Source organism: Eleutherodactylus coqui, chromosome 1, assembly GCF_035609145.1.
Source record: "Eleutherodactylus coqui strain aEleCoq1 chromosome 1, aEleCoq1.hap1, whole genome shotgun sequence".
NCBI classification, from domain to species: domain Eukaryota; kingdom Metazoa; phylum Chordata; class Amphibia; order Anura; family Eleutherodactylidae; genus Eleutherodactylus; species Eleutherodactylus coqui.
In genome coordinates, this window is record NC_089837.1 from 151,779,915 (window position 1) to 151,924,093 (window position 144,179).

Below are 144,179 nucleotides of genomic sequence, written 5' to 3' on the forward strand. Positions count from 1 at the left end.
TAGTTTTCTCAAATACCTACTTAAGTTGAAATCAGATGGTGAATTGCTACTGAAATTTAAGCAATGTTGTTTAGAGGACAGCATGTATGGCTTATCTTCTACTTTTGTAGTGACCCATGGCCCCTGGCTTTGTGGACCCAGTTTCACAAAAACGGTTGATGGTATATCTGGGGATCCTCCGTTTTGAGGAAATGTCATAAATAGAAAGATCATACTTGCTGTAGTATGCATTGATTATGACCCTCATCTCTCAGAATACATTTGCTCATGATCAAAGAAAGCCATTTCCTACAATTCACCAACTTTAAATCCTTATGACCACGGCTGTTCCAAATGACCACCTGATATGAATAATAGTGATAATTACCTTGACTCCTTGTTATCAAATACTCATCTCTCACCTTTCTACAGTTGATTTCAAGTTGCTAAGGTTCTGATTAGAGATGAGCGAGCATACTCACTAAGGATAATTACTCGAGCGAGTATTGTCCTTAGCGAGTACCTGCCCGCTCGGAAGAAAAGATTTGGGTGCCGGCGCAGGTGAGCCATGAGTTGCGGGAGTGGGCAGGGGGGAGCGGGGGGGAGAGAGGGAGAGATCTCCCCGCCGGCACCCGAATCTTTTCTTCCGAGCGGGCAGATACTCGCTAAGGACAATGCTCGCTCGAGTAATTGTCCTTAGCGAGTATGCTCGCTCATCTCTAGTTCTGATACACTAGAAACTGCAGAAATATTTATGGTCACACAGTGAATTGAGCATGGTTGTCAACTATATGCTTACTTCTAGGTGGTTAAATTCGGGATATGTAGCTGCTTACTAACATACAATGATGTTACCTTTTAGTGAGACAATGTCTTCACGCTTTAGTTGTTAGTATTAGCTCCAAAACTTCAAATGCTCATAGTGTTCAAAGCCTTTTGACCGGCAGTGTATATGATATTACTTACACACTGAATGAAATATCATGTACAGACAAACTCAATGAGGATTACAATGAATGTATCAGTATTGTGCAAACAAGGATACAACATACATGACTGCTTTTCCACTTGACAGCACTAAGTAACAGCTTTGATCTGTTCTATGTAGTGGACAGTATTAGGGGCCGGATTCTGGTAAGCTGATTGTATGAGTTTAGCACAATGCAGAGCACCTGCAAAGACCCCTCTGTGGTTTCAGCAAGGCACGTGAGTTTGTAGAATTACGTTTCCAGGTCATTGTTGCACTAGTTCTCTGTTTGAGTTCAGAGCCACATGGGTTGCCTTTTATTCTCTAAGCAGGAAGTTTCTTTGGAAACATTCATTAAATGTAGTAAAACCTCTCAGCCATGAGGATTCTTGTATTTGAACAGTCAGTAGGTTTTCTTGCAAAATAGATATAATCACGTGTTCGCCATAATTGTACGGAAACTGTATAACCCGCTGCTAATGATGTCTGTTCTTTTTTCTGTTTTTCATAATGAACACAGAGTTCACTCTCTGCAGTGCATGTTCCAGTGGCTTAATATGAGATGACACCAAAATAACTGTAAGGCCTTAGGGACAGGGCAGAGTGGTATGCACTGAGGTGGTGTGCATTTTGGATCCTTGCCATTTAAAAAAAAAAAGCACTTACCTATTTCTTCTTCTTTTATAAATATAATGCACATGACCGCATAAATTAGGCTAGGACATAATATCAAAGTGCATGCAATTTTGTGGTGCAAACGTATATGGTATCACATCACGACACATCAGGAAATATAGTACCACACAGCAGATACTAAGGCCACATGCACACAGGCGGATTTTTGCTGCGGAATCCGGTGTTGGTGTCCACCTCTGGGTTCCGCAGCAATAACCCTTCATAGCATGTTATGGAAAAATTATTCTTCATGCACACAAGTGGGAAACCAATTCCATTTTCCGATTGCGGATGAAAAATCGCAGCATGCTTCATTTTCCTGTGGTTGCCACACAGACGACTTCCATTGAAGTCAATGGAAGACGTCTGACCCGCGGCCTGTATGCAATTGACATTGTGGACGGGCCGTGGATTCCGCTGGAAAAGCAGAAGTTTAAAAAAAATCTGTACTGCGCATGTCCGATGGTGAGCCTTGCGTACCATCTGCAGCACAAGGAAGCTAGAAGAAGACAGGTCAGCGCAGACGCCGGTGAAGAAGGCACACATAGGTACGCAGGGTCACCCACCACGGTCTGGGCCGGATTCCATGCGGGATTCCACAGGCAGAATCTGGACCTGTCGTGCGCATGAGTCCTAAGATAAATAGTCATCCATATAATACAGGTAAGGCTTAAATCTGCCAGACTTACCTAATAGACAAGGGTTGTCCTTATGAGACAACTACTTTAACATGCACAAGAAAAATGGTGCTTCATAGATACTATATATATTTGAGTATTAGCTGACCGGAGTATAAGCCGAAACAATAAATTTCACCACAAAAAACTAGGAAAACTTATTGACTCGAGTATATACTGGGTAAAAAAAACCTCTCCCAGCCGGCATCTGTGTCTGTGCGACAAGCTGCTTGAATTCTCCCTGCTGTCATTCCCCGCCGTCCTCTCTGTTCGGTTCTGTCAGTGCTGTGTAATTAAGCGCTATGATTGGATTAAGCACAAGCCAATCACAGCTGGCGCTCGATCCAATCACAGCGCTTACTTACACAGCACTGACGGCAGGGGATTTGAAAGTCGAGCAGGGAGATGACAGCGAGAAGAATTCTAAAGCAGCTTGATTGGCTGTGAATGATTGAGCAACGGCTGTGATTGGCTGACGCTCGAACCAATCACAGCTCTTACTTACACAGCGCTGATGGCGGGGGATGACAGAGCCGAGCAGGGAGATGACAGCGGAGAGAATTCAAGCAGCCTGCCACACCGCCGCCGGAGACACAGACGCCGGTTGGGAGGTGAGTATGGAGGGTTTTTTTTTTTAAAGCCTTCCCTGACTGGAGTATAAGCTGAGGGGGGCTTTTTCAGCACAAAAAAACATGCTGAAAAGCTAGGCTTATACTCGAGTATATACAGTAAAATATTTTTCTTCTTCTGTCGTTTTCTCATTTATACATAGAAACCATCATTACAAACTATCAAAATTATTATGATCTGAATGATGAGGGTTTTGGTGTAAGCAGGCCTTAAAAAGGATTCCGTTTCACCCATATGAACCAAACTGTCTTGCGTAACATCCTCATGTCTTCTGCACAGCATTGTCTTACAATGGCAGGCGTCAGTCTGCCTCCTTAAATAACATCACAGCTTGTCCTTGATAAAGCACCAAGCAGGAAACCCTTCTTTATTTTTAAAGTGTCATGTGGTCATAGAATAATTAATTTTAAATTCATGGGGCATCTACCAGAAAAGAATAAAAGACACCTGGAAATGAAGCCATCAAAATGACAGATGAAATCTCCATAGTGAAATGTCCTACAGCCAAACCTATTAGAGGTGACCGCAGGAGCTCTGGACATGGGGCTGTATGGGATTAACCTCTGGTCCACTAGATCTGAAACACGGCTTTGATACAACTAAAACATTAACTTATTTGTTATGGGAATATGGAGCAGCCAATAATAACTGATACTTCTGTCAAGGGCAGTTTATTTACTGAATGAAGAAACACCATAACTAAATATGTGAAATGTACTATTATGTAGTGTGTGTATATATGTATGTGTGATGTATACTGCATATATACAGTGGGTCCGGAAAGTCTGCAGACCTTTTCATTTTTTTTCCAGTGCCAACAAAATGCTAGTTTTTTTTTTTTTTTTTTTTTAAATATACTGAGATTTCTAAGATTTTGCATTAACATAAGTATTCACACCCTGTACTCAGTACTTAATTGAAGCTCGTTTAGTAGTGATTACAGTCTTCAGTCTTCCTGAGTATGATGCCAGAAGGTTTAAATATCTGGATGTTGGGATTTTCTGACATTCTTCTCTGCAGATCCTCTCAAGAGCTGTCAGTTGGATGGGGTCCATCTGTGGACGCCATTTTCAGGTCTCTCCAGAGATGTTCATTTGGGTTCAAGTCAGGGCTCTGGCTGGTCCACTCAAGGACATTTAGAGTTATCCCTAAGCCACTCCTGTGTTGTCTTGGCTGTGTGCTTAGGGTTATTGTTTTGTTGGAAGGTGAACATTCTGCTTAATCTGAGGTCCCTTGCACTCTGGATCAGGTTTTCATTAAGAATATCTCTGTACTTTGCTCCATTCAGCCTTGCATCAACCCTGACCAGCCTCCCTGTCCCAGGCACTGAAAAAAAAATATTGACAGCATGATGCTGCAACCACCAGGCTTCACTGTATGGCTGGTATTAGGCAGGGAATGGTCTCCTCCAGACATAATGCTTAGAATTGAGACCAAAAGTTCAATCTTGGTTTCATTAGACCAGAGAATCTTGTTTCTCACAGTCTTAGAGTCCTCTACGTGGTTTTTGGCAAGCTCCAGGCTAGCTTTCATGTATCTTTTACCAAGGAGAGGCTTCTTACTGGCCCTTGTGCCATAAAACCCAAATTAGTGAAATGCTGTACTGATGTTTGATCTTCTGGAAGTTTCTCCCATCTGCACACAGGATCTTTGGAGCTCAGATAGAGTGACCATTGGGTTCTTGGTCACCAATATTACCAAAGCCCTTCTCCCTGATTACGTAGTTTGGTGGGTCCTCCAGCTCTGGAAATAGTCTTGGTTACTCTAAACTACTTCCATTTAAGAATTGTGGAGGCCGCTGTACTCTTGGGAACTTTCAATGCAACAGAAGATTTTTGGAGCCTTCTCTAGATCTGTGCCTCCACACAACAGCCGATCAAAAGGCTGCCATAGAATCATTTTGGGCACCAGAATAGAGTGCCTCCAACTCCACATTGATGCTGCAAAGTGATTTTATTTAAACAGTAACTCAGTCTTTTATAGCATACTTTTCCTCCACTGGCAGCCGCATGATACATCCACTGTAGTAGACCCTTTAGCAGTCACACAAGTGTTTCTTTCTCTCATAACTTGCTGGTTCTCTCTAAATTTCCTCACCAGTCTCTCTTAGTAACGACTTTAAGATCCTCTCACTCTTGTGACCATCTCCTTCTCTACAACTAACTTTGAACAGATACTACACATGCTCTCCCAAGAGTACACTGACAATGCGGGCACTGAAGGTCTCCTCTCTTGCTCTTGTCTTAGCTGGTGGAAACTCTTTATACCTTTCTGCACTACAATCGGCTTCTCTCTCACTTTTTTCAGTAGTAGGCCTCTCTCTCTCTTTTTTCTTGTGGCTTCCATGACTTACTCTGCTCCACGACAACTCCACTCACCTCAAAGTAAGTGTTTTTCTAGCTCTCGTAGGCACCTTGCTGCATGGCATTACCCTATGACAGGGAACATTACACATTTTACATTTTAAAGAAATAGGGCCATAAAATAATAAATTATCAAACAATGAACACTACTTTCACTATGATAAGAGACACAATTGCTCCAGGGAAACAACATACTAATAAAGATTCAAAGCCATAAGTAAGCTCCCAATATATTCATTTCACCAGCATAGTCCAAATCCTCAGATACATTCGGGAGACATCTATTCTGCTGTGGTGCTATGTGTGGATTTTTCTCTTGTTTTTCCTTTGTGGAAATCTTTTGATATACTAGGAAATCATAAGCCTGAAAAACACAGGCCATTCATTTTCTTACATAACCTGCTAAGCAACAGGCCATCCTCTCTCTTTTCTAAGACTCTGGTGGATGTCGCCTCACAGTGAGACCCTTGTTCCTCTTTCAGAACTGTGGACATTTTGTTGTGGGGAAACACAGGCTTCACCAGCCGCTTTTGTGTTGAGAGAAGCATTAAAGACAATAGGCCAATCATGCAAAAAGTGTTAATTTGACATCTGCTACAATGTTGGCTTCCCACACGATCAATGGATGTCTCTGGGGAGTAGATACCAGTATTGAAAGAACTATCTGGCCATTTGTGAAGTGAGTGGGCTCTTTTCCTAGTTAGAGAAATTAGATTACCTAGAAGTAGCTGTCTTCCAGGTGCAGAAGCTTGGACAGAGCACATTGTCTTCTAACAGGGGCAATTAGGAACCTACACTAGGTTGAAGGTGTCAAACATGATACTCTTTTCCAGCACAATACATGGAAAACCTGACAAAGGTTTTAAAGGGTCTGTTAAATAACTAATCAGGGTAAAGTCTTGCACCCAGTTGAGTACCAATAGGACACTGGATTTTACAGTTTTTGAAGCAATTTAAACTACACCAGATTTTAATGTTCATCTTTGAGATGATTATGGATTCTTACATAGCAACTACTGTCAGCACAATGGCCAAGCCATTTTAAAGCAAACCTCCGGGCCTGGACAAACAAAGATGGCCGAATTGCTTCTCTAAATGCCTGATGTACATTAATATGCATTGGTAGTCTAAGACACTATTTAGGAGGAGCAGCCCTGCCGCTGAAGTTCTACCCCCAATTCATGGACTCCTGCTGGGGGAAAGAGTCCAGCACTCAACGCTACAGAAGACAGCACTGACAAGAGCTGTGAGTCCTGCTCTCCTGCCAGACTGCAGCGGCAGGGAGCGGAGAAGCAGTGAGGTGCTAAGAGAGGCTCCCCTCCACCATCCAGAGAGCCACGGCTGTAAAGGGGGGCTCCTGAAAGACACAAGGCACTATTTTGCTGTAGCCTCTATTGATGTAGTGGTGATGCAAATAGCGCATCACCATTATAAAACATTGCCCTTGGAGTAGGGACCAGATGATGATGCTAGTCCCCTCCTAAGCCCGCTCACCACCCCAAATACAGGAGTTTTTTTGTGCCACATGTGCCTACTATGTAAGGTCACTAAGCTTCATGTGCGAAGCAGCCCCACGCTGCCAGCACCTATCGGAGACCCAGCAGCAGAGCCAGAGGTAAAGCATGGTGCGCTTGCCAGCCATCATTAAGAGGGGCTTTGCAGCAGCTAGATTCCCCATGCTGGGGAGCTGTCCAGAGAGAGAGAGGCAAAAGGGCCTTGAAGATTGTAGGTCCGGAGAAGTGACCCTGAACATGACGGAGATGATAAGGCAGCTGGACTCCTGGGCTGAAGCGCCCTGCAGTGTGTGGGAGGTGCTGGAATCTCCATCTCCACAGTGGCGGACCCCTCCTGACCCACATCATTGGCCTCTCACCCAGTCAGCTAGCAACCTATTGTACACTGATGAGGGGCAAAAACCTAAAATAGCTGTCTGTACATGGTTTGATCTTTTCCTTCTGGAGAAGATTGTGGCTGTGGCTTATATTTACAGTCATGGTTACAAGGTTTGTTAAAATGTTAAACATTGACTTGCAGGAATGTTGCCTTCTAAAAGGTGGCGCTGTACAGGCATTGCTCCATCTTCTGATTTGCAATGATTGAACTAAAAGCAGAGTCTTGGGGTCCTTTTACACAAGCCGAGAAATTGTTTAGATGTAAAAGCATGCACTGAATGAATGATGAGCAATAATTCAATTTATGCATTCCTAAAAACCGAACGAATCTACCTGTTTACTGTGAATGGAAGTTGGCTGAAACAATCTCCGGCCTGCTCTGCTTTCATTCTCTGAGCGATGATCGTTTGTGTACGAGCACAGGAATGGTCATCACTGGGACAACCTGTTGTGCATCTGTGCCCAACAGGTTGTCCTATGTAAAAAGACCCTAAGAGATAGGCGAAGTAATGGCAGGATGGACCCAATTGTAAATCAGTACCTTGTAACATCACAGAATCTCTTTGTCTGATTTATAAGAACTGATAAGGATTTCTGACCACTTTAAAAGAAAAAAAAAGTGCTTACTGAGTAGAGGAACAAGGCACATGACTTTTAGAGAATGGGAACTTTACATTCTGCATTAGTCATCATCTATATATTTATTTGTATGGGTTTTGGCAGAGGTGAAAGGAGTTATTTTTTTTCTGAGATAACATTTGTGGTTATCATAAAAAATATGAGTTGCAGTCTCCTACTATCTTCTATGACACCAGCTTGCTTGTTTGTGAAACGTACACAAACTACAATGCAAAGGGGCCCCCACTTGTGCAGCTTCCAGGTACGAGGATTTGAAGTCATAGCTTCCTAGAGGATTCCACAAACTTGTGTTTTTCTCCATTAAGGATACTGAAAGATGGGTCTTCCTGAGCCAAAGGGCTATTTTTCTCTGCTAGCAGCTCAACTTGTAGCCTAAAGTTATATTTAGAAATTGAATCAAGAGGAAGTCTATTCATAAGAAATAATATGCAAAGCTTTTGTACTTTTTAAAATAAGTTGCCACAGCACAAATGTTGCATTTGACGACCAGGTTAAAGAAGATATAACTAACTTTGAACTAGTGCCCGCCCTGGGATTCTCGCCAGCAAAGACTCTATTTGAGCTAGTCTGTAGTGGTACGGGTCCCTCTCACATATATACAACATATTCACGACGCATGGAGAGGCCCCACCACCATCGTATGTTCTCGCTTGGGAAAGAGATTTGTCGTTATCGTTTACTCCTGAACAATTAACTAAATCCTTCATCTCAAGAAAGATTCAGGAAACTGGATTCATTATCCTCTCGCGTTGGTACAGGGTGCCCTCCCGACTACATAAAATTATACCAGCTGTTTCCTCACTTTGCTGGAGATGCGGGACAAGCTAGGGGACCTTATTATATTTATTTTGGGAATGCCCAGGCTTCTGGTCAGAGGTGTGGCATATTACCTCCAAATCTATGGATTTTACACTCTCAATCTTCTGCACTCTCCCTCCTGCATCTCAGCGACATCCCTGAGTATTCCTACAGCCGTTCTGTGGTGAGACATCTGGTTAAGGCAGCAAGGGCCTGCGTTCCGAAGTCCTGGCGACAAACTTCACCTCCCTCTATTTCAATGTGGTTTCAACTGATTCATGAGACTATGGACATGGAAGACCTTACAGCTTCCTTCAAAGACACTTAGGATAAGTTCTCAAACATGTGGCATTACTGGACGGAGTTCCAAAATTCAGAGGAATATAAGACTCTATATGGTCAATGAGCCCTTCTGATTCCCCATTCCCCATTCCAAGGGGCAATTCGGGGGACAAAAACACCTCACTCTCATAACCTTCCCCCCTCTTCCAATAAAGTAAAGGGGGCATTTATTTTTTTGTTTTATTTTTCTTCCCTTTCATCCTTCTGTGTCTCTCTCCACATAGTCTCTTTCCTCCCCACATGGGTCCTGCATGCTAGCACACAACTCCCTTTTTAAGAACATTTTTAGGCTTAACATTAATTTAGTTTTCAGTTTCTAATTTTTCTCAATTTCTACCATGACATGATTTATAACCTGTCCCAGATCACGGCTGCTGACAGGGACAAGCTTATGAAAGTATGTAAACATGGATCTTGTTGTTGCATTTGGACAATGTTAAATTGTATTTCCACTCGGAAAATACAAAAAGAAAGAATTTGAAAAAAAAAAGTGATAGTGGTAAAAAAACTAGAGACTAAAATGCTGTAAGATTGAAGAAGCAGGAAGCAGATTAAATCCTCTCTAGAGTTGTAGAAAAGCATTTTTTCAGCAGAAACTTTCAGTTGCCATGGTTGAAAGGATGATGCTTAAGAGGAGTGTGTAGGTTTCAGGTTTATATTGGCAGAGCAAACATTCCAGGCTCACAATCAGAACATCAACACTGTTTGTCCAGAGCGTAATAGCAGAAACCACACATTGTACTTGATGGTAACAAAAAAGACAATTGCATTATCTTCCACTTGTCAACAGTGTTACAGTGCTGAAGACGTTTGTTCAATATTTGTGGAGTACCAAATAGAGCATGGCTTTTTTGTTTGTTGAAATTAGTTGTTAAATCCTCGAAGGTCAAAATGAAGAGCGTGCCGTTAGACTGAGTTATGTACTAATAGGACTGCGTTGCTTTCCTAGGCATGCTAATAGCATTGCTAGGTTGTTAACCCACATTGTGCTAATTTTCAACTTGTAAAGTCTACAAGGTTGAGTAAATCTTAGAAAATCTACTAAAACTAGGTTCATGCAGTGAAGATGGCAGCTTTCGATGTATCTTGTTTATCCATAGGTATCTAAAAAGTATAATTCTTTACACTCTTTACCCACTTGTTTAGATCAAAAAAAAAAAAAAAAAAAATTCTATATGACCTTTACCAATGACAAATAAAGCCAAAATAAGGTCTGTTTCACAAAAGCGACGCGATATCGTCGCAAGAAAATTGAAGCGATATTGCATCAGTAGTCTGTTCGATATTGCTGCATTTTCTTGCAGCAATACTGAGATTTTGCGGCGCTACAAAGTCACAAGTGTTTTTTTGGTGGTTTTTTCTGCACCTAGGGCTTATTTTAGGGCTTTGACAGTAAAATTTCCTACTGTCAAAGTTGCATTGCACCGCACGAAAACCATGTTTTCGTGCAATGCGATGCAACAGAGAGGAAGGCTCCATGGGGAAACATGGGCTACAAAACATCACAAGTCATGGGCATACATGCAATTTGTAGCATTGTTAGCACGCAAGAAAATTGCTCGATTTTGTGGCCCGTGTGAAACAGGCCTAAATCTTGTTATTTGTATAACGCCAACTTATTCCACAGAACTTTCAGGTAATTTATTCATTACCCCCAGCAAAATGGGTATTCATTTTACTGACCTCAAAAGGATGGAAGGCTGAATCAACCTTGAGCCGTCTATCTGAACCATTGAACCCACAACCTTCAGGTTGTGAGCGAGAGCTTATATTTTTGTATAAAATAATAAGCAAACGCACAGCTAGTTCAATAGGTAAATACAACTATTTAAGTAAATTGTATGGTCAGGCATCATAAAGGAAGGTTTTAGACATATAACCAGATATACTCAGTGCTAAATGTTTTTTAAACACACATTTTAAATTAACTTAATTAACAAGCTGGACTGACAAAAATAAGGACAATAGTCTCAATGTCTCCACTATCACCAGAATGTGAAGAAACGGCTAACTACAAGTCCTTGAAGCATCAGCATCAACACACTTGTAAACCTGAAAGTCCTAGCACAGTTCTATGCGTAGTGCAGTACAGTAGTAATGTTTGGGCATTGGGTACCGCTGTTTACTTGTGCAGTATTTGTGATTCTATTTAGGCTCTATAGAGTAGTAATGTATCCAACGCGTTCATTGTAAAAGGAACATTGTGAATATCTATACAGGACATGAAATAAGTATTACTCGAGTAGTAGTATCCAACAGGGGATTTTGGGGTAAGGATAAGTCATGTCAAATTAAATTAGTGAATTTATGGATTTCAAATAAGTTCTCTGTGATAGGATTAAGTAATTAGTGGGATACACCACCCACAAAAACATAATATAAAGCACATAAAACTGCATGCAAGAAGTATTTGCCCCTAAATACATAGATTATAGTTCCATCAAGTCGATGTTCACTTTGATCTACAGATTTGCTACATGGTCTAAAAACTTCACAATTCGGTCACGTGATGGCACAAGGCTGTTGCTTCACCAGCTTGGCTGATGCCTAGAATTAGAGAGACATGCTTTCACTCTTTAACAAGTGGCAAACACCATTCTTTTGTACACATAAAGCCTTTTGCTTTTTGTTGTTCCATTTTATCCTGGCAACCAATGGGCTTTTATTTACTGTTTGCCAAACGGATAAAGTGCTATGCCTAGGTGTCACCTGCTGATCCTCATGAGTCATGAATATTCCCCTAATCCCTCTCTTCACTATCCTAGAAACCTTTTCATGGTACATGCCGCTCCTTTCACGGCATGCTCTGGTCCTTGGCATCTTATCTGATCCCTGGACAGCACATGAACATCAGCTTCTGTTTTCAAGCCGAATTTCTTTTCTTTTCTGCTGACAACTGTCATTGTCTGCTACAGGGGTGAGAAATGATGTCCAGAAAAGACAGTCGTTAATCTTTTTACCCTCTTTGTAGTATAAAGACTCTTTCTTCAAAGGTTTGCCAGTGGCTCATGTTATATCACATAGGGCAATTCGGCTTTCCGATAGTTAGCACAACCAGTTGCTTTGGGCATCCTACAGACAGACTGAAAAAAAAAATCATTAAGGGCAAGATAAAAGTTGTAATTCGGCACACAAGTCTTCTATCAAATTATTAGCTGACTAAGACATTTTTGCAACATACATTAGTAGGATTTCCGTCAGCTTAGTTCAAGATTGATCGCTGCCAAATGACTGGACGGAAGGGAAATTATTTGAAACAAAAAACTTAGAGAAACGTCCCCTTTGGCTTGGTACAAGCTGGGAAACAAATGGTACAGAAATGAGGTCAGAAAGGAATCGTACACCCACCAGTTCACTGAATTCATTAACCTACCTCACAGCACATTCAGGGGAAACGAACAAGAGATGTTATAAAGCAGAATGAAGCTTTAGGGTTGGGTACTACATCGTAAGATGTGACAGGGCTTTACCAGTCTTCAGCTTCTTTGTGTCCAAAATATAATAGGACAACACAAACTGAGCAACCTTGGGATGGGCAATTTCACTATGACACAGCAAAGACCCTATGGAAATGCTAATAGCATTGTAGTAGACTAATGAATATGCAGATGAAGATATATATATATATTTTATAAAAGATTGCTTTTCACTGAGTCTTCTCTTCTTGGGTCAGGTAGGGTTGTATATTCGCATATCTTTGGACATTCCAAACAGAAGTAGCATCAGGATCTAATTAACAAGTGTCTAGTGCACTTCTAATCTGATAAACTAGGACGGAAACATTTCATGCACATCTATAGTAACATATTTAAAATCTGTCAATTAGGGAAATTATGGTTTTGTTATAGCACATTTCCCAATAAAAAATGGAAACTATGCACATGTGAAGAAACCTAAAATCAGTACATAGCAGAACAGCAATATGAATATTCCATCAATATAGGCATAAAACCCTACTTGAAAATCACTAAACTTAGAATCTGGTTTCCATAGTGTTGGGGAAGAATGTACGCTCCTAAATTATATTTAAATTTACCGCTTGTCCCCGCTGGCAAATGCTGTTAGCATAAAATCAGGAAGAGTTAAATTTTAAAGTGGACCCCCAGGTTTTAGACTGGAAATGTAACTGTGTGGCTTCGCACTCTGATACAGAAGGAAGGAAATTAAGTGCCCTAGTCAAGCTTTGCCTACTGTGGGAAGTGGGGAAGCCATAATGGAACTACTGGTAAAAGGGGGAGGACTGGTAACATGGGAAGGTGAACAGCACTCTAGGATCAACAAGATAGGATGGACACGTCTCTTATTGGGAATAGTCCAAATTATCCAACCATATGATAAGAGCATTGAAGGAAGTAGAAAACAGCATCCAAAGTGCGCTGGAAAATTCAATAAACCATTTAATGTCACAAGGTTTCATCTAATTTCATAGTTTGGTGAATATATTCAACAACGATTAACTGCCAGGGGTTCAAGGCCGCGAGGGCCCCATAGTGATGATAATCATTGTGGTGGCATTTGGGCTTTTATCTAATCTATCTATCTATCTATATATATATACACACACACACAAGAATGTCTGTCTGTCTGTTTGTCCTTTATGCATTACTACACCATTCATCCGATCGCCATGAAACTTTGGGAAGTTGTTGAGTACACTCCCGCGAAGGTTTCTGGCATAAGTACAACTATCCTACGATGCCGAAGCGACAATGTATAAGTCCATCGATACGGTGATGAATCAAGACGAAGTTGTCAATTACCCAACTGAATTCTTGAATTCACTCGATTTTCCAGGTATGCCACTGCACATTTTAACAGTGAAAATTGGCGTGTCTATCATTCTTCTCCGAAGCATCAATCCACCACGACTTTGCAACAGTACAAGACTTTCGGTGAAAAAGATGATGTCATCGAAGCTACAATTTTGAACAGGAAATTCAAGGGGGAAGATGTACTCTTGTCACGTATTGCAATGATCCCAACAGATGTGCCATTTGAATTCAAATGTTTACAGTTTTTGGTGTGACTCGCTTTTACAATAACCAACAAAGCACAAGGATAATCACTGCAAGTGTGTGGGCTAGATTTGGAGAATCCGTGCTTCTCACATGGACAATTAGATTTCTTTAAACAAAATATTAAATAAAAAAATAATTTCCCATTTTCCAACAAAACATTCTAAAAAACAAAAAACTTAATTGGTATTACCGTGTCCGAAAAAGCCTGAACTGAGTATCACATTACTTATCCTACATGGTGAGGCTGTAAAAAATAAATCAATAAATACAATTTCATAATGCCAGAATTGTGTTTGTCTTTTTTACAATGTCTCCCAATAAAAATCTTAGGTATCACTATCTTAGGTATCACTCCAGTGGTTTATCTACTAGGTGAGAGAACCTAAGCCCCTTTTACACGGGACGACGCCTGACACTCGTACCGGAACATATTTGCTGCTGCACGGGAGCAAGTATCATTGGTGTGCAGCGGGGCGGCTGGAGATTTCTCTCCTTGCTCTCCCTCAACCCTCTCCATTCACTTAACATAGCCGCCATTCAGTACTGAACGGCTGCTGTTTACACTGAACTATCATTGTTCAGGATCATCGCTCATCGTTTAGGCTGCATAAAGTCCTGAACGATACTCGCTCCTGTGGAGCAGCAGGGAAGTGAGAACACACAGGGACGAGTATCGGGCATTGCTTGCCGGACATTAGTTCCATGTAAATGGACCTTTAGGGTCTTGAAAACCTGCAATATAAACTACTCTAGCTTATCTTAATGCCCACTCGTATTCCATCGCCCATTAATGGAGATACACTATTCCTGTGGTGGCGAACGTGCGGCACGCAGGGCCCTCCCTGCTGGCACGTGCCGCCATCAGTCGCTCACCACTTCTGAATACCGTCAGGGGCCGCGGCTCCTCTGCCGGCATTCACTCAGCTGGCCTGCTAGCAGCGCTGATCCCGACACATACTGTGACATCAGTGTGCAGCCGGGATCCTCCTCCTCCCTCCCCCGACATCTCCTACTACTTAGTTCCACGAGAGCGGGGGAGGAGGCGTCCAGCAGCACACTGACGTCACAGTGTGCATCAGGATCAGTGCCAGTAGCAACACTGAGCAGAGGAGGAGCGGGTAAGTATATGGGTCTCGGGGAGGGGGGTGTCACTATTACGCTGGGGGCCGCTGTGGGATGTCGCTGTCATACTGGGGGCCGCTGTGGGGAGGTCACTTATCGCTGGGGTATGTTTACATGTGGTAGAAATGGACAGGGCTGTTTCAAAATAGTCAGCCTGCAGATTTTGACTGCTTTTTGGATGCGGAAATGCTGTAGTATTTTCCACAAAAATTTCCGCTGAGGACATTCTGCAGCATTTCCGTATCCGAAAAGCAGTCAAAATCTGCACACTGTCTATTTTGAAGCGGCCCTGTCCTTTTAGAACGACGGGGTAAAATCATACGCTGTGATAAGCCACGCCCCCTGATGTGTTGGCATTTTGTGATAAATAAGTGGGTTTTGGGTTGCAGTTTTGACACTCGGTCTCTAAAAGGTTCGCCATCACTGCACTATTCTGTCTTTTTTGACAACTATTCAGCATTTAAATCAGACTATGCTATGTGAAAAAATTTGCTACAATAAGGGACCTTTCAGATGTGACAGAATAGACCACATGACACACACTGTATGCCAAGGTAAGTTCTGCACCAAAATCCACAGGCTACATCCGGATTTTGGTGTGGAATTTGGCAGCTGCAAATTTGGTTGCATCCTGCGGTGTAATTTCATTCTGTGTGAACGGTTCCTAAGAAATGCTAAAGATCTCTTCGAAAAGGGGTGTCCACCCTAAATAAATAATATGCAACCTACAAATTTTTTTTAATTTATCCCTTTGGCTGCTGTATGGATACCAGCCATTTTACATGCGGGGTGTGACCAATTGATAGTCTCTACTTTAGTACATACCGCTCAGGATGGAACTATAATTTTCTACTTTTCTTGAAGATTATTTATGCAATAGCTGTACCTAGTTATTATTTAACCCCTTAGTGATTGCCAATATGCCTTTTTGCTGACCTCACTAATGGACTTTAAACCGACACATACATCTTTTTAAGATGGTGGCTTGGCTTACTAATGACAGCCAGACTCCTACTCTGCCAAGAGTGGAGAAACCTCAGATCCTGGCAGTTTAACCCATTACCTGCTACAATCAATAGAAACTGCAGCATGTAAGCAGACGACAAGAGAAAGGGTCTCCTTTCTGTTACCCATTGGCACCCCTAATGCGATCACAATGTACAATGGGTTCCAATGGCAGGTGGAGGCCTGAAAAAATGTCTGCCACGCAACTCGACATACTAAACCCCACATTCGGCAGAGTCTAATAGGCTGTTGTCATAAGCATACTAAAATGCATTACACAAGTAATGCAGTGTACTGTCGTAGCAATTGATCAAATCGCATCTTCAAGTCCCCTTGAAGGACTGAAAAAGTGCCAAAAAAGTTCAATAAAGCTTAAATTTGAAAAAAAAAAAAAAACATGTAAAAAAACACATTTTTTCTTTTAAAAACACTTTAAAATGGTGAAATACCAAATATATTTTTATTTTTAAAGCACAACAAATAATAGGTATTACTGCGTTTGTAAGAATGAAAATATGTTGCTATTTATCTTGCATGGTGAACACCATGAAAATTTAAAAAAGTAAATACCAGAATTACTATTTTTCTTTTGTTTGCCTCACAAGAACAAGCAATAAAAGGAAATTCAAAAGTCACATGTACCCTGTGTTTTATATATGTTGTAGGAACTGCGATGATGTCACCAGGGGCGGAGCATGAAAAGCACACATATACATACATACTAACAAGTGGTCGTTAGTAGTTTAAAATAAGCCTGTCGCTAAGGGTTAAAATTGTTTTTTATTTGTCTCTGATGACATGGTACTTTTATTCTGTTATGTCATGGCCCATAAGGTCTGTGTAACGTCATGGCTATCTATATACAGTATGTTGTATAACTTGTTCTCATTCAATAAATACTTTTGAGGCCTCGTTCACAAGCGCTGTTTTAGCGCAGTATAGGTGCTTAAAAAAAAAAAAATTGCAACTATACTGCGCTAAAAGTTGGAGGAGGAGAGAGAAAAGAATCTCTACAGGGCTTTGGGATTTCCCCGATAGCAGGGAGAGAGAGATCCCGTCTCTCCCGGCTATGGGTTAATCCCCCATAGCCCAGCTTTCTCTCTGCTATGGAAGATTAACCTATAGCCCCGCTCTGTATCTCCTTGCTATGGGTTAATCCACCATAGCCCGGCTCTCTCTTCCTGCTCTGGGGATCCCCGAGGGATATCCCCATAGCACAGAGTGAGTGGGCAGGGCTAGAGAGTGGGGCGGGCTATAGGGTTTCTAAAAGGGATTTCCCCCTAGCAAATAGAGAGGGCGGGGCTAGGGGGTGGATCCTTCTAGCCTCACCCCTCCTCCCATGCTCTCCGGGAAGGCCTGTAACCCCACCCCCTCTCTCTCGCCCTCTAGGGAAATGCATTGGGGCGAGAGGTAGATGGAGTCTCCTACTGCCACCCTGCTGCTGGGGAATTGTCCAGTAGCAAGGCTGTAGGAATTCCTAGCTGCTTACAGCAAGACATTTAAAATGTGCTGTCCACGATGGTTTCTGGGCAGCACGTTTTAAATGTCCTGCTGCAAGCAGCAGTGCATTCCCCTGGTCGGCAAAAATAGGAGTCAATGGAACTCCTGTGCAGCTCGCGCACAAAGATAGGTCAGGTAACCTGACATGGTACTGACTCAGGTTCTATCTTTTCCTGCAGCTTAGATGCGGGCATTGTAGCCATTTAAAAAAATGGAAACCCAACGGAGGTTTTTTTTGTTTTTAAATACCTGATGAAATCAATGGTGGTAAAAACAAAACTGTATAATTCTGTCTCTCTGCTCCAAGAACAGAACAGAGGCAGAAAGTCGTAATGGAGGCTAAAAGCTAGTATAGCATCAAAATATTCCACAGGGCTAGTCCCGTCAGTAATTTTAACTATGCCTCAAGTAATTTTCTTTCTGGTAGCTTCTATACAGAATATCATCATGCAACTCAGTTAAACTTTGATGCTAGGCACATTTCATAACTGTCATTCAGATTGCTAGGCTGCCCTGTAGAGAGAATCATTTACAAACATTAAAAAGGAAAAACAATGAAATCACTCCATAACTACAGATTCTTACCCCAAAGTTTTTTTTCCCTAAAGGCTGAGACTCAGAATAAAGTGTTGCAGCACCTGCTTTCTGGCAATTACCCTCACCAATCTAATATCAGAAACTAGGAAACCACTGGGGATCAGAAGATAATTAATCAGTTTGGTTTATAGTCTTGTGATCTTTTTAACCATGTAATGGAAAGCCGCTCGTATTCCCTAGAAAGTTCTAACGCACCTGTTGTATTGTAAGATGCATCCTCTTAATTGTCACTTTGTCAATTGATTGTTCTAGACGTACATGACCACTAATATTTTGCACATGTTAAATTCTTGTCAGGAATGGAAGGTTTGAGGATTAAATGAACATTAACCTCTCAGAACGAATAAGAAATGTTGTTCACCATAGAAACAACAAGAATGGTACATGGTCTTTGATGTATGATTAAGGGTTTTATATAGAAATTCCAGTAATAAAGTAGTTGCGTACTTGGTAAAAAAAACAACAGATCATTCAATACAAGTCACTTCTCATTAAGAGGACCTTTTCATAAGAGTATTGTAAAAACATGGAATTCATTTTAGTTAAAAAGACTTGCCCATCTCTGCCTAGATACATTGCATCACAGAGAAAAGGCCAGACCATGAAGATTTTAGTGCAGCATTACAGAATTCTCAGGTCCCAAGTTATGCAAATTGATGCAGTTTGAGGCCAACCATGTGATCTGGGAGCATGATAAAAGGGGAAAACTGGTCGGTGACGCTAACTTTCCAGATGTTGTCATGCCCGCAGAAACTGCTTTGTGTATGGAGTGTCTGGATAAAGATTCAGGAGTTCAGATGCTTTTACAGGGACCTTGTACCCGGGACAGAATATTCCCCAACAGCCCTCCTGCTAACGTGTGGATTTTAATGTGAAATAGAAAATAGAATGCCGCTGCCAATTCCGCATTAAAATCTGCGGTCAGTACAGCTTTTGATGAAGAATTCAGGGACAGCATATACTGCAACGCTGTTACAGAATACTCAGTCTTATGTAAAAAGTCCCTAAAACACCTATAAAAGAGCCATTTCATCAAATGGACCCGTTTACTGAAGGTTTCATCATAGGGCTAAGTACAGATTATCCTTGCACTGTATTGCCACAGAAACTCAACTGTTGGCACAACTGTTGGTCACATTTGGACTGATCATCAGAACAAAAAGTTCACCGCCACAGTGGGATTGGAGCACTGAGATGAACGTCAAATGTCGAGGTAAAAAAAGATGGCAAAAGTCATTTAAAAAAAGGTATATTTTTAGCAGCATTACAATAAAAAAACAAACAAACAAAAAAAAATGTATAAACTGACTGATGGAACAAAAGATAAAATGTCATTTTTTGCTGCACCATGAATGCTGCAAAAACAAACTCCTGCTAAAATGGCGAAATAGCTTTTTTTTCCCACCCATTTCACCCGAAGTTGTATGCTGTGTTTAATTGTACCACTGAAAAATACAACTTGTCCTGCAAAAAACAAGACCTCATGTAGGTATGTCACCGGAAAAATAAAGTTATGTCTGGGGATGAAAGCATGAAAATGAAACCCAAAAAGGGCTGCAGTGGGAGGGGCTAAGGTAGCCCGCCAAAGATCCTAATAGTTACTGTAATCAGTTTGCAGATCATGAGAAGGATATTTACATAAAGCAATAACAATAAAACAAAATACACTGTCAAAAAGTTTATTTTTAATTGCTTTCCAGCAAATTACAATATCCTTTAATAAATACCTGGGGATCTTCTAATACATCATGCTGTATACATCTGCCATGTTTGCAGGTTGCTCGCAAAACAATTTATTACAACATTTATTTCATCCAGGAAACATTTGTGAAACGGGACAATTCCGCACCGAGCAAAATCCATTTCATTTGAGGAGTTATAACGCGTAATGATTGTGTAAAATCCTTGAAAAGCATCTTAAAAAGGAGAATCCAATTGTATATTATGACAATATTATATTTAATTCATCTATAGATAAAGACCGGGCTCCCTCATATTTAAGTTGCACTGTTTGCCAAGCAACCGCGAACTATCTTTGGGCATGTGATTTTGTGCTTCATTGCCCAAAGGCAATGTATTTTTTTAAAGTTTTGGGATTTAGTTAGAGATCAATGAAAAACAATAGGTCTTCTAGTTGATGGATTAGGCTTGATGACTCCGGTGCACAGATCTTCATGGATTAGATATCCGGGATGTGCTGGTTTGCAGCACCACTGATGCCCCTTTACAAGGCCTGTGATTCGATTGGGCTGTGTATTAGATCAGTGTTTCCCAACTCCAGTCCTCAGGGACCACCAACAGGCCACATTTCAGGATATCCTATAGTAAGAACACCTGTGGCAATGTCTGAGGCACTGACGATAATTACATCACCTGTGTAATACTGAGGAAATCCTGAAAACATGACCTGTTGGGGGTCCCTGAGGACTATAGTTGAGAAATACTGAATTAGAACATTGGCCCCAATCATCAGTGCAGAGACGCATCATTTTATAAAAATAAAGGCCACCGTTGTTTCTTAAATCTTCTTAATAATGCAGGCCGAGGTGGGGAGTGGACTGAAGAGACAACAGCTGAGATACTTTTCCACTTTGATTTGCGCTTATAGGTAATCATACCTTTCAAAGGCTTAAACCAAGATATGAAGTTATATCCCTCATCCCAACTTTGGTGGGAAGTCCCATCTGTGGGAGCCTCACCAATCTTCAGAAGGGAGGCCACAAAGGCTCCTGCATTTAAAGAGCGGAGGTCGTGCATATGCGCCATCACCATTCCATTCATTTCAGTGACAGTACTGGAGATTGTCCGCATAATAAGCAGCTTTCAGTGCAGTCACTGAAATGAATGGAGCGGCAGATGCATGACCTCTGTTCCATAAATGAAGGATCCTCAGGACGTCCGTTCTCAGGAGGGATCCTAGCGGTCAGACCCCCAAAGTTATTCTCTATCCTGTGGATAGAAGATAGCTTTAGATCTTGGAACAACTCCTTTAAGCCGAACTGCTGAGTTGTATGATACAAACTGGAGTATATTCTGTACATTCTTACATTTAGATCTTAATCTCAAGGCCAAATAGTACTGTACGGTAGAGAAGAAGCAAGCATGCAGTCCAATCTGCCTCATTAATTCAGTTTTTAAAAAAGCTATTTAGAGGGGGGGGGGGGGGGGGGTGTAAAAAAAGTCTTTAAATTAGTAATTTCCTCAATTTTTTATCTGCAGAAGTGTACGGCACATTTTAAGATAGGCTATGTAAGTGCTATAGTCAATGTTGCCGTTTTGAATGCTTAAATGGGATATTCCAGTGCTCCTTTTTTTCCCTTCATTATGTAGCTACCACCCAGGATATATAAGTGAGCTAGTGTTATCTTAGTTAGTTATTTCTCCTCAGATGGTCATGTGATCCCAGTTTTGACCAGCTCAGATTTACTTTGGTTTGTGTGTTCTTAAATTAAGTCAGTTTCTCTGCGTGTAATGCTGTTACATCTACCACAGAACCTGCCTAGATGGGCCACAGATGGACGATCACTAAGCTCCTGTCACACAGATACAATAAAGATTACACCTCACTCTCCTGACTGCATACTTATGGTCTGTAGCTTATTTAGGTAAATACAGAAGGTAATAGTAATTAAAATGTCCTCCCGGCAAGCAGAAATGGTATAACCTCAACTAATGCTGTGCTGATGCATCATTGGATAAAATGTCAAAGTGAAACTAAAAATATCTCACCAATATCTCAATATGGTGGCTGATAAGCATTAGACAGAGGGCTGCACTGCATGGCAGTAACTGCCCTACACAGAAGAGACTCCAGAGTGTGACAGGCAATCAGGTGAGGGGGGCATAAATGGAAAAATGTGTTTTTGCCGATGTGGCCTTTTAACTTGTATTTATGCAAGAACAAATAACCCAGCATTAAAGATTTAGCATTAAAACACCATATATGAGGCCTTATTAAATAAATAAAAAAATGGTGGAGTTTTTAAGACCTTCTGGACATGTTTGTATGTTTAAAAAGTGTTGGGATTTCAATTGTAAAAATTACATCCACACAGCGTGTCAGCTGAAGCTGTAAAATTAAGAAAATATGAAGTGCAAAAACATAGTAAAAAGTGTTACGTGAGAATAAATTGTTACAGCTGTCATGGCTTCGAGTTGACTCCTAAGCCCCAACAGAAATATTTTCTTGTACCCTTGGACCCAAGATATGTACAGAATGGGAAAGGAGGAAAGAAAGCGATGTTGATTTTTTTTTATATTATAAGGGTATGTGAAATGTAGCTAACAGAACAGGATAGCTGCTGTCATCAATGAATGCTCGACAGTCCAACTAGGACATACAAACATGGGCTGGAAGGTTATATTTTACCCTTGTCAATACAGCTCATAGGCCATCTGAAAGCTCTGTAACAGGACTGAAGCATAGACTCCAAACATACCCATGTACCTAACATGACCAAACTAAATTAAAATGGTTGGTTTGCTGTTCCGTAAAAAGGGGTTGTCCCAAAATGATGATTTAAAAAAAAAAAAAAAAACAAAAAAAAAACACATTCCCCACAACAACATATATTATGAGCAAGCTTATACTCTTCTGGGTCTATGCATCTCCTATGCTGGCAGCTCAAGATCTTACCTGTGGCGAGATGTTAGCATACTGCAGCAGCCCAATTACAGGATATCATAAGCCGCTACCGGACCTCAGCGCTCGAACACGGGAGGTCTGCAAAAGGCTGTAGCAGCCTGTGATGTCCCATATAGAGGCTGGCTGCAGCTTGTAAATACAGACCAGACCGAAGGTGACGCGGGAGATGAAGGGAGCCAGAAGAGGCAAGTATAAAAAGATACCTTTACATGGAATGACTACTGTCTGAATAATCACTTGAAAAGACAAATTCAAATGATAGTCATCCAGTGCAACATGGCCACAGACAGGGTGATGAGTGTTAGGTCACTAGTAGAGATGAGCGAACGTACTCGGTAAAGCACTACTCGTCCGAGTAATGTGCTTTATCCGAGTACCTCCCCGCTCGTCCTGAAAGATTCGGGGAGCGCCGCTGCTGACAGGTGAGTTGCGGCGGGGAGCAGGGGAGAGCGGGCGGGAGAGAAGGAGAGAGAGATCTCCCCTCCGTTCCTCCCGGCTCTCCCCTGCAGCTCCCCGCTCCGCGGCGCTCCCCGAATCTTTCAGGACGAGCGGGGAGGTACTCGGATAAAGCACATTACTCGGACGAGTAGTGCTTTACCGAGTACGTTCGCTCATCTCTAGTCACTAGTTGTTTCAGCTTACCCCCCAAAAATAAATAAATAGTCGCAGGTTGATCATAAGTCATCTGGTTTAAAGTCATAGTCATTCATATTTGCATGACTTGTGAGCAAATTCGCATGGAGATCCCCTACGAATGATAATTCGACAAAAAAAACAATGAACAAGCATCACTCTGTGTAAAAGCAAATGAAGGATTGCCCTTCGTCCGCTTCCACAACTATCTGAACAATCGTTGCTCTGTGTAAAGGTACCTTAAGTTTGTTTATTATGGGCAACATGTTTTTTAAAATTCATCTCAGACAACCCCTTTAAGATGTTCTTAAACTTATTGTTGGTAACTGAGATGACATAAGTGTTCTATGGAAGAAAAGAAGAGAAAACAGACATCCACTTTAAGTACGCTGGCAAGTTTTGCCCTAAGCACATTTAATTTGTTCTGGCTATAAACAAGTGCAGCTAAGTACAACTCCAGTACCCAATAAGTTAATCTGAACACTCAATCTCTCAGCATAGCTGAAGCTTTCAATTCATTCTGAGGATAGCATTACTTTTGCGGCTGGGGGCATTTCATATAAAAGCAGAATTACCATTAACATGCAGTCTGCATCATGGAAGGAAAAGAATGTAAATAGTGCTAATGATGTATATACAAAATGATAAAATGGTGACTTATGCCCCAGATTTCTTGCTTTAGTAAAAAGGTGATCAAGATACCGCACAAACACACAACAGCAGCAACAGGTAGACAGATCTCTTCACTGGAGACTCTAGAAACACATGACACGTCTTCAAGTAGCCAGTCATTAATAGAAACCGGACTTCCTTCCTCATCCTGGAGTAATGGAGAATATAGGAGACGTTGCTTCTGAAGGCTGCTTTATGCCGACAATTCCTGAACAACAAGATTTGTGTTTCTCTTCTGCAAATTCCTATCTAAAGGGAGATATTAAACATATTATAAGCACAATATAATAGAAGAGGTGCATGTCGCAAGGCAAAGTAGCAACAGTGAGATACCAGTTACCTATTCAAGCTACTTTTCTTGATGAAGGGCTTCAATAAAGGCTTCAAGTTTTTCCTGGATTTCTCGTACTTTTTCTATAGGGAGAAAAAAAAAAAGCAAAAAGAAAATGTGAAAAAGGGATTCCCAAATTTTTGCAGAATATTCCCACACAAGGTTTTCCGTATGGATAAATTATAGCAATCTATGAATTATACTTGATGTGTTGATTAAAATGGTTCTGCTCCTCGGAGGACAAAGACCTTTACAATTATTTGTGGTCAAATAAATTTGATTTCACGTAATGCAAAAAGTTTTGTAAAAGAAAAAAGGCTTTTTGAAGTGATTTTTCATTACATTTCAAATCTTTGGGGCTTAAATGTTTTCAAAGCACAAGAGTTACGTCCCCTAAAATCCCATGCACCTGTTCCTCTACATCACAGAATGGAGGACTATAAACAATCACAGCTTTTAACATAATATCCGTCACGTTGGTGGTGGAAAGTCATAGCAGTCAATCTAAACGGAGGGTCACCTGAAAGACTGAAAATCAAAAGTCTAAATAATTCAAAGACTGAAAACTAAGGGGAAGAGAGGAGGTGAGGGGGGCAGGGTACGCCAGTTCCCAGGATCGGTGCTGACTTTAATAGCGACTCCCACTGTTCACGAACGGATAGATGATAAAAGGTGATCTTAGGACAACCCCGTTAAGGGTCTACTGGAATTTGCATGTTATTCTTGTGGCACTTTTATTTCAGGTTGCCCAATTTTTTCTTATACTTCCTATATGAGTGGCCAAAAAAAATTAAAACAAAAAAAAAAAAAATTATTATTTTACCTATTGTCTAATAGGTCTACATCTGAACACAGGTAGGGTGAGGGGAACTCTACTAAGGCTCCTACTTATCTCTTCTGTTTAGCCTGCCCAAAGAGCAGAAGTAATAAAGTATGAAATCCCAGTTTAGAGGATGTACATGAAAGAACAATGACACATCAGAAAAGTGAGCAAACGCCCTACACATGAATAAGCTCAAGGTCTTACTGGTAGAGGAGGAAGATGGATACCACCCACATGAAAGCAAACAGCAGCTGGCTGGTACAGGCCGCATCCTGGCTTATCTTCTACTAGCAGTACGATAAGTGGGAATACTTTTGAAACCCACGCAGGAAATATGGAACCATAAAGGTGTGTGCCGCTATACTTTAATCATTCCTTAAAGAACCTACAGAAGATAATACTTCCTCAGGTCTAGTTACAGTGTAAACACTGGTATTAAACCGTTGGGCCAAGATCACCTATCAAGTCCCCAAATTAAATAGGTCTAGATTTTTTTTTTTTTTCAAGATAGAAAGTAGGCCAGTTTAATTTCTCCCGATTTTGTGGTGGATGCCGTCCTTTGAGACTGAGGGTGGTCAGCAAAAGACTTTCACTTTCAAAAAGAAAACTATTGTCAAGATCAGAAAGATCTCCATAGATTAGGGGTTAATTATCTGAACCCACTGATAACCAGTTAAAGGGGTTGTCCCACGGCAGCAAGTGGGGTATACACTTCTGTATGGCCATATTAATGCACTTTGTAATATACATCGTGCATTAAATATGAGCCATACAGAAGTTATACACTTACCCCCTCCAGTGCTGGCGTCCCCGTCTCCATGGCGCCGACTAAAGCTGCCTTCTCCTTCCATTAGACGCGCTTGCGCTGTCCGGTCTTCTGCTCTGTTGAATGGGGCCGGTCCGGCGTGCTCGCGTCCCACATGTCTTCTGCACGTGCGCAGACCAGCTCTCCGGCACGAGCACGCCGGAGCGGCCCCATTCAACAGAGCAGAAGACCGGACAGCGCAAGCGCGTCTAATGGAAGGAGAAGGCAGCTTTAGTCGGCGCCATGGAGACGAGGATGCCAGCACCGGAGGGGGTAAGTGTATAACTTCTGTATGGGCTCATATTTAATGCACGATGTATATTACAAAGTGCATTAATATGGCCATACAGAAGTGTATAACCCCACTTGCTGCCGCGGGACAACCCCTTTAAAGGGGTTGTCCCGCGCCGAAACGGGTTTTTTTTTTTTCAATAGCCCCCCCGTTCAGCGCGAGACAAACCCGATGCAGGGGTTTAAAAAGAAAACCGGATAGTGCTTACCTGAATCCCCGCGCTCCGGTGACTTCTTACTTACCTGGTGAAGATGGCCGCAGGTCTTCTGTGCGGTCCATTGCCGATTCCAGCCTCCTGATTGGCTGGAATCGGCACATGACGGGGCAGAGCTATGAGGAGCCGCTCTCCGGCACGAGCGGCCCCATTCAGAAAAGAAGAAGACCGGACTGCGCAAGCGCGTCTAATCCGGCGATTAGACACTGAAAATTAGACGGCACCATGGAGACGGGGACGCCAGCAACGGAACAGGTAAGTGAATAACTTCTGTATGGCTCATAATTAATGCACAATGTACATTACAAAGTGCATTAATATGGCCATACAGAAGTGTATAACCCCACTTGCTGCCGCGGGACAACCCCTTTAAATCTTAATGGTGTATGGAGGCCGCTCAACTTTTCCATGACAGATGTTGGGGACAAAAAGAATTAGGAAGATTGAATTTCATCACAATTCCTTTTGTTCCTTGGGAGATAAGCCAGGGCCAGAGCTGTCTAGGAGGGTAAGCTGCACTTAAACAACTGAACATTCATGTATATGGGCACCATCAGATTTTAACCCTGACAGCCCACAAAATGTGAAAATGCCCTACTATTTTAGCTTATTTCCTTTAACGCAGTGGAACAGGTAACGTTCTGGCACCAGATTAATGTACAGTGCCTCGTGTACAGATGACACTTTCAACAATAAAGCATATTGACTATGATGAGACCTATTTACTATACAGCAGAATTAGGAAAATAGACATTGAATTTGTAAATGGAAGTCCTGATTACTCTTCAACATCACATATGTAATTACAACCCCCACATAAAATGTATTTGTACCTGTCAGATAGAATCCACAACACTACAGTGCTGTCTCTGCATTAAGTCTACAAACGAAGTGCTAAGAAAGTAGGAATAAGAGAAGGAACCCACCCAGGCTGCCTTCCTTAAGAAACGGCATCAATTATCACCTGGAGGGAAAGATTTATAAAGGGGAGGGCATGGACTGTTCTCTAAGTAAAGTATAACAGATGGGGAATGAATGGACAGTCAGCAGGTCAAGAAAACAGTGGAGCAGTCCCTTGTCTGAAGCATGCATGCTCCAAGCACAAGTAAAAGGGTCAAGATTGTAACCGCATGGTAAGATGCCGGAGCGAAGCTGTCCTCCATACTAATAGCTGCACGGCTCCCTCACACGGCTATAAATATTTGTGCCCTGTGTCTTTAGTGCCTGCTCCAGGGAAACACCAACTATGGTCAAATTAGGGTCATTTATATTGTCTGCCCTCAGAAATAACTGTCAAGATCATCATTCAGATTTGCCACTCTTTCAATACTCCCAAGTCAAAAGGAGCTATTCATGGTTGGACAATAGCAGGAGCAAAGAGGGCAATTGCAAAGGTGCCTCCACCACCCCTTTAGTGTCACGTGCAGTCTGACAGACACCAAACCCCTTTATGGCATGATCACATAGGGTGCAAATGCAGCAGAATTTCCCCACCAGAAAATTCTGCATCATTTCCGCATCCATTTTGCGTATCCACAGCAGATTTCGGTAGATGCAGCACTCACCTTACAATTATTTGCACCATCACTGCAGCCTTTCACCCGGCAGCCTCTAGGGATTACTGTGTTTCCTCAAAAAGAAGACACTGTCTTATATTAATTTTTGCCCCAAAAGAGGCAGTGTCTTATTTTCGGGGAGGGGTGTGGTGCGGCTTATACTCACTTGGTCCGCGGCACCTGGGTCCCTGGCGCTGCTGATCTCTGGCGGTGCTGCGGCAGTGTCCTCGGCTTTCACACAGAACTCTCCTTCTGGTGACAGGGGTTTGAACACCCTGCCTCCCGCAAGCGAGTGTTGTGATTGGCGCACGAGCACCGTGGCTCAGCCAATCAGAGCCAGCGCTTGATGAGCAAATCACAGCCTTTCAGTGAGGTCATTCACTGAATGGCTGTGAATGATCGAGCGCCGGCTCCGATTGGCTGGCACTCGATCCAAATCACAGAACTAGCTTGCTGGAGGCGGGGTATTCAAAGCTCCATCACCAGAAGGAGAGTTCTGTGTTAGTGCAGAGGACACGGCAGCCTGCCGCAGCCTCGGGGACGAGTGTAAGAGACTCAGACGCCGATGGCTAGGTTAGTATTGATGTTTTTGTCTTTTTTCAGTTTGCTAGTAATACTAATTGTCAGGCTGCAGTTGCACACAGGTAAGGCAAATGTGAGGGTTAGTGGTAGCCATTAGCGCTCATGTAATAGCAACCCTAAGGGTTCTAGTACATGAGTGCCATTAACAGTCCGTTAATATAGTTAATTGCCAGGGTGCACCTGCAGGTTCAGCCCAGCAATGGTCAGCAAAACAGGAGCACCAGTGGTAGCTGCTAGCTCTTGTTTTATAGCACTCTCAGGCTACCTACACACGGGCAAGTGCAATGTCAGGTCTTGAAACTCAGCCCAATATCTTGCTCGTAAACATGCAATTTACCCGCAGATGCAAGGTGTGTCAGGCAAAATTGCCTTGCATCTGTGAAATTCCGATCCTCTCGAGCGAATTTCCCGCACAATAGAGGATCAGAAGCGGTTCTCACTGATTTCAATGGGAAACCTCGCATGAAGGGCATGTGAGCCATTAAAGGTCCCATTGAAATCAACGCAATAAGTTAGGAACATGCTGCAGTTTTTTCCCCACATCGCTCATGTAGGAGTCCATTCAAAAGAATGGGGTTCATATTTACGCAAGATTTTGTGCGTCTCGCAATGCACAAATCTCGCACGAGTTTCTCAGCCATGTGAAAGCAGCCTCAAGAGGTTGTCTGGTTAAGAAAAGGCATATTCAAAAAAATCCTATTAGGGAATTCTTAGTTAACAGAGGGTGGGTGGGAGAGGTTTGTGCACGCGGGAGCAACTTTTAGTCAAAGTATGGCTACAACGAGTATCGCCTGATTTGGAGAAAGTATCTATGCATTATACAGGCAGTCTGCTGGTTCTTCTGGGCACAGAATATATCATTTATCCTGTGCTGGCATTGCAAATGGACACTCGCTTCCACGTTGTCCCACAAATGAGAGCTGAATACTTGAGGTCACCACAACATGACATTTAGGTGCCCTTCCAACGAAAAGACTAGATCCAAAGCCGATAAACCCCAAATGGTGCAGTTTATGATGCGGAGCTGTGGATATTCTGCAGCAACTCTGTAGTTTGTGGACATTATAGAAACAGTACTGTGATATACAGTTGTTGTACAAGTATGGGGATGGGTAAAGTATAGTATTCACTGAAGTGTGAGTATATTGAAAGTACAACTGACTATTCTCAAATGGACGAAGTTAAAGAAATCATCTAAAAGGATTTAAAATTCCATGGACTAATTTTCCTGCTGTTTACTCAGGATGCTGGACGGTCTATTGGATACATGAGACAGACTCAAGGGTGGGGTTGTAATACTCTGTGTTTCATTTTTTTTAGGTATGTTTTTGTTAAATAAGAAAAGTGATGGAAATCCACATAAAAAAATGGCATATAAAAAAAAAAGTTATGGACCTGGTTGTCAGAAGATGGCAGCAGAAAATAATTGTATTTTTTCCAGAGATTATATATATTGTTAAAGTAGAACTATATAAATTTGGTATCATTGTAATTGTACTGACCCACAAATAAGGTTAGCATGTCCTTTTTGCCGCAATGTGTATGCTGAAAAAATACCCCCCCAAGATAACAAAATTACAGTTTTTTCTATTTCACTCCACTTAGAAATTTTTTCAGTAAATTAAACGGTACGACTACAAAATACAACTCGACCCGTAAAAGAAAAGCCCTCATGTAGCTATGCAAATGTAAGAAAAAAAATTATGATTTGTGGGGGAAAACCTGAAAATGTAAAAGCCGTGTCCTTGAGAGGTTACCTGCTCAATAAACCAGTAATTTAGGCACTACATGGCGAAGAGGTTTGGCCAGTGCATGATGGTGCTATTTTTCTATGCAGATTTCTTTAAATCTCCTTCCACCAATAACCAGAGCAAACCTGTATTGCAGAATATTTGCTTACTGGTCTCCATAGAGCTAGATCCAATGCTGGGACCATCATAAGTTACTACTATATACTATGGGAAGGATGTGATCATATGGTCTTGGCCACCTCTTCTCCTTCCCTTGTTTTTCACTGTTGAATATCTACAAGTGTCACAATCTGTGTACAGAATGATAAATCTGCCATCAGGCCATCAACATTTTCTGATACAAACATTAAAAACCACGTTGTGTAAAACTGGGCTGTGAGCAGCAAGAATCAACTACTGTCAGTTAGCCTCCTTATCATCAACATTAAGAATCCAAAGAACCACTTAAAGTCTTTATGTGGCATCTATAAACTCAGTGAATAAAACACATCAGCCTGTAGATCCCAAGTACTGTTATTTGTGGTAATACATGGTCTGGTCCCACCAATACCGGCAGACGTCACGGAAAAAAAAACGGACTGGATGCGTTGAATTTCAACATGCAATCCTTTCATTTTTCCTGGAGATAAGCGATTGTCAGAGGTGTTTGGCCGTCGTTTCCATTCTCCCCATGGAGAAGAAAACTGCTGAGTTACAACTAGTTAGTTTTGAGCCTTCTCAAGAGCATGATCCACTTGTTCCTCTACTACGGTGTCTCCCAGAACTCTTCCCCTTCCATAGACATCCAATGTTCTGTAATGTCTTGCTCCTTGGGTGCTCACATGATGCAGATATCGGAAACAACTACAGTCGCAAAACCAGTTTGGGTTCTATAGATCATTGGAAAGGTCCATTTCTTGTTTCTTCTGAACACATTTTCTCATTGCTCCCTATCCGAATATTTTACATGTAAACCATTGTAAAATGTCTTGGGGGCAGCATTACTCTTACACCAAATTGCTATCAATCTTGAGCAGAATGGCTTCTCCTTTTCATGTTGTGAAGTCAGCAGGGTGTCAGGTTTGGAATGAGCCTAAAATATGCATGTTATTGCATGCATGCTCAGCTCACAAACAGCTAGTCTGTCTAACTTTAGATGCTTAATTAGTTGGAGGATCCACGGGCAGCTGACACCGTGTGCTTACCATCCTTCGCCCTGGAACTCACAATAGATTGCTTTATGTCCTGCCTAATAAAGGAGTCACAAGCTGCCAGTCACCGGTCACATGTAGCATAATGGGCACTACCAGCACGTATTGTGACCAGGGGCTGACCCTAGTCATTCATAATGTAGTTATATACAACCCCCCATGTGGTTGAGGTAACCTACAGTTTCAGCACAGAATGCGCTAAACTTTTACATTAAAACTCTTCTTTAGGGATTTTTATTTTTTTTACTGAAATTGCTTGACTCAAAATATACACTTTTTGTGATCACCTTGAAGAAATGGTCAGCACAATACATGCAAAGTTTATAGCATTCTGTATTGTCAGTGCAGTGCTGACAGACCATATAACATTCATCAAGATGGCTCCTATCAGCACTGCATTAAAGGGGTTCTCCAGTTGTAAACTATTGTTTACCTATGGCTACCAATAGTAGATCAGCGAAGGTATACCCACCCACTGATCATCTGTTTGCTGAGTTGGTGCACTCATGCATGGAGCTAATATCTGTAGGAAGTAAACAGCTCTGTTCTCTCTGTAGTGGTGAGGCCTGGTATTACAGGCAAAGTTGCAATTGAAGTGAATGAGAACTTTTCCTATAATACCAAGCCTGGCCACTACAGTGAGAATGGAGCTGTCTGCTTCCTGCAGAAATCAGTTACATGCATGAGCACACTGAGACAGCAAAGAGATAATTGGCGGGGGCCCCAAGGTGGTAACCCCCGCTAATGTAATATTGATGGCCATTAATAGTTTACAACTGGACAGGCTCTTTAACAGGAATCAAGCTATCATAAAGGTCCAGAACCAGCAAGGGGTAAGCACTGTAGACACCACAACTTGCGCTATATTGGGACACTTTTGTTCAGCCATCACTACAGACACTAAGGAATATGTAAAATGTACATTAGTGTAGTACAGTGCTGGGATCCCATGGGCTGCACAAACCAGGATGGTGTTATATGCACCTCAATGTACTAAATATATGGAATACGCAGATTTACAATGTGAATGGGTTTGAAACCAATTCATACAATGAGAATCTACTCCAATTTAGACTTTTCACATAAAATAGTCTAATTGGAGTGGTTCTAGGGCACAGTGCTGCTTCCAGTCGGTATTATGTGTTTCTCCTTACAAGCAATGTAAAGAAATATAGTGGTATTGTAGCATGTCTGTACAGACTGACCACCTATACTGACAAAAACCTGTGCATTAATAAATATCATCTATCATTAACCGTGTGTGTAGGTTACTGTGACATCCTGTAAGGGTGGCAGACATCACAGCTAGGCATCTAAGTAGGCACAAGGAGGGTGCTTCCTAGGACAACCCCCCAGTGCTCCCGCAAGCCTATCAAAAGGTGCCAATAGGATTCCATGGCAGCCAAAGGTCTAATGAAGACCCCCAAGCCTGCCATTTTTCTACTCCTGGTAGTCATATTAGGTTTTAGGGCCTAACAGGCATAACACACTGCAATACAGAAGTTCTGCAGTGTATACCAGCCATTAAGTCCTGTAGTGGGACTAGTTTGTTCAGAAATCAATAAGAGTCTTTGCCTCCCCTAAAAAAAATGCTCCCTGTGCGCTGGTACAATTACAAAGACACCACCTTTTTTTTCTCAAGTTTAAAAAAAACAAAAAAAAAAACAATAAAAGCCCTTTTTCTGGAAAGCTTTGTTTTGCACCACTGCATTTAAAAAACACAACTTTATTTTCCTATAGATAGATCTGGGCTTGCTTTTTGTGTGACGAGATGCAGTTTTTACTAGTACTACTTTGGTGTACATTACCTTTTTGGATCACTTTTACTGATTTTTGGGAGGTGAAAACAATAAAAAAGCCTTATTGGCTATAAAAAAAAAATTGATATAGCATTTGCAATGCAGGATAAAAATGGTTCAATTTAGTGTACAGGTTAAGGATGTGGCAATACTAATCATATTGATTCCTTATTCCTATCCCAGTCCGGCGAACAGCTGATCAACGGGGAACCCAGGTGGCAGAGCCCCACCAATCTACTAATGATGGCCTGTTCTAGTTGTCAACAAAAGGTAAAGCCAAAACTGGCTGCATCCTTAAGGGGTTACAAATGTTAGCACACTATGGTGACAGATCTGCTTTAAATGCTGTGATGTAGCAATGTGCTTAAAGGGAACCACCAGGTCCTCCCTTCCAGTGCTGTGCCCCTGAGAAATCAGCGTGCGCACACAATGTTATTCTTTTCAGAAGTCTGTGTACATGTGCTCTCCCATTCATCTCTATGGGAGATCGTGCACACAGAGCTTTTTGAAAAGTGGCACACTGTGGGCATGTGCTGATTTCTCAGGGGCACAGTGCTCGTATGGAGAACCAGTCGAGTATAAAAAGCAGCTCCCTGGAATACCCGCTCCCTCACCTTTGAGCCTTATAATGTAGTTTGAGTCTCAAATGTTCTGACAGGTTTCCTTTAAATGGTCACTAACTTTCCATATAATTTTTACTTATACATCAAAACCAATGTGCAAAATTGGTCTGCATTTTTACTAGTTACCCAAGCTCGTATTTTGTGCTGAAAATAACTCTCAAGTTCATTAGGTGTCTCTCTTCCTTGTAAATTGCTGTCCACTGCCTGTTAAGTGATGACCATTTCTAGTAAGAGAGATAAGACAGAGAACAGGAATGGGGGTAATGATTGCTCATAGAACTCTATAGAGAGCAGAGCGGAGGGGGGAGGAAGCTGTTAAAGGGAAAGACCTACACAGGCATGGCTGTTTTAATAAGCAATTTACATCTACACTGTACAGTACATCTCTAGTGTCCTCCCTTATGCAATTATTTGTATGTGTGTTAGGGCATTTTAACATCTCACCGCTGAAGGGAGCATCTCCAATGCTGAAGGGAGAGAAACACACAGACATGGCTATTCTAATTGGTGATTTACATCTACACTGTATAGCAGCATCCTGCGCGAGTTTGTCTAGGAAAATGCTGATTGGAATGCTTGAAGCTGCATTATATATGCATTATAGTCAATGGGGTCCGACAGGTGTTGGATCCAAAAGGTTCTGGTATTTTTTGTTGTTCGGCTCCAAGGATGGAGTCAAACAATTGAAATCAAGCAAGGGCATGGGTGCAAGTGTGAATGTGCCCTTATCAGAAGAATCTGCAGTCATTGTGCATAGAGTATAAAAGATATTATAACAGCAGTCTCCTTCCACCAGTCCAGAGACTATTGAAAACTGGATAATCTTTTTTGCAAAAGGAAAAAAAAAATATTGAAAAATGCAAAAACACAAGTCACAAAATTGTCCAGATATAGGGTTTTTCTCATGTGCAAAAACCGTGCCTTATTCTGAGAAGTTAGGTATACAGTAAAACCTCTACCAACATTGGTAATCCGTCTGAAAGCAATCAGCTTTACCACAGGAATCAATGTAAATCCATTTAATTTGTTCTGGACATTCCAAAAAACACCAAACCACATTTAATGGAGAATAAATATAATCTTTAATACCAAAACCAATAATAAATGAATATAAAAGACTACTGTAAAGAATAAATGAACACTTAACATGTTAGTGAACATGTTACTGTGTGTTATCTGTGGTTTACATAGGACTGCAGGTCACATCTCCTACATCATCTGTCCTCAGCGTTATGACTGTGTTCTCTGTGCTGTTACATAGGACTGCAGGTGACATCTGCTGTACTACAGTACATCATCTGTCCTCAGCGTTATCAATGTGTTCTCTGTAGTGTTACATAGGACTGCAGGTGATATTATTATCTGTCCGCAGCATTATCACTGTGTTCTCCGTGCTGTTATATAGTACTGCGGGTGACATCTGCTGTACTACAGTACATCATCTGTCCTCAGCATTACCACAGTTCTCTGTGCTGTTACATAGGACTGCAGGTGACATCTGCTGTACTACAGTACATCATCTGTCCTCAGTGTTATCAATGTGTTCTCTGTGGTGTCACATAGGACTTCAGGTGACATCCGCTGTACTACAATACACCATCTATCCTCAGTGTTATCAATGTGTTCTCTGTGGTGTTGCATTGGACTGCAGGTGACATCATTATCTGTCCTCAGCATTATCACTGAGTTCTCTGTGCGGTTAAATAGGACTGCAGGTGACATAATTATCTGTCCTCAGCGTTATCACTGTGTTCTCTGTGGTGTTACATAGGTGACAGGTGACATCTGCTGTACTACAGTACATCAACTGTCCTCAGTGTTATCACTGTGTTCTCTGTGGTGTTACATAGGACTGCAGGTAACATTATTATCTGTCCTCAGCGTTATCACCGTGTTCTCTTTGTTGTTACATTGGAGTGCAATTGTACAGTACTGTACTAGTGTTTTACCAGTCACTGATAATGGAGATGGGTGGGTTGCATTAGCAGCAGGAGGAGGAGATGCCGAACAGGAGATCACGTTGGTTCAGCAGCAAGGTCACATTGGCCGACACAAGCCGGTGTTAGTAGAGGCAACCAATGCTACTAGAGAAAAAATGTTTTTTTTTTGTTTTTTTTTTTAAAAGCCAAAAAGCCTTACTCAACATGGGCCTTGGTAGAGGTCAATGCTAGTAGAGATTTTGCTGTACTTAAAATTATATATCAAAGTGTTTACATAAGGACAATTGATCCTATAGCTGTAAATATCACACAATCTATACCCCCTTTGTATCCTTATAATGACAAATCTGGGATAAACTGCGCTCTTGATTGCAAACCTTTACTTTACAGACAGTGTAACGGAAGGAATGAACGCAAGAAACCTGGGCTAAAGCCCTAAATCGCTCATTATCAGCATGAAGATGTTGTGCTGAGCATTGCTGAGCAACAGATGAATAGTTGTTGACCGGCTACCTAGGATAAAAGTTGTGTTTAAAATAAGGAAGGCAGAGAAAGAGAGAAGAAAAATGAAGGAACATGTCTGAACAAGTGTGCTGTGCGCTGTGAATGGAGAGCTGATCTTTCAAGACACAACGGCTGCTGCCTGGGTGATGTCAAGGCTTCCGCTAGTAGGGAATGGTAAACACAGGCAGGAGGTTTGCCACGCTGCTCTCCCACAGCTCACTAATCCCACAATTCACACTCTGACTTCAGCACAATACTGCCATCTTGTGCACACAAGTGGAACAGGTTTAAAAAAATAAATAAATAAAATAAAATTCCAAACTTACTAAAGCTTGCATGAAAATGAGACAGACTATAGGCTGAATATGGCAATATCAGGATGAAGAAGGGAGTGAACACAAGTGTCTGGGTGCTGGATCTTCCCTTAGAAGATAAAAAGGAATTTATCGGCACTTCATCCTTTTCATTTCAGTGAAAATTATAGAAAACTATCAGATTTTAACTTTTAGGTTGCAGTCCTATAGAAACAGTAACTTCTGATTGAAGCATGTGGATGAGACTACTTGCTTGTACTATAAAGTGCTGAGATTTTTCTGCAGTGCTAATGCTATGTGGGAACATACCTTAGAAGGGACACAACGATAGAACAGCTCCACAACTGGAACCACAGCTTCATGGTGATGTTTAGGCTGGCTGACCCAACCATGCAACAGATGTCCTTGGCTGGATGATGGAAACTATTTTTCCCCCATAACTGCCATTGCTTCAAATCATCTCCTTAAAGCGGCTTTCTGGGAGTAAGATATTAAATTGCTTATCCTCAAGACATATCGATATCCCATTGTTGGGGGTCCACTTCTTGTAACCATGCCAATCAGCTGTTTGAAGTGAGCAACACAGCCACTCCACAGCATAGCGGGCACAGCGCCTGGTATAGCAGCTCAACCCCTTTCATGTGAATGGGACTGAGCTACTCATAGGCTATGTGACCAACGAATGCTACGTCACAGGCCAGAGAAGAGAGGCAGCGTCACAGCAGCCTCCGCATACAGCTGATCGTGGGGGTCTTGAGCAGCGGACCTCCATAAATTTGATATTGATAACCTAATCTGATGGCTTAGTCGCAGAAAACCACTTTAAATAAATGTGTGACCTGAAAAATTGTGCCCAGAAATGAAAAAAAAAATGTACAACTCGCAACTAAGCCATTTTTGTACATCTAAAATACTTGTATAGGCGAAGGGATTAACAAACTTTCTATCCCGAACATAAAAGAGCCACATGAAATAGTTGCTTTATAAAGTTACGCCGTCTAATACTACCAGACTATTCCACTATGTCTGTGGCTAATCAAAGACCTGGTTGATGAAAAACTAATTCTTCAAATGTCTCCCCTGCAGCTTGTATAACATGAAGAGGACTTTCTATAGGAGTCGGAGAAGAGATCTGGATTTCCTGCCTGTATGATATTAAACAACCCAAACAAAACCACAAACATTCCTCCTTTTCAAGTCTTGAAGCTGGGGAATGCCTCTGGCGAAAGCCGCTTCTTTCTTAATATAGCAGTGAAACAGATTCTGGAGCTGATTAGGCTCCGACGTCTGCTTACAACACAAAGCTCACACTTCACAGCTTCAAAGCCGAGTGATTTGTATCTCTCCACTACCTCCAAGTGCCCAAATGGCTGGGTATCATGTTTGCACTTTTCATCTGAAGTGACCTCTCAAATGCTCATATCGTTCTCTTGGCTCCCGTTAACCCCGTACTGACTCGAGAAAATGCATAATATAAAATTGTAAGCAAATAAAATACAAGCAAGCTGAAGGTGTGCAGATGTGGCTAAAAGTGTAGGCTTAGAACAAAACAAAAAAAAGGGACTCTGTCACAAGGTCCATCTGGCTGCCTCGACTGCAGGCAGTAGTAGTCTGGACGAGCGCCTACATTGCAGGGATGTAGGTTTAGGAAAAAAAAATCCTTTAAAAGAGCAGCCAGGAACGAGGGTGGCCCTGCTGACTTTCCTGCCCGGATGGGCTAGATTGACACGTGTTGCCCTATACACAAACAGGGAGAGAATTGTCAATCTGGCGATCTAGCAGAGTAATGAAGGTGGAAAGAACGAACGTGGTGCCGGATTCCCTTTACAGGTCTGCCCCCTGGAAGCTGATGGAGTATCCCTGTAAATATTGTATAAGCGCTGTAAAGGTATAGACATATATAGCAGTGGTCAACAAACAGCGGTTTTAACCACAAAACTGTGCAGCCATTGTATGTGGACTATGGGTTTTTCAAACTGTTAGTATCCACAGTAAAGCCACCTGTCCACGGCCGCAGGGGAGAGCATTAAAAGGTCTCCATGATGAGCCTATAATAATGATGGGCTCACTGCAGAAAATCGTGGCATGCCACGATTTTAATCAAATGAGCGGAAAATTGCTATTATTTTCCGCTTCTGTGCAGTAAGCTGCGCTTTCCATAGTTATCCTATGGAAAGCGTGTCATACGAGCTCCGCGTGCAATGTATCGCCGCGGATCTCGCTACGACACCTCACCCCTGGACGGCCAGCCTAAGGCCGCCTGCACACAGGCGGAAATCCCGCGGCGGGATTTCCCGCAGGATTTCCGCCGCTCAAAGCCTGCATAGGAGTGCATTACAATACGCACTCCTATGCAGACGGCCGCGGTTTGGCTGCGCGAAATGTCGCGCGGCAAACAAACCGCGGCATGTCCTATTTTTGTGCGTGTCTCGCAGAGCCTCGCACAGATACGTCACTCACCCAGCCGCCGGCTCCGGTCTGCGCATGCGCCGGCTGCCCGGCAGCTGGCACATGAAAGAGCCAGGGCCGCCGGGCGCGGGTGAGTACGCGCTGCTCTCTGCAGGCGCTCGGGTCGGGTCCCACGGCGAGAATTCTCACCGCCGGATCCAACCCGCTCGTCTGCAGTCGGCCTTAAACTCCTGTTAACCCACCACTACATGTGTCTGTATCCTTACATTTATTACACAAAACAAAATAGCTTTTAATGCTTGAAAAGAGCTTTACTAAAAGTCACAAGTTCTTCTAAACATCGTTTGTTTTTTTATTTTGTGCAGCCGTCACCCCTCTTGAACAGCTTGTGCAGCGGTACGGCCCACGAGGTGACGAGCACTGGAAGGACATTTATCAGGGGGTTCATTTGACACAACATACTTTGCTCTCTAAGAATGTCTGTTTCAGTAAATAATCGTATTCCCCTAATATAATGATTTTGGAGCAACTTTTCTGCATTGTGCGGGTCCTCTGTTATACCTCTTGGAATTTATGAATACACTGACAACTGGGTGTTACTAGTTGGGGGTGTGTCCCTACACAGGCTGACATTGTCCAATCATTGTGAAGCACAGAAACAAGTTTGGGTGGTGCATATATACACACACACACATACACACTGGAAAAGGTGCTGCAGCGGGAGGCTGTAGGCGTGATGTGAACAACTGAGGAGGTGAATGAAGAAAATTCAATAAAGACTCAATCCTTCGACAAATCACTTGAAATGTGTTATAAATAAAGAGAAGTAGGGTTAATATTCCTGTAATATCTAACATCTGATCACTGTAGCCAATCAGAGGCTGCAGTGGTCAGGTGACGTTCTCCTGGCATCAAGGCTCCCAAGATCTGAGCACTGATACCAGGGTAATGGCACGTGACCAGGGCGGCCTCTGACTGGCTGCAGTGGTCAGGTGGTAGCAGTTCCAAAACTAAGACTAGAAGGACCGTGAGGCTTTAGTGCTGAATCAAGGTGGCAGAAGATGGGCAAGTAGTGCTGCTTTTATTGTTTTAGTAGGTCTGGATCAATTGTTTAAATAATATCTTCACACATGGATAACCCATTTAATTCTAGGGATATCATTGTCAGATAATTGTCAACATATCAGATAACCTGAACTTACTACACAGCACAACAAACACAAAATATAGTATTACACACATCACAGACAAAAAAAAAAACAGGTACTACATAGTTCATGGAAAAATGTAAGTACGCCCTCTTTGAACTCTACAGTTTCACATATCAGAACATTAGATAAAAATCTGGTCTTAAAATTAAGTAAATACAACCATAGATGACGACCACCACATAAATAAGGACACAGTGTAATTTGTTGAAAAACACTAGGCCAAAATGAAGAACAATGTGTGAAAAATTAAGTCCACTCTTAATGCTTCCATTGGAATTAAGAGAGCAAGTAGCAGCCAGGTGATGCTATACCTGTGATTAATTGATCATCAAGTGTGACCACTTCTATAAAAGCAGACTTATGGCAGTTTGCTGGTCTGGAGCATTCAGGCACGTGTTAACACAATGTCAAGGGGGAAATACATCAGCAAGTATTGCTGCCCATCAATCTGGGAAGGGTTATGAGGCAATTTCCTAACATTTTGGAGTCCATCATTCTACAGTGCAAAAGATTATTCCCAAGTGGAAAACATTCAAGACAGTTGATAATCTTCTTGGAAGTGGATGCAAATTCACCCCAAGGCAGAACTATGCAATACTCAGAGAAATTACGAACAGCCCAAGAACTACATCTCAGACTCTAAAGGCCTAAGTTAGCATGCTATTTGTTTGGGAGGGTTGCCAAGAGTAAGTTGCTTCTTTCTAACAAAAAAACCCCAAAAACAATCACAACAACTTGGCAGCATGGCTAAGTATTGGAAGGTTGCATCTGAATAAACTGCAAGATTTCTGGAATAACGTCCTTTGGGCAAACAAAACCAAAGTGGAGATGTTTGGCCATAATGCCCAGCGCCACATTTGGCAAAAACCAAACACAGCATATCCGCATATATGCCTTATACCACCTGTCAAGCAAGGTGCTGGAGAAGTGAGGATTTGGGCTTATTTTGCAGCCAAAGTCGACTATGAACTCCTCTGTAAACCAAAGTATTCTAGAATGAAATTTGAGGCCATCTGGACAAAAGCAAAAGGTTGTCCTGTTATATGACCCAGTTTCAGACAATGATCCCAAACACACAGGCAAATGTACATTAGAATGGCTGAGAAAGAAAAAAAAATTAAGGCTTTGCATTGACCCAGCCAAAGACCTCAACCCAACTGAAGTGCTGCGACGGAACCTTGAGAGTGGTGCATACATGAATGCCCACAAACCTCAACAACCTGAAGCAACATTGTAAAGAAGAGTGCGCCAAACTTCATGCAGAACAAGGTGAGAAGCTGACAGTCATACAAAAAATGATAATCTCACACACTGCTTTTGCATTTTAGCCTAGTTTTTGTTAAATAATGACAAGGCATAAATCATGTGGTCGTGTTCATCTAAGGGCTTATTCCCACGTGCGTATATCGGTCGGCATTTTCACGTCCGGCCGATATACTCTTCCATCTAAACAGTCCCCCCTTCCCTCCCAATCACTGGCTCGCTGCCTCTTTCCTCCACTCCAGCGTTTGCAATGGGAGGGGGCGGAGCTAAGTCGATATACGCACGTCTGAATCAGCTCTAAGGCTGTATTTACCTCATTTTAAGACCTAAGGACCAGATGTTTTTTTTTATTATGAACTTGTGTGAAAAAACTAAAGCACATCCGTTTTGAATTCTATGGCTTTACCTAGGTGAATATCTAGAGCGGACAAAAAGCCTGCAGGGTGAACAGTACAACAACATATGATTTCTAGTCAAGGATTTAAAGAAAAAAACAAAAAAAACCCCACAGTGCTAGGGATTGGGAAAACAAAAGCATCTGATAAAAATCGCTCAGCAACAGCCATCATAAAACAGGGTTACAGCAAAAAAAATCATAAATGTAACATAGCAACCCTAGTAATTATCATCAGCAAGGAGTTCAACACACAGCAGACATGTCTAGGCAAGTGTATTGCAAGTCACCACCACACTATTTCTAGGAAGCACCATTGCGCGGACATGTGGCATGAACAAACTTGGCCAGTCTGATAATCAGAAAAAACAAACACAAAAACAACTAATTCCTAGATACCAGAAGGAGCACCCCATTACCCAATAAAGCACAATTAGCAGTTGTCCCCAAAGCTGGGAATTGAGCCACCCAGCAATTTCAGGCATGTATTGTTATCAGAAGTATAGAATACTGACGATGGTACGGAGATTAGCAGAGTCCTGACCATTCCCATCACCTCCCCGCATCCGACAACAGCAGCGTGTCCTGGCCTCCATAACAACTTGTCCAACTCTCCTCTGCCTAGATATCACATTATTAAAGGGGTTATCCCGCGCCGAAACGGGTTTTTTTTTTTCAATAGCCCCCCCCCCCGTTCGGCGCGAGACAAACCCGATGCAGGCATAAAAAAAACAAACCGTCCAGTACTTACCCGAATCCCCGCGCTCCGGCGACTTCTGACTTACCTTGTGAAGATGGCCGCCGGGATCTTCACCCTCGGTGGACCGCAGGTCTTCTGTGCGGTCCATTGCCGATTTCCAGCCTCCTGATTGGCTGGAATCGGCACGTGACGGGGCGGAGCTACGAGGACCAGCTCTCCGGCACGAGCGGCCCCATTCAGAAAGGAAGAAGACCAGACTGCGCAAGCGCGTCTAATCGGGCGATTAGACGCTGAAATTAGACGGCTCCATGGAGACGAGGACGCTAGCAACGGAACAGGTAAGTGAATAACTTCTGTATGGCTCATAATTAATGCACAATGTACATTACAAAGTGCATTAATATGGCCATACAGAAGTGTATACCCCCACTTTGTTTCGCGGGACAACCCCTTTAAGATCAGGATTCTGATGAATATCAGAATTCTGCTTAAAGGGGTTGTCCCGCGCCAAAATGTTTTGTTTTTTTTCCAACCCCCCCCCCCGTTCGGCGCGAGACAACCCCGATGCAGGGGTTAAAAAAGAACACCGGACAGCGCTTACCTGAATCCCCGCGCTCCGGTGACTTCTTACTTACCTGCTGAAGATGGCCGCCGGGATCTTCTCCCTCGGTGGACCGCAGGGCTTCTGTGCGGTCCATTGCCGATTCCAGCCTCCTGATTGGCTGGAATCGGCACGTGACGGGGCGGAGCTACACGGAGCCCCATTGAGAAAAGAAGAAGACCCGGACTGCGCAAGCGCGTCTAATTTGGCCATTAGACGCCGAAAATTAGTCGGCTCCATGGAAACGAGGACGCTAGCAACGGAGCAGGTAACTGAAAAATTTCTTATAACTTCTGTATGGCTCATAATTAATGCACGATGTACATTACAAAGTGCATTAATATGGCCATACAGAAGTGTATAGACCCACTTGCTTTCGCGGGACAACCCCTTTAAGGCCCAATGGCCACAGGCAGATTAGAATTGCACTTGAACTGCGGATCGAGCCTAGCATGGAAAAAACGCAGTTCAAGCTGCCCACAGGGAACCATGGGTGTCTGCACTTCAATTTATACATGCAGATTTGTATTCCTTATCCCGCATGCGGAAAACAAGATCGCAGCATGCTCCATTTTAGTGCAGTTCCTGCACGGGCGGTTTCCATCAAATCAATGAAAGCTGTGCAATCCGCTGCCAGTCCGTAGTTGACACTGCAGATGGGCCGTGGATTTAGCAGGAGTTTAGAAAAAAAAAAAAAAAAAAGGACTGCCCGTGTGCCGGCCGGCACTTCCGCAGTACAGAAAAAAAGATTCGGACAGGTATGCAGGGCCCTCGACTGTGGGCAGAGTCAGATTTCGCTGCGGGCTTCTGCATGTGGAATCCGACCCACCCGAGGACATGAGGCCTAACTGAAGTGCCAAATTAATTAAATTAATAAGACTCATTAGTCAGCCCTACGTCAAATTATATATTTGACCAAAAATATTCAGGATAATGCAGCTATACCCTTTATATGGGATAATAGTATATCAAAATTGTCATGCTGGCAAAAGTTTGACAGAATTCTTTTAAGATTTCAATTTTTTAAAGTGTTTTTCTGGAGCCTCTATTTAATGATGGAAAAACATTATTAAACTCCTGATGTGTCAAAGTGACAAGTCAAAAGTTTTGATTCATGAGGGTCCAAGTGTGGAGACCAGGGGCGTAGCTAAAGGCTTATGTACCCGGGTGAAAAAGTTTATCTTGGGGCCCCCCAACTTCTTTTAACCCACTGGAGATCTCCACTGATTGCTCATTTGACCATGATTAGCTTTCCTCCGAGAGATGAGTGAGCAGTGTACAGGCTCAATGGAAACTCTTGAGTTCCAAAGCAGCACAACACTCACCCCACTTATCAAAACTTCTGACAGATCACTATGCCATGGCAAACGTTTGCTGAAAGTTTAATATGCTATATTAAAAAACTAGCGGTATAGGGATAGCGATACATCAGTCTCAATGACAAAGGCTTAAACCATGGCTCCTGCACTTCAGCATTGTCACAGGAACATTATGTGGATCATAACCAATGCCTAAGTGGAGCTATCTGAGGCAATTAAGATATGGACAGTTATTTGGATCAATACACACACAGGATCCTTGCAAGTTAAACATAAAAGAGAATGTTTCAGATGTAAAACAAAGTGTGATTGTGGGTGGCTGGAGGGGGAGATAGAGTTGGTTAGGTTGTTAAAAGAAAAACTTTAAGGCTGTATGCCCAAGGACAGAAATTCTGCGGTGGGAATTTCCGCAAAATTTCTGCTGTGGCACGCTGTCATTTTATGCAATCCTATGCCAACAGCCGTTTGACTGCGTGAAAACTCGCGCGGGATTTAAATCGCGGCATGTCCTATTTCTGTGTGAGCCTCTGCATCACTGCTGACTTGCTGGCTCTGCTCTACGCATGCGTGGCTGTGTGCAAGCTGGCACATCGCAAAGTGGTGGGAGAAGACGCCGGACGGGTAAGTTTGAGGTCAATGCCGGGACATGGGTGAAATCCCGCTGCGAGAATCTCACAGCGGGATTCCGACCTGGCAATGGGCAGGAGGCCCATGGCAGTGTTGGACTTCGCCAACGGAATATCGCAGCAGAGCCTGACACAGCACCCCCAAAGACCCCATACTCCCCTTTCAGGATACGCCGCTCGGTGACGTGTAAACATGTGATACTTCCACTGTGCTCACAGCGGAAGTATTGCATGACGGGCGGCTTTCATTGACTACAACGGAAGCTGGCCGCGCATTTTTCTGTGGCAATTAGAACATGCCTCGATTTCTTCCACGCTGCAAAATTCCGCAGCATGAACATTGAAAGGCAGAAAGCCATTAGGTTCAATAGACCCTAATAGCTGCGGGATAAAGCAGCGGATTTCCGCCGCGTGAAATGCGACAGAAATCCGTTCATGGGAATTATCCCTAATAAAGAGCATTTAATTAAATAACAAAAAAAAAGTGTGATAAATGTTGGTAGACTACAACAGATATTGTATAAGTGGTTTCAGTACTCTTCATATACATATCGTCCAAATTCCGGATCGAACAGAACAGTTGTGGATTTTGGGAGCCGTCCTTGGAAGCCTGCCACATGTCCTGAAGTGTCCCTTACTTTACCCGCTTGCACATAATGCAATGGAGAGGAACAGAGTGAGCAAGGGTATTATGGCCCTTCCACAAGGGATGATAATCCTTCAAAATTATTCTAATTCTAGCACTCCTGTGGGAATTTGAACAATAACTGTCCAGTGTAAGTGAATGCAGCGACTATACGACAGTTCAGGGTAAACCGCAATTGTTGACTTGTGAACAACGGTCTGCTTACAGTGAATGCAGGCAGGCAGAGGGAGAACACATCCTGACCCTCTCGGCCTCCATGCCGGCAGCTCTGTGAGTGATGCCAGTGCTCCTCTGCAACATCATAGGAGCGAGCATCACTGGAAAGAGCTGCCAGGCATTGTTTGCCTGACAGCTTGTCCTATATAGACCACTAGCTGAATGGCAACATTTGGGTTGAAGTCGTCCTTTCTGCAATGTGTTTTGCATACCCCGTAAATATGCCCACCCCCCCTCCCCCCACCCCAAGGGTGATGTTAACATGTACTGGATTTTCTGTGGAAATTTACTGCAGCAAATCCAGAAAAAAACACCAGGAAATTACAATCCTTACAGATGCCAGTAATCACAGGGATAAGATAACTGCAGTCACATACGTACTTGTCCTATAGATCTCACTACTTAACATACTTGGACACTGCAGGATTCGCAGTAAATACCGTTTATAGCATGCTATAGGAAATCGATTGTTCCTGCACACAAGCGGAAATCAATTGCAATTTCTGCTCACGGAGGAAAAATAGCAGCATGCTCTATTTTTGCAAAGATTCCGTGCGGACAGCTTCCATTGAAGGCAATGGAAGCTGTCTGACCCAGGGCTCTTCCAGAAATGACATTGCGGAAAGGTCACAGGTACCCGCGTCACTGCCTAGCGATGGCGCAGGAAAAATATTTGAAAGAAAAATCTGTTCTGCGCATGTCCGGCAGCGAGCCGCCAGGTTCATCCGCAGTACGGATGAAAAACGAAAGAACACAGGTACATAGGGTCGGTCGCAATCAGAGTTGGAATCCGCTGCGGGAACCTGCATGCGGAATCCGTCTCTGCCATGGCCAGGAGGCCCTAAAATAAGTCCATTTCCCAACATTCCAGGATGTTATTATAATGTCCATAACACCTGACATTACTAATATGCATGCTGTTGTATCACTAAATCACAAGATACATTTTGGGTGCATAACGTTTTCTAGAACTACTATCCATCAGAGACAGGATATCAGTTGCCAAATATTTCATAGGTTTGGTTACCAGAAGCATCTTCATGTCCAGTCTGCATGAAACACGTGAGTATAAAGTACTTGTACAATTATGTAACATCTGCTAAAAAGTCCATCTAGAAAAAGGCATTTCTTCATTTAAAAACAAGCCTGCATTAACTACAACGAACAAGTGCTTTGGAACAGTTTCCCCAAAATGCAGATGTTTCACCTCAAAGAAAAGTAATTCAAGTGCTTGGTCTGCAATGAATCATGGGAAGCGAAGGCATGCAATATTAAACTTACTTAGATCTTCTGCCAGTTGGACCCTCTTCCCAGTAAGCAGGTTAATCTTTTTACCATTGTCTTCAGCAAAATCTTCCAACACCTCCTTTACATTCTTCTCCAAGCGCCTGACTGTTTGAAAGAGACAGAACAGAAATGGGTGACTAGTAAGAATAAATCGTCTAGTCAATCGGTAACCATATAATATACACAGTAGTGCTACTGAGTGGGCCGCCTCTTTAATGGCCAATAGTATCATCATAAGGAAATAATATACATTCTAAAAGAGCCACAAACAAGGTCTTGGAGAAGCAGCAATGAGGAAAATGTCCTATAGCGCAAAAAGTAAAAGGTGGGCACCACCGAAAAACAAAAATAAGTTGCACTACAAGTCCCACAATAATGAATGCACAAAAAGGATGTGAGCGAACAAGGCGGCACACTTACATTTTGTAAGAAAAAAAAAAATTTGAAATATGCCAAAAATAGTGGAACCTATAAAACACCCACAAACCAATTGAAAACATTTACAAATCATCAAATAGCAGCATACAGGAAAAAAAAGCACCCCTATACTAAGAGTGATCCCCATACACCATATCCCCAAAAAACCATATCACTTTCAAAGTTCTGGAAAGATATTAAATATTACGCATATAGGACCTCCACAAATAGTACTGACAGATCAGTGTTAGTGGGCCGGTCAGATTGGAAGTCCCATAAAGGGGTGCAATGACAAGTATGTCCCCAAAGTGCAGGCGCAAAGGAGTAGAAACAGGTGCCAAACTATTAAACCGCTTTAGGCCCAATCTAAAAATAAGGATTTTGTCTAAATGGACACCAGAAAAGGTTAATTGAACAGGATGGTAATATAAAGTAAAAAAACTGAGAATTCTATCATCAAGGAGACTTTTAAATATTGGTATCACTCACACTAGATGATACAAAACAATTCCCAGGAATTCACATATACACAACCAACCAAAAGAGAAATACAAAAACAGCGTAATACGATACCCAGTATATCCAAAAAGCCCCCCATCCAAGTACTGTGCAGCCCCAACCATCCTTAGCTATCAAGAACAAACAGGATGAAGACTATCCCAGATAATGTGGCCAGGGCAGGGATAGCATGGGAAAGTCAGGGGAATACAAGGTAATAGAAATACATCAAATGGTGGAATGGGAGTTTACAAAAAAAAAAAAAAAAAAAGCATAATCTAGTAATCCCCAACTGATAATCCCAAAAGGAATGCTGTACAGGCCCAACCTTGGTTAGTTACTAATGCTGATTTTACATAGAACAAGCTATTGGGCAGACGATGCCCGGCAGCTCGTCCCAGTGATGCTGTTATATGGGAGCGAGTATCACTGGCATGGGTCGGGCAACGTTCTCCCACCGCCCGCCTCCATTCACTGTAAGCCACAGGTGTCAAAGACAAGGCCCGCGGGCTGAATCCGGCCCGCCGCCTCATTTTCTGTGGCCCGCCGGCTGTGCACAAAATTCCCTCACCTCCATGCTGCTGTCAGTGGGCGATCTATCGGCTTGTTCTGTCTAGTGCAGACAGTAATAGAGGAGTGCTGATAGCACACTGACAACGGCTGCGGAGGAGGGAAGAAAACTACAGAGTACATGATCTCTGCAGCGAAGAGAGCCACGCTGAGGAGGAGCAGCTGCAGGGTGAGAGCTGGTCAGCACTGACCTCCTCTCACCGGCCCTAACTCTATTCATGGCTGCAGGCCCGGGGAGCTACGCGATGATGCGTACAAGGGGGCGGAGCCAAAACGCCGATGCTTCCAAGACCAGCCGAAGGGAGAAGATGCATCTGCGCAAGCGCGTCTAAAAAAGCAAGAAGACACCGAAGTTAGACGGAACCATGGCAACGGGGACGCTAGCAACGGAGCAGGTAAGTGAATAACTTCTGTATGGCTCATATTTAATGCACGATGTATATTACAAAGTGCATTAATCTGGCCATACAGAAGTGTATAGACCCACTTGCTGCCGCGAGACAACCCCTTTAAGGACCAGTCACTTTTTAGGGATTTTACCCATGTGGTAGTTTTACTGCCCTCTTTTTTTCCCCTTAGCTATCAAAATTACTTTTGCTGCGTTTTTTTTTTCCTGTAACATATAGGGCGATTTTTAAAATATCTTTTTCACTGACTTTTCTTCCCGTTTTTAAGTTTTATTGTGGGCAAAAAGCTAAAAAAATAAAAATAATTTTTTTTAACATTTATAGTTTTTCTTTTAACTTCGTATATTTACACAAATAAATTATGGGAATGGGTTCCTCATTTTGTTTCGGACGTTTTGATATATAGTATGCATGGATTTGGTTTACAGGGCACATACAGCGATTGTTTTGGTTGGTGTCGGCTTTGAGTTATTTTCTTTCTTCTGTATATATTGTTGTTGTATTCTGTAATTTTTATTTACTGATGTATGCAATTATGTGTTTTTTACTATCTATGTCCCCCATGATGTCATAGACCTCTGGGGAACATTTTTTTTTTTTTTATTTGACACTTTCCCACTGTAGCTGAGGCATCCATAGGAGCCCCAGTTACAGGGGAAAATATCCCCTATAGCGACAGTAGTCACTGGCAGAGCTAGGCTCCTGACCCCCTGGCTCCTGTAGTGGAAGTTACACTTCCGCTTTCACTTTCTAGTACACAGCGCTCATTGAGCGGGTTAAAGTCTATGGGTGCATAAAACCCGACATGAGTACAAGTGTTACATGCGTACTTACTGAGTACTGTGTATTCCACGTGTAAAACATATACGTGTTATAACAGCCAGAATATGCTTGTGTGAGTGAGCCCTTAGTCGCAGACAATTTTCAATAATGTTCAATATGCATGCTCATATTAATAAAGGAACATTGCAGCAAACTTTTTTCCCAAATCAACTTAAAAACCAAAAGATACCCCCAAGCCACCCCCGCCCATTAGACTATGGCAATGTTCATTGTAAGATGATCCTCCTTAGCCTCTCATCATTTCCCTTTATGTATGGGTACACGAACAGCCTCTGGTCACCCCTTGAGGAGGCCCCTGTGATGGCCTTGTGTGCTTTATATGTGCTTTGTTTTTTCAGTGCTAGTTGCATGGGTCCATATACTTAAAGGGGTTGTCCCGCGAAACAAAGTGGGGGTATACACTTCTGTATGGCCATATTAATGCACTTTGTAATATACATTGTGCATTAATTATGAGCCATACAGAAGTTATTCACTTACCTGCTCCGTTGCTAGCGTCCTCGTCTCCATGGTGCCGTCTAATTTTCAGCGTCTAATCGCCCGATTAGACGCGCTTGCGCAGTCCGGTCTTCTTCTTTTCTGAATGGGGCCGCTCGTGCCGGAGAGCGGCTCCTCGTAGCTCCGCCCCGTCACGTGCCGATTCCAGCCAATCAGGAGGCTGGAATCGGCAATGGACCGCACAGAAGACCTGCGGTCCACCGAGGGTGAAGATCCCGGCGGCCATCTTCACAAGGTAAGTAAGAAGTCACCGAGTGCGGGGATTCGGGTAAGTACTACCCGTTTTTTTGTTTTTTTTTATCCCTGCATCGGGTTTGTCTCGCGCTGAACGGGGGAGGGGCTATTGAAAAAAAAAAAAAAACCGTTTCGGCGCGGGACAACCCCTTTAACACCTTTTTAGAGCCTTTGTAAGTGACATATACGTATGATACGAGTTGGGTTTTCAGATTAGTAATACTTTGTACAAGTGTGAATATGTGCATAGTTTCAGATATTTAATATGTTCCCAATGATTTTGTGAGATTTTTTTGGGTGGAAAATGGTACATTGGATCAACTTTACATTATAGAAGTGATTTTTCGCCTTCTGATACTAATTTCTGATTTTTTAAGTTTTTTATTTGGTCTGAGAGACAAGTAGACAGAATTTAAAGGTACCCTATATCTTCTATAGCTGTCAGCCATTTCTTCCAACTCAATCATACATGAACAAGCGATTCATTCAAGCGTAAAAGTGTTTTCCACAGGCATAGGTGAAAGGGCTGCAGCCAAACAGTGGCTTATCTCCAGGACCAGGTGGATCGGGCATTGAAATTCAACATGTCCAACTATTCTTTTCATCGACACCATCTCTCCGGAGAGAGTTGTGAGGTCGCCATTCATATACGGTAGTCGGTTCATACCACTGAAATCATTGAGCTCCGATGACGTTTTCTGATGCATATTGGAGGCGTTCCGTCACAATTGTCACATATGACAAAACTTAACACTAAAAACGCCACCACATACATTCTCCGCTCAAAATGTGGATGATTACCTTCTGAATTTGTTAGCTGCTGCCTCAATGTGTTTGCTGTAATTCCCAACATCCGCTGTATTCTCCAGAAAAGGACAACGTCATTGCACTCCAACTAGAAAAAAAGTCATAAATACTCATTATGAAAAATGCTCAGAAATTTTCATCACAAGCTCAATAACTCATATTTACGGGTCACAGGTACAACATGCATTCTAAGTCACTGCAGAAGAATATTTAGTAATGAAGCACTGGCGCCACCTACATTTAAAGCAAAGTATTATACACACAGGGAAGGAGGTGCTCGACTGTTTTTTTTATACAAGTTCTATATTTTCTGGCATTTTGAACACAAATGGTAATCTCTATTTTATATAATGGTGGAATTCATCAAAAAATACAGTTTCATGTTTAGCATTAACAAATGCCTTAATTTTATTGCATGGTTCGTTAGGAGTATGCAGTTATAACATAAGTATAATTTGATTGAGTGTTTATTGCTTTATTTCATACTTTTTTACACAGAAACGGGGAAAAATAACTATATTGATGGCGATAAGGCTATTGCTGACTATATGATTGCTATTTTTTTTTCTTTTCAGTATTTTCAGAATGATAATGTTTGGGCCTGCAGATCTATTCAGATCTATTTCTTTTTGGAGGCTGATGTTGTAGGTGAACATTTAAAGTTGAATAAGGCGATGGGTCCAGATGGCGTCCCCCCACAGCTCGCATTGATTTCAATCAGAGCCGTGCCTGCACTTACAATCGCCGGCCGCTACACAGAGTTCGGAGCGGAGGCTTCTGTGGCTCCCGCTCCGACCTCTATGTATTTGCGGCGCTAACAGCATGCGCCCGCACAGCTGATTGGTCAGGGTCCCGAGCGACGGACCCCAGCCGATCAACTATTGATGACCTAGGATAGGTCATCAATAGTATTTTCCACAGAAAACCCCTTTAAAGACCGCCTTCATTTTTAGTACAATGAACAATTTCCCAAATAGCTGACTGCCACTAATCCACACCATTTTACAGAAGCTATATGCACATTTAAAAACAGCCAAGAGCAGGTTACCCTTTGTACTTTAAATAATTTACTTTATAAAAGTGCATAGAAAGTAATGAGATGCAGAAAAGATGCTTGGCATTGCTGGATAGATGTACAGTCAGAAGACTGGATGGTGAAAGCAGTTTGACACATATCAGCAATACATTTCTTTAAAAGGTGTTGACCCACAATCAAATATTTTTGGCAAAAGCCCAATATCTTCTTAACATTAAATAGAATGACACATGCCCAAATAATCTTATTGTGTGCTTCTTTTCTATTCTATGTATTTGGACCGTTACTTCCTGTGGTGAAACTTACATCAATGAGCAAAACATGGCAGTTCTTCTGCTCAGTGCCATGACCAGAATTTGGGAATGAGGAAACCATAGTTGCCAGCAGCACTTGCATCACCTCCCACCTCTATACATTTAGCAGTAACACTGCTCTGCTTGTGCACTAAGAAGGGTTAACTCTTAGTACTTCCCTATAGCTTTATTTACATAGTGTGAAGATGGGAATAGGCTGGAGCTCTGCAGAACTTCTCTCTCACAGCCCAAACAAGATCAACTGAACTGTGCAAATGAAATGGTTAACCTTTTATCAGAAAAGGGGAGCTGAGCTTACCTAATGCAAGGAAGAGAGACTGCAAAGACATGGCTTCTAATTGCAGGCCCAGCTCCCATTGATTTCAATAAGAACTGGGCCTGCAATTACAAGCACCGGCCACTACACAGGGTTCGGAGCAGCGGCTTCCACTCCACCCCCGGCTGTGACAGCGGACACTGCCTGGAAAACCCCTTTAACACTTATGTTAAAACAACTGCCCCATGGCAGAAATAGAAGAGTGAGCTGATACTCAGCTCTCCCCACCGATGACATATTGTTTACTGCAGTCATCCTGTAATGCACCATAAACCTCCTGCTGCAGCCAATGACAGAGCAAGGGGATCATTACTGCACCGTGTCGTTGGCTGCAGCAGCCTGTTTATGGGACAGCACAGACTGACTGCAGCCTATAAACATTATGTCAGCAGGGAGCCCCAGAGCTGCCAGTAGGGGACGAGCGGGTAGTATCAGCTTGCTCTTATATATCTGCCATGGGGAAGCAGTTTTAACTGAAATGTGTTAACTCGGATAACCCATTTAATGGGAGTCCACACTTTTAAAGATACATGATGTAACTTTATAATATACCTTCATTGTGTGATCAGTGTGGGTCCAACCGCTATTAAATTCCCCAACCATAAGACTGAAGGAATACTTCAATCCTGTTCATAGGGTGCTGAACAATAGTGTGTTCTACTTTCTGGTAAAACTATAAACTATGTTCTTGTGATCGGTGAAGGTACCTGAATATATGCTACCTATGCTTTAAAGACAGACTCCATTTAATAAGCAATCTCTTGAAGAGAAGTTCCAATTACACATCCAAATTTTTAAAAAAGATTAAAAGCAAAAGCTCCTACCTCAGAATCCACAAAGTGCCTCTGGTAGTAATAGAAGCCTCTCCTACAAAGGTTACAGTGACCAAGAGCAGTTTTCAGAAAGTGTTTTCTGTAGACCTGGTGCCACGTGTCTTTGATCTTGAAAACAACATACACAACATATAAATAATGGATTAAAGTCATGGAAAGTAATTTGAGACCATCTTCAACAGTAACCACCTTCGTGTCCATACACAACTGAATGCAATAGGAAGATTGACAGAGTATCCAAAAGAGGGAGTTGCTATGCTTTTTTCCCCCAATATGTGGCTTAGCATTTCTGCAACGATAACTATTGAGGCTACCATCACACAGGAGAGTACAATATCAGGCAGAGAAACCCAGCCCAATATCACGCTTGTCAATGTGTGATTTACCCGCTGATGCGAGGCGTTTTTCATGCAAAACCGCCTCGCATCACTTTTCTGACATTCTGATCCTCCAGCGCTCGTTTCCCGAATCGGCAAGTGTTTCCATGGGAAACATCACATCGCACTAGCGTGTACATCATATGGCATGCAAAGTGTTTGACTGTCCCAAAAAAACGCTCATGTGTATGACTCCATTCAAAAGAATGGAGTTAATTTTTGCATGAGTTTTGCGCGTCTAGCAATGCACAAAACCCGCGTGAGATTTAACGCTCATGTGAATGTAGCCTTAGGATCAGTGACATGCAGTGCGGCTTTGAATGCTGGGGAAGCCCAGTGTGGTTCTCTTTTGAGGTGCAGGGCAGCCCACTGGATTGAGATATGACGTTAATAGGCTGTAAGCCTGCATGGTGCACTAAACTTACTAGGTGGCCCGATACCCTGTATTTGCCTTTTTTGTGCAGGAATAAGTACTAAGGAGTGACCCTCTCCTCCCTCAATGTAAGGAAGGTGTGTTTGTGCCTTGCACATTGCACATCATCTTCTCCACCGAGCAGTTTGGCTGCCTGCATGTTGAGGGATGTGGTGTTTTAGCCTGCCCTCTCGTATCAGTATATCAGTAAGTATATGCCCGCTGTCTGACTTTTTTTTTTTAGCCTAAGGATTAATTCGATAAACACAAGAAAGTTTACACTACCGTTCAAAAGTTTGGGGTCACATTGAAATGTCCTTATTTTTGAAGGAAAAGCACTGTACTTTTCAATGAAGATAACTTTAAACTAGTCCTAACTTTAAACAAATGCACTCTATACATTGCTAATGTGGTAAATGACTATTCTAGCTGCAAATGCCTGTTTTTTTGTGCAAAATCTACAAAGGTGAATAGAGGCCCATTTCCAGCAACTATCACCCCAGTGTTCTAATGGTACAATGTGTTTGCTCATTGGCTCAGAAGGCTAATTGATGATTAGAAAACCCTTGTGCAATCATGTTCACACATCTGAAAACAGTCTAGCTCGTTACAGAAGCTACAAAACTGACTTTCCTGTGAGCAGATTGAGTTTCTGGAGCATCACATTTGTGGGGTCAATTAAACGCTCAAAATGGCCAGAAAAAGAGAACTTTCATCTGAAACTCGACAGTCTATTCTTGTTCTTAGAAATGAAGGCTATTCCATCCGAGAAATTGCTAAGAAATTGAAGATTTCCTACAACGGTGTGTACTACTCCCTTCAGAGGACAGCACAAACAGGCTCTAACCAGAGTAGAAAAAGAAGTGGGAGGCCGCGTTGCACAACTAAGCAAGAAGATAAGCACATTAGAGTCTGTAGTTTGAGAAACAGACGCCTCACAGGTACCCAACTGGCATCTTCATTAAATAGTACCCGCAAAACACCAGTGTCAACATCTACAGTGAAGAGGCGGCTGCGGGATTTTGGGCTTCAGGGCAGAGTGGCAAAGAAAAAGCCATATCTGAGACTGGCCAATAAAAGAAAAAGATTAAGATGGGCAAAAGAACAGAGACATTGGACAGAGGAAGACTGGAAAAAAGTGTTGTGGACGGATGAATCCAAGTTTGAGGTGTTTGGATGACAAAGAAGAACGTTTGTGAGACGCAGAACAAATGAAAAGATGCTGGAAGAATGCCTGACGCCATCTGTTAAGCATGGTGGAGGTAATGTGATGGTCTGGGGTTGCTTTGGTGCTGGTAAGGTGGGAGATTTGTACAGGGTAAAAGGGATTCTGAATAAGGAAGGCTATCACTCCATTTTGCAACGCCATGCCATACCCAGTGGACAGCGCTTGATTGGAACCAATTTCATCCTACAACAGGACAATGACCCTAAACACACCTCCAAATTGTGCAAGAACTATTTACAGCAGAAGCAGGCAGCTGGTATTCTATGGGTAATGGAGTGGCCAGCGCAGTCACCAGATCTGAACCCCATTGAGCTGTTGTGGGAGCAGCTTGACCGTATGGTACGCCAGAAGTGCCCATCCAACCAATCCAACTTGTGGGAGATGCTTCTAGAAGCGTGGGGTGCAATTTCACAAGCTTACCTCAACAAATTAACAGCTAGAATGTCAAAGGTGTGCAATGCTGTAATTGCTGCAAAAGGAGGATTCTTTGACGAAAGCAAAGTTTGATGTAAAAACAATGTTATTTCAAATACAAATCATTATTTCTAACCTTGTCAATGTCTTGACTCTATTTTCTATTCATTTCACAACGCATGGTGGTGAATAAGTGTGACTTTTCATGGAAAACACAAAATTGTTTGGGTGACCCCAAACTTTTGAACGGTAGTGTATATTAGTCCGTTCTTGATTTTCTTCAGTCTGGATCAACTTGGTTTCAGACAGTAACAAATATCAGAACCTTTAGGCTAGGTTCACACGGGACGGAATTGGCGTGGACTTTCCGTACGGAATGTTCGCACAGCAATTCCGCCCACGGCTCCTAATTCCAGGATTAGCCAGCAAAGTGGACGAGATTTAGCAAAAAAACTCGTCCACATGCTGCGGCCAAGCTGCACTGAAACCGACATGCCACACGGAAAACAAAGATGAGGCATGTTAATTCTTTTTTCATTTCCGCAGTGGCCTCTCCCCCTTTTATGGGGAGAGATGGCCAGAGCGGAGATGCAGGCGGTGAAGGTGCTTCAAAACCCACAGCTCAAGGTTTTGAAGCTGCGCTTATCCCACGGAAATCTCACGTTTTTTCGGTGCGGCCAAGCCGCGAGATTTCCATGGGATTTCCGTCTGTGAGAACCCAGGCTTATTGATCTTGTGTGAAAGTTAAAAGTCTAATTATTCTTTAATTGACACTAATAATTGTCAATTTTGTATGGTATTTGGCCATCTTTGTTTTAATAAATTGCTAGAAGTCAGATATCAAGGTAGCAGTAGGGATTTTATGAAGCCTTATTCATGGTCTGCAGTTAAAACCCGCAAGGTTTTCAGGGCATTTTGTTTTCATTTTTAAACCACAGCTTGCAGTATTGCACTATTTGTTGGGTTTTACGCAAAGTACTCGACTAACCAATGCAAAAATCCCATGTCTTTACTGCAGTGCACTGTGGGCTTTAAAAAGATACCTGTACTTGCGAGTGCCCACTATAGGAGATATTTACATGTATCAAAAGGAGTGCAGCAGCAAGGCACCGCATATCTGAAAATGTGTGGCAAATTTTATTTTCTAGAACTACTCATATGGAAAACTGTATGTAAAAAGAAAAATGTACATTTTTATCCACATTGTAGAAATGGGATCTATCAACATCCTATTGAATGGAAAGCAACATCTGCCTGCTGTAGGGTTTTCTTGAACTGCAAATATATATATATTATCTATCTATCTGAACATACCCTTGTAATATAGGGCCTGAAGATAGTGACTAACCACCTAGCAAGTATATTGTTTGTATTCTATTGAAGACAAACAACTTAATCTCATTCGTACTGACAATGCTCATCTGTTGCTCACCAAAACTGGATCCACTTCTACTCCCCGAGCTTCTAGATTCTTTCTCACAGTAGTGACTTCATCGCTGGCAAGATATGCAGGATGGTCTTCATTTACCCTCAGCATCTTTACCAGCTCGTTTTTGGTTTCACTTCGTATATGCTTTAAGGTAAAAAAAAAAAAAGCTTTCAGATAAAGTTTAAAGCTACAGGATCCACCTAAACATTTCTGTATCAAACCCATTTACCTGTTCAGGAGTTCGATAAGTCCAAGAAAACCATCTCTCTCTCCAGTCTGGACCCACCATATCACGGATAACAGATTCAGCTGCAAAGAGAAGATTCATTTTTCTGTTAAACCGCGCTGATCATACATTTATGTGATTTGCTAAAGAGAAACCTAAAAAACTGGTAGATAATTTTGCACCATGAATGTCTGAGCAAATATGAGCGCAGTCTGCACACAATGATATGGTGCCACTGAATATACAGGTTTGACAACTTACTATCTTTCAAACGACTCTGCAAGGTGTCCTCCATAAAATGGATTGCTGCATCCCATTGTTGTTTGTCTGAGATTGAACGGTCTTCTAAAGCATTATGCTGGATAACTCTCTATCAATATAGGAAATACGACAAGAAGAGTGGCAATAACAATCTTGAAAAATATTTCGGGGTCCTAAGAGGCTGGGGTCGGTAATGTATATAAATGAAAACATAAAATACCAAACTATCCTCTGCTTGCTCGTTCCATTTATGTCTCTTGATGCTCTCTTCTTTCACCGCTTCCTTCAACTTATCAAATATGTCATCATGTTTGCCTTTCTGCTCAGTCATGAAGCGGGAGAATTCTTTCTGAAGGGTTTCCCATGCCACCTAAGAATGAAGAGATAACGCTAATGAAGGCAAGACATGCTCTCCTTTAGGCCTCCTTCCCACGAGCGTGACGGGCTCCGCCGCGTAATATTCCGCAGTGAAGCCCGTCACGGCGCCCCCCAGAGACCCCATACTTACCAGTGGAAGATCGCGTGAAGACGCTTCCCCGCCCACCGCCGTCGCGTCATGTGACACGCCCACCGTGTCACATGACGCGGCCGGCCGTGTCACGTGACGCGCCGGCCGCGTCATATGACGCGCGGCGGTAGGCGGGGAAGCGTTTTTTCACGCTATCTTCCGCTGGTTGCAGCGGGAGATAGCGTGAACGGACGGCTTCCATTGACTGCAATGGAAGCCGTCAGCGCGTACACCCGCAGCAAATAGAACATGCTGCGGGTGAGAACGGGAGATTTCACGGTGCGTAATTCCGCGGTGGAATTACGCATCGTGTGCATTGTGCTATTAGGTTCAATAGAACCTAATAGCAGGGTGCAACGCAGCGGATTTTTGCCGCGGATTTACGCGGCGTAAATCCGTTCGTGGGAAGGAGGCCTTAGTTTATAGTATATCCATTCCATTAAAATATCAACATTACAACAAGCTGCCACATAGAAATGCCTGCAAAGAATAATGATATACTTAGTAACCTCCACTGCTTTATTAGGCAGCTGCTTGTCAGTCCATTGCTTCAGCTTGATGTCTACAGTAGTATTAAACGTTCCTGAGTTCATGGTCTGTGCTGCTGGAAGATATATGTTCTCAATCACATGAGTGGACACTCTTTCCCACAGTGTCTTCTGTAGAATCTCTTCCCTGTCGAAATAAAATATTAGTCAGGGAAAGGTTTTCTCACTGCTTACCTCACATTTAATAATTTGTCTGCACCATGACTACACAAAAAGTGTACATTTTTTCACCTGCTAATTCCGTATGTTAAAAGAATTTCTCGTACATGAGCCAAGAACATGCAGCTGACCAGAGTAGTGGAAGGTACTGGGCAGAGAACCGGCCTGCACCAGCAATGATCCACCTACCTTTAGGCTCCCTGTCCACAGTCTAGGCGGAATATTGCTAGTGATATTCCGCCGTGGGGGAGGAGGGTGGAGCACTGACAGGTCTCTGCGATGAGCCTAACTAATAGATAGGCTCAATGCGGAGAATCGCAGCAAATCGTGGCATGTCGCGATTTGAATCCAGCGAGTGGAGAATCACTACGATTCTCCGCTTGTGGACGTCAGGCTGTACTTTCCATAGTTCTTCTATGGAAAACGTGTCATGCGATTTATCGCCGCAGATCTCGCAATGACAACTCGCCTATGGACAGCCAGCCTTAGATGTGCATTGCATACTACACTGCACCAAGGTGTTAACTGAAATGCATCCAGTTAGACACCACAGGATGATCCACAGACTTACAAGGAACAGGAGTTCTAAATGCATGTTTTCTAATGTAGAATTTCTAAACACTAAATATGTACCAGTGCTTTGGAGTAACTTGGGTAAGGCTTATTACTTCATCAAGGATTTCATTTTTGGCTTTTTCAAAAAGTTCATTCTAAGGATAAAAGGAAAAAAAAAGTTAACTTTTTCAGAACAATTTTGGTATTTGTTATTCTTTTATATAGTGCATATATAATCCACATTGCTGGACATGTTGTCACCACTTACATTGGGCCCGGTGCCCATGGGGGCTCACAATCAATATTCCCCTATTGGTAAACCAACAGCAAACTCCATGCAGATGTTGCCCTTGATCAATCTGAACCAAGGACCACAGCACTACAAGACAATACTGCTAACCACTGAGCCACAATGATGTCCAGCTCTTCTTATGTATGTTCTGTCTCCAGTGAGTATTGAGTAGCAATTACATTTCTTTTGCGGATAATTTGTGAAATATAATAAAATTTTGACACCTTAAAAGCAACTTACACTGGAAAAAAGTGCCAAAATTACTTTTTTTTTTTTTGCAAAGACCCAACTGGTAGGGGTCATTAGAGCAGTGTCAGTACAAGCTTAGAAGAAATAAATCATGTACTTAATTTTAGTTTCAAATTAGATTTACAGAGTAACCACAATTTGGGTGACTTTTTAGAATAAGCTTCTCTGTGTGTATATGAGGAATAACATTATTTGTGGCCACTATATGACTTATATCCTGCACTTATCACCAGTGGTCCCCTCTGCAGGCTCCAGCTCTAATTTTTCCTTTTCTCGGATGTTCATTGGGGGACAGACAAGACCTTAGGTATAGCTCCTGTCACTAGGAGCGAACACTAAGCAAAGGAAGAGTTGCCTCCTCTTATCAGCTATACCCCTCCTGCAAACACTCAGCAAAATCAGTTTTTACACAAGCAGTAGGAGTGGAAAAACCCAAATGCTAACAGAATATATAACTCAAATACAACATACAACTAAATGAAGAAGGGGGAATGTCACACAGAGAAACTAGTTCCCCCAAAACAATTGGTGGGTGCGGGGTCCTCCCAGTGAACAAACGAGAAAATTATTTTATGACGAGTAACAAAAACAAAAATCCTGTTTTCTTGGCTGTGTCACAGCACAGACCTTGGAACATACAAAAGCTGTCCCTAAGAGCAGGCCTGAAAGACTGGCAAAGGGGTCAGGATACTGCGGCCTGCAGAATCTGGCGACCATGAGCAGCGTCAGAAGATGCAAAATTATGCACACTGTAAAACTCGTCAATGTATGAAGCGAAGACTTGGTCGCGTCCTTGCAAGCCTGGAGAGCAGAAGTGTTTTTGGACACTGCCCAGGATGCACCCAGCACACGCGTGGAGTGAGACATGACCCGAAGGGGCAAAGTCCTGCCCTTGACATAGTAGGCCTTCATGATCGTGCTGTCAGGAACGAAGTAATAAGAATCCAAACGGCGGAAGGATTCTGTGTGAGAGATACATCCGCAGTGTGTGGATGAAGTCAAGCTTGTGTACATGACATTCTGTAGGGTGTGAAGGTTCTGGACAGAAGGAGGCTAGAACAATGTTGTTGTTGAGGTGGGAGGACAAAACCACCTTGGGAAGAAAGGATGGAGGAGGGCGGAGAACCGCCTAATCACTATCAAGCACCAGAAAGGGAGATCTGCATGGTAATGTGGCGAGTTCAGAGAGATGGCAGATGGAAGGGATGGCTACTAGGAACGCAACTTTACAAGATGATAGACTGAGGAAAAAGTCATGCAGTGGTTTGAATGAAGACAATTGTAATGCATCCAAGACCAAACTGAGGTCCCAAACTGCTGACGGGAAATTGTAAGAAGGGGCAAGGATCTCTCCCATGCTCTGTTTATACCAAGGACTGCGATGGTAACAAGAGGGCATCCTCTACATCTAGAAGAAAGCAGGTTTCATCACCAACACAGAAAAGGGTTCTTTACTGTAAGAGCAGTGAGACTGTGGAACTCTCTGCCTGAGGATGTGGTGATGGCAAAATCCATAGAGGAGTTTAAGAGAGGACTAGATGTCTTTCCAGAGCGGAAGGATATTACAGGATATAAATTTTAGGTGACCAGCGGGTTGTTGATTCGGGTCTTACAGACCGGTAGGTAATATTGCAGGCTGAACTAGATGGACGTGGTCTTCATTCGGCCTAACATACTATGATACTATGTGTGTCACTCTCCGAATAAATATACGCAGTGCTGATTTGGGAGCCAGAGGGAGTTTAAAAATTACCAATATAACACGTAGACTGGACCCTTTTAGGGGATGAGGGTCAAACCCATATCTACACTTGATTGGAGGAAGGAAAAGGATTATGAGAACAGAAAAATGCATGGGTTGAAAATTATGCAGGTCTGCCACCCTCTATGGTAGATGTGAGAGGAAGGTAGTTTTCTGGCCCTGGGCATAGTCTAGACAGCAGGGTCCGCAAACCCTTGCACTTTCAAGACTGGAGATTCAACAGCCACACTGTCAAAAGTACCGTACGTAAATGTGAGTGAAGAGCTGGGTCCTGCCGCAGCAGATCTTGTCTGAGTGGAAGTGGCCAGAGTGTGTCGACCAGTAGGGATAGAAGATCGTGGTAACAAGGAGGACGTGGCCAGTCTGGCACTAAGAGGATGATTGGGATGCCCTCCATTTTGGCTTTCTTGAGGAGACGTGTGAATAGAGGCATCAGTGGAAAGGCATAAAAGAAGAAAAAATGGTACCATGGTATTGATAAGGCATCCCACTGCAAATGCTTAAGGATCGCGAGTCCATGACACAGCAGGACTGCACAGTTGAGTTTGAATGATATCAGATCCACGCCCCATATGTCTGTGAAGACTTCCTTGGGGGTCTTCTTTTCCTGCTGAGGATGTAAGCCATCCATTTTTCCACACTTGAAATGTGGATGGCCTTGACCCATAGAAGAAATCACCACTCGGTGATAAAATAACGTACTTTCATAGAATGGTAGAGTTGGAAGGGACCTCCAGGGTCATCTGGTCCAACCCCCTGCTCAGTGCAGGATCACTACATCATCTCAGACAATATCTAATCTGTGTCTCCTCCCTATCAGTTTCATCGCATTGGTTCTAGTCTTTCCTTGTGCACTTGTGTACTTTGATGTAGTGATTCAGCAGTTTGAGATCTAGGATCGGGAAAACCAGTCAAGTCTCGTTAAGGTACAATGAAAAGGTTGAAATACAAACTGCTAAAAGGTTTGCAAGAATGTATGGAGGTGATGTCTTAGTTGTGTTAATCTTAAAAAGGTCAAAGGTACTGAGAGTAGCCAGAATGAATGGTGGAAAAAAAGTGAAAAAAACTGTCCAGGGAGCAGAAAGAAAATCTGTAGCATACCCTGAAGAAATGATCTCACGCATCGAAGAATTTTGAATGTGAAAAGCAGAGAGAGAATCACAGCATCACTCCAGATAGCCACAGTAGTGGGGGAGAAGAAAGCTGTATCATGGGGGTGCAAGCTCACCAATAGATCCGGACTCCAAGGATCCCAAAAGCCAATATCCAAAAGAATAGAAGTAAGCAGCACCTTATAGGAATCTTCAGGAGGTCATAATCTATGACCTCCTGAAGATTGCTATAAGGTGCTGCTTACTTCTATTCTTTTGAATGTGAAAAGCAGGAGACTGCCCTCCACCTTCATGACAAGGAGGGCTTGGTTGCTTGCGAGTGGAGACGCCAGAAAGGATGCTTTGAAGGATGAGTGTTTATGTTCCTAAGGCAATGGACGCAAATCAAGACATTTTCTTACATGTCTGTTTTATTAAATAATTATATCCCTGATGATGTAAGAATTTTGGACCATATTTTCTTGTAAAAGTGTTCTAGCATTCCTCTGTTACTCTTGTAATTTGTGAATAAATTGATATGTGGGCGTTTCCAGTCGGTTGAGGGTGCAGGGAAGGGGTGGGGTGGAGTGTTCTACTTAGTCTGGCACTGTCCAATCAGTGCTGTCAGTGTCAAATTCTATGGCGACACATCCATTTGAAAATGGGAATGGTAACACCCAGTTGTCAACTTATGCATGAAATTCTAGGAGAAGCAACATAGGAACAGCATGATATAGAATTAGAAAAACGATGCTCCAAAAAAACATTATAAAGAATACAATTATTTACTAAACAAACATGTCAGGAAAGTTGGCAGATGATCTTCAAATAACTGCAGTGTGAAAACCCCGTATACAGCAGCTCAGACGTCTGCTTTCTGGGCTCCCGTGATTATGAATTGGAGGGAGGAAAAGCCTCTGCCCAAAATAAACATTCATACTGAATACAATTTTCAGTAATCTTCATTTGCACAAGGTAAGCTACATATTATATAATTAATATTAAGACAATGTGTGGATGTATGAGACATATTACTCAATGAATGCAACAAACATTACCCTGTCAAGTTCCCGCAATCTGGGATAGTTATTCTTCCACTCCGTCTCAAGGTTAAAGCGAGTTGCTACAAGAGAATGTAAAAAGAAATCAGCTCAGATATGACCAACACTTTAGGAACACCTTACATTCAAGAACATCCAAAACACATTCTATCAACTTCAGAACGAGCATGTATTCCAAATAACACAAGACTACCAGATAATAAAATATGTTATTGTTCAAAAGACTAATGAGCTGAAAAAGATATGGTGTAGTTAACAAACGTGTCTTACAACACAGATCAATACTTCTCAAACTAGAATTGCTAGGTCTAGTATAATACTGTGTTTGCATGCATTAATGTGCTTCATTAGGGATGGAATACTATTCATTCTAGCCAATTATGTGGTATACAATCAATTCATTGAAATAAAACCTGGAAGATTATTTGCTGCAGCTAACAACATTTCTGTACGTTACCTTTAAAAGCATCAGCTTGTTGTTCAACTGAAGCACGGACCATTTTCCAAAAACAATCAGAAACCGCAAGACTTAGATTTTTGGTAGTCACCTGATGAGCCTTAAGCATCCCTTTCCTAGGAGATAAACCACAGTAATGTTACAATGACTACAATCTGTGCTGTCCATTAGATCATTCAGCTGATCCTCTGTAACCAGTGGAAATAATATTCTGAAAAGTGAGAAGTGTATTTTCAGTTTTGACAATTGAAATGTAGAACCATTTACTAACGTTAAGGCCTCTTGCACAAATCGTCTTAAGTTTGGGTGGTTAGGTCTTCTCTAGGAGCTTTGCACACTGCAATTTTCTCTAGTTTTCCTTGAAAATGTATTCAAGTGCTGTCAGGTTTGTACAGCACCTGTAAGTGAGCCTCTATTTTTCTATTTTCAAGTCCAGTCACAAACTCCTAATTGGATTAAACTTTGGCCTATGACAGGGCACTCAAATGAGCAGTAAAATAATGAGTGATTTTGGGCAGAGTTGACTTTTTATTTAGGACTGTTATCTTGCTGCCAAAAAAGAGGCTTTGTTCTCTTGTAGTCTGCAGCAAGATCTCCTTCCAGATTTGCTTGTATTTTTGCTGTATTCAGTTGCAATCACATACTTTATAAAGAGGGAGTTCCAAATGTAACCTCTTAGTGAGGGCCCTACAGCTGACTCCCGCGGGCAACAGCCCTGACAAGCAGCACAGCCAAATCTCGGGACTGTTAACCCTTTAAATGCTGCTGTCAATTCTGAGTCCTGGAAATAGAAAAAAAAAACAACACAGCTGTCACTAAGGGGTTAAAGTCTTAACAGAAAAAAAAAAAAAAACTGAAGTTTTGTTCTCAAACCAGAGTCTCTTTATTTTCAGTCTCCTACATGTCTCTTGGTTAACATTAGCAGGGGTTTCATACAAGTAGTTTGCCCCTTCCCAATACAATAATTCAGATGAACGTGTCTGTGAAAAAGGGAGCAGTTCTAATAATTGTGTGTCCTTGTTGCATCCATGTGTGTTACGTGTCCCTTTTTTAGGTCCGTGTCTCAGGTGTAATGTTTTTTTTTCTGGAGTGCAAATAAAAACGTAAAGAGCCTTTTTTTGCCAGGAAAATGACAGCAAAGAAAAAAATCTCTATGTTAAACCTTCCGTCTAGGGCTTTTGGCAACATTTCTGTTGTTGCATTTGTAATATGCAATTTTTCTGGCCTTTCAAATTCTAGAGAAAAGCCTATGGAAAAAATGGCAGAAAAAAGTCATACCTAGTGTAAAGGAAGCACACTACTTTGTATATAGTGTATTTTATGTTATGCTATAGACTTTAATGTAATATTTGGCACATGATTTGCATTCACTCCTGGTTTTGGCTGGTGTGAACAAGGCATTCTACACCCCATCATGACTGAAGAATGTGGACATTCCAAAGGTGAGTGTTTGGTTCCACATATCTCAAAAACATTTAGTTCACGTTTCAATGGCAATTAATTCAATATTAAATATATTAATTACAACACTCCTTATGGAGGGTGTTTGATCACCTGTGTCTCATGTAAACTTCAGAATGTTGGCTGCACGACTTGAAGTTAAAAAAACATGTATCAGACGTCATATTTCTGATATACCAAATGTGATATTCAGGGAGGTTTCTCTAGTTTCTACACATTTTATCAACAAACATGTTGGCAATTTTTCATCTATGCAACCTGCAGTCATTGAACAGGTCAGTCGTTGCATGAATGGAGGTGACACCATCAGAAATTGCTTATAGAAACATACTGCATTTTTTGTTTACAAACTCGTGCCCCCTTTGCACTATTAAGGGTTAATTGCCTCACTTTGTTCTGCTTAGCCACAGGATTACTTTTTTATTTATTGGTTGTATGTTTCTTTTTAACCTGAACCGACGCGCCATGTTCTTATGCTATGTCTAAGAGCCGCTATGACAGCTTGAAATGCATCAATGTCGCATCTTTATATGTCCTTCTGGTTCGGATTTTAATATGCCTTACTTTAGCCGGTCTCACACAGATGGGTCGGATTCCAGTGTCTTCTTTCTTCATCTTCTGTACTGCAGATGACCACGGACGCTCGGCGACAATCATGCACAGTACAATTTTTTTTTTTTTTTTTTAAATCTGTTTTTCCCACGCCGTCTCTGGGCGATGATGTGGGTACCCGCAACCTATCCGCAATGTTAACTGCGGACGGGCAGCGGGTGAAATGGCTTGTCCGTGCGGAATTCTCACAAAAATACAACACGTTGTGATTATTTCCACTTTTCACTCATATAAGCGGACATGTGAATGTTCTATTCTTTTAATGGATGTGGAATACTGCGGATCATCTGACAATCGCAGATTTCTGAATTCAAATGCGGTCAGACCGGCCTAAAGCAGTGATTTAATGGATGCTGGATCCTTTTCTTGCTGTCTATCATGAGTAAAGTTTGGAAGATGTACATAGAAAAAGAAAAAATAAGTGACAGCTGTAGTTACAGGATAACAAAACTCACTTCAAAAGACTTGATCCTTGAAAGAATTCTTCTTCATAGTCTTTAATGGAGTCAATACTTTCATTGCTATTACCTATGGGAAAAAAACAATATTTGTGCAGGCATGAAAATCAGTCTCTGAACTATTACTGAATACATTGGATTTTAAGTGGTTACTATCATTTCAAACTTATGTTAAAGGGGTTGCCCCACTTATCCAATTATGTAAACAGTCTCCCCGTACATAAAAAAATAAATAATCCAATATAGGACTCCAAATGTTGACTAAAATGGACGACAAGGTGACCAAGAGCTTGCGGATGGCGACCAAATGTTTCAGTCTGATGGTCATTTGCAATCAGACCCTTCTCACGCAGCATACAGTTAGGGCCAGAAATATTTGGACAGTGACACAAGTTTTGTTATTTTAGCTGTTTACAAAAACATGTTCAGAAATACAATTATATATATAATATGGGCTGAAAGTGCACACTCCCAGCTGCAATATGAGAGTTTGCACATCCAAATCGGAGAAAGGGTTTAGGAATCATAGCTCTGTAATGCATAGCCTCCTCTTTTTCAAGGGACCAAAAGTAATTGGACAATGGACTCTAAGGGCTGCAATTAACTCAGAAGGCGTCTCCCTCGTTAACCTGTAATCAATTAAGTAGTTAAAAGGTCTGGGGTTGATTCCAGGTGTGTGGTTTTGGATTTGGAAGCTGTTGCTGTGACCAGACAACATGCGGTCAAAGGAACTCTCAATTGAGGTGAAGCAGAACATCCTGAGGCTGAAAAAAAGAAAAAATCCATCAGAGAGATAGCAGACATGCTTGGAGTAGCAAAATCAACAGTCGGGTACATTCTGAGAAAAAAGGAATTCACTGGTGAGCTTGGGAACTCAAAAAGGCCTGGGCGTCCACGGAAGACAATGGTGGTGGATGATCGCCGCATACTTTCTTTGGTGAAGAAGAACCCGTTCACAACATCAACTGAAGTCCAGAACACTCTCAGGGAAGTAGGTGTATCTGTCTCTAAGTCAACAGTAAAGAGAAGACTCCAAGAAAGTAAATACAAAGGGTTCACATCTAGATGCAAACCATTCATCAATTCCAAAAATAGACAGGCCAGAGTTAAATTTGCCGAAAAACACCTCAAGAAGCCAGCCCAGTTCTGGAAAAGTATTCTATGGATAGATGAGACAAAGATCAACCTGTACCAGAATGATGGGAAGAAAAAAGTTTGGAGAAGAAAGGGAACGGCACATGATCCAAGGCACACCACATCCTCTGTAAAACATGGTGGAGGCAACGTGATGGCATGGGCATGCATGGTTTTCAATGGCACTGGGTCACTTGTGTTTATTGATGACATAACAGCAGACAAGAGTAGCCGGATGAATTCTGAAGTGTACCGGGATATACTTTCAGCCCAGATTCAGCCAAATGCTGCAAAGTTGATCGGACGGCGCTTCACAGTACAGATGGACAGTGACCCAAAGCATACAGCCAAAGCTACCCAGGAGTTCATGAGTGCAAAAAAGTGGAACATTCTGCAATGGCCAAGTCAATCACCAGATCTTAACCCAATTGAGCATGCATTTCACTTGCTCAAATCCAGACTTCAGACGGAAAGACCCACAAACAAGCAAGACCTGAAGGCTGCGGCTGTAAAGGCCTGGCAAAGCATGAAGAAGGAGGAAACCCAGCGTTTGGTGATGTCCATGGGTTCCAGACTTAAGGCAGTGATTGCCTCCAAAGGATTCGCAACAAAATATTGAAAAAAAAATATTTTGTTTGGGTTATGTTTATTTGTCCAATTACTTTTGAGCTCCTTAAATGTGGAGTGTTTGTAAAGAAATGTGTACAATTCCTACATTTTCTATCAAATATTTTTGCTCAACCCTTTAAATTAAACGTTACAATCTGCACTTGAATTCTGTTGTAGAGGTTTCATTTCAAATCCAATGCGGTGGCATGCAGAGCCCAACTCGCAAAAATTGTGTTACTGTCCAAATATTTCTGGCCCTAACTGTATAAGTGTTGGGCAAATAGCTTTTGTTCATGGGAAGGGCTTAGGGAGTTGCAATAACTAGAGAGAGGAAAAATATCCAAAGCAGAGGCAGAGGGAGGGACCCGGACGATCCATGACGTCACACACTAACATTGATGTTCTCATCCTGGCCTGACTCAGCCCCGACACCAGGCCAAGTAATAGCTTAAGGATTGACCAAGACTGCCTATCTGCAATCTCTCTCTGTGGCAGTGTGTGATTGGTCCATTGCAGGAAGAGGTGGGGCCAAAACACAGCAAAGCATATCAGTCAGCTGATGATCACTGCCTGCTCGCGCCTCTCCTCCTGTGCCCTGAGCCATCTTGCCTTAGCCACAGTCTGTGGTGCAAACAGTGCTGGCGAACCAGTGACACAGTATAGTGTCTGAAGTAGCCTTCTGTGTCCAAAAGTACTGGTGGTGGTAGAGGACAATAAAGTGTCAAAGAATACAGCTGGGTACGCGTCAGCTATCTGCTACAGATCGAATGCTTTGGGTGTCTAAAAGAGACAGCTTCTGCATAGGTGGAGAAACCCTGATCCTTCACCTGAGGGGTCTCTTTCACAGCTGTTATCAGGACATCGACTATGAAGAATAGTTTAGTTGAACGATCTTCATCTAGATCAGATTCCACATCGGAAATTTCGCCCTCAGAGGGCTCGTCTTTCATAGAGGAGATAGCTGGATGGACCTCTGGGAGGAGGAGAGGAGGCAGTTGGGATTGAGGGTGGGGGGAGTGAATTGTTGCAATTGTGGCAATCTAACCCATTTGCGTGGTGTGCCACTGCCATGCACTAAATCCGCAGAGGAGCATTCCTCAGGATCCATAATGTCAGCGGAAATCTGACAGGATGATCAGCTTAGCATTTGAACAATGGAAAGATCAATCTCAGCTGATGGTATAAGTCTGTTCGACAACATGCGATTCCTCAAATGGTATCCACACTAAGTGAAAAAAACTACGTTGTGAAGTACCCTCCAGAATTAGTTTAATACAAATTTAATAGTCTCACTCACAAAATCAAGTAGAAAAGTGCATAATAAAACTACATCATTTAGTGTAAAGATTTGTCCTATTCTCGTCTCTTATTAGTAACATACGTAGGATAAAATACATCGTAAGTTTTAAAGTATTTATATATTTATGACCAAAAGTATTTAAAAGGTTGTGGAGATTATTCAAACAGATAATTTTACCCAGTTCTTTATTAAAAGTTAAAAAATGGAGTGACCGCACCTTTTTCTACTTGCTATAAGATGGCCTAATTTGCCTGTACATCAGCAGTAGGAGGAGGTCCCCCCCTCTTTTTACTATCCATATAGAGTATTGGCCACTATGTGCTGGAAGAAGCCTGTTGATGAAGTCTTGGGTCAGGCAGTGAATGTGGCATGGTGTCTGCTGCAGTTTTATAATTATGCTTTTTTTTATAATTTTATTTTGTGCTTAGGACTATTAAATTCACATTAAACAAATTCTAAAGGGTGTTGCACTATATGTAGTTTTTTCATTTGCTGTGGGTACCATTTGAGGAATGGAGTCTTGTGGATTGGATTATTTATACCTTCAGCTGAGTGAAGCTTGTGAACCAACCACGTTAGACACGTGTCTAAAGGCATTTCCTGTTAGTGGTAAAGGAGAGATCCTTGGATTTGCTGACTCTTCAATATTGTGAATAGAGCGGCAAAAACTATTAATTTAGAATCAGACCAACGTCAGAGGAACAAAGTCTTCAAACGTTAATAGAGTCCTAAGCAAAACAATTGTACTATTCTTACCTTTCCCAGTTACCACTGCAAAATATCCAAGAGCTTTCATTGGGAACAGTTTGCCTTCAATTATTTGCTGAATCTTTAAGGGACAAAATGAGAATTAGTACAATTCAGTAAACAGGGAGGTACATTAATGGACACATCGTTTCACTTACACGATTAGGGCTGGCCACATTCTTCTCAGCAAGATCTACTTTTGTAAGAACAAAAATAGTTCGCCTGCCTTGTGGATCCATTTGACTTACAAGGTCGGTGACAATACTCCTTTCTGCATCAACAGACCCATCTATTAAACAAAAACAGCTAAATATTTCAATTTTCAACTTAAATTCCACAACATGCATATGAAAGCTATGTAAAAGCCACAAGGACATCAGTGCAATCCTAAACAGATACTGTCAGGCTGCAATTATAAATTTGGAAAAGATAAAAGGATAATTAAATGAAAAAGAGAAGGTCAACCCTTAAAGGGGTATTCTAATCTCAAAAGTAATAGCATATTGCTAGGATATAAGTTGAGGTCCAACTTCTGGGCCCCACTGAGTAGGAGAATGAAGCTATCACAATGCCACAACGTCTTCACGTTTTTTTCCACTTGTACCTTAAATGAGGGCTTGTGCTTCAATAAGGGTGTGTTGCATAACCCCTGCTGTCCCGATTTTAAGACTTCCTTACATCAGATATATCCCCTAAATACAGTTATGCTAACTTTTTAAATGAATGTATTATCAGATGAGTCACTGAAATAATTAAAGACAGTGCTTTCCAAGAAAAGGAGATACACCTGTATCCCTTCCATCAAGGAAGCTAAATCATGTCAGTGGAAGGCCCTGGGTCTAGTAATACGCAGAATGGCTACACAATACAACATATTTAAAACACTATATTTAGCGGCTGTTATAAATAATATGAAGCCTGTAGTACTCAGAATGGCCACTATAAACAATACGGCGTTTGAGTGCATTCATGCTCCATTATGAAAATTGAAGAGGCTGCAGCTCTTTCAATCACCTGATCAGAGGTATCTGAAGTGGCAGGCCTCCACCAATCAGATATTTATGGCCTATCCTACATCACCTGACCAGTAGAGCTGTGCTCAATAGAGGTCTGAGTGAAAAGCTGTGCCAATATTGGGGAGATGAGGGGAGCGCTGTATCTGATGATTTCGAGTCAAAATACGCACCAATGTTTATGGATGCGGAAATGCAGTGGAAATTCCGCATCATTTCTGCCCCGTGTGAAGATACCCTACATGTGTATTCATTTCTCATGCCATCATGATTTGAATAAGTAGTGTTTTTTCAATTACAATGAAAATGGATCAAAAACATCATTATCTTAAGGGTCTGTGTGAAGGACCCCTGTGTGACCAAGTCTCCTACCTTGTATACAAAGAATGATGGCATTTGGGTTCTGCATATAAGCTTTACTTATGCTGAAAATCGTTTCCTTGGTATCTGGAGCCATGCCTGATGTCATGGTCTGTAAAGGAATTGGATAATATTAGTTAGATTATGCTTACTGCCTTAGGTATCTAAAGTAATGGGAGGTACTTACATTGATTACTCCTGGCAGGTCAACAAGAACCATTCTTTGTATTCCAGGGCCTTTAACACTTAGTGAGATGGTCTGCAAAATAGACAATATTGTTTTAAAAGAGGTCTACATAAGAACCGAAAGAGTGTATAAGAATGATGAGGATACAGGAAAGAGGTATGTAAGGGCAATTACCTCTGGGCTAACAGTCTGTCCGTTCTTGACACTCTTCCGCATCCGTACCTCGATTTCATCTCTGAGAGCTGCAAGCTGTCAAATACAAGCCAGATTAAAGAACAAAAAGGATATGAGGACATAAAAGGAGGACATAAACAAATCGTGACATGTCCCCCCCCCCCCCCCCTTCCCCGGAAAGGGTGCAAGAGTAAGAGCCACCCAGTTGTGAATATAGTGAAAGACTTGAGGAAGCTCAGTCTGTGTAGAGCCCAAAGTACTTGGGCCTTCACCACCCCAGGGGCAAATCCAGGTTGTTGAACATCAGAGCAGGAGGCCGAGAAAAAGTGGTGCGGCCGAGCTTAAAAGCCTGCCTGTCCCAAAACTAAATTATGCTTGCTGGCAAAAGAAAGTTGGCAAAGTTCACAGTCCTATGACCCCTATTTTTGCCACAATAAATTGGTTAAAGGATGAACAGCTTGCACTGTGTCCCAGTGTATCAGCACCCACTGCTTGGACTTCCTGTGATTAAACAAATTTAAAATGAAGAAAAGTAGAGCTACCTGATGGTATGAAGAGAGAGCTGGCAGGCCCACAGCCCCCAACTGGGTTGGCGTAGAATAAAAAGATCGTCTGCATAGAAGGCAATCTTGTATTTAAAATTCCCAACTCTTACGCCTGCTATGTATGCAATACTATGTATGGCTTTCGCCAAGAACTTCATCATCAAAATGTACAAAAGTGATAGGGGGGCATCCCTGAGGGGTACCGTTCTTAATGGGGAATGGTCTGGGCAAGCTCCTATTAACCCCAACCTGAGCCATGGGGGCAGAGTAAAGAGCCATTATATGGGAAATCAGAATAGGACTCAACTTCATATGAGCCAGAGCTAACTGCAGCCGAAAGCACAAGGAAGAATACGGCTTTTATCTTAAGAAATCAAGGATAGCACCTTAACGGTATTGTCTCTGGCCTCCCTACCTGGGACAAAGCCCACCTGGTCGCAGTGTATAAGAGAAGGGATGTCATTTTTAAACCTATTTGCCAGAATCTTGGTGCAGATCTTAACGTCTATATTAATGAGAGATATTGGCCTGTAATTGCTGCAAACCATGGGATCCTTGCCTGGTTTAGGGAGGACACATGCGCGTGCAGTCAAGGCTTGAGATGGCAATCCCGCTTCCTAAGTCACCGAGTTACACATAATGGTCAGAGGAGCTATAAGGATCTACAGCACTTGCTATACAGAATTGCTATGATTCTCCACTCGTGGACGCCGGTGCTGCGCTGGACTAGGTACTGATTCAAAGAAAGAAGGAGAATCTGTTGTTCTTGAAGGGGATAGAGTCATTGCCTTGAGACGGAGAAATGAAAAAACACTGAATGCCAGGCTTGTCACTAGGCTGAGCAGCAGTAGAGGGACCTGTATTGTTTCTACAGCACATAGTAACAGTAGGAAAGATAGTTCTCAGTTATACAAGGTGTCCAGGCAGAAGTGTGGCAGGGAATCACAAATCAGTCTACATAGCATAGGGTAAACCACTGTCCACAGAGTGTGTCTATAACAAATGCAGAGGTGAACTGTTACAAGCAAATCCAGAGGAGTGAAAACAAAAAAAAAGGAAAAAAAATTGGGTCAAAGGCCCAGATGAATGCTATAAATGGTATATATTAATGGTATATATGAGTTATTAAAGATCGGATATTACGCTAAGATGATAATTGGTCATTAGGATGACAGCAGGGGCTTAGCTTGATGTATGGGCACAAGTTTTGTAAATCAGCAGATAAACCATATACACAGTCTGATGAGAAAATAATGCATCAGCAGCTAAAATACTTTAAGCAGGTCTGCAAAAGCAAACCCAGGAAAACGTAGGCACAGCCTTCATTAAATAGACAAATTGTAGCAAAAAGGCAGCTATGCCACTATATGTGTACTGATCTATACAGCAGGCACCTCTCTGTGGGAATACTTCTAGGAGGTGGCTCTCCCTCTAAAGGGCTGACTCTTTCAACTTGTAAACCTAGATGGGCCACTTACCAGGCTACCAGGTGAAAAAGTCTGTTGGGGTGCATTGTTCCCCAAATAGCTGGCAGTAAGCCAGGAAGTCCGACTGGTGCTACAGAGAGGCTGCTCACAATCCTCCACCAGGAGAAGGACCAGCGGTGGTACGTAGAGCTGAACAGAGAGCACATAAAGCAGTCACCAGCTGAATTAAGGCACCGCTGGCTGTTGGTCTCCGACTTCACCGCCACCACCCAAAATACAGCTGCACAGGTGGAGGTCCTGGCTGATTCTCCCAATGTCCAGCCACCTCAGGAGGGACACCGAAAGCCTTGCAGGCTTCCTGTCACCCCCTCCTGTAGCAGAAAACAAGAACTGGACTGACCAAGATCCGCCCCCAGAAATGGCGCCAGAAAATATTGAAGGTCCCGGTCCGTAGTAGGCCGCAGCAGGTCATAGATGTCCCACAGCATCAAAGTGTCCAGGACAGCCCTTAGGCCAAACTACAGGGTAAGAGCTGGGTGTTCCGTAGGCAATAGTATCCGTAGAAACGGTTTAGGAGCAGAATGCAGTGAATGTGGATACTGAGCTTGTCCAGCCGCACGTCTACTACCGTCAGAGATTAAGCCACGCCCCTGGAACTACCACATTTCTAGAATGAAATGGTTCTATACAGCAAGCAAACCCATCTGGAAAAAACTCATACATTTCAGATGTGTTGTAGCTCTCTGCGCATAGCTAAAGGCTTCTGCGTGCTCTTTAGAGCCCTTCATCCTGGAAATCAGTGGCATTCCAAGATCAGTTACAGTATGTTCTTTTCATAAAGGAAAATGGATAGAGGGAGTCACAAACTGCTAACATAGCAAGATTAACTGACAACCCCCACTGGTTTTGTTTGCTAGACTTGTATTCGCAGGCTTACTGTAAACTACGATACATTTATTCTAGCAGGATGGTTGTTTGGAACTCACTTATGACGGGATTTGTTTGTTCAAGTGGCTGAAAAATACTTCACATCCTACATAATCCCTGTAATGCTATCAGCAGCACTTTAAAAATATGGAAAGTTAAAGGGGTTGTCCCGCGGCAGCAAGTGGGGTTATACACTTCTGTATGGCCATATTAATGCACTTTGTAATATACATCGTGCATTAAATATGAGCCATACAGAAGTTATTCACTTACCTGCTCCGTTGCTAGCATCCCCGTCGCCATGTTGCCGTCTAACTTCAGCGTCTAATCGCCCGATTAGACGCGCTTGCGCAGATGGGTCTTTTCCCTTCAGCTCGGTCCGGCAGCAGCGGCGTTCTGGCTCCGCCCCCTTGTATGCGGCATCGCGTAGCTCCGCCCCATGACGTGTGCCGATTCCAGCCTCCTGATTGGCTGGAATTGGCACATGTGCCGGGGGCGGAGCTACGCGAAGACACGTACAAGGGGGCGGAGCCAGAACGCCGCTGCTGCCGGACCGAGCTGAAGGGAAAAGACCCATCTGCGCAAGCGCGTCTAATCGGGCGATTAGACGCTGAAGTTAGACGGCACCATGGCGACGGGGACGCTAGCAACGGAGCAGGTAAGTGAATAACTTCTGTATGGCTCATATTTAATGCACGATGTATATTACAAAGTGCATTATTATGGCCATACAGAAGTGCATAACCCCACTTGCTGCCGCGGGACAACCCCTTTAAGCAGTGTGGTTTTAGTCAGAACTTCTTACATCTGACTCTTTGGTGAGATCAAACTCCCGAGAGCTGTCTTTAAACATAGCAACATGGTGGGGACCTTCACTTAAGGTAACCTGCAATAACACAAAACCAGGAAAAAAAAACATTAAACATTTATAAGAAAAAAACATTATTACATTAAAAAACAATGTCGTGTTAGTGGAGGTTCATCACTGAAAGGTTCACAGAGAATTTTCCCAATATTTCCCAATGACTTTACTGTTAGAAAGATTTCCTTAAAGGGGTTGTCCCGCGGCAGCAAGTGGGTCTATACACTTCTGTATGGCCATATTAATGCACTTTGTAATGTACATTGTGCATTAATTATGAGCCATACAGAAGTTATAAAAAGTTTTATACTTACCTGCTCCGTTGCTGGCGTCCTCGTTCCCATGGAGCCGACTAATTTTCGCCCTCCGATGGCCAAATTAGCCGCGCTTGCGCAGTCCGGGTCTTCTGCTCTCTTCAATGGAGCCGCTCGTGCAGAATGCCGGCTCCGTGTAGCTCCGCCCCGTCACGTGCCGATTCCAGCCAGTCAGGAGGCTGGAATCGGCAATGGACCGCACAGAAGAGCTGCGGTCCACGGAGGGAGCAGACCCCGACGGCCATCTTCAGCAGGTAAGTATGAAGACGCCGGACCGCCGGGATTCAGGTAAGCGCTGAGCGGTTTGTTTTTTTAACCCCTGCATCGGGGTTGTCTCGCGCCGAACAGGGGGGGGGGGGGGGGGTTAAAAAAAAACAAAAAAAAAACGTTTCGGCGCGGGACAACCCCTTTAATGGAGTGTTAAGAAATCCTTTCATGACTAAAGGCCCATTTATATGGAGTGATGATCGCTCAAACGACAGTTTGAGTGACAGTTTTGAGCGATCATTTTGCATAAACAATTAAGTAGCTACTCAGATGCTTAATAGCTATTTAGTGTGCAAATGAAGCTTTAGCTGAAAGCAGTTAATAGCCCAAGGGCTCTTCTCTGCTTTCAGTTCCTTTGTTCTCTGATGGAAAACAATGCTATCAGCACGCCCCGTGGAGAACTGCTGATAAGGCTGAATGACGATTTTTAGGTTGGACTGAAGTTAATAATCAGCTAGCAGTGCACAAAAAGTGCACGATGGCTGCACGTTTAGATGCAACAATTATCGCTCAAACAATCGCTTTTTAGCGATTTTTGAGCAATCATCGCTCCGTGTAAATGGGCCTTTAAGCTGCATTCAGAACTATAGTTAGTGATCAGTACTCTATTTTCTAACAGCTTTCTCATTAGTCTTCCAATTGTATTCAATGTCTGGAAGAAAACTGAGGAAAATTATGTTGTGTATTTGATCATTCTCAAAGAAGTGCATATTATTTGTGATATCAGAACTGCTGTTTTTACATTGACAGTAAATGATGGCTTGACACGGTATATCCATGGTTACAGGTTACAAATGAATCCTATGCAGTCTGACCCTGCAGATATATGCTCTTCAAATCAGTTTTCTACTTTCTGCTAACCTACTGAATGGTTAGCAAGAAGTATGGGACAGATGGAAGGGGTATGATTGCAGGATCAGACAAAGCATTCTAGAGTGCACGAGCACCTTGGGCCACCGTTTTCATTATAATTCCCCTGACACATCTGGTCAATAATATTCTATGCAATTTATTATAAACACCTTAACTGGAGAACGAGTCATCATCTCACCAGATCCTCTAGGGAAGATTCGAGCCTGTGCTATCATTTCAAGAACACTGGTCTTCCCTGCGCTTTGGTCACCTACCACAACTACCTGCAAGTGAACAGAAAAATAACGTCACAGGTTTTCTAATGCTCAAAAAAAAAAAAAAACTAAACAAGAATAGATTTACAACAGCATAAAATACCATGAAACAATCTCAAAGATACATGTGTGAGAACTAGGCATACCAGTAACATACCCTTGGTAAATGGTCTTGTGTGTTATAGTTGGCATCGTAGTCAGACAGGATGTCCAATACCTCAGAATACATATCAATTAGGGATTTCTAAAATAAATAAATGATGAGAAAAATGAAACAAAAACAACTGTATCTCCATGGTAACAGACTACACACAAGCCCTGTGTAGTCTGATTCTGTAATCTTTTCCCCAACTATCCTCTTCTATTTACTAATATTCACTTGTTAGGGCTTAGATGAATGCAAGTAATAGAACAATCAGACTACAAAGGGATCAGCTGTTGTCTGTTACTATGGAAAATCATAGCTAAGCATTAAAGGTATAAGTACAAGATGAAAGACATTTTTTATTCAAGACTATTTGCCGAATTAGTATAGTTTTCAATTTAGAAGCATTGGAGTAATAAGGAAATTGAATGCAAAGGTATATAATATATATATATATATATATATATATATATATATATATATATATATATATATATATATATACACACACACACACATCCTTAAAAGCAGATTAAATAAAGAAAGTTATTAATGCTCCGGCCCCCCATTCTGTACCATAGTCTCCAAATAAACAGATTAAATCCAATTTATTAGGAAAAAACAGAAAGTAGTAGTAAATGTAAAAAAAAAAAGGAAAAGCTATGCTATGTAGCGCTGCTTGCTTTCCCTGACATATTTGTTTCAGAAACTAAGGAGCAGGAGGCTTCATAAATATGAAGTTCATCTTAAAAGGTCATATTTTCCCATGTACTTAGATTAGAAAACTGGCATAAATGGATTAATGAATCTGTTACAAGCGGTAGCAGTTGCTCACTTTGCCTACTGTGGTAAATAAAGGTAAGAAATGAAGTTTTCCAAGTCTACTAAAAATTTGATCTAATGCATAGACTCTTACATTTCTGACAATTTTTTCATTTCTCAGTTGCATCATAGCAGCAGAATAAAGAAAGTAGTAGAGTGCCAGGTCCATTAAAAGACAGAACCCATTAAGTTATATTGGGGGAGGTCATTTTGACAAGACGACTAGTGCTGCATTTTTCACTAGTCTCACCCATCCTTCGTTATGACATCACCTCTGATGAGGGGGACAGTAGAGCATACTCACATGTGCGGTGCCATGTCTAAAAACATAGGAAAACATAACTTATCTGAAACATTCTTCATTATACAAGTTCTTCTCTAATTTGCATTACCTTAAGTTTCCTTTGATGAATGCCTTTATCATCTTTCTGAAGTAACAGTTTCCGTAGATCTTTGTTTTCTTTCTCGAGACGTTCAAGAATCCGCTGGTACTTTAACTAAGACACAGAACACAGAAACCTATTGTTTATATTAGGACATGAGCTGTACTCAAAAAATATAGCAGCTGAGCATTAAATTTCTGCTTGTTTTATGAACCGAGTTTTCAAGGACTTTCCTTCAGATAGGTCATTACTAGATTATTGGCCGACACAGGGCCTACTGAGTATTGAGACAGAGCTGGAATCTGACAGCTCTGTCACTGACTGCAGTGGTCCGGGTTGTGATGGGAAGGCACAGCTCCTGGGAATTAAACATCTATGCAGAAGCTGGTTAGGGCAGGAGTATTGAATTCCACGTAGAAAAATACAGCATTCCAGTGAAAAATATAAAATGAAACTTTGGTTTTATAGGTTTAAAAAAAGATAAATTAAAAAAAATAATAATAAATCTTGGGCATTCCGGGTAGTCTACTAGTTTCAAACCACACAGGGTTCTTATTCATGGCACTCACACCCCATGTGTGGCTTAAGACATGTAGCTTCTTTGAGTATGGCATAAATAGGTGCACAGCATGCTGCAGGCCAATGCAATAGCTACCTTCAATATAGGTTATTATTATGATATTTGCAGTTTCTTGAACTGTAGCTCCCCCCATGTGGTCTATGTTATCCAGTGCGAGGAGCGTGGCCTCCGGTGTGTGTGCTGCGCTAGTCATGTTTTACGGATGCGCATTGGAGAGCACCTTCAAGACTTACAGAATCCTGGTTCCCACAGTATGCTAGGAGCTGCCAAGTACTTTATTCAGGATCATGGCGGCGATACCTGGAGTTCGCAGGCAATAACATTGAAACACAATAGTAAACTAAGAAGGGGCAAGGATTAGCGCCGCAAGGTATTAGCCCGTGAGGATTTTTGGATTATAAAGTTTAAAACCAGCTTTCTCAATGGGCTCAAATTATAAACCAGAATTATTATATGTTTATTGAACATTTGTGTTTACAATGCAGTTTGTCTATTGTATATGGACATGGGAAGGGATTGATCCTATTAAATAAATAAATAGCAGATGATTGTGGGGGGTTCACTTTTGATGGCAGATCAGTAGTTTGTGTGTCATGTTATAAGTAAGAACACTGTGTGGTTTGAAACTAGTAGGCTAATCAGGATGTCCCGATTTTACCATTTTTAAACTTATGAAATGCGGCTTTGGTTTTATATTTGTCACTAGACTGAGCGCTGGACTTTTCTACTTGGAATTCAGTCCGACTACCCATTCCTGACATGGAATCATTTAGCACCAGCCGTGTGAGCAGTACTGTTGTGCCTGAAGAAGGAATAGCAGTAAATCAAGATGTCAGAACTGCTTTTGGCATTTGCATGCAGAAAAGTTGTATGGATGGTCCCTACATAAAGATTAATCATTGAAATAGAAATGTAATGCAACTTTCTAATATACTTTGTGCTTTAATTCTTCACATTTCAAGATCTCTACTTGATCTCAATGAACAGACACATTCTTGTTTACATATGGAGGCTTAAATGGGTTTTCCAAGAAAAGCCTGCTATCAGTGCTGGGATACATCGGGGTGGGGTAGAAGCCACTGCTCCAACCAGTTTAGTTGCCAGCACTAGTAACTTTAGGTGCAGCTCCCATTAATTTCAACTACTCAGGAGTCAGAGCAGCAGTTTTGGCTCTGACCCCAATGCGCTGCCTGGAAAACTCCTTTAAGCGCACTATGATTATGTCCAACTAACAGGTGTGCTGTGTGCCATTAGGGAATACTGTCGTCGTGCAGGGGTGAACTGATTGAAATCCCCTTCTATTTGTCAGCATGCCAATGTATTACATGTTCCTCAAATCATCTGAATAAGCCTCAAACATTCCCTCTGCAGTGACCACATTCGACAGCAACAAGTGATTGGGCTCCTCTTAAGTGGCGTCAGAACTGTCAGTTGTAATGGGTCATGTATTGTCAGTTGGACATGGTGAGGAAAGGTTTTTAGTTTATAAATGCATAGAAAGCATACACAGTTCTTGAAAACTGTGAAGCATTGAAGTATGAAAAAGTTGCATAACTTTTTATTATACAGTAATTCGAGCCAAGGAAAATTAAGTTCAAATATCTTAGAAGGTACTAGGAGTTAAATAGGCAGCTCTAAGTATCAGGCTACAATCTTCACTCCTACAGCCATTTTCAGATCCTCTAGCAATCTGCTCCTAGTTTCAGATTTGGCTCATGTGGAGAGCTGGGTGGTGAGGTGATTCTCCATAGCACCACTTGGTGGAATGGGTGGTGGATTGCTCCATCACAAATTTAGCCTATGTCATTTATGTAGGGCTTCAAATGCAATAGAAAAGTCACATTTGAAAAATGAAAGTGCCACCAAAAGGCCTATTAAACACCATTAAAAACACCTGAAATACATGCCATTTGTTGGCTAACAAGCATTTAAAAAATACTGAAAAAAAAAAAAAGTATGTGAAGGAGCTCTAATACATGCTGGATGTAAACTGTGTGTCTAGGTTGCTGCTTCCTTCATTAGCTCTCACATTTTAGCACATTCAGTCCTGTACTACTTTACTTTGTAATGCAGCCCCTGTGTGCTCCACTACCCAGGTGTAATCTCCTCTACCCTGTGCTGACACACACGGATGCGAGATCTCGCTCATATGATATCTCAACCCTTCCCCTGCAAATGGTACAGTGGGAGCACTCTTCTCTCTACACTAATGCTGCCCGTGTGTGAGCACTCCCTCCTCCCAAGCAGATTACGCCAGTGGTTCTCTCCTTTCACTCTATGCCGATGCAGTCTATGTGATCTTTCCCCCACCATCTACATGCGCTGGGTTCTCCCTTTCTACATGTTTGATTCCTCCTACCTCTGCATTGGCTGCTTTCCACAATCTCTAATGCTAATCTCGCCCTGCAGGGATCTCTAACAGTGAGATTTGAGGGATGGGTAGAGCAGAGAAAGGTGATGAGGATAGTCCTGTGCAGAGCAACCAGGAGCAGTGTACGCTCAGACCTAAGCAGCATGATAGCCAGCTAAGTACAGGAGTTGTGCAGACTCTACAGCAAAAACATTTTTTTTAAATAAGACTATTTAGAAAGTTGCTTAATTTTGCTTAATTAAGCAAATGAATGATACAAAAAAAATTAAAAATTAGTGCAAAAAATGTCCACAGCCTTTAGATTTTATCTAAATGAAACCAGAACATAACACATTCTCCAAAAGCCTCAAATCACTGCCTCAGTTTTGCTCTCCTATAAAGTCCCATTCCGAGTTGTGAGGACAACGTTGGGAAAGCACTTATTGAAAACATAAGAAAAACAGCCTGAACATTTTTTAGCAATAAATGCAGAATACCCACCTGGGTTTGCAAAAGCTCTTCTTGCAATTGATCAACTTTCTCCTTGTCTGTAGCCTGTTAAAGCAAAGTTGTGATAGGAACATTAAGACTGCGATAGTTATAAAGTAAGTAGTGAGCTAATTAAATACCAACAAAATACTTCCAGATTTAGCATTAATACGCACACGGGCATGAATTAAAATTGTCAAATCAAGTCAACACTTTTTTCCAATAGAAACTTGCTTTAGTTAACCAGCTCAAGGCCTAAAATAGTCAAACTTCTCCATATTACGATAGCATTCCTGAATAAGTAGTTATTGGATTACCATTTACATACATACCCTTTTCCTGAAACATTTTCCAGCATGTCCAATAAATTTGAGCTTGCTCCTCAACCAGAGCAGCACATATTACTGATACAAAGTACAAATTATTAGCAGATCTACGGTGAGATCCCTAACACCATCGAAGCCACATAACATAATGGATATTTCATCATCTACATAAAATCATCACTAAAACCATCCACGCACAGGCTCACACACACCATTCATCTGAGAATAACTTACTTTACCAATTTTTAATGGGAAGGTTGGAGATTACTATTTTAATTGGTCAAATTATCAAAAAATAAAACAAAAGGAAATGTTTTTAAAAAGCGGTTGTCCCATGAAACCCTTCCCCATCCAAAGCATAAGGGTTATGTACACTACAGCTCATTCATTTCAGCACAACAATAATAAGGCAAATAACCTGCTTTGTACTCGTACACATTGCTCACAAATCAATTTTGCCTTGATTTCCTTAATTTGTTCTCTCAAAGGCTCCACTCCTAGCAGTGACCTCAGTATTTGCCTAAATAAATCCATATCCATCACAAGCTAAAAAACTTTTGTTGTTCATTTTAAAGAAAAAATAATTTGAGCAGTGTACTGAAATTAATGAGCTACAGTGTATAAACTGGGTGGTGGTCTGATCGCTGGGACCCCAGCGGATCATGAGAATGTGGGCCTCAAGTGCCCCAAAGAGAATAGAGGCGATTTAGCAGACCTGCTGAAACGAATGGAGCAGTAGTGTGCACAAGTGACATCTCGCCATTAATTTGGGAACCCTCAGTACCTCCCATTCTCATGATTGGAGGGAGTCACAGCAGTTGCAACTCCAGCAGATACTTATTCCCCTATACCACATTGTTTCATGGCATAGCCGCTTTAAATAAAGCTAAAGTCTCCTTTTCATCATCCCCACCTGTCTGCATATAAACAATGCGGCTACGATTTAGCCTGCATATAGGGCCGCCTCTCTTCCAATACAGAGCAGATATGTGAAGTGGTCACGTCATCAAGTAGATTTTGTGCTGTTGGATGAGGCAATGTACAGGAATGCAGAACTATATACCGCTTGAGCTGTGGTCACAACGTTTACATGCGGGCAACAAGGTGGGTATGTAATGGAGACATCACCTAATAAAGATCTACAACCTTTTTTCTTTTTAAAGCGATGATGACAGATATGTCCAAGTTAAAAAAAAAAAATCTTTTTTAAAAGAGGCACCAAGTTATTTTAATGCATCAAAATCACTCTAAAAATCAAAATCAGACATTAGATAGATAATCCTACAGGTTTTAAAATAAACACTGACAGTCAAGGGACAATTACCAACCATAAGAATGAAAGTAGGGTTGATGTATTGGCAACCGCAAAACCATGTTTTCTCCAAGTGCATCTAGATGGTATGGCGATTTGCAATATTCTTCTAAATTTGACTATCCCACAGAGTAGTGCTTGCTTGTATGTGTGTTTTTAATGTGGTTTCTCAAACAACAGTATAGGAAATGTTATGGGACTGAAGTTTTGTTTGAAAAATCTTTGGTTGTACAGCTGACTTTTACATGTGAGGGTAGTTTCACACCTGCTCAAACCTCTAGGTGCGGCTGCAAATCCTGGAAGAAAAAGCGTTGTCCAAAAGCTGTCCAGCTGTGTGGAAAGCGGATGAACACCATTAAAGTCAATGGGGTCCGCCCAGCACTGCTCGGTTCTGTCCGGAGAGGGAACCATTCGGCTCCGGCGATTCCCGTTTCCTGCTGTGCGAACAGAGCATAAAAGCGGAATCCCCAATGCAGATGTGGAAGCACCCCAACGGTGTGACAAGAGCAACCGTGTATAATCCACACACATCAAATTGCATAGACGTTTATTCTTCTATTACAAAAATGGCCACATTGAGACCTTTTCAGGGTCTTTGTCAAGTGACATGGTTGAAGTGTTGGGATTCTTGTAATGGAACAAGAAGAGTATATACAATTTTCCATATCCTATGGATGCTATCATGTATTTGGATTGAACTCCCTCCACCTCCCCCAATAGATTCCTGGATAAAGGCGACTCTGCACTAGGATATATATACACTGCTGCAGACACTCTTGTTTTTAAAGAGCAGCAGTGTAGTCATAGCCTAAAACGTTTACATCGTACTTGTGATTGCATCCAATGTCCTAAGACCCATCACCTTGGACTTCTGCTGTGAGGTGCCCGTGTTAATGTCTCCAGCAGCCCTGCGTGCCTCCTCTTCATGCTGCTTGAGCTGCTCTTGTAAAAGAATGAGTTCACCAAGCAAACCCTGCCATGAGTTTACAGAGAGAGATAGAGACGGGGTGAAGGTGAGGGACAAAACTGATGGGTGCAAAATGAAATAAGGGAATAAACAAAGTCAAAAGGATACACAAATGTATAGAAGCAAAATGGAAACAGGCACAAAGTGTAATCTACACCATAAACTACTGCTAGAAAGACAAGACAGAATACAGCATTACTTGGCAAAGTAAGAGAATTTTCCCTTTTTTTTTTAAAATAAAAGTATGCCTGCCACAGTTCTTACCCAACTTTCATACCACAGGCTCAATTGTCACCCAACTTTTCATAAATAGTTGAATGCAACTTAACAGATTGAGAAAGTAAAATTCCAGGACATATTTACTTCTAGGGGAAAGATAGACTTTACAACACGGACCCCATGCAGTGATAAACCGCAGCAGTACTTCACATTATTACAACATCCTGATGCGGAATCAAGTCCTATTTATGTATAGGGGGCTCTACATCTGGTGGGGGCCTGAGGGGAGCTGCACAACACTGAGCATGTATCATCAAATTCACTTCGAGTGCTCTTGCAGCTAGGGGTAGGTCCAAAAGGAACAGAGTACAATTCTGAGAAATAAGTGTAAGGAAAACAGAAAACGTCAGCACAAAGCAACTTTCCAATTTCAGATTGTGATGCCAAAAGTCCAAGAAGTACCAAAAACAATAAAAATGGGGGTGCAGACAAACCACTTTATGAAATTTAGGCTATGTCTGTTATCTTTCCTTGTCAGCTAGGTGAAAAGATTGGTACTTCAGTAGAGGTGCTTTTACACGGTACCAACTTATCAGGTGAATAATCGCTAGAAAGAGTGAATTCAAATGGTAGTCATTCAGTGCAAACATGGCCACTGATGGTCAGGGACCCAACCTACCGTGTTTCCCCGAAAATAAGACAGTGTCTTATATTAATTTTTGTTCAAAAAGGGTTAACTTTTTTACATGTATAGCTGCCTGGACACTATTTAAATTGACTTTTTTAATTAACTGTTAGCATGGCTTAATTTTGGAGTAGGGCTTATATTTCAAGCATTCTCAAAAAGCCTGAAAAATCATTTTGCATCCTCAAAAATTCTGGAAAATCATGCTATGTCTTATTTTCAGGGAAACAGGGTATCAGACATTTATGACAAGTAATGATATAGTGATGCAGCTACGGTAGGACTGCAGGCAGGGTGCACACTTCTGGAAGAGGAATAGAAGATTTCAGAAAGCTTTCTGGTCTCATTTCAGCATGTTCTGTAGTTTGTCATTGGCATGCAGCTCTATCTCCACAGAAGGATCGCAGGATGTAAGATATGTAAGCACAGGCAAAACACTTAAACAGCCCTGATTTGTGGAAGAAATCCCCTCGGAGAGCACACAAATAGTCTGATTGATGAATAGGCTGAGATTAATAAAATGCAAATCACGGCAGAGGTCATTACAAATCAGGAATGAAAAGGAATATTTCATGACTGCAGGAAACCATTGGACACAAATATGATTTAAGATTTACTGCCACAGAAGATGTGGATCTATATACACACATACAGAATAGTCACACACATACATGCACTGAAAGGACAGACTAGACCCCTTTCACCATGACATGCATCAGGCACTCAAAGGGAAAACAAGGTAACATTTGACCTCCACCCAATAAGAGGATATTCTCCCAAAACAACGAGCCCCCTGCCATGTGGCCACAGAACCTCATCTATAAGATGCTCTAGAAGCAGCCATGTGGCATCTTGGGAACGCTCAATTCATATGGTGTGCTTTCCTGCAATGCTCCAAACAGAAATTGAGGGAAATGATAGTTTTCCTTCCCCCACCTCTCCTGACTGCGTGTAGCAGTCACACCTTGGTGCTTTTCGGGCTCCTTTGCTACATAAGACACCAGTATTTAAAAGGGCCGCTCCGGTTATTTTTTTTCATTCATTATGAAGCTATCCCCCCTAAGTACATATAAGTGGGCTTGTATTACCTTGGTTAGTCGTCTGTGTGTGTCTGAATCTCCGGGCCTCTTTTCCCTCAGATGGCCATGTAATTTCATTCCTGACCAGCTCAGATCTACTTGAGGGTTCCGGATTCATTTAGTCAGTTAATGTGATGGCATTACATGGATCTACCACAGAAACTACCACCAGGGGACACAGGCACTCCTGTCACAATTAGGCCGCGTGTGGTAAAACGCTGTGTATAAGGCACCGCTTTACCACTGTGTGGATTGGTGTATCGCCACATATAGCAGTGGTTTTTGAAAGCGTATCTCACACACACGGTCATGTTCAGTCTTCCTTGTATACCTATAGGCTATAGATTATATAGGTGAATACAGAAGGTAATAAACTGCCCCCCCCACCACCAGCAGGCAGAATAGTACAGCATCCGCTAATGGTGTGCTGATGCATTATGGTATTGGTGTGAAAAAAGTGAAAAACCTCACTCTCAAGATAGTGGCAGATAAGCATCAGACAGGGGGCTGCACTGCAGGGAAGTGGCTGCAATACACAAAGGAGGACTCCTGAGTGTGATAGATAATCAGGTGAGGGGAGCACAGATGGAAAAATTTGTTTTTGTCAGAGTGGCCCTTTAAAAATGGCATGACAGTGAGGAGCTGTGTTACAGACTTTGCGTTGGTGCCCAGGAGCTTTAAAGGGGTTTTCCACAAAAATACTATTGATGATCTTTCCTCAGGATAAACTTTCTCCACCTGGGATCCTATCTGATCAGCTAATGAGATGCCGGCTGACAGCACCTGTATTCACAGGGTTCAGAGTGGAAGCCGCTGCTTGGACTCCTATGTAGTGGCTAGCACAGCTCCCACTGATTTCAATGAGAGTGCCAGCTACAAACTCCGGCCACTACACAGGGGTCAGAGCAGCGGGATCTCCATTCCGACCCCTGTGTATACTGGCACTGTCAGCATGGGTCTGGTCAGCTCATCGTCCAGGGTCTTGAGCAGAGAGCCACGGCCAATCATCAACTATTAACGATCTATCCTGAGGATAGATGATCCATAGTATTTATGTGGAAAACCCCTTTAAATAACTCATGCACCTAACATAAATCTTATTAATCACACAACTACTCTGTTGTACTACTTTTTAGACACAACCTATCTACATTTTGCAATATACATTCACAATGAATATCAATAACTGAAGAACTGTAACATTTACTATACTGAAAAACTGATTGTTTAGCAATATAGTGATCCAGTAGTTGTGTTTAACTGAAAGACAAATCCCATGAGAGGGCAACATCATCACAGAGTATTTCTCAAATAATATAAAAAAACTACAATGGAACTAGCTAAAAATGAAAAACAATAACACAGAGAAACACGCAAACCTGCAGGAAAATGCTTTTAATTTAAACTAATGTGACCAGCGTCTCCTCACCTTCTTGTACTGCTTGTCAGAGCTTTCAAAACCCTGGCTGTCAGTAGCTTTGAAAGCCGTCTCATCTCCAGAGCCTGGTAGAAAGAAACCACCGCAAAGGTCATTGAATCATCAAGGCTCGTCATTCACAATCCAAGAAGAAAATAGGCAAAGCATATGCTCAAACTTTAATGGATTTGTACTCAAAAGGTAAAACTACACAAAGCGACCATAAACTGTCTAGAAATGTGGTTTTAATCGCAAATCAACTTCATTTTTAAAAGCTTGTCAATGCTCACACGGTTTTTCCAGGAATATGAGGATTGCCTCATATTCATCATGGACATGCATTTGAAAATCTCGCCAATCTGCAGCAAAAACACAACAGTTTATTGGCTTAACCCTAACCTCATTAGAGAGCATCAGTCACCCAAAATCCGTGTCCAATCAAATATGTTATATCCTATGTGACGATTAAAGCTTAAACAGCTGAACGATTGAACAAATTTACGTAATTTTTGCATAAAATAACTCGCACATAATCACCTATTTTCCCTCACTAGCTAAAGTGTGTTTATGCGAGGGATTATCTGGCCAGCAGGATTCCATTGTCTTGAGTAAACAATGTACTCATTGTTTATGAAAGGCAAACAAAACCCATTGTGCAGCCGCTCATAAGACTGGATGAATTCCATTCAAATGAAACATTTTTTTAAGTAGCTGAAGGCTGGTTTTTATGCAAGCTAAAAACCCACAGCTAATGAGTAGTGAATGAATAGTGCACGACTGCCTGCGTTTACACTTAACGATTATCGCTCACTTTTGGCCATTTAAAAGAATTTCGAGTGATAATCGTTGTGTTTAAGAAGGGCCTTTAGGCTAGGTTCAATTTGCTTTTGTCTTCTTAAGAATAGATAATAAAAAGATAAAATTAACATATTAGATCAGAACACAAATAAGACCCTCCAATGAAACAGATGCTAAAGATGTGACTTTTGTCATCATCCAAGTCCCATAGAAATGAGCAGTACTTGAGGATGAAGGTCACATCATTTAACTTCCCATAACAGAACTGTATTTTTGAAAATTTTTGAAAAAGCATATATGTCACTATATTTAAGGGGAGTGCTACCCCTACACCTCCATCCCTCTACTAATAGGGCAGCATATTCTGGCAGAGGTGTAGCACATTACATTCAAACCTCCGGTCAGATGACCCAATCACAGATCCGGCTCAAAATACAAAAAGAAATAGCACTGCATGCAGCACTTTTCATTCTGTCCAAAAGCCGGGCACCTGAGCGGACCCATAACTGATCCCATTATAGTCAATAGGGTCTATTTGGCGCAGTATGGTTTTGTTCTGAGACGGAGCCATTTGGCTACTGGGATTACCCTTTGCAGCTTCCTGAACAGAGCAGTAAAGCAGAACCTCAGGCGCATGTGTGAAACTTCCCAAACACTGCAAAGGAAGGAAGGCAGCATAAAGTGAAAGGCGAGACTCTCCATATGGCTGGATTCACACGGGCAAGTGTGATATCCATCTGAGAAACTTGCGAGTGCAAAGCATTTCATGCACGTGAAAATAGCATCTTTAAATACTAAAAACGTAAAAATCGCATCAACATGTGAGTGCGATTTCTTTACAACTCCAATATAAAATAATGGATAATTTTTTTTCGCCAAATCGGCCAAAAGTAGGATGTGCAATGATTTTTTCTTGATCTCCGACAGCCTCGTGTGCATGAAATCCTTTAAATCCATTGGTCATTTACCAGTCAGATATCGCGTGTGTAACTCGCCCATGTGAATGCACCCTAAGCTGGATTTACACACAGCCTTTAGATTAGGTTTTCATGGTCAGAGGTTTGCTGGTAGACAGTAGGGGAAAATGCAGTTCTCTAAAGACACTGTGTGTTTGATTGAGTATTCCCAAATACTGTGATAACATTGATGGTAACTTCAAAACTGCTGACAGATGCTCTTTAATGAACAAATCTAATGATTGCAATCTTACGTCAACCAGGCTATAGAACCAGGCTTCCTTTCCAGGAGTAGCCAAAAGACTTCCATCTGACGTTAAAAATGGGGAGCAAATGCGAAGACAACTTGTTCTGTTATCCACAGCGACTAATCAGATGTTCATTTGGTTTTCTAAACTGAACTAGGTAAAAACACGCCATTATAAAAAGATGCTGTTCAGGGCAAAAGGTGATCACTTATTAGTTTGGATATGTAAAGTGCTAAAACATTATTAAAGGGTACCTATATACTTTATCTGAGGGAAGGCAAGTGTGATATGTGATGTTAATGAACTTGCAATATATTTTATGACTAAGATTTTGCCTCCTGCTTTGGTTAAAAAGTCTTGCCAAACCGCTTCTGCAGCTGCACTACTCCAGCGCAGACTGCTGTCACTATGTCAGATTCATACATTGCTTCTCAACAAGCTCTGTAGACTAGGGAGCTGGTTGCTCAACATTGCATACCATGTAGACACAGGTTTATTCTTCAGCATCCAATGGTCAGCCTGTGGGTGACAGATCTTTTATCAAACTTTTATGATTCTAAGATCAGCTCTCTAGAAGGCCATGTTTAAATTCAATTCTTGGTGATTGCATCAAACATGTTTAATTGTACGTTCGGTTCTAGTCACATCTTAGAGGCTCCTGCTCCGACGAGTGGGGGGGGAGTTGTTAGAGGCTCCTGCTCCGACGAGGGGGAGTTGTTAGAGGCTCCTGCTCCGACGAGGGGGAGTTGTTAGAGGCTCCTGCTCCGACGAGGGGGAGTTGTTAGAGGCTCCTGCTCCGACGAGGGGGAGTTGTTAGAGGCTCCTGCTCCGACGAGGGGGAGTTGTTAGAGGCTCCTGCTCCGACGAGGGGGAGGAGTTAGAGGCTCCTGCTCCGACGAGGGGGAGGAGTTAGAGGCTCCTGCTCCGACGAGGGGGAGGAGTTAGAGGCTCCTGCTCCGACGAGGGGGAGGAGTTAGAGGCTCCTGCTCCGACGAGGGGGAGGAGTTAGAGGCTCCTGCTCCGACGAGGGGGAGGAGTTAGAGGCTCCTGCTCCGACGAGGGGGAGGAGTTAGAGGCTCCTGCTCCGACGAGGGGGAGGAGTTAGAGGCTCCTGCTCCGACGAGGGGGAGGAGTTAGAGGCTCCTGCTCCGACGAGGGGGGGGGGGGGTTAGAGGCTCCTGATCCGACGAGGGGGGGGGGGGGTTAGAGGCTCCTGATCCGACGAGGGGGGGGGGGGGGGTTAGAGGCTCCTGATCCGACGAGGGGGGGGGGGGGGTTAGAGGCTCCTGATCCGACGAGGGGGGGGGGGGGGTTAGAGGCTCCTGATCCGACGAGGGGGGGGGGGGGGGTTAGAGGCTCCTGATCCGACGAGGGGGGGGTTAGAGGCTCCTGATCCGACGAGGGGGGGGTTAGAGGCTCCTGATCCGACGAGGGGGGGGTTAGAGGCTCCTGATCCGACGAGGGGGGGGTTAGAGGCTCCTGATCCGACGAGGGGGGGGGTTAGAGGCTCCTGATCCGACGAGGGGGGGGGGGTTAGAGGCTCCTGATCCGACGAGGGGGGGGGGGGGGTTAGAGGCTCCTGATCCGACGAGGGGGGGGTTAGAGGCTCCTGATCCGACGAGGGGGGGGTTAGAGGCTCCTGATCCGACGAGGGGGGGGGGGTTAGAGGCTCCTGATCCGACGAGGGGGGGTTAGAGGCTCCTGATCCGACGAGGGGGGGTTAGAGGCTCCTGATCCGACGAGGGGGGGTTAGAGGCTCCTGATCCGACGAGGGGGGGTTAGAGGCTCCTGATCCGACGAGGGGGGGTTAGAGGCTCCTGATCCGACGAGGGGGGGGTTAGAGGCTCCTGATCCGACGAGGGGGGGTTAGAGGCTCCTGATCCGACGAGGGGGGTTAGAGGCTCCTGCTCCGACTCACATTCTGTCCTATTTGACGGGAAAAATAGCATGCATAAACCCACAGGACGCTATAAGTCAAGTCAATAGGATCCCTCAGGTACTCTTACTGTCCATTGTGTGATGGATATGGCAGAGTGGTGTTGCTTCTGTTATACTAGTAATCCACAATGCAAATGTGAACAGAGCCAAATCTACAGTATATGTAGATATAATGTAGAAGGATGCATCTCCCTTTCTATAGTGAGATCGCTTCATCAAGACACCACAACATTGTCCTGCCTACTAATATGTGGGTCCCAGTGTTTTCGGCCTGGTTGTACATAATACTACGGTATTCAGACACACTAGCTTCCGCCGTGTTTTAAAAGGGTACATGTCATTAGGTTCATGTAGCCTGAACCATAGATGAACCTGAAACAGCATTGCAGGGAGTGTATATGTTGTTCCTAAGCACTGCATCGCTTCAGAATAAGATAATTTCAAGTAGGGCTTGGCTGAAAACTACAATCTTGATTTTTCCACTAATCTCAATTTTAATCTCGATTTTTTTTCTTTTCAAAAAATGGGCTAAAAATATGAAGTTTTTTTTAACTAAGAAACTCGCAAACGCAACGATTTCTTAATATATACTGATCAGTAGTGAATGATTCCACTAATCAGATATGTCTTCCCCGCCAGTCATTACAGCCTTGTTCCCCAAATCCTTGCACACCCCAATTTCCCTAGCCTGCTATTAAATCCCATCCAAAGAGAGCAGAGCAGATTTCAATTTCACAATTCTGGCAAATGTTAGAATTGTGATTCAGCAAAAATTATCAAATTACCATATATACTCGAGTAGAAGCCTAGTTTTTCAGCACATTTTTTAATGCTGAAAAAGCCCCCCCTCGTCTTATACTCAAGTGAGGTTTAAAAAAAACAAAAAAAAACGAACCCACAATACTCACCTCCCAGTCTGCATCTGTGTCCCCGGTGCGATGGTCTCCCCGGCGGGGCGGCAAGCTGCTTGAGTATTCTCCAGGCTGTCATCTCCATGCTCAGCTTTGAATTCCCCCGCCATCAGCGCTGTGTAGGTAAGCGCTGTGATTGGATTGAGGGCCAAACAATCACAACCGGAGCTCGATCATTCATAGCCATTCAGTGGATGATATCACTGAATGGCTGTGATTGGTTTATCCCATGCCAGCTGTTGTTGGCTGGCGCTCGATCCAATCACAGCACTTACGTACACAGCGCTGGCGGCGGGGGAATTGAAAGCCGAGCAGGGAGATGACAGCGGGGAGAATTCTCAAGCAGCTTGCCGCACCGCCAGGGAGACCATTGCGCCGGGGACACAGACGCCGGTTGGGAGGTGAGTATTGCATTTTTTCTTTACCTAGTATTAGAGATGAGCGAGCATACTCGTCCGAGCTTGATGCTCGTTCGAGTATTAGGGTGCTCGAGATGCTCGTTACTCAAGACGAGCACCACGCGGTACTCGTCTCGATTAAACGAGCACTGACCATTGAATTCAATGGAGCCGGGAATACAGCCGGCTCCATTGAAAGCAATGGGCTGCTGGCGATCTCAGGATGAATTTTCGGGAAGGGCTTAAAAATATAAGCCCTTACCTGAAAATCATCCTAAAATGTGTAAAAATAAAAAAAAAAAACTATGTCAGCATAAAGATCGTTCTCCTCTGGCACAGCTGTAACAGCTGTGGCAGAGAAGAACAATGTTAGCCCATTGAATTCAATGGAGCCGGCAATACAGCGGGCTCCATTGAAAGCAATGGGCTGCCGGCGAGCGCGGGAGTGAGGTGAGGTCAATGGGTGAGTGCTGCCTCTGATTGGCTCAGCGCAGGGACCAATCAGAGGCAGCACTCACTCACACCCATTCATGAATTCATGAATGGGTGAGTGAGAGCTGCCTCTGATTGGTGAGGCTGTGACCAATCAGAGGCAGTTCTCAGCTGTCAGAGGCAGCACTCACCCATTCATGAATGGGTGTGAGTGAGAGCTGCCTCTGATTGGTGAGGCTGTGACCAATCAGAGGCAGCTCATTCAGCAGGCGGGGATTTTAAATCCCCACCTGCTGAATACTACAGAGAGCAGTTCAGGAGAACCGCCGGCCAGACGCGGCTGAACTCCGACTGCAGCGGAAAGGTGAGTATACATTTTTTTTTATTTTTACACATTTCTGGATGATTTTCAGGTAAGGGCTTATATTTTTAAGCCCTTCCCGAAAATTCATCCCGCGCTCGCCGGCAGCCCATTGCTTTCAATGGAGCCGGCTGTATTGCCAGCTCCATTGAATTCAATGGGCTAACATCGTTCTTCTCTGCCACAGCTGTTACAGCTGTAGCAGAGGAGACCGATCTTTATGCTGACAGTGGGGGGGGGGGGGGGGGGCACTCTTGCCGCTATTGTGGCTTAATAGTGGGACCTGGGAACTTGAGATGCAGCTCAACATGTAGCCCCTCGCCTGCCCTATCCATTATCCATTTCTGTGTCATTCCCATCACTTTCGTGAATTTCCCAGATTTTCACAAATGAAAACCTTAGCGAGCATCGGAGATATACAAAAATGCTCGAGTCGCCCATTGACTTTAATGGGGTTCGTTACTCGAAACGAACCCTCGAGCATCGCGGGAAGTTCGACTCGAGTAACGAGCACCCGAGCATTTTGGTGCTTGCTCATCTCTACCTAGTATGTATTCGAGTATAGCTAGGCTTATACTCGAGTCAATAAGTTTTACCAGTTTTTTGTGGTAAAACTTATTGACTCGGCTTATACTCGGGTCGGCTAATACTCGAGTATATACGGTAATTGCTCAGCCCTACTTTGAAGATTGGCACAGAATGGGGCTCAGAGTAATGAGAGCAAAGCCCTGCCAGGATCACCTAGACTTACAGGTCTCTTCCCTATACACAGAGTCCTACCAGTCTATGTCATGCTGGCAGGGAGAGTCCGGCAGGGCTCTGTCCCTGTGACTCCAAGCCCCATTCTGTGCTAATCTTCAAAGTAGGTTTACTCTGAAACACAGCATTTTTAAACAAGTGCTTTAGGTGTGTTTTTTTTTATTTTGTTATATTTTTAATATGCTTTTTTCCTGATATTTTTAAGTCCTATAGAAAAGCCTATGGAAAAATGGCAAAAAGGTGCCATACCCATCACTAAAATAGCATAAACAAAAACACTGTGAATGCAGACCTTTCAATAATCTCTTATAAGCTTAAAAGTAACGCCCTCGTGCAGCACCTTCAATGCAAGATTGCTTTGTGTGAATTAAGCCTAATGATGACGGCTCCTGCAGGTCATACCCCATAATAAAGTACTAGGCATGGAGAGATCTGAATGCATTCTAGGGAGGAGATCCATACACAGACTTTATACACATCATTCATAGAAACACTGTATGGATGTCCATGTATAAGCACGTATAACGTCCTATACAAATTTGGCTTTAGGGACACTTACATCAGAGTTTTAGCACTTTACATTTTAAACTATTAAGGTCTTAAAACATCATCTTATATTTGCTTTCATAAGTGTCAGCCATGTACCAAAATGGAAAAAAGAAAAGCACCTCCACAGCTTCACATCTTACTGCTCCCGTATACAACCTATTCTGTTATTCTGCATGTTGATATGCGGCATATACCACTGAAGACAAGTTTGCATTGGTGTCAGAGAGGGCATTACACACCTAACAGAAGCAGATCAGAAGGTCCTATGACTTCACTAACCAAATTGTGACCTGTGAAAAATCAGCAAAAAGATGAAAAAAATATTGTGAGGCATGAAAGTATGTTAGCAAAACCTGGAAAGGAATACCGCCTCCTGCTGTTCTCCTTATTAATGACAAGTATACAATTAATAGCCAGACACATTGGCCACAGTGCAGTAAGAGTTACAGAGAGGATGAGAAGTTAGACATTGAGTAAAGAAGTTGTTAAACCCCACATCATAGAATGATAGTGCCAGCGCAGGAAAAAGCTGATCCCATAAACCAATACACACATCAATTAAGCATGTGTACACATTAGTGGACATATTTTCCCTCATTGTTATTAACTATTAAGTACTAAGGCCATTTTGACATTAAGGTTTGCAGAACTATTTTTTTTTCTTTTTGGATGTGGTTTGGTGCATTCAGAGAGCCATAACATTTTTATTTTTTGGTGATGGAGTCATATGAGGAATTGTTTTCCCATAGCATCATTTTGGGATACATTGTAGAACTTAATGACAAACTTTTAGTAACTTTTTGGGAACTAGAAGAAAAAAAAAATTCTGCCATAGACTTTATGCAACATAACAAATGTGTCACTTTTATTCTACAGGTCTGTAGAGAGCAGGGGGTAGAGAGCGAGAGAGATCTCTCTCCTTCCCCCCTGCGCACACTCGGAGGAGAAGGCAGTTACTCGAGAAGAGCGATGCTCACTCATCTCTAATCTTACTGCTTGAGCATCAAGTTTAAAACTTCTCGTATATTGAAAAAAATCCCTAATACCGTGTAACAAAACTTATGAATGGGAGGAAAAAACATGATGCTTTTTTTTTTTTTTTTCTTTACTGTGAACATTAATTTTTAACATAAATTTCATTATTTAGTTCTACTAAGGAACTTCACAATGCAATTTTATAATGTTTTGTGTACTCAGACATTACTGCCCATCAGTGTAAACCCGACAGGCAATCTCGACAGACAGAGCTCCTTTAACAGCCAAGATTCTGCAGTCGCTATTGGTCATGGCATCGAGGGGGCCAAACAGTCGGAAATCAGTTATCTCAGATCATAAATATAATAGCCGAAACCCAGCTGTCATTCAAAACTGGGCTCTTGGGTTGATGGTGCGGGCACAGCTCTTGTGCCTATGCAAATGCCATGATGTAACTGTACATCTTGGGGGCGTTACCTATTAGTCAATCTATTATGAAAAGTTACATCATGGTGGCTGAATTGGTAAAACACCTAGCATACCATACCATAAACATGCAAGCTAAAATCAGACAGTATGTGTGGTTACTGATATAGGTTAACCCCTTCCTGCCACAGTGTTTTTCCATTTGTCTGGTTGCGGGTGCGTTGTTTGGGTTACAGAAGCAGCCCCCTTCCTCTGTCAGGCAATTAAATGTGCTGTCAGTCTCGAAAGCAGCATCTAAAAAGTGCCAACAGCAGGGATCTGACTTATAGCCAGGTGTCTACTCCATACAGCAGCACCCAACTTGTACTGTACATGTATGGTGCTTGTCTGTAAGGGGTTAAATGTATATATTTTATATACACGACCCTTGGAGACCCTGAAAGCAAGCTCCCTCCATGTTTTTCGGTTTTGCATGGCTTCTTTCAGTTGTGTGATATCTATACCAGTAGTGGCTTTGACAGCATCGGCCATTGTGTCCTCTGGCGGCCGGGTATTTTTTTGCCACTGATCTGTCCAAGCATTATAAAGTTTTCTAGCGACTCTGCTCACATTACATGGCCAAAATACGTGAGTCTGAGCCTCCAGTAATACATCGGGTCTTATATGATTCAAGACTTCTCTCTTACTCTTGCTCTTGCTGTTCAGGGCAAACATGGCAGCTCTAACCAGCACCACAGCTCTCTGGCATCGGATGCCAAATCTGAATCATTTGAGAGCTCTTTTATAGGGTTTCCAAGAATATAATACAACTTTTTATTTTAACAATATAGCTCTAACAAGTGGTGAATTACAAAAAAAAAATAATATATATATATATATTTTTTTTTGTAATTCATGTACCGTATTTGCCAATATTCTACCCATTCAGCATTTTAGAAAATGACTAAAGCAGTGGCCTTAGCTATGGCCAAGTAATAGCTCTTCTACACTGAATGATAATCATGCAGATTCTCGTTGGGAATGTGGGAATCAGAACGATAATCGTTCTGTGAAAATGCCATCTCCATTACCTAGCCCCAGGTCACGGTCTACCACCCCCCCTATCGCTCTAATTGCTTACCCACCCCAAAGTCCCTAGTTTAAACACTCCTCCAACCTTCTAACCATCTTGTCCACCAGCACAGCTGCACCCGCCCCATTAAGATGCACCCCATCCCTACGTCGGATCCTGTAGCCAACAGCAAAGTCAGCCCAAATCCCTCCTTCCTACACCAACTCTGGAGCCACTTGTTTACCTCCTAATCTCCTGCTGCCTTTTATGTGGCACGTGGTACAGGTAGTATTTCAGAATTTACTTTGAAGGTCCTTGCCCCAAGCTTATGGCCTAGTTCCCTGAAATCGTTTTTAAGGACTTTCTACCTACCTCTAACTTTGTCATTGGTGCCATTGTGTACCATGACCGCTGGATCGTCACCAGCCTATCGCAGTAATCTGTCAACCCGATCTGCAATGTGTCGAACTCGAGCACCAGGAGGACAACACACCATTCGACGATCCCGGTCTTTGTAGTAAATTGTTTTGTTGGTCACCCTAATAATTGAGTCTCCCACCACCAGATCTTACCCACCTGACGTCAGCCATCCTTTTAATAAGCTAAAGCTTTCGCCTAACTTCTCAAAGTCTGGCAAAAGCTTTGCCAGGTCCTGAGAATCCGGAAGAGCTGTACTGAGTTTATCTGTAAGTAAGGAGACAATGGTTAAAATGTCCAAAAATAACTGCTGTCTGCAAGTAGTCTTGAGAGTACACATAGACATTTGTCACATTCTTGAAGAAATGCAAATTCCTTATTCTATAAAAACAAAACAAAACAAAAAAAAGCTCACATTACATGGCCAAAATACTTGAGCCCGACCATCTTTCCCTCCAGTGATATATAGGGTCTTATACGATTCAGGACTTCTGTTTCTCTTGCTCTTCACTGCATACACAGCAGCTTTCGCCAGCACAACCGTTCCAACACATCTATCCTATCAGCTTTTTTCGCAGTCCAGCTTTCACATCCATACATGGCTATGGGGTAACCGGTGGTTTGCACAATTCTGCGTTCAGTTGTTATCTCAGTATCACTACTTTTACAGGATTTTGCCCATGTTGAACATCGCGCTTTCACTTTCAGTTTTAATCCTACATATCAACTGCTTAAGACCTGCTTCCGTTTCTGCAAGCAGAGTTGTATCATCTGCGTAACGGAGATTCTTGATGTCTCTGCCACTTATTTTCACCCCGATTCCCAATTCGTCTAGGTCCATTTTCTGCATGTTCACTTCTGCATATAGGTTAAACAAGAACGGTGAGAGGATGCAACCCTGCCGGACGTCTTTGCCGATCCCAAACCAATATGTGTCCCTATACGGTGTCCTCACAGTGGCCTCCTGATTAATAAAATAGTACGTTAAGCTGAATGAAGACGATGTCCACCTAGTTCAGCCTGTTTCCTTCACCCCCTTCCTTCTGCCAATGAGACAGAAGCCAATTAACCCATTTGGGGAAAAAAATCCCTTCCCGACTCCATAACAGCAGTCAGAATAATCCCTGGATCAACGTTTGATAGTTCCTACCTGACTGCAGGACCCGCAACAACAATCCCGCTGGTCACCTAATGTCTATAGCCCGTAAAATCATAGCTCTCTAGAAAGATGTCCAGTCCCCTCTTGAATTCCTCTATGGATTTTGCCATTACCACATCCTCAGGCAGAGAGTTTCCCAATCTCACTGCTCTTACAGTAAAGAACCCCCTTCTGTGATGGCGATGAAACCTGCTTTCTTCTAGACGTAGAGGATGCCCTCTTGTTACCGACGCTGTCCTGGGTATAAACAGATAATGGGAGAGATCCTTGTATTGTCCCTTAATGTATTTATACATAGTTATTTGGTAGCCCCATAGCAGTCTTTTTTTTACGGTGAATAATCCCAATTTTGGTAGCCTCTCCGGGTATTCCAGTCCATTCATTGATAATTAATTTAGTTGCCCTTCTTTGAGCCCTCTGCACTGCAACATCTTTCCTGAGCACCGGTGTCCAGAACTGTACACAGTATTCCATGTGGGGCCTGACAGGTGCCTTATATAGTGGGAGAATAATGTTCTCATCCCTCGCCCCTAAGCCTCTTTTAATGCACCCCAAGACCTTATCTGCTTTCGCAGCAGCTGACTGGCATTGATTGCTCCAGTTAAATTTACAGTCCACTAGTACCCCCAGATCTTTTTCCATATCACTTTTCCCTAGCAGTACCCCATTTAGTGTATATTGGTGACATCCGTTTCTCCTGCCCATGTGCATAACCTTACATTTATCAATATTGAACTTCATTTGCCATTTTTCTACCCAATCCCCCAGTTTATCTAGGTCCTTTTGCAGTCGTACATTGTCTTCCTTGTATTTATTATCTTATATAATTTTGTATCATCTGCAAATACTTATATTTTACTGTGCAGTCCCTCTATCAAGTCATTGATAAATATACTGAACAGAATGGGGCCTAATATTGAACCCTGTGGCACCCCACTAGCGACGGTGGTCCAATCAGAGTACGAACCATTTATTACCACCCTCTGCTGTCTATCTCTGAGCCAGTTAGTTACCCAGATGCACACGTTTTTGCCCAGTCCGAGCTGTCTCATTTTATATATCAGCCTATTATGCAGCATGGTGTCAAATGCTTTAGAGAAATCCAGATATACGAGATCAATAGACTCTCCCAGGTCCAGCCTAGAGCTTACTTCATCGTAGAAGCTGATCAAACTGTTCTGACATGATTGGTATAAAATGATTATCAGCTTGACTAGATGTGCCGATACGCCCAGCTCTTGTAGGGCTTACCATAGCTTGTCATAGTCGGCGCAGTCAAAGGCCTTGATGTAGTCGGTAAAGCACATGTAGATATTCTTTTTGCGTTCTCGAACTTTTTTTCATGGTCCATCGCAGGTTTGCAACATGGTCATCAACATCAGGGAGTGCCGCTTCGACTGCTGATCTCAGCTTTTCCTGTATAATTTTGAGAAGGATCTTGCTTGCATGCAGAATGAGGGTTATTATTCGGTAGCAGGAGCAATTCTGGAAGACACCTTTTTTTGGTAGAAGGATGAAGACAGATCTTTTCCAGTCTTGTGGCCATTGTGTGGTTGCACATACTGCCTGGCACAGTGCTGTGATGGTTTTCACTAGTACTGGCAATAGCAATAGTTCTGCTGGTATGTTATCTATGCCTGGTGCTTTATTATTGGCTAGCTGTTTAATTGCCAAAACCACTTCTGATTCATAATGGAGGGTTCCAAGTCCACGGGCTCCACCTCATGCAATGGTTCAGGCATATAGCTCCTCTGAGTATTCCCTCAACCTACCTTTAATACTCTGTTGGTCATTCAATTCCTTCCCATTTTTGTCTTTGATTCTACCATTGAGTGCCATGAAAGGTTTTTAGGCCATCTTAACCTGTGAGAATAGGCCTCAAATATGGTCTTTCATGGCTTCTGCTTCGAGTTGTTTGCAATGCTCATTCCAGTTCATTTCCTTGACGTTCGCTGAAAATAGGCATTTAGTTGCCAAACTTCATCTTTATTTCTAGCTGCCTTTGCTGCTCTTCTTTTATCGGCTATTCTCAGGGTTTGCTCGGACAACCAATATCGTTGTTTTTCCTGCTTCTTATAGGTGAGACGCTTACTGGGTGTTTCCATAACTGCGGACTGTATATCGTGCCATACTTCCTCTGGATGCTTTTCTGTTGTGTCAAGCAGTTCAAATCTGTTTGCTACCTCAATAGTGTATTATTGGGGAATTTTAGAGGTGTCAAATTTTCTCAATGGAGCACCTTTCTTAATGCTACAGAATTTAATCTTGATCTTAGCTGCAAGGAGTTTATGATCAGTGCCGCAGTCGGCTCCAGGAAAGGTTTTTACTGCAACAACTGAACTTCACCAACGATGATGACACAGGATGTAATCAATCTGATTTTGATGGAGGCCACTGGGAGATGTCAGTGTGTAGAGTCAGTGTTTGGGTTGTATAAGCTATGTGTTTGTTATCCTGAACTGATTCTCTTGGCAGAACTGTACCAGGCAATCACCGACCTAATTTCTTTCACCAAGCCCAAATCTTGCTGTGATGGTTGTTGTTTTTGGCTGGCTGACGATTTTGGAATTGAAATCGCCAATAATGTAAATGAGGTCCATCTTTGGCACTTCGTTTACAGTTTTCTGGACGTCAGCATAAAAATCTTCAATGGTTTCCTCACTGGCATCCATCGACCTGTAAAGATTGAGATGTTCACTGGCTTACCATGTATCCGGATAGCAATGATGCGATCGCTGAATGTTCTAAAACTTTCTATTGCCTTTGAGGTCTGCTTGTTCATAATAAAGGCTACGCCATTCTTCTTCATATACTCGTGTCCGGCATAGTGCAATGTGAGATCATCGGACTGAAAATATCTATTACCTGTCCAGTGCAATTTGTTAATTCCAAAAATATCAATGTTAAGTCTTGTCATTTTGCATTTCACAATGTCCACTTTCCCTAGACTCATGCCACGCACATTCCATGTTGCTAGTATGTGAGCTTTGGTACAGCTCAGTCCTTTACTTTTATCATGAGGTGCATCAGCAGCTGGGCTTCCCCCCAGTGCGTCATGAGAAAAACCCTGACAACTTGTACTCAGACCTTGCTCTTCCACAGTCGCATTTAGAGAATCCTTTGGCCTGGGGGGGCCTACCATCGGATAACATATCTGATTAATTTGAGAGCTCCTTCATAGGGTTTCCAAGTATATACATACATACAACTTTTTATTTTAACAATATAGCTCTAACCAGTGGCGAATTACAAGAAAAATTGTTAGGAAATAGGATTTATGTACCGAATTTGCCAACATACTACCCATTCAGCATTTTAGAAAATGATTAAAGCAGTGGCCTTAGCTATGGCCAAGTAATAGCTCTTCTACAGTGAACGATAATCATGCAGATTCTTTCTGCATGTATGGGAATCAGAATGATAATTGTTTTGTGAAAATGCCATCTCCCTTACTTAGCCCCAGGTCACTGTCTACCCCCCCTATCTCTCCAATTGCTCACCCACCCCAAAGTTTCTAGTTTAAATACTCCTCCAACCTTCTAACCATCTGTTCCCCAGCACAGCTGCACCCTTTCCATTAGGATGCAGCCCATACCTACTGTAGAACCTGTAGCGAACAGCAAAGTCAGCCCAGCTCTCCAGGAACCCAAACCCTTCCTTCTTACACAAACTCTAGATCCATTTATTTACCTCCTCATCTCCTGTTGCCTTTTATGTGGCACGAGCTACAGGTAGTATTTCAGAAATTACTACTTTGAAGGTCCTTGCCCCAAGCGTATGGCCTAGTTCCCTGAAATCGTTTTTAAAGGACCCTCTACCTACCTCTAACATTGTCATTGGTTCCAGTGTGTACCATGACCGCTGGATCGTCACCAGCCTCTCCCAGTATAATCTATCAACCCGATCTGCGAGGTGTCAAGCTCAAGTGCCAGGAAGACAACACACCATTCAACGATCCCAGTCTTTGTAGCAAATTGTCCTGTCTGTCACCCTAATAATTGAGTCTCCCACCACCAGATCTTACCCACCTGACGTCAGCCATCCTTTTAATAAGCTAAAGCTTTCACCGAGCTTCTCAAAGTTCGGCAAAAGCTTTGCCAGGTCCTCATAATTCGGAAGAGCTTTACTGAACTTCTCTGAAAGTAAAAGGACAATGGTTAAAATGTCCAAAATAACTGCTGTCTGCAAGTAGTCTTAAGTACATGTCAACATTTGTTAAGTTCTTAAAGAAATGTAAATGCTTTATTATTAAAAAAAGAAAAAAAACTCACAATATGTGGAGAGTAGAGGCCATTTTACACAGGCCAATAATCAGGTAAACTAAAGGACGTTCATTCCTGATCATGAGCCTTCATAAACACATCTGTGCTCCTTTGTTGGCTGGTCCCATACTTATTTTTGTAACATTTTCATACAAGACTCTATGGGGAAATATTCACACTATTTTTTTTTTTTATTTCACACTTTTCCACTGTAACTGGAGCATCCATAGGAGCCCGAGTGACAGGGAAAAACATCCCCTAGTGTGACAGTAGAACCTGTCAGAGATGGTCAAGGGTCTGCAAAGACCCTGCAGCTTGGACATGTCAGGGGTTGCTGGTGATCACAAGATAGCAAGGTCCTGCCACTTCCTGCATTCTCTACCCTCTACAAAACGCTCACTGAGTGCCATTTTTAACCTGTACATGAGAAGACAGAATTGGTTAAAAAAAATGCTTCCATCTTCTCCTCCGGGTCCTGGGCTGTTTTTGACAGCCAAGAATTCGACCTGCTCTTGCTAGATTGCAAGAGCCTTATCCAGAGTTGTATTTTTTACCTTTGGACGGGTTTAAAGCACAGGACCAAGCACCATAAATTTACATTGCCCGGTCCGTAACAGGTAAAGTAACATACAAATAGCATCATTAATGCACAAACACAATTGTGTTTACTAGGAGACATCCAAACACATTACAATACAGAATTCCTGCAGCATATGCTTACAAATCTTACCCACCTGACGTCAGCCATCCTTTTAATAAGCTAAAGCTTTCCCCTAGCTTCTCAAAGTCTGGCAAAAGCTTTGCCAGGTCCTCGGAATCCGGAAGAGCTTTACTGAGTTTATCTGCAAGTAAGAAGACCATGGTTAAAATGGCCAAAAATAACTGCTGCGTGCAAGTAGTCTTGAGAGGACATCAACATTTGTCACGCTCTTGAAGAAATGCTAATTCTTTATTCTGTAAAAACAAAAAAAGCTCACAATATGTGAAGCATAGAGATCCTTTTACACTGGCCAATAACCAGGTTAACATTCCTCATCATGAGCCTTCGTTAAAACGTCCGCGCTCCTTTGTTGGCCGATCCCATAGTTTGCACAGGCAAAGGGCGGTTCACTAATGGCTCTTCTATACAAAATGAGAATCTCACGATTCTCGTTTGCCCGAGCGAATGCACTGATGAGGTCATCACCAGCTTGTTCACACTCGGGTAGCCTGTTTCTCACTGAGAATTGTGCAGTTCTTGTTCACTTACCGTTCAGTGTTTCACATTCCTATATGAAACACTGAACCAACAGGGTTTAAACTGCCCGACAAGTGAACGAGCCAACGCTGATTTATCTGCTGGCCGAAACTGGCAGGTTGAAGGATTATGTTGGCCTCCATAAAGGAATCAGGGGGGCATCCCCTATCCAGAGCACCATTATATAGTAGGAGCAGCTGCCAGACCAACAGCTCCCTATACTGTAGGTATATCTCCAGAGGAAGGCCATCAGGTCCTGGGGTTTTACCCTTAGACAGCGGATATGGGGGAATCTCATAAGGACACATGGTCCTCCTGCAACCTTGGAAACCTAATATTGGTTAGACATGAGGAGTTTATCATAGAGTTGTCTAAATCTGCCAAGTACAGCAGTTGGATCCGTAAGCACAACACCCTCTGCTGACTTTATCCGTAGCACCGGTAGTGACATCCAGTGTTGCCGGACTGTATATGCCAATAGTTTGCTATATTGATTGCCTAATTCGAAGAATGCTTGCCTGCTGAAGAACAGACGACACTGAGCCTTCTCTCTCAGGCAACATAAGAGGTGTTATACAGTGCATCATTTCTTGGCACAAGATGCAGGAGCCAAGAACAACGTGTCCAACACGCCTAATGAGCAACCCCAAATTCATATAGTCAAATAGCAAACATGGTTCTTCCACGTTTTTGCAGCTGTACATCTCTGCTGCAGCTATTAAGACCATCAAAATCACAAAGGGATGTAAAAGACAAAAAGTTACAAAGCACTTCCCTTACTCGAAAACATTGTAAAAATTACCTACCAAAGTTAATGTGTTCATCCAACTCCCATACAAAATCCGGCACAATCCATTTGTACTGACTGAGATCTGGGAACATTTCTTTCCATTGGTCGTAAGTCTGAAAGATCGGATAAAGCGACATAAAATACCACAACTTTTCAATAATAACAAGAATTCATTGTAGCCGCCTTTCCACACAACCTGCCAGTCGTTACATATTTAACTCCTTGCAGTAGATTGCATCACTCCGTACTGGTCCCAAGGTACAGCATGGACTATAGTCCATAACCACGCAGGTGTCAGAGCTGAGACTTCCCGCCTCACTTGCTGGCATGATATCTGCCTAGAGCGTGTGTGCCAGGTACTGGTGCGCACTACAGTATAGTAACATTTACAATTATTTAAGGGGTCTGCCAATTCTATCCATCTCTCCAAGAATTTTTTGAAAACTTACATTTCAAAGTCTGTAGCCATCTGTGTAGAAGAGTCTGACATAACTAGTTAATACTCATTGTATACATTGACTGCTCCCCCCTCCATGGGACTCATCTCTGTAGTTGGTTACAAACTTTGAAATGTACGTTTTGAAAAACTCCTGAAGCGATCAACAAAATCATGCTGAAATCATGGTGTCCGTCGAATTATAATACCACACACAACCTTTCTATGGCGGTAGCACTGTTTTTGGAAGAAAGAAGCCTAAGGCCACTTGTCCAAGGGCGTAGCATATTTCTGCTGCGGAAGAACACTAAAGCCTCCACGATTTTCCGTAATGAACCTATCATTAATGATGGAAAATTGCTGTCAAATCTCAGCATGCTGCAATTTTCGCAGATCATCGCAGTGATTTTCCGCTTGTGTAGATCGGGCTGTGCCTTCCATAGTTATCCTATGGAAAGCGTTCATTGAGTTACCCACGTGCGGATTATTGCCGCAGATATCACAATGATATATCGCTCGTTGACAGGAGGCCTTACTGCTCTAATTCTGTAAAACTCTTTTAACCTTTTTGCTGCCAGATCAATTTTCAAACTCTTGACATTATACCACTATAACCATGTGATGTGGCTTTTTTATGCACGTTGTTAGGAGATACGAGAAGGAAATTTAAAAAAAAAAAAGAAAAAAAAAAAAAAAAAAAAGGAAGGAAGGAAGGAAGAAGAAACCAGGAACCAAGTGCATGACAGCGTGCGTGAAATACAGTTTTGGTGGGAGTGGCCTAACTCGCAGAGTCAACACGTTTCTCAATTAGGCACAGGGGGTAATTAGAGGTGTAACATTTTTATGCATATATTTATATTTCTAAGGGGGAAAAAAATGTTAGCAGTCAATAGATAGAGAAATATGGAGGCGTTAAACCAATCTAATGACTACGACTCGTCATGCTGTGAAGCACAACACAGAGAACTTCATGTATTTTAGTGTATTCTTGCTATTATTATTTTTAGACTCCTTTATAGAGACCCAACATATTCACGGCCCCATCAGCAGTCATCACTAGGCTTATACTTCCGTGGTCATTTGGTAGGTTCATACCATTTTTTAAAATAAACATTGAAACAGAGTAGGCTTCAGACATAATATCTACTGAGGTCCATTACAACATGCACAGAAATATGGAAAAAGGGAAGTAAAAAGTCCTCATCACGTTGTTGTGCAAGTGATGTCCTTGAGAGGTAAGATAAAATAATGCCAAAACTAAGAAGTGACTATGCCTCCGAATCCTTATCTAGTAACCATGTACAATCCTTCCCCTGTTAGTCCCGCTCTTTGCACTGCAGGTTTGCCGGACATGAAGTTAGACATATGATATTCCATCCGCCCGCTGTCAGGTCTACTTAGAAACAACCAGGCCATTGTCACACATGCGTTCAGTTAAGTGCTGCTCTAATCTGCAGAAATCAATGGAAGCTTTGTTCCATGATTAGCGCTGCGCTTGGGACACCGCGCTAATCATCGAACTTAGGCCACTCTCGTGCATCCATTTTTCATTGCGGCGTTTTGAACGCAGTACAAGGCTCCCATTGAATTCAATAGAGCCTCGCAGAGCTGCGCCTGATCGCAGCGTTTTCTAATAGGGTCTGCTCCATTTCACCATGATTAACGCACCTCATCACCCATCAGAATGATGGGGTGTGTTAAAACCCGTTGTCGGTGGCAGTAACCTGCATCTGAAAACGGCAGTAAAACCAAAGCGTTTTGCCGATGGCACATGTGAGTGGCCTTACACTCTCACAAACACCAATTTTTTTCAGCGTTTAACGCTGTTTTTCAAACGCAGAACTAAACGCTGTAAAACGTCTCCATTGATTTCAATGAAGCTTCTCAGACAAGCATTTATAACGCTGCATTTCTCAAGAACTGTCTGTTCTATTTTTGGGCGTTTCAGTGTTTTTAATCGTGATGTGTCACCCATTGAAATGAACGGGAAGCGTTTTCAGTGCGGCCAAAAGCACATGTCAACACAGCTGAAAATGCAGTAAACGCTGCGTTTTCACAGGCGTCTGTGTGCGAGTGGCCTCAATGTACAGAGACAACCATGACCAAAGGCATTCTAGTTGCCTCCAACTCCCATCATATTCAACTATCCTTCAAAATAATTATCCTGCTCTTTTACAGTCGGGTAAATGAGCACACGAGTGCTGATGTTCCCTGCTAAGGTCATCCGGCTCATACAGAGCGTGACTTGCTGTTAGATCGCGGGCTTCTCGTTCTGCACTTCACCTTCTATATGAAGCGCTGAGTGGGGAGCATTTACATGCAATGACAAGCCCGCAATCCAGTGTTGGTTTTGTATACTGACTGAAGGTCAGCGATACGAACCTGTGAACGAATAGTGAGCGATTTTTGTGCATTCACACTGCACGATTATCTCTCTAACTTGTTGGTTTGAAGACCATAGGACCATTATCACACAAGCAATTTCCTTAGCTAAATTACGAGTGGGTCTAGAAAGAAGTGGGAAGTATAAGATAAGGACTGATTTAAGGACTGGGAGACACACACAAAGATAAAATCATCATTCCAGAGTAGATTAGGAAATTAAATTCTCCACACACTGCAAGAAACAAAGAAGAAGTCGGTACCTTTTTAGCGGTATATCCACCTCCAACTGCTGATCCTAACAGAAGATATCGGAGCTTCAACAGCCTGGCTGCCAACCTACCAACCCAAAAGTTCCGATGAGTTTGAGGAGCCAGATACACTGTCAAAAGCCGGCTCCTCCGTAGCGGGAGGCGAGAAAAAGAAGAGTAGCATCGTACAGAACCAGGTAAAGGCCGCAGGAGGTTCACTCTGGATAACTGGTTTCTATGAGCATGGAGGTTCTGTAAGGGCGATTTGGCTTCTTTTACGACACGTTTATTTATCGTCCCTCTGTACACAATGCTGGGAAATAAAACACAACATGTTTAAAATGCTGAGACAAACATTATAAAGTGCTTTCCATCAGCCTACAGCTCTTTACTGCTTTGTACCCAGAGCAGGGAGCAGGCTAGCCAGCGGTCAAATGACAAAGAATAAATCCGGCACTTTTCGTTCATTTTATATAGACATAAAAACCATGGTCGGCTCGTTCACTAATCGTTTGGTTTAAATACCGATCGTCCGATCATTCTTGGTCCCTTATGCAGCGAATGTGAACGACGGAATGATTTCTCGTTTAAACGAGCCGGCGATGTGTCTGCTGAGGGAACTGACATTGTTGGCTTGTTGAAACGATAAGCCGGCTTGTCTAAATAGACCCAAAGTCTAGCTGCATATGGCAAAGCTACCCATCCTAAGCTGTGCCCGGGCACATCCTACTGTTCTAACATACCAACCAGTGTTTGCTGTGTACAAAGTTATAGAGTAAAACAAAAAAAGAGTTTGGTACGGTGTTAGCCAGTAGAGCTAGGTGTGAGAGAAACAAAGTAATCTTGTAGATATGATACCTTTTAATGACTAACAAAAATACATGATGTTATAGCAAACTTTCCAACCTCTCAGGATCCTTCTGGGAGGTGTAGGCTGATAAAATACAATGGGGGGGGGGGGGGGGGATTTGATAATACTGCAGATCACCTGCCCCAGTCTGCGTTACAGCAACAATATCCTACAACGTCCTACATTCATCAGTGCAGCGCCGCTGGTTTGTGGCACAGTGGCACTGAAGAGGGGAGCACCAGGTTTATCTGCTGACTATATGGATTTGTCATATAGAAGGACATAGCTTTAATGCTAACGCTCCCACTGTCCATGCTGCACAGCAGCCGTCCTACACAACACCTTATTTACCAGCCTCCTTAGGCCGCTGTCACACAGGCCAGAAGGTTGCACGAGATCTGTGCGTTGCGAGACGCAGGCATATGAACCCTATTGTTTTGAATGGAGTGACATACATGAGCGGGAAAACAAATCACAGCACGTTCTAACTTTTCACGCTCCTCGGAACGCATTCCCCATTGTCTACGATGGGACTGTAAAGCACATGGCACGCCGTGTGATGCCAGGTCTCCCATTAAAAACACTTGCCGCTCCTCCGGAGGATCGGAACCTCCCAGAAGTGACGGGAGGCGGTTTTGCCAGGGGAGGGGTCACTTACTACTGTGACCAATAGAGGGGTCACTATAACTACTAGGGCCGCCAATATAAGGGCCACTATGGGAGTCACCATTACTATACAGTCTTACGATCGGCCCTTTAAAGGTATCCATAAGGTCTCCTCACATGAGCGGACTTAACCACAAAAGACCAATCTTTGCATTACTTTCAATTCCACCACTTACCCACGAAAAAGAGTCTTCAGCACGTATTACGCCCGCATAAACGTCAAGATAGTGCATGGACATTATCAGCACGCAACGCATTGCATACTGCTGTGCGGGAGATACATACACTGTATTACACCGCTCAGGCGGATCTGTCCCCCCTGCGTATGGACAGCGTTGTGTACTAGAGATGAGCGAACGTACTCAGTAAGGCCGATTTCGCAATCGAGCCCCGCGATTTTCAAGTACTTCACTACTCGGGTGAAAAGCACTCGGGGTCGCCGGGGGGCAGGGCGTGGCGTGGTGGAGCGGGGGGTAGCAGCGCGAAACAGGTGGGAGCTCTCTCTCTCTCCCTCTCCCCCCACTCCCTTCTGCAACCCCCCGCTCACCCACGGCGCCCCCCGAATCTTTTTACCCGAGTAGTGAAGTACTCGAAAATCGCAGTGCTCGATTGCGAAATCGGCCTTACCGAGCACGTTCGCTCATCTCTATTGTGTACGTTACACATAGATTAGAATAAGGCTGTTCCTGCGCGATACAACATGCGGCCATCTTTTACACGCGCCAATGTAAAGCGCTGCGGAATAAGTTGGCGCTATACAAATAAAGATTATTATATTAGTATTATGTGCTCGGATCAATGAAAACCCATGTACTTTCACTGACTCTGTTCACCACGTATTACACAGTGAGGTCACGCCCGATGACTGGTGTGTGGGGAGCAACACCCTGCCGACTGCTCCGTCACCTGCCTTATGTCATGTACACAGGGCAGCACGTCCGCTCAGCTGTCATCGGCAGCACATGTGGAGGAGGTGACCCGCGAGCAGGACACCGTGTAACCGGGGTGATAACGGCGGGGAGCGACGCCTCTTACTCACCGGGCCGCCCGCAACATCCTGTGTGACTGGGGAACAGCGGCGGCGCCGCTAAACAAGGGCACCAGCGGCTGTCACTGGCTACACTTCCGGCATAGGACGGAGCGCACGCGTAATGCGGCTCTCCCTGGAACACAGGACAGCACGCACAGAGTTCCGAGGTCTAATTGTTCCGGCTCGCAGGAAGCACGCGCTGTGTTGTCGTGGTGGTTTATGACAGATGTGAAGCGGCATTTAGGTAGCCAGAAACTGTGTTCATTCTTCCCTGTTATCAGAGAGACCGTGTGTAATATTCGTCAGGGTGATTACTGACAGGGCGCCCATAAAAGGGTTAAAGGAGGTTTCTGAGAATTATCAAAAACTAGCAAGGGGCTGATAAGTGGGTGACAGAAGGGAAACAAACATTCACTGTGAAATGTCCCACCACTCTAGTGCCACAAATAGGGTCCCTGCTGCTGCAGTCCCGGAAGTTTTTGCAACACCGGTCAGGTGACCTCAGGCAGCCAATCACTGGCTTCAGGTAGTCACGTGCTGTTCGTGCGTGCACACACAGGCTTGCAGGCCAGTGATTGGCTGCAGTGGTCATGTGAACGATAAATGGCACCTGCCCGCTATACGACAAGACTAGTGATGTATTAGCCCTCTAGCAGTTTTTACAAAGGCCGTGTATTGGGCACCATATTGCAGCAGGTTCTACTTTTGCACAGATTCCACGTGGACAGCTTCCATGGAAGCCGTCCGATCCGCAATGACATTGCGGGAAGGTCCTGGATTCTGCGTCATCACTCGGCGATGATGCGGGAAAAGCAGCAAATTGCAATGTGGATGTCCGACAACTCGCCGTGCGGACTATCCACAGTACGGAGAAGATTTCGGAAAGGCATGTATGTGCGGATGCCGTCAGGGCGCATGTGGAATCCGACCTGCCCATGTGTAGCCGGCCTTAGGGCGCCTTCACACCAGCGATAAAATCACACGATTTTTGAGCGATGCGAAAGTCAAAATGCAGAATTATGAAACCAATGATTTCCAATGGTTTCCTTCACATTTGCGATGTTTTTACTCATGCGATGCTGTGATAAAAAAAAAATCGCAGCATGTCCTATCTTTCTGCATTTTGCGTTTTTAATCTCCCATTTTCCATATGGAGCCTCCTTTTTATCGCATCGCAAAGCACAAACTTGCCATTTTTGTGAGATGCATTTTTATCATTAGAAAGTCTTATTGACTTTTGCGCTAAAGAAATCGCGATAAAAATGCACAAGAAAATTGCAAGTGGCAGCCATGTTCTTGTGAGAGAAAGCAGCGTTGACGCTCACAAATCGCAGGAAAAAAGTTTTGCTGATATTTTCTCGCGGCGATTTCGCGATCACCAGTGTGAAGCTGCCCTTAGAGACCATTTGGCCATGTGTGGGACATCTACTGCATTGAATGATTCCGTCGTAGGCACTTTTGGGGGCATCTGTGGTTGAGGAAGGAAGGACAACTTGATATTAATTGGATCCGCTACCAACCCTAAATGATGAGTATTTGAAATTTCTACAGATTTCTCTCCCCCGCCCCTGTCCATTCACTTAACACAGCGGCCGTTCAGTACTGAACGGCTGCTATTTACACTGAATGATCAGCAATCAGGATTTTAAGCTGCATAAAATCCTGAACTCATGAGCAATGAGTGTAAATAGCTGCCATTCAGTACTAAACGGACGCTAAGTTAAGTCAATGGACAGGGGCGTGGGAGAGCGAGGAGAGAAATCTCTTCCAGCCACCCCACTGCAAGCCAAAGATACTCGCTCCTGTGCAACAATACGAGAGCTAGTATGTGCAGGGACGAGTGTCTGGCATCGTTTGCCCAACATTCGTCCCGTCTAAATGGGCCTTTAGTCACTGAAGGTAAAGGGATACTCCCATCTCAGACATTTATGGTATGTCTACATGATATCAACCAGTGAGTTTAATATAGCAGTTTATCTTTTCATATTTTAGTACATTCTGCAGAAATGCTGTCGTTTTCCAGTCAGTGATTTTGGTGTGGCATGAACTGCTACTCGCCACTAATAAACTAGCAATGACCTAGTTTATTCATACTAAAGACACTCATTGTCAAAAAAATCCCTCCAATAGAAGTTGGCAAAATCAAATGAAATTTTCTGTGTGCAAGGCCTCTTTCACACGGGCGACAGCGATGTCACCGCTACAAAATTGCGACGACATCACAGCTTTGTTCCCGCAATTTTGTAGCGTTAGTGATGCTTTTTCTTGAGAATAATAATAATCTTTATTTGTATAGCACCAACTTATTCCGCAGCGCTTTCAGGCATGGGAGAAACACCGACAATACAACAATTACACGTGATGTACAATCAGTTTGAAACAAACGGGGTGGGGGTGATACAGGAGGTACAAGAGGAGGGGGATGGGAGATAAGGCATGGGGGAACACAGGCAGTATGGGAATTACATGTGGAAATCAGTTATTAGAAATTAAACGGGGTGAGAGGGTAAGGAGATGCAGGGGTAGAGGTCGTATGTGATAGGCAGGGTGGAAGGTTTGGGGAGCCATAGGGAGGCTGCAGGGGGACTAGGTCAGGGGATTTGGTATGCTTCCCTGAAGAGGTGAGTTTATAAGCCACATCTGAAATTTTCTGCATCGGGAATTGTCCGGATGCCTTGGTGTAGAGCATTCTAGAGAATTGGTGCTGCTCTTGGCGAGCATGTGAGGTTTGTATTAGAGGGGTGTTTAATCTGAGTGTGTTAGCCAATCGGAGTGAGCGGGCTGGGTGGTGTACTGACAGTAGGGAGGCGATGTATGGTGGCGCAGCGCCATGCAGAGCTTTGTGAGTGAGGTAGAGGAGTTTAAATTTAGTTCTGCAGTGGATGGGCAGCCAATGCAGCGACTGGCATAATGCAGAGGCATCTGAATAACGACTGGATAGAAAAATGAGCCTAGCTGCTGCATTTAGTATGGCCTGGATTGGAGTGGAGCGAGTCTAGTGCGGGGAAGGTTAATGAATAACAAGTTGTAGTAATTGATACGGGAGTGGATGAGGGCGACCACGAGTGTCTTTAGCGAGTCCGTGGTGAGGAACAGCTGGAATTTAGCAATATTTCTGAGGTGCATGTAGCATGTTTGAGCCAGAGATTGGATGTGGGAGGTAAAAGAGAGGTCAGAGTCCAGTGTGACTCCCAGGCAGCGGGCATACTGTCTGGGGGTTATGATGGTGCCAGACACTGGAATGGAGATGTTGAGGGGAGGTCAGTTGAAAGGCGAAAAGACAAGAAGGTCAGTTTTAGAGAGGTTAAGTTTAAGAAAAAGGGAAGACATGTTGTTGGAGACCACAGACAGACAGTCGGCGATATTTTCGAGGAATGGCTCAGAGATCTCATGGGAAGAGGTGTATAGTTGGGTGTTGTCAGCGTAGAAATGATTTTGGAGGCCGAATTTGAGCATGGTTTGTCCAATTGCAGCTGTGTAGATAGAGAAGAGAAGAGGACCAAGGACCGAGTCTTGGGATAACCCAACAGCGAGAGGAAGTGGAGAGGGGATAGAGCCAGTGAAAGAGACACTGAAAGAGCAGTCAGAGAGGTAGGAGGAGAAGCAGGAAAGAGTAGTGTTCTATATGCCGATAGAGCGGAGCATAGTGAGAAGAAAATCATGGTCGATAGTGTCAAATGCAGCAGAGAGGTCAAGGAGGATTAGTAGAGAGTAGTCGACTCTCAACTTTGCTGTCATCATGTCATTTGATACTTTTGTGAGGGCAGTTTCGGTCGAGTGTAGAGAGCAGAAACCAGACTGAAGTGAATCGAGGAGTGAGTTGTCAGAGAGAAAGTGTGTGAGGCGGGAGTAGACCAGGGGTTCTAGTAATTTGGAAATGAAGAGGAGGTTTGAGACGGGTCAGTAGTTGGTGGCATCGACTGGGTCAAGAGTTGGTTTTTTTAAGCAGATGGGGAAGGTGCCAGAGGTTAGGGAGAGGTTGCAGATTGTGGTGAGGTGGGGAATGAGAGCTGGGGAAAGGGACCGGAGGAGGGGAGAGGGTCGCTAGTGCAGGTGGTGGTGCGGGCAGCGGAAAGCAGCCTGGAGACTTCTTTCTCTGTCGTTGGTCCTAACATAGAACGTGAGTGGGTGATGGATGCAGTGCTGAGGAGACGGATCGGGGCTAGCTGTGCAGTTTTTAGAGATTTCCTTTCAGATGTTGTTGTTTTTTTTTCTTTGAAGTAGGCGGCTAGTTCTCTAGCAGTCAGATCCATCATGGGGACTGTTCTTTGGGGCTGAGAAGGGAGTGGAAGGTATTGAAGAGTTGTTTGGGGTTGTGGGATTGTGAGAATACAAGGGAGGTGAAATAAACTTGTTTGGCACGGTGAAGGGCTAGGTTATAAGTTTTAGGCATCAATTTGAAATGGATGAAGTCCGCCAGCAGCTTTGACTTTCTCCACAGCCGCTCGGCGCACCTAGAGCACCGCTGGATAAGGCGCTTTTGGAACATGAGCCAAGGTTGCCGTGGTCTGCGGTTGACTGCTCGGGTCAGGGGCGGTGCCGCTTCATCCAGGGCACGTCTGAGGGTGGTGTGTTAGTGTTTGTCTGCCAGATTAGGGCAGGGGAGGGGAGAGAGATAGGGGTCAGGGAGGAGGACTGAATGGTCTTGATGGTCTGGAGGTTCCTAGAGGTTTGATAGATAGGAGGGTCAGAGAAGATGCTAGGGTGCATGATGGAGAAAGAGAGGAGGTTGTGATCTGTGAGTGGAAGGGGGGAGTTAGTAAAGTAAAAGGTGATAAATCTTGCGACCCGGCAGCCACAGAAGTGTGACAATGTTGTGGGGACATTCCTGTGACACAATTGCTATCTGCGACCATCCATTATCCTGCTAGAAGACTCTTGGAAGCTGCCATTAGAGGAACACATGTGACTGCAGGTGTTCTGAACATATCGCCGAGCTGTCATTGCCCCTTGTACTACTACTAGGGGTGATCAATGGTCATATACGAAGGCCCCCCCCCCCCGACCATCACACCAGCAGGGGGCAGTGTGTTGCTCCACAGCAAAGACAGGATTTAGGTGCTCACTTCTAGGTCTCCAGCCTTGAACATGGCCATCATCAGTGCCCAAACTAAACCTGGATTTGTGGCTGAAGACAACCCAGTTTCACTCCATAGCAGTCCAGTTTCGTCATTCATGACACCAGGGCAAATGGAGGAGATGGTTTGTGGGTGTTAAAGGCAGCAAATGTCCTTCAGCCAAGTGCCTAGAAATGGTTGCGACAGACACGGGGGCTGGTAACGATGGCGTCACCTGTCTCTGGATGGCGGACAGTGAAATAATTGAACCTGCTCGTGCTTGTCAGACGCTCCTCTCTACTGGTGGTCTGTCGAGGCATCCTAAGTCCATTCGCCTTGTGTACCCTCACTCATCCACTAGTCCTAACATCTCCTAACAGTCTGTTCAGACACATACATCGTTGGCTCATTCAAACGAGAAATCGTTCAGATTCGCTGTCCAAGTGATTAAGAACAACTGAATGATCCATAATTAAACAGAAAGATTAGTGAAGGAGCCGACGATGGTTTTTATGCCTACAGAAAATGAACGAAAACCAAATAATTTTTTGGTCATCATTCGATCGTTGGCTGTGTTTACACTGTGTTTACACATTTACTTTTGTGCGTTTGAACGATTTTTTGAACAATTATCGTTCCGTGTAAAAGGGACACACAGGGATACTGAGACTAGATAAAAGAGCCACTATGTGGTAGTTACTGTGCCTTGCTAAAAGTGTATTATATGATGATGCTGCAGACAAATCCGGTCAGCGGCAGTGCTTTTTCTCTGTGGATGGCTGCAGCTCCTTCAGATTATTGATTCTTATGGTGCCTGCTACACACCAAAGCACTCCATATCCACTTCACCTGTTCAGGACCGGTGTAACTGGCCACCACCGTATACCTTGTTATCCTGGTCCGTGAATTGCAAACTGACACTCATGACCGGCTGCAGGGGTGCATCACTCCTAATAAGAAGGGGGCGCTTGCTGGCTATAGCAAACAAGCTGCAGACAGAACAGACTGTCAGGGAAGCGCTATGCACCAGTCATACTCTGACAGCCTGCGTGATCTTGGGGTGCGCTGCTCTGAAGGTGCTGTATGAATACCAGCTGTGCTCATATCTATGCATCTTGCCACTCCATTCAATGTCTTTGGGCCTGATGGCGACAGCTGAGCACGGTTTTTGGCACATTAGAACTAACATTTAATTGTTTTTTTATGATTGAGGCTTCAAAAGAAAGTCCTGGGTGCTTTCACAGATACCAAAGCTCACGGCACGTGATACGGGGCTCAACCGCAGGGTTGACTTATTTCTGACTCCCTCGATACTACACTTCTTGCATGATGGAGCCTGGGTCACACCCAGACGCGATCTTGCACACGCCAAAAAACATTGCTACCACCATGGACTGTTTTACTGCAAGACTGGTCAGCCACCCAGGGTCTGCTCATTGACTGGATATGGACCCTGCTGGCTCTCCAGCTGCCCAAATTGCCACACTAAGGCCACATACACACAGGCAGGTCGGACTCCGCAAGCAGAATCCCGCTGCGGAATCTGGCCCTGACAGCAGTAGCATCCATGTGTGCCTGCTTTTCTTGGTCTTCATCTGTACTGCAGATGGTCCACACGGCTCGCTGCCGGACATGCACTGTACAGAGTTTGTTTTTAAACTCCTTATTTTCCCGTGGAATCCGCTTCACATCCTCAATGTCAATTGCGCACAGGCTAAGGATCAGACAGCTTCCATGGACTTCAGAGTAAGCTGTCCATGTGGGAACCGCAGGAAAATGGAGCATGCTGTGATTTTTCCTCCACGAGGGGAAACCGCTATTGTCAAGGGAAGACGGGATCAAAAGATGGGTGGGATAATTTGTCAGGCGCAGATGCCCGACAGGCCGTCCCAGCGATAATCGGCCATGTGCTTTAACATGTGAACGAGCATCATGGACTCAGTGCAGGCGGAATGGCCGAGGTTGTTTCTGACCACCCGCCTCCATGCACAGTAAGCAGGTAGTCATTCATAAGTGACCGACTGCCTGTTTACACGCAATTCTCATTCATCGCTCAGTCGCTGCATGCATTTACATTGAACCATAATCGTCCAGCTTCTCACTGGATTGCAGATATCCACAAATGGTTGTTCGGTGTAAAAGCACCTTAAGGCTGGCTTGGATGGGTCAGGAAGGTAATTTAATAATGCTTTATTTCTAGGAGAGACAGGAAGTAAAGCAATCATTAAAATACCTTTACGTGGACAAATAATTACCCGAATAATCGCTCAAAAGAGCAATATCAAGCGACAGTCGGCCTGTGTACACTCGTCCCCCGACTCAGCACTGAACAAGAAGTCACTCACTTGTCACTAGTTGTTCCGTTTGAGCTCATTGCCTCTTGCTCAGAGTAAACACCAGTTGCTTATTCTGTGAGCAACTCCTCTTTAGTGTGAATGGAGGCAGGCGGGCCGGAACAATCCCCAACCTGCTCAGCCTCCATTTATTTCAATGACTATCGCTCCTGTGTAAAGCACAACAGTAACAGTCGCTGGTACTACTGTCGGACAAGTATGCACCCGACAGTCATACGGTGTAAAGGTACTTTAACCTCTTAATGACTGCTCATACGTCTTTTGACGGCAGCTATTAAGGAGCTTTAATTTGCAGCTCCGTCAAAAAAACGGTGCTGCATTATCAGCCTAGCGCGGGTCTCCCATGGTGCAGGGAATGGGTGCTTAGCTGTCGGATGACAACCGGGCACTTGCTATAATACCGCGGGAACCGAAGAGACCTTTGATTCCCACAATTTAACCCTTTACATGCTGTGGTCAGTGTGACCACAACATGTAAAAGGCAGACAGAGGGAGGGGGCTCCCTCTGTCACCCCCATCTAACCCCTGTGATGTGATCATGGGGTCCCAATGGGTTGCTATAGCACCCGGAAGCTTGACTATATGGCGGCTTGCCAGCTATGGTGAGGCTCAGCCTCTGGTTGAGCTTTATAGACTCTCTACTGCACTAATATACTGGTGTATAGTAGTGTATTAGAAGAATGATAAAAGATGGGACAAAAATAAAAAGTTAAAGTATAAAAAAAAAGCTAAAAAAAAATGTAATAAGATTAAAAAGGACAAAACTTCACATTTCCCCCTACTATGTAAAGAAAAAAAAAATCACATATGTGGTATCGCTGCATTTGCAATGACCCAGAGAAAAAAGTTAGTACGTTATTTAACCTGCATAGTGCACGGCATGAAAAAAAATCCCCCCTTACAAAAAACAGAATGAAAAGTGTCGCATGGATCAACAAATAGTACCATTAAAAAGTGCAACTCATCTTGCAAAAAAACCCTCACATAACACTGTGGAAAAAAACAGAATACTGTTAGGGGTCTTTGAATGCAGCGGTAAACAAAAAATAAATTTTTTTAAAGTGTGAAAAAGTTGCAGCAACACAAAAGCAACCCCCATTGGGATGGCTTGATAGGCAGTCTGCTGAGGCAGCCCTGGGGCCTTTCAAAAGGCCCTGGCTGCGATGACACCTGTACGTCTCCCTGCGATCTAATCTAAAATCCTGAAAAGAAACTGTGGGGTCAAAAGACTCATGACCCCCCTCAGTGAATACATTCAAATGTATATTTTTTAAAATAGGGTCATTTGTGGGATTATCTATCATTTTGACAGCTACGAGCCTTTGCAATCTTGGCTTGATATAGGAAAACAAAGTGTTCCTCAAAACGTTAATAATCAATGTTAAATTTGTACTTCTCCTAAATGGTTAAAAAAAACTGAAGTTTTTGCAATGTGCGTCCAGAATAGAGTGGAAATATATATCTCATTAAAAAATTGTCCAGTATGTTTGCAAATATTTGAGATATTGCAGTTGAAAATGTTAAAAAAATGAAATTTTTTTGGTCTATTTTCACCACCTAAATGAAGTACAACATGTGGCGAAAAAACAATGTCAGAATCACTTGGATATGCAAAACCTTTACGGAGTTATTCTATGTTAAAGTGACACATGTCAGATTTCCAAAATTTGGCCTGGTCATTAAGGCGCAAACAGGCTGCTTAGTCACTAAGGGGTTAAAAAAAAGTGGGTTTTGTGTACAAAACTAGCAAAAAAAAACTGTATAAAAATGATGTTGCCGAATCGTGCTGACCCAGAGGATTATGCTATCACATGATTTATTTTACACACTGAATGCTTTAAAAATAAACTCCCCTCAAAAATGACAGAACTCTTTTTGTTTTCCCCATCCCTCTAAAAAATTGACTAAAAGTTACACAATACATTATATGTACTCACAAATGATGCAATTAAAAAATACAACTGGTCCAGCAAAAAACAAGCCCTCATATGGCTGTGTCGATGGTGCAAACAGACTTTGTCACTAAGGGGTTAAGCATCCTTCCCCATAACACGCACCATTGACCTGAAGGCTGTCACCATTGACTATAATAGAGGCCGATTGCTTTCGGTCAAGTATTCTACATGACAAAATAGCGCTATTTCATCCTGCATTTTAACAGATTTCAGTGACTGAGGTTCTGAATGGAACTTCAATCAATTTTGACATTCATTGTATTGTCACAGTCAAATCTGAATAATCCAAGTCTACTTATTTTTTTTTTTCATTTTTCAAAAGCGTATTACTAGCAGTTACGCTACCTGATTCTTGCCACTAGATGTCACTATTGCAGCTTATCCTTTCCGCATATGGTAATATGCTGTAGTAGGCAGCGATGAAAGTGCATTGCTTTTCATTGCTACACTCACACCTGCATATATCTATTGCGTATATTACCTACGTACAAATAACCACAGCATATTCTATTGTACCATGTAGTAAGAGCGATATTGTTGTCTATGGGTGCGTACCAAACGCAATGCATACGTAATTACTTGCATACCTGCAGCATTTTTCACACATGTTGTTGGAAACATGTGAAAGAAGGTTAAAAAAATCCCAGTAAGATGTTGGCAGCGTGCAGGACAGCGTGTACGGAGGCACTACCACACCCATCCAAACTCTGTGCCAACATGTGAACATACTACATGGGAAAACTTACGCAGGAATGCCAGAGACGGGGAAGAAATAAAGTGATAAAGACATAAAAGGGGAAAACGTTTTTTTTCTTTATACTATTTAAATTTAAAAAGCTTTGAAACTAAGGAAAATGTTTCCACATTTTGATTTTCTGCAACCAAAGCAAACAGGCTGTAGGCCGTAACACTACTGCGAACAGACCCTACGGACCATATTTTATGGAAGCAGAATCAGCAGAAAAAATGTATATGTCTGATTTTACTCTTTATGTTGCAGTGGAAGACATGGAAGATCAAATGGCGCAGCACCAGGGACCAGTTCCGTAGAGAGTACACAGCTAGGGGGAGGAGTGCAGCTGGAGGAAAAAGAAAGGTCATACGTCTCCAGTAGCTCATGCATCTAGCGCCAACCGTGGGCTTTGTCCGTAAGTATGATTTGTTGACATAACAAATGTGCCAGTAAATAGGACCACCTGCAGTTTTAAAGAAATTTACGCCTGCCATAGAGAGATGGCATCCCGCCATTCAATACAATAACGAGGCTTCCATTAGCGGTTGACAGCTAAGAACATGTTTAACATCTAGCCGAATTGACAAACTCCTTCAGTGTACCTCCTCTCCTGCTGCTGCTGGAGTCAGGCACATACTTAGTACAAGCTGCAGTCTCCCTGAGCTTGGTGCAGAACACTGGAGAGAGCCGGTGAAGGCATCTGAGTGCAATAGGTATTGGAGTGAGACCATCGGGCAGGCAGCATCAGACTACTGGCCCATTTGTAGTGGAGCCCATTATATACCGTAGTCGTGTTGCCCACAGGTCAGTCTGCACCCCATTGTGAGTTTGGGACCAGAGCCAACAGAGTTCGGGCAGTTGGTGGGAACACTAGCAAGGCTACTGGTGACACGTAATTGAAGCAAAATATAAGTTAAGTACACCTAAGGGGTAATTCATTAAAACCCATGTTTCATATGCCGGTCTTAATATTATTGCCTTTGGCGCACGATGCATCTCCGCTCCTCCTTGCAGAAATTTACATTAAGGCTGCCTGCACACGGGCCGAAATCCCGCGGCGGGATTTCCCGCGAGATTTCTGCCACTGAAAGCCTGCATAGGAGTGCATTACAATACGCACTGCTATGCAGACGGCCGCGGTTTGGCCGCGTGAAATCTCGTGCGGCAAACAAACCCGGCATGTCCTATTTCTGTGCGGGGCTCTGCACTCACCCGGCCGCCGGCTTCGGTCTGCGCATGCGCCGGCAGCCAGCACATGAAAGAGCCGAGGCCGCCGGGTGCGGGTAAGTACGCCCTCCTCCCTGCAGGCGCTGGGGTGGGGTCCCGCTGCGAGAATCCTCACCGCCGGATCTGACCCGCCCATCTGCAGGCGGCCTAACTAGGATTTGTACCAGTTTCTAGCGTAAAATATACATAACTGCATCAGTCCAGGGTGACTACGGCCCATTCTGACAAACCATTCTCCTTTTTGGGAAATTATCATAAAGCGGTGTACCTAGAGGCGGAAAGACATAAAGAAGGAGGAGCGAAAAAATTCTTCAGGAAATGGAAATCTTTCTTATCTCCCACTTCACGGATTCAGATGTAGCAAATATTGTGACGCCTTTTCAATCCACATCGTGATATCTCAGGGAAGACTCAAAGTGGTCCCGGGCAGGTTAAGACTCCCTACAATGGGCGATAGAGAAAGTAGTGGCACTATAGAGACAGGGATATCCTTTTCCTCTCCCCGCTACCTCTCCTTTCCACTTTTTTTTTCTTTCGCTCTCTTCCTTACATTTTTCTACAAAAGATGAAGGTTTAGTTTTGGTTTAGAAGTTACAACAATAAAAAAATTGTTCTGCTGTTCTCATAGCTTCCATATCAATATCGGTCCTGCGAGACTGAACTCACATATGCTAACAAAATGCTGGCTCTGCAAGACTTTTACCGAACTTGGAGTATCTCACTTAAATTTTGATATGCCGACAAAATACTGTGAAGAAAAAAGTAATAAGATGTTTTTTTTAAAAAATAAAGCGCTGTATCTGTGAAAAAATGTCACAAATTTTGGCGTCGACTGTTTTAGAAATTTCCCCCCTGGTGTACTGATGCAATATACAACACCATGAGACTTTACGGTTCCCTACATGTTCACTGGCTATTATAATCCCAGAACCCGAGCGTAGTGCCAGGGGGCACAGTTGGACTTCAGCTAATACACTGCTGCTGTTGTGGACTTGCAAGAGTCTGCTGAGAATGTATTGAAATTCCACCCACTCAAACAGTGTAAAGCCTGCTTATCAACAGGTTGCTGTTAAGCCACCTCAAGGAATATGGTTTACTGTGACCTGCAGAGGCAATTAGGAGGCAACAGGTGAGTGTCTAGCCATTGAAAAACTCCAATGGGACCTTCCGCATGGTCAAAGCCCCCAGCATTGGCAGCATGTTGTTTCACACTGTTGCTAAAGAGTTCTCCTTTAAGAAGTAGTCTTGTCTACAAGTGCTATCACGCCTTACAAGTGGCAGAAAAATGTTTTAACAAGCCTATATAAACGTAGTTTCACATTAATTCTAATCTGTTTGGCATTAGTACATTGCAGCCGTGTGCAGGCTTGCCCTTGGCGAACTTGATTCTTGCAGCAGATGGAGTTAGAAGCTGTAATTTTGCACTGAAACAGCTGAGATAGGTTCTCACCACGCAGAACTCATGCATTACTCACCAACAGCTCATCAGATGAGCCTGCATGAGTCATCTTCATGTCATTGAAAGGTCCATGCGCCCAATGACTATGCCAAGGAGGGCCCTTTAACATGCTGAATGACTGAGCACATGTCGCTTATTTAGCTGACCTTGCAAAATCAAATCAAGCAGTAATTCCATTGACATTTCTACTATAATACAATATGTCATTCTCATTATGCTCCATTGGTTCACCAGTAAAAAATAGCTAAACACATTAGTTGGTGGACCATGCTGATCTTGGCCTCATCTCTAGAGATTGATTATGTATGGTACAACCTAATGGTCCCCCCACCTCTCCTGAAACATTTGTTTAGATGGGTTACAAACAAGCCATGCAATTCATTTTAGGGAGCTTTTAGTTGAGCCGATTTATCGTTTGAGCAAGCGAATTATGTCATCGGTAGCTCGTTCGCTTGTGCGGCCTGTTTAGACAGGCAACTACATCGTTGGCTTGTTCAGAATCATTCAGTCGTTCACATTTGCTGTATAGGTGAATAAGAACGACTGAACCATCAATGTGTAAACCGAACAATAAGTGAACGAGCCTACGATGATTTTTATGCCTGCATGAAATGAACAACGAGCGAAAAGCTACGTGTTATCAATGAGCAATTATCATTCATCGTAGGTCATTGGCCCGCGCTTGGACTGAATCATAATCGTTCACTTTTGCTCATTTTAACGATTTTTTGAACAATAGTCTTTCCGTCTAAAAGCACCCTTACACTTACAAATAAGAAACAAATATATTAACCCCTTAGTGATGAAGCCTGTTTGCGCCTTAGTGACGGAGCCAAATTTTGGAAATCTAACATAGAATAACTCCGTTAAGGTTTTGCATATCCAAGTGATTCTGACATTGGTTTTTTTTGCCACATATTGTACTTCATTATGGTGGTAAAGATAGTCCTATAGAATTCAGGCATATTTATTAAAAGCGCCAAAATTGGGAAAAATTATAATTTTTTCACATTTTCAATTGCAATATCTCAAATATGTGCAAACATACTGTACACATTTTTGATCAGATATATATATTTCCATCTTTCCATTTATTCTGGATGCACATTTGAAAAACTTTCTATTTTTTTTAACAATTTCGGAGAGGTACAAATTTAACATTGATTTTCAGCATTTTGAGGAGCACTTTGTTTTCCTGCACCAAGCCAAGATTGCAAAGGCTCATGAGTGTCAGAATAATAGATACCCCCCCAAATGACCCCATTTTAAAAAATACACCCCTTAATGTATTCACTGAGGCGGTCAGGAGTATTTTTACCCCACTTTTTTTCAGGAATTAATGCAATTTATTGGAGAAAAAATTAAATTTCATATTTTTGCAAATACGTCATTTTAAAGGAAGTTTTTTTTTTCTATAGTGCACATGATAATGAAGATTTACACCCCAAAATGGATACCCCTGTTTGTCCTGTGTTCATAAACATACCCATTGTGGCCCTAATATTATGTCCGTATGCACAACGGGGCCAAAAATGAAAGGAGCAGCCGGTGGCTTTCAGAACAGACATTTTGCTTGAAGGCATTTTAGGCCCCATTGCCCCCTTGGAGAGCCCATGAGCGGCCAAAACCACAGAGAACCCTCAAAAAAATGACCCTATTTTGAAAACTAGACCCCTTAACTAATTAATGTAGGGGTCTACTACATATTTTGACCCCACAGTTTTTGAATGAATCTAAGCAAAACAGAAGGAAAAAATTACAGTTTTTATTTTTTTGGCAATTGTCATTTTAAAAACATTTTTTTTTGTACAGCACACATCTGAATAAAGACTTTTACCCCAAAATGGATACCCCCGTTTGTCCCGTGTTCAGAAACATACCCATTGTGGCCCTAATCTACTTACAGGACACATGGCTAGGCCTATAATGGAGGACCCATTGGATTTCAGGGTACAACTGAATAAATTCCAGGCCCCATTGCCCACTTGTAGAACCATTGAGCGGATAAAATGATAAAGAACCCCCACAAATGAAGGCGTTCAACAAGCTGCTCCTAGAACTGCAGGAAGGCGAACGTTCTCGGGGCTTCTTGTAAATTACGTATTACAGGTAGCGGTCTGAATAACGTCGGGTTCACACGGCCGTATGTGAAATCTGCTTGCGGAGGCCCGCAGCAGATCCCAGCTGTAAGCCCGGCTGTGGCCCTGCGTATAACTACGTACTCACACCGGCGGTCATGCGCAGTACACCGTTTTTTGCTTGTATTTCCCGCACCGTCACTTAGCAATGAAGCGGATACCCGCAGCCCGTACACAATGTAGTTACGTATGGGCTGCAAGTATAACCGCGACCATGGAGCACAATGGGCTCTATGTTGCGGATATCCGTGGTAAAATAGAACATGCTGTGCTCTTTTTTTGTGCCAGTGGCTTATGTAATCCCAACCCGCTAATGTGAGCAGAACTGTGTAATCCGTGCATTTAATTGATCTGTGTATTACCGCGGATCAAACACATGCAGAATCCGTAATTCCTATCTGGTCATATGAGACCGGCCTAAGGTAGAATGCTACCTTTTTATGATGTGACCGGGGAATGCTCAACAAGGCCACCGGTCACTGCTCCAGGCTTTCAGTGACCTTTGGCAGCCGGGAGCAAGGAGATTTTAAATTTCCTGGGCCCTTCTCGGCTCCTGCGTATGTGTCTGACATTTTGCTAATGGGCACATGTGCAGAAGCCGGGTAAAGTTTGTGGAGGAGGATCGCGTCGCGGTTCAAATACAGAGTCCTCTGGTAAAAAGTTTAATCTCCTCTTACCAATGGCATCGGTGAGGGGGGATGAAGCTTCAACTTTTTTTTTTACTTTTACATGATCGCCATTATCCATTGGATAATGGCAATCACGTGACCAGGAACCACTCACCACAGCCCCGCATGACATCTGCAGGCTTTCGGTTACCTTTGGTAGCCAACAGCATGGAGATTTTATACTTTCCTGAGCAATCCTCGACTTTTGCGCATGCGTCCACAATCTTGCTGACGGGCGCATGCGCAGAAGTCATTGTAAGGTCCGTGGATAAAGATCCCATTGTGGGAGAAATCCGGGGACCTTAATTATGTAATTTCATCTCCCCTTAAAGAGGACGAGGGTGAGTACTCTCAGCTGCCCTGATGGTTCCGATCCAACAGGCAGCTGAATCTTTAACCATTTTTTACTTTTTATTGACTTCATTGCGATCGGCGCTATCCCCCGGTAAGCGACAGCATGTAGCTGTCACGTCCGCAGCCCACGTGGCTATAATCCTCAGGGGATGCATGTTTTTACGTCCCTGAAGTTTAAAGCCCACATAGGAAGGACGTAAAAAGGCATTTAGGCCGTCACTAAGGGGTTAAAGGGACGGGGGTCCGATGAAAAAGTTGTTTGAATAAATGGTAAAAGTCAAAATAAAGACTCACCTTTAGGCCTGCGCCTTGTCACTATTGTACCCTCTACCTGTTGTGTTTGAATGAATAAACCTGTGATTCATTGAACATCATTAACCCCTTCCCGCTCCAGGGCGTAAGTTTACGTCCTGGCAGCAGAGTACTTTCCGCAACAGGGCGTAAACTTACATCCTGGGGATAGCGCGAGATCACTTATGATCTTGCTCTATCCCGCAGCGGGAGCCGGCCTCCCGCTGCAAGAGTGGGGGTGCATCAGAGATGCGCCCCCCCCACTGTTAACCCCTTCCCTGCCACGATCTATGTAGATCAAGGCATGAGAAGGGTTCTCAGAGGGAGCGCGCTCCCTCTGCGAAGTTGCCGGGCTCTCGCGATATAATGGCAGAGAGCCCGGCTTGTTGCCATGGCAATAGGACGCCAGATATCGGCGTCCTGTATTGCCATAGCCTGTGATCGCTGTATAAGTGATAAGGCATGGCAGGACAGAAGTCCTGCCATGCCTTATCCCAGCGATCATCAGTGCTGTGCCTTAAGTCTCTCAGAGGAACACAGATGGTGTAAAAAAAAATAATAAAAATTTTAAAAAGAAACCTTTTTGTGTGCTTTTTGTCGTATTACCATAAAAAAAGTTAAAAAAAACCCTAAAATCCGACATATTTGGTATTGTCGCGTCCGTAACGACGCGTACCATAAGTTGCACATGCTTTTGACTCTGCATAGAAAAAAAGGTTTAAAAAAACGCTAAAAAACTGAGGCAAATGCAATAAAGGTGATTTAAAAAAAGTATCTACCCCAGAATTGTACCAATAAAAACTACAGCTCGTCGTGCAAAAAATAAGCCCTCATAGAGCTCCGTACATAGAAAAATAAAAAAGTTACAGGACTTTGAATGCAGCAATTTAGAAAAAAAAAAGATTTCCAAAAAAAGGGGTTTTATTCCAGAAAAGTTAAAAAACCTAAAAAAAAATGTAAGAATTTTGGTATCGTTGTAATCGTACAGACCCCCAGAAAAAAATGGATTGTGTCATTTATGCTGCATACTTAACGCTGTAAAAAATAAAACCCCAAATCTATGGCAGAATTGATGCGTTTCCTCTCACTGTCATCATAAAAAAATTATAAAAGTTTTACAATATAGTCTATGTACTCGAAAATGGCACCAATAAAAACTACAGTTCGCCACGCAAAAAACAAGCCCTTATACAGCCGCATCGACGGAAAAATAAAAAAATTATTTGGTGGCTGCAGATAGCTAGAATCTATAACACATAGTAACAGATTTACTATGGCAAATGCACCAAGCAGCTGACATAAATGCTGTGCACCAGATTTGTTACTTGGTTGAGAAGCTTTTTACACCTCACTAGACACTTTCAATAGTGTCTAGAAAAGGGGTGTAGCTAAGAGACCTAAAATGCGCCAAATTTATTACTGATGCATGCCAGTACTTTGGCACAAAATACTAATATAAAGTATGAACCAAGAGGTGGTATAAGTTAGAAAAAAATGTATGGCATGCCTAATGCACAGTGTGTGTCAATGTGATAAATTTGGTGCATCTTCTGCATGGTCTAGTTTTACACTGTCCTTATTTAAAGGCTATGGACACCTCTGAGGGGCATATTTTTACATAAATGCATGTATTTGTGGCTTCAGAGCATTTTTTAAAAAGGGTTGTATTAAAAGTATTGCGCCGCTTGGCTTCTGCATTTTCACATATAACTGCATGCAGCAAGCTGTAGAATGCTGTTCACTAGTAGATCTGTTAGTGCAGTTGACCGAATGTTCAGTCAGCAGCCCCTCTCTTTCATCTCTTGATCGAACATCATTTCATTTGGCTTTCATGTCCAATGTAAATGTACTACAATCAACAATAAATACACTCTTCTGTATATGTAAGGCCTTCCTCACACATGAACGCAGCAAAGCGCCGCTATTTAAATCATGGTACTTTGCTGCGTTTTACTCCATTTTCAGCCTCTGACAGCATTTAGCGCTGCGCTGAAAAAAACGTCTGTGTAAGGCCTCCTGCAGACGGCCGGGTCGGATCCCCTGTGAGAATTCTTGCAGCAGGACCCGACCCGCGCCCCTGTAGGGACCAGTGCGGCTCTCATCTGCTCCCGCAGCTTCGGCTCTGTGATGTGCGGGCTGCCGGCTAGCTGGCGCATGCGCAGATCGGAGCCGGCCTGCCACTACTGACATTTCTGTGCGGGCCTCTCCAAGACCCACACAGAAATAGAGCATGCCACGATTTGTTTTCCGCGTGTGATTTCACGCGGACAAATTGCTGCCGTCTGCATAGAATAGCGTTTTGTGATGCAATCTTATGCAGGTGGGCACAGGCAGAAATTCTGCGGGAAATCCCACCACGGAATTTCCGCCCGTCTGCAGGGTGCTTAGGGAAGGCCCAAGGGTGGTTTTATACTTGTGGTGGGAATTCTGCTTTCTTGCTTTGTTCAGGGGGCAGGATAGGGGAATCCTCGCGGCCGAACAGTTACGTCTATGGACAGAACCAAACTGTACCGAATTGACCCCATTGATGGTGTTGGCTTGCTTTCCGCCCAGCTGCCCTGTTTTGGGATGGATAAAAAAGCGCTGCATGCATTGATTTTTCTTCAGTATTTGCAGCCAGATCTTGCGACATAGATATAAAAAAAAACACCCTAACTGACATTCGCATTGACTTCTACAATGTTTCCCTGCAAGCACAGCAGCTGTACAATCATGCCATAAGAGGCAATTATGCTGCTTGTTCCCTTCAACAGTCATCGGAGGACTGTCAAGGTCTTAACACATTTGATTGTTCCCTGTCCTGTCCAATTCAGTGTGTATAACCAGCTTCAGGCTGGGCTCACATGAGACAAAATTGCGCCAATTTCCGTGCAGCTACTCTGCCCGCGGCTCCTAATCCCGGGATTAGCCAGCCATATCAATTCTTTTTTTTTCCGCTGCAGCCTCACTCTTTTCTATGGGGAGAGAAAGCCGCAGCGTAATGCCAGCGGTCAAACCACTCTAAAACCCGCAGGTTTTGGAGCTGCTGCTCTCCTGCGGAAATTTAGCGGTTTTTCGGTGCGGCCAAGCTGCAGGATTTCTGGCCTGTGAGAACCCAGCCTTAGCAGTGGCTTTTGGTGACTAATTGGGAAGGCTGTGGACTGCTATCATTTGAAACATCTCAACATTTTTTCATCAAGCAAGTTACAAAATAAAAAGTGCAAACAGGTTTATGCACAAAGAGGTAATGTTGCCTCCCCATGAAGCAATTAGGTACTGTAAAATCAGAACTACAAGGGAGGTACAAACTAAACAGATAATAATCAGTACAATTGAAAAGTCAAAACATAGTTGGGAGATAAGGAGTTTCTGTGATCAAGTTTTCTTGAAGTTTTGTAGCGCTTTAATCATGGGCATACAGGTTTACATGCAAATAGTGTTCTCTCTCGAGATGACAATGACACATAGAATACCCTCTCTTTATGGGCTTTGAAGTTCCCTATGCACATCACTCTAGGGTCACTTACCCTATAGCCCTTTTCTCGAGAGCTATGAGAACAAAGTTTTGTTGCTGATAAGAAGTATCTCTAGATTAATTTCTTTATGCAAGTTTTCCCCATTTTTCAGTATAACGTTCTGTGGCACAGATACATTCATATATAGCAAGTGTACAGTTGTTTGGGAGAAGTGGTTTGAGGAATTCTTTGTTCTCGGAATGCCGGAGCTTCCCTCTTTCAGATAACTTAAAAGGAGTTATCTAGGATTAGAAAAACATGGCTGCCTTCACCCAAGAACCATGCCCTCCCTGTCCACAAGTTGTGTGGGACATTGTAGCTCAGCCTGGTTTACTTCAATGGAGTTAAGCTGCAATACTAGGCCCAATCCATGGAGAGGCATGACGCTATTTCTAGAAGACAGCGGCCATGTTTTTTAACCAGTTTATTGCAGGCATACAGCATTTTGCTTCCAGCGTGACTGTAGCGTTGATCCTACATCACACTATTATGAGGGAGTGTCCCTCCTATAAACCAGTAGCAAGTAGTCACACTGAGAAAAGACTGCAGAAGACGTGAACTGGGCCATGGTTTGGTAACTTTAAAGGACAATATCTGCATTTTCTACTAACCTTACTATCTGCCCTACCATAGCTTGGCTACAGATAAGAGTAACAGGCAGCTGTAGTCAATGCTGAACCAGGGTTCATGGCACATGAAGGATTTCATTTCAATCAATGGTAAGAGATGGTGAAGCGGAGGCATTCTGGGACAAAGGGTAGTTATGAGCTACAATTATTCATATAGACTTGTAAAAATCTACCAAGCATCTAGCAGACAAGTACATATATGCTATTGACAGCTACCCTCCTGTATCTTCTGACATCCTCAGGTGGCTATAATACCAAGAACATTACTGAAAGCACAAACAAGACTCCTCATGTTGTAGTAAAGAAAGAAGATGTAGAGGTCTTTTAATGAAAAGCAATGGGTTAGGGTTGGGCTTCAAATAATCCCTTCCTCGGGCATTTTTAACTATATTTGCACTAGAAAGCGAGTGTGACTGATAGAAAGTAGTTTATTTTAATGTTAGAAAAGAGTGGATCACAAGCCGCCAAGTTTAAAACACATGTTCTTTCATTAGCATTGAGTAGTAGATCAATAGATAGATACTGTTATGAGTTGTATATGTGTTAACTAGAGATGAGCGAGTATACTCGCTAAGGCACATTACTCGAGCGAGTAGTGCCTTAGCCGAGTATCTCCCCGCTCGTCTCTAAAGATTCGGGGGCCGGCGCCGATGACAGGTGAGTTGTGGCGGGGAGCAGGGGGGAGAGAGGGAGAGAGAGATCTCCCCTACGTTCCTCCCTGCTCTCCCCCGCCGCTCCCCGCCCCCTGCGGCCCCCGAATCTTTAGAGACGAGCGGGGAGATACTCAGCTAAGACACTACTCACTCGAGTAATGTGCCTTAGCGAGTATACTCGCTCCTCTCTAGTGTTAACATGTTTATTGCCATCTATAGGCTATACTGATACAATATGACAGTTATAATCCTTTGTAGTCTAGTATGTGTCTTAATTAGGGATGAGCGAGTATACTCGCTAAGGCACTACTCGCTCGAGTAATGTGCCTTAGCCGAGTATCTCCCCGCTCGTCCTGAAAGATTCGGGTGCCGCCGCGGGGCGGGGAGCTGCGGGGGAGAGCAGGGAGGAACAGAGGGGAGATCTCTCTCTCCCTCTCTCCCACCCGCTTTCCCCTGCTCCCCGCCGCAACTCACCTGTCAGCTGCGGCGGCCCCCGAATCTTTAGGGACGAGCAGGGAGATACTCGGCTAAGGCACATTACTCGAGCGAGTAGTGCCTTAGCGAGTATACTCGCTCATCCCTAGTCTTAATCAAGTTATTGCTGAAACCTGGTGTGAGAAGTGGGATAGATATTAGTGTTTTAGAAATGCACTTAAGTCCAACTGTAGTAGCACAGAGGGTCCTCCAGAATAGCCAGGAGACATAGAAGGTGTACGTCGGAGAAACCTTGTTTTCCCCTTCTTCCTAAGCTTAAAGCTTGGAAACAGCCGTCTGCTTATTGGCTGTATATCATGCCCTCACTGATTGGTTGAGGGGGATGGGTAGAGTTCAGAGCAGAAAACTGTAGAGTGAGCCAGTATGCTGAGGGGGAGGAGTAGAGCGAAAGTGTGGGAATAAGACAGGAAGTGAAGGAGGAGTCTGCAAGGGAGTCATCAGAGGAGGTCAGCAGAGTGAGCAGCTACAACATGCTAGTATTCATCAGCTCCCTAGTCTGCCAGCAGTGAGGAGGAGAGAAGCTGGGACCCGTTCCACTAACAGTGATTTACATTAAACCTGGTGAAGTCAAAGCCAGGGATGGTGCAGAGGTCCATCTTAATCTCAATTTAAATAACTGCATCACTAACTTCCAGTAAGCCCAACAGATAACTATGCCTGTGGGAATTTCTACTGTGTATCCTCTAGATCCAGTTCCTCTAGATCCAGTTAGAAAGAAAGCATTGAAGAGGAAACTGTGTTCATTCAAAATTCAACTGTGTTACAATGTATTGTTTTACTGCTTAACCAATTGCTCTGCCAACGTTCTGCAAGACTGCCATTGTTGTATTGCATCACCAAGTTCAAGCTTCAGTAAAACTGTGCACTTCCAATTAATCAAAAGCTACCAGGACTTGTGTCAAGTTATTTCCGCCATTGATCCTTATAGACCCGGATGAAGTGCTGGTGTCACATGACAAACCACCGTTCATTATAAAAGGAAATATCTTTTGTGCCACTGTGCTGAGACACCTTTGCCGCCATTGTTAGGAGAGATTGCAGAGCCACCCGTGACATCCACCTTGCAATCCCCGTGGTCTCCCCCACTTTAATGCGTCTCGTTCAGGCGCTACACGAATATCACATAAAAATTCCACAAGAATTGTACCTCCTATAATGTATTAACGAGAGACAGACAGCAAAACTAAAAATGATTGCCAACAACTTCCTTGTCCCAAATCCTATGGGCTGTAAGGGGAACTTGGCAGTTACTTGACATCTTTCAAATCCCAGTGGGAAGATTATGAGGTGGCAATTGCACGTGATAAAAAAAAGACCCTGAGATAAAGATTGCGGCATTACACTCAGTGATGGGAAGAACGACTGCCTCAGTTATCTCACTACACTCTGGACTCCCTGAAGGTGTTCCTGAGGCCTACAATGCCTTTTAGGATTGCCCATGCTTCAGAAGAATACCAGCACAGACAACATGAAGCAGTAAAAGGCCTATCTGGAGTCAAACTTATTGTAGACATTATCCTGGTATGTGGCTGTGGTTAGACCGCAGAAGAAGGAACAATTGAGCGCAAGAATCTGATTGAACTCCGGTAGATTGAAGAGGTAGATAGCATGATCACTGAACCTAAAAACTCAATAGAAAACCTCAGACTGAGGCCGGGCTCACACCACTGCATACTTACTGCAGGCCACCCACCGTCATGTACTATTTTTTGCATGTATGTGCACGTTATATGTGCCAAGATAGAACATGCAGCAAGACCCACCTGCGGAATACGCTGTACCAACACTGTTGTGCGAGCCCGACCTTAGGCTCCCTTGTGTACCGAATATGGGACATTTAGTAACAGTTGAAGCTCTGCATTCTGGTTCAGAAAAAGTCAAAGCAATTTTAGAAGGACCAAAGCCTGACAACAGACAAGCCCTTCAGAGACTGCTAGGGTTTGTTAACTACCTTTAAAAATGTTTATATTTTTCCAATGTGTATGGACCACTAATGATAAGAAGTGAGACTCCTCAGTTGTTGACACGTTGTACAAAGATAGTGTCTGGTTAGCTGGTTCAGCCATGAAGAAGCACTTGAGTAGATAACAAACTTGGTTCTTCAGTGTGAATGAAAGAATTAAAGTACAATGAAAATGATCTTGGAGCAAATCTTGCAAGAAGATCAGCCAGTTACGACTTTTGCTTAGTACTTTTGCTTCAACAGAGCAAAGATATGCTTAAATTGAAAAACAATGGCACACCATTGTATATGCATGTCAAAGGTTCAGTGAGTACTTACATGGAAAAACATGATTAACATTGAGACTGATTATAAGTCATTACAGAGCATAATTTTTAAATCTGTCCTAGGAGGACCAAAATGTTCACAGTGCATTATGCTGCAGCTGCAAAAGTACAACCAGAACGGGGGTCTTCAAAAAAGGATCGGAAATATATATTGCAGATTTCTTTTCAAGAACAGCATTAGGCTGCCTTTCCACGGCCAATATTCCGCTGTGGGGGAGCAGGGTGGAGCACTGTCTGGTCTCCGCAATGAGCCTATCTAGTAGATAGGCTCACTGCAGAGAATCGTAGCAAATTGCGGCATGCCAAGTTTTGAATCCCGCGAGCGGAGAATCACTATGATTCTCCACTTGTTGGGCTGCGCTTTCCATAGTTAGCCTATTAAAAGCGGTCACTGCATCACCACGGCCGGATTATTTCCGCAGGTAATGCAATGACAACTCGCCCATGAACAGGCAGCCTTAGAGAGTAAATAAACCTAAAAAATTGAATTCTGCAAAAAGGACGCAACATCTCATCATTTCATAAAAGATGCACCCAGAAAAGACTCATTCTAGCCACTTAGCATGGCTTCGGAAGGCCAAAAATGTCATCCAGTCACACACAAGTGCAGAGATAGAAGATGCAATAAGGAACTGTCATACTTGCAATGAGTACATGTACAAACAAAGGAGCCATTGAGAATGACTCACAAATTTCCCACTCTGCCATGGAATAAACTAGGTATTTTCCTTACCAGGACAAGATTATTTAATACTTTTTGATCATTATTTAGATTTCTAGGAAATTGATGCAATTACTGATCAAAGCTCTAAAACCATTATCAACCAATCAATCCATATAGTTGTGTCCGACTCTCAGCGACTTTATAGTCAAACATTCATGTTTGCCTATAAAACCATAATAGAGTTTTGCAAAGCACATTTCAGTAGGCATAGAATCCCTCTGTCATCACAGATAATGGACTACTGTTTGTCAGCTCAGAGTTTTTACAGTTTTCTAGAGAGAGGGAATTTGAACAGATTACATCATCTCCATATCACAGTCAATCCAATGGTAAAGCTGAAGCAACTGTAAAAATAGCAAAGGGTTATTTATACACCAGCCAGAAATAAGAACCTTGTATGTTAGGTGTATTCTATAGAAAATTATAATTTATTGCAGAAAAGGTACTTTTGTTATCAGCTCCCATCCATAACACCTGGCCCCTTATGGATGGGAGCCAATATGGTTCAGCACAGTAGAACCATATGTACAGTTAAACCCGGATGTTATACTCCTCTAAAAGAGGCAGAGTGACCATCCACATTAGAAATAAGTCATTTGATGGTTGAATAACTGTTGAACAAACAATAGCTTCGTAAATGGTTGTTTCACAAAAGCAGGCATATACATTTTAGTCCATGTTGGCAACTATAGTTCTTCACACTAGCGATGTATGTTCAATGACACCAGTTGGCAAAAGAAAGATCTTTCTGGTAATATTCTTTCCAAGGGCTTATTTACACAAGCATATATCGGCCGCCATTTTCATGGCCGGACCGATACACACTACCTTCTGATGCATTGGATTCCAATGCATCAGATCACACAGGCATATTCCTGCCCGCTTTTACGCCGGGTAGGATCGATAGTCCTGGAACTATCTTTCCGGCCGGAATATGTCAGCTGCTACATAGACTCCTGTGGGAGCCCATGACAGTGGCCGGAGAAGGAAGGTGGTAGGCAGTTTAGCAGCTCATCGAGGATGCCTTTGTGGGGGTCACTATTGCTGCGGAGGTTTCTGGGGGGGTCAGAATTTTTGCTGAGGCTGCTGTTGGGGTCACTATTACTAGTGGGGATGCTGTGGGGGTCACTATTACTGCTGAGGCCTCTGTGGGGGTCACTATTACTGTGGAAGTCTCTGCGGGGGTCACTATTACAGCTAAGGCTGCTGTAGGGGTCACTATTACTACTTGGGCTGCTGTGAGGGTCACTATTACTGCAGATGCCTCTGTAGGGGTCACTATTACTGAGGGGGTCTCTGTCCGGGTCCCTATTGCTGCTGAGGCTGCCTTGGGGATCACTATTATTACTGGGGATGCTGTGGGGGTCACTATTACTGCTGAGGCCACTGTGGGGGTCACTATTACTGCGGAGGCCACTGTGGGGGTCACTATTACTGCGGAAGTCTCTGTGGGGATCACTATTACTACTGAGGCCTCTCTGGGGGTCACTATTACTGTTGAGGCCGCTGTGGGGGTCACTATTACTACTTTGGCTGCTGTGAGGGTCACTATTACTGCAGATGCTTCTGTAGTGGTCACTATTACTGAGGGGGTCTCTGTGAGGCTCACTATTTCTGCTGAGGCTGCCTTGGGGGTCACTCTTACTACTGGGGATGCTGTGGGGGTCACTATTACTGCTGAGGCCACTGTGGGGGTCACTACTACTTCTGAGGCCTCTGTGGGGGTCACTATTACTGCTGATGCCTCTGGGGGTCACTGTTACTGCTTGTAACCCATGTAACCACTCCAAACCGAGCTGGTCAGACCGCCGCGCAAACGAATAATTTCGAGTTAACAGTGCATAATACAGTACCCTAATCTGAAGATGCGCTATGGTGAAAATTGGGAGAGATAAAAGCAGGGAGCACGCGGAGGCGCCCAGGGTTGACAAAAGCCAAGCAGAGATGGATAAATTCCTAAAGAAAAGGCACAGCTCTCCGGCGGCACGGCGACAGAGAGCTCCACAAGAAGGCGCTACTGGCCAACACAGAGAGGACTCAGACATAGAAAGCACCTCTATTACTCCGGACCACAATGAGGACATGGACAGGGAACCGATCTCACGATCTTTTCTTAAAGAAATCCTGACTCAGACAATCTCTCCGGTAATGAAAGAGTTGGCGGACATAAAATCTGAGGTGAAACAAATTGGCCACAGGGTAGAGGACTTGGAGAATGCACAACAAGAACTGATGCAACATAACACAGCCCTCCAAGACGCCCTAACAGAGCAACAAGACCAATTGAACCATGCGATGCTCCTTATTGAGGACCAGGAGAACAGGAGCCGCAGGAAAAATATCCGTTTTAGGGGCCTGCCGGAATCAATAGCCGCAGAAGCACTAAACTCGACTGCTATGCAAATATTTCAGTCCCTGGTAGGCGAAGATAGAACTGGTAAAATCGTGATTGAGCGGATACATAGAGCTCTGAGACCCAAACCAATGGCTACTGAACCCCCAAGGGACGTTGTCTGCGGCCTCCTGAGCTTCGTGGACACCTCAGCAATACTGCATAAGGCCAGAGAAACAAGTGAGATCCTCTTTGAAGACCATAAAATCCTTATTTTTCAGGATATCGCCCCCAGCACCCTGGCTAAAAGACGCTTACTTAAACCCCTGACGGAAGCCCTACGCATCAAAAAACTCCCGGTCAGATGGCTTTTCCCGTTTGGTCTTGCGACCTTTAAAGATGGACAGCAGATTACCATCAGATCACCAAGCGACCTCGAGAAGGCGTGGGAAAAGCTTGGAATAACACCTATCGCAATTCCATCCTGGCTGCCATTCCAACCTAAAGCACGTTTGCCCCAATTGAAGGCTTCTGAGCAATGGACGATTAACAAGCCTCCGAAAACTCCTAGGCAAAAGAAAAAACAGCAGGCGGAGGCCTGAGGTCGGCCCACCTTCCTTTCTTCAAATGACTCGGAACGATATCTCTCTCGTTCTCTCCCCCCCCTCCCTCCCTTCTTTTCTCTTCCACCAGCTAAACAAGATAACGGACAGATCTATCGAGGAGGTCGGAGGGGCTGGGATGCAGGAGTGAAGGAGGAGGCAACTAACCAGTTCACGGTGAATATGCGGGGGTCTGGTCGTGGGACGGGCGCTGGGGGCGGGGGCTGCGCTGGGGGGGGGGGGCGGGGGGGGGGACTTCCCCCCCCCTCCGCCCCCTCCTGCTCTCCCCTTACATATTGCTTATCAGCTGATTAGATACCGCTGCCCGGTTCTGCCGGCACCCCGTGCGTTCGTTGTATGGCCTAGACCTACACAGTTTGTTTAATGTGATGTAAATGCACACTGTATTTTTTCTCCCAAGGTGCGCGGATCTGTGTCCAGTCCATAATGTTTGCTAGTTTCATAACTTAACAATGTCATTACGGTTTGAAAATGTTTAAAAAAGAAAAAATTTTTTTTGATCGATTTAGGTTTATGTGGTTACCGGGGGTCGCACCAAACCGACAAGGTGCGTGTCCACCCACCCCCCAAGTACGCGAGGGCTAGGAGATGCCATGGGGCTAACGCCCCTCCCTTGACCCTGAGTGAGGAACAGGTTCAGGGTCCCTTTGGGAATGGCCTTCCCCCCACCTCGTGTCTAACAAATTTCCTCTTTTTCCCACTTTATGTGGAGTATGTTCTTACCCCCAGTTGGAACAGCAAGATGGTTAGCAAAATTTTGGATGTGAAAAAGACAGACCCCCTACAGAAAAAGATTTCCCCTATGGTCGACTAATGGCGGAAGTTAAAATTGTCTCATTTAATGTTAGAGGCTGGAACAATCCCCAGACGAGAGCACAGACATTTATCCTTACCAAAAAACATAACCCGGACGTGATGTTCTTACAGGAAACTCACTTCCGTCACAATCGCATACCCAAACTCCCAAGTCATAACTATAACCAATGGTTCCACAGCACGCATTCCTCAGCCTCAAGAGGGGTCTCCGTAGCGATCAGCAAAAATATCCCTTTTATTCTCACCAAGTCTGAATCAGACCCGGCCGGCAGATTCATATTCCACACAGAGTGATCTCTCTCGCTAACCTATACGCCCCAAACAAAAACCAGGCCCAGTGGCTAATACGCACTATTTCTAAATTCAAAGAATTTGCCGAAGGCTTGGAAATAGTTGGAGGTGACTTTATTATAGCATTAGACCAAACGATAGACACCACCTCGGGCGCTACACAGACACCCAAGACGCTGACCCGCAGACTGAGAAGCCTACTAGCTGAATTAAATCTGCGCGACGCGTGGAGGCTGAGGAACCCCGGGCTCAGGGAATATACCTACTTCTCTCACATACATGCAACCTACCACAGAATTGACTACTTGTTGGTCTCAGGCAGATTTTTGCACGCGATTACCTCAGCGGATATTGGCCCCATCACCATATCAGATCATGCCCCTATCTTTCTCTCTCTGATTGTGGACAGTCTCCCGAGGAGAGAATGGAATTGGCGCCTCAATTGCACGCTGATCAGTGGAGGGGACAATGTTACGAGCATCTCAGAGAAACTGGAGGAATTCTTCCGGATTAATGACTCCCCGGAGGTACCGGTTCCCTTCATCTGGGAGGCACATAAAGCTTACATTAGGGGGGAGCTGATATCCCTGGGCACCAGAGTCAAGCGGCGGAGGGAGGAGGAGGTCAATACCCTACTCACCCAAATCTCAGATAAGGAGGCACAGCATAAAGATGGCCCCAATAACGACACACTAAAAGAGCTTAAAGACCTGAGGGACAAGCTGAAAAACACCTTAAACATCAAAGCAGCTAAAACTTTATTTACCTCCAAATACAAGATATACATACATGGCGACAGAGGTTCTAAAACGATGACAAGATTAATCCAAAAACAACGAGAGAAACACTTTGTTTCCCAGGTCAAGACAGCGGCGGGAGCCACAGTAACATCTACAGAAGAGGTGGCTGCGGAATTTGAAAAATTCTACACCACCTTATATAATCTAGAGAGGGACACCGGGGCCCAACAGGACACCGCGCACAACTTCCTAAATAATTTTAAATTACCTGGACTGACTGAGAAGGATTCCTCCTCGCTCTTAGACCCAGCGACGGAGAATGAAGTAGCCGAAGTCCTAGCCTCCATTCCGAACGGGAAAAGCCCGGGCCCGGATGGGCTCCCCATTGCCTACTACAAAAAGTTTGCCAATATACTTGTCCCACAACTGACCAAACTCTGCAATTCCCTTCTCTCAGGCTCAGTACTACCCAAGCAAGCCCAAGAGGCTTACATAGCGCTTATTCCCAAAGAGGGTAAGGACCCAGAATCCTGTGGAAATTACCGCCCCATCTCCCTACTAAATGTAGATATTAAACTTTGGGCGAAATTGCTCGCCCATAGGATGGCTTCCCCTACTGACTAAATTGATAAGCCCAGACCAAGTAGGTTTTGTGCCAGGTAGGGAGGGGAAATTTAACACAATCCGAGCAATTCAGGCTATCCACTACGCGAAACACAATAAACGCCCACTGATCCTAATCTCCACAGATGCTGAGAAGGCCTTCGACAGGGTAAGCTGGAATTTCATCAATAGCACCCTGTCTAGATTTGGATTCCCCCTGCCATTCATAAAAGCTATTTTCACCCTTTACTCTGAGCCGACGGCGAGAGTCCAGGTCAATGGCACGTTATCCAAACCCTTTCCCATCAGGAACGGCACTAGGCAAGGCTGCCCATTATCGCCCACTCTCTTCATCCTAGTGATGGAGACGTTACTCCCAAGATATCAGACAGAACCCAGATATTGAGGGCCTCCAAATAGGAGAGGCCACCCACACCACCGCAGCCTACGCTGATGATCTTCTGGTGATGGCCACCAATCCCAGGAGGGCCCTGCCGGAGCTTGTAGAGACGTTTGAACATTTTGGTAGGTTGTCCAATTTTAAAATCAATTATGACAAGTCGGAGATACTAAATATTACGGCCCCTCCCCGCACAGTTAGCAACCTGAGGGAACAGTTTGCATTCAAATGGCCCACATCAAAAATTAAATATCTAGGCATCACCTTGACGGCGAACCCCTCCCTCCTATTTGACACAAACTATGCCCCGTTGATTAAAAAAGTGAAGAACCAGCTCGACCAACTAAAAACACCACTTATTTCCTGGCTAGGTAGGAAAAACCTTATTTCTACATATATCCTCCCGCCCATTATTTATATCTTGCACTCGGTGCCAATCGACCTACCCGCTACCTTCTTCTCACAAATGCACAAACTATTCCGTGGCTATATCTGGGGAGGGCATAACCCGAGACTGGCCTTTTCATTCCTGAGCCAAAAGCACCCCCAAGGAGGTACGGGACTCCCAGACCTCCAGCTATACCACAAGGCGATTCACATCGCCAGATGGATCCTCTTAATAGATAACACAATTGCCTCCCCAACACTTTGTATGGAAAGGACAATACTTGGGAAGGATAACCAGGGACTGCTCTGGGTTAATGGTCTCACACAAGATAAACATGTGCACCTTAACCCGATCACAAAATGCACCATCAAGATACTGAAACATGCACGGATGGGAGTGACAAGTACAAAGTCCCTCCCCCCCATGACACCAGCTTCTTTAATACCCTCTTTTCTAGCCAATAAACCACGGGGAAGTGAAGGAATATGGGATAAACTCCAATCCACCACAATTTATGATATTCTTAAGGGCCCC

At 43.3% G+C, this 144,179-nt stretch overlaps 1 protein-coding gene across 8 annotated transcripts; it reads right to left on the bottom strand.

Moving 5' to 3' along the window:
* Nucleotides 1-23,861: 23,861 nt before the first annotated feature.
* On the bottom strand, nt 23,862-113,060 carry OPA1 (OPA1 mitochondrial dynamin like GTPase). Of its 8 annotated transcripts, XM_066601822.1 has the most exons (33): nt 112,942-113,060; nt 110,399-110,699; nt 107,334-107,430; nt 106,025-106,132; nt 105,057-105,164; nt 100,029-100,136; nt 97,240-97,290; nt 89,663-89,736; nt 86,146-86,256; nt 83,658-83,711; nt 80,236-80,340; nt 79,034-79,120; nt 78,772-78,885; nt 77,112-77,192; nt 73,408-73,482; nt 73,234-73,305; nt 73,059-73,158; nt 71,832-71,962; nt 71,683-71,755; nt 67,881-67,953; nt 65,353-65,468; nt 64,893-64,957; nt 60,519-60,595; nt 59,688-59,853; nt 58,891-59,040; nt 58,671-58,779; nt 58,413-58,492; nt 58,187-58,327; nt 54,315-54,431; nt 51,819-51,912; nt 47,545-47,655; nt 24,495-24,568; nt 23,862-24,403 (listed from the first exon to the last, which is right to left on the bottom strand). In XM_066601822.1, the coding sequence occupies exons 1-32, from the start codon at nt 112,956-112,958 to the stop codon at nt 24,504-24,506; spliced, it is 3,231 nt and encodes a 1,076-aa protein (XP_066457919.1). In that variant the 5' UTR covers nt 112,959-113,060; the 3' UTR covers nt 23,862-24,403; nt 24,495-24,503. The 8 variants fall into 8 exon arrangements, with proteins under 8 accessions (XP_066457919.1, XP_066457925.1, XP_066457929.1 ...); XM_066601828.1 differs by lacking the exon at nt 97,240-97,290; XM_066601832.1 differs by lacking the exon at nt 86,146-86,256.
* Nucleotides 113,061-144,179: the final 31,119 nt, after the last annotated feature.

Coding starts and splice junctions, on each gene's coding strand:
- OPA1 (XM_066601822.1), bottom strand. Junction 100,137..105,056: donor AAAAGGATGGCTGACGTCAG/GTGGGTAAGATC, acceptor CCTTACTTACAG/ATAAACTCAGTACAGCTCTT. Junction 97,291..100,028: donor AAAAGGATGGCTGACGTCAG/GTGGGTAAGATC, acceptor GATTTTTCACAG/GTCACAATTTGGTTAGTGAA.